The following is a 144,179-nucleotide window of genomic DNA, read 5'->3' on the forward strand; positions in this document are numbered from 1 at the left end:
TGCACGGAGGGTGCTGTGTAACACATGTGCACAAAGATGGTTCCTATGGGTGAAAAAGATCCCATAGGCATTAAACACAAAAATAGCCTAGAACACACATAGCAAAGATGCCTAAGAGTGGGAAAAAGAGTTTCACTCTTAGCAGGTAAAAAGAAACAAACCCTTCAAATCCAGCAAAGCTTCTGGGGGACTCTATAGGTAAGGGAAATTAGCCATGAATGAGAATTCTCCCTAACAGCAACTCACACAGCAGAGCACTAGATGGGTTTTCTTAACACCAAGCCAGCGGCAGTTGCTGTCCAATTTCTGCTCTGATCTGTCACCTTTCTTAGAAGGGTACAAAGAAGGTTAGCCATCAACGTTAATCCCTCTGTGAGGTATCAACAAGACCACACAGTGGTTATCAGTTGCACAGATGTTTGATGCATATCTACTGGACACTTCACCTCTGCTTGAACTTAACCTCGGCAAGATGGCAAAGGCGCATGACTTGGCAGGTGATGAAGAGGTGGTACAACTGGTCAAGGACATACTTACAACCTTTCTTGGTGATACACAGCTAGTTGGAATGAGAGGTAACTTCAAGTACCTCCTTGCTTCCTTTTTGGACTCATGTTTCAAGGTGAAAGTGGCCCCTTTTAGTAACCCTGTATCAGGGAGGATGATTTGGAACAAATATTGCAATGAGGAGACACTTTGAAAGCCTGCAAGTATGCATTGTTGCAGAATTTGCAACATCAATTGGATGAAGAACGCAGGTAGCAAGAAGAGCTGCAAGCACCCAAAAGTTCGCCAACAACACCAGGAATGTCCAGATTGAACACCAAATCGCTAACACCAGATGTTAGCTTTGTGGAGAGGAAATGCTGTGGGAAGTCCCTCCTGCAGCCTCTGGCATCTTGAATTCCGGTAACGTATCAACAAGACCACACAGTGGTTATCAGTTGCACAGATGTTTGATGCATATCTACTGGACACTTCACCTCTGGGAGGGATGGTGATCTGTTACAGTATTGGAACAGCAAGCGGTCTACATGCAGGTAATACTTGTGAGAGCTTTACTAAGATTGCTAAGCTGTCCCCCCTGCCAGTGTAAAGCTGGAGAGAGATTTCAGTTCAGCCGGGCCTATTGTCTCAGAACTAAGAAATTTCCGAATCTGGCCGGAAATCCAGCTGCCGGTAATTCCAGTACCCCACCACCAGAAAATGCCAGTATTACTCGAACCAGTATTTCCGGTGCTGTTAATACTGTCAACTCTCGCCATGGAATCCGATGGACTTCATGAAAGGGGAAATTATATACACTTGCCGGCACCTGGAAGATTCTGGTAATTCCAAGACCCGGTAACGGTATTACCTCTTGCCAGTACCTCACCGGATTTACCGGCGGGATGCCGGAAAACTCCTTATGAGCCCCTATGACTCCTTAAAAAAAGCCCAAAACATTGTTTTTCCCCCACCTTTTATGCCCCTCAATAATCACTCATTTTGTTCTCACTCACACCACAATCACCTCGCTCTGGGCTTTCATTGGCCCACACTAAACACTCTTGTATAGAAGACAAACACAGCATTAAAAAAAACACAATAACATATACCATGGTTCCTCATCATCATTTCTACTTCACTCGCGACAAAGGAGTATACTCCTGCACACACACCCTCCTACAGGGACGGGGAAGTACTGCTCGTTCTTCATATAGCATACCATGACTTACAGCACTTTTGACTACAATGCTGTCTTTCCTCGACTACATGATCTCCTTTCATTGCTTTGACTACCAATAAGAAAAGAAAACAATAAATGAATTAAAAAATGGAAAAGGGGACTACAACATATAACAATTTACAATTCCATGCATTTCCTCCACACTCACAATATGCCTTTCTACCTTGTATTCACTGTCAACTATCTTTCTGACTTCGTTCATCCACAATGACCTCTCTGACTCCTTTCAACCACGCACATTCCCATACTCCCAAATAACTTTTCCCACTCCCCCCTCAGTTTTCTCATAAAGTGCTCTTACATAATATATGCATCCTCCAAAACTCTCCAAAGCTGAGCCCCCTCAAATGACCTGCACAGCTGGGTCACAGAACCTTGCTTCAGCGAACAGGCAGGTCTTTAACCAACACAGTGCATGCAGCCCATTCTTGATGTGCATGTAAACTGATTACTTCAGATAGGCACCACAGCCGAGTGTGCGGTAAGGAAACTTCCCAGCTCAGACGGCCTGAAGATCACGTCACGGGTCACCAAATGTAGAAGAGTAAACCCAAAACCTGATATGAAAAACAACCCCAAAAGAGAGTGAATGCACACATATCAGTTACATCATCCCACAATCGCCATTGGCTTACTCTATACAAAGAAATCAAATCATGCTCTCTATTCTCTAATCGCATTAGATCCAAGAAACACTTGCATACAGGCATGTTATATATGACTTATCATATCATGTCATATACACAAAGCAAAATCCCCATCCCACGTGGTCTCGTTCTAATCGGTCACGACATCCTGAAATATAATTAGTTTATTAACTCAAAACAATTCAACAGTTAACTTTCCCCAATTGTCAGAGATACTTTAACACAGTACATAATGTGCAAAGCCTCAATAAGATTTCCTGAATTAGAGGAAGGAGAGAAACCAGCGACCATTCATTTGAACCTCTGTATCGCCCCAGACAAGCTGCCCCTTCAGCATTCCTTAACCTCACCTCATGCGACCTCCATCTTCAATAACATGGCCTCCCTAGCGTGCATTCCAAGAGTGCTAGAGAGTGCAGTTACGGGAAGGACCCACCAGGGGCTACGTTCTATTCTCTTTCTTCACGCCATTGCGGAACATTGCTGGAACATTTGTGGATTATTTCACAGCAATTTCAAAACATTGGACTTGGCGCTTGAACTAAGCCCGCCGCCTGACTTCCTGCCTCTTTACATAAGCACCTAGCCTCGCGCATTCACGCGTGTGCATTCCAAGAGCGCTAGAGAGTGCAGTTACGGGAAGGACACACCAGTGGCTATGGTATGGAACTCTGAAAAGAAATCTGTTTACTTTTACTTCTTGGAGTGAGCAAATTATTGATTGTACTTTGCAGAAATTTCTGGAACATTATTTCACTGAATTTTCAAACATTGGGCTTGGAGCTTGAGGTAAGCCCCGCACCCTGACTTCCTACCTCTCTGCATAAGCACCTGGCGGCACACATTTCCAGAGTGCTAGAGGGTGCAGTTAGGCAGTTAGGTGAGGAGGTGAGCAGTGGAGTGGCTTCCAACATTATAATTATAGCTTTGTGAAATGTATTATTTTTATTTTATTTTCTTGCACAATGTAAGGTCTCATGATTTAATATTGTTCACATTAAATTGTATGATTACATTTTAAAATGTGTTGTCTGCATTATTCCTGCACCGCATTTGCGGCGACACTTGAAACAATCTTCATGAGTTATACATACACTTTAAAAAGTGCAATGCCTTTTTCCATGGCTAAGGGTAAAGCTCTCCAAGTGAGGAAACTGAAACAAGACCGTTCCAAAATGTCAGCTTCTACTTCATTAGCATTTACAGACATTCGCACCTTTTGCAAAAGAAAACCTCCACTGGGACGTACCTTAACCTGAGATGTTCTGTGTGTAAACCCTGCTTTGAATAACTGCGAAATACCAGACGATTAAATAACTAATAAATATGGCAGATTCTGCGTATGTGGCCTCATTTTTTACTCCCTTTTTGCCGGTTACCACAGATCCGATTTTTCCATTGCAAACGGGAACCAATGTGGCGCCTCCAGTTTCGCCCTGTGTGCTCTTGGGTACTGGTGTAGCCTCCTTTCATGCATGCTCCAATACAAGCTTTCATCATCCTGAACCTCCGACTGAGATCATGCATACAAATGACATACTTAACTCATATATTGACGTGCAAACGTGTATAATAGAGCTCCCATTGCTCTCACCTATAATCAATACATCTGTGGTTTATGATAGCGGCAACAGCACTGTGGCTGGTCAGGTATTAGAGACAAAATTGTTGATTCACCTATAACAACCAATAATCACAGGAGAAATGAGGTCTTAACAACTTCATCTCCTGCTGGAGCAAACACGAACATAGATGATAGACCCTGCCCCCCACACATCTCATCTGATCTATCACAATCACTGATACTTTTTTCTACCAATGTATCAGAGTCTTCACCCTCCTCGGTTTGATATACAATCCCCACTCCCTGGCATAACTCTGTTCCGCCACTACATCATATCCCTCTTCTTGAAGTGACTTTAGGAGCGATTAACATGGCGCTAAACTCATTAACACGCTTATATGGGTCTTGAAGCCAAAACTAATAACAACAATGTGTTACTACAGAAATTATTGCAACAAACAACATTTCCCAACTTGGACTTTGTAACCTCAAGAGAAGGCTTTCCTGGTGTGCAATGACGTTCCAAAAATGTGCATTATTAAAAATAAAAGTCAAAGTAGGCAAATAAATCCTACAACACAAGATCAACTCACAAAAACAACTCCATCATTGTTACAGGGATCTGCATCAGATGAGCAATTAGAAAGTGCCATAGAAATGGTCTCGACTGGTGAAAATGTGAATGTGTTTACTAACCACTGTCGGTCAGAAGAAAATGACTGGTGAAAATGTGAATGTGTTTACTAACCACTGTCGGTCAGAAGAATATATCGCTGAAGACAACAGAACCTCTGCCTTTGCTCTCTTCTAAATTGAGAACCTTGACAACTTCATCGATGAAACACATTCCTAGGCCAGCTTTAGGACAAAATGACAACAGCTTTTCTAAAAAAAAACATCAGCCTCCCCAGACCCATTGTTTGTTAAAAATATGTAAAAATATAAAGTCAGTACCCGCGTCTCTTCAGAATGGCATACCTCAGACTTATACGTGCCTTACCAAATCCCTTGCTAAAAAGTGCCCAGATTAGAAAAAAATATATAGCACTTTAGACAAAGGAAAATGAAAGGCGCATCCGAACGTCACCAGGAGTTCGAATGAGGTATTGCCGGCTCCCCCATTTATTTAAAGCGATCAGACAGCCCGGGGGCATCGAGGCACTGTTACAGTAATATGTCTCTTAGTTGTGTATTTACAACTTGCTTAGGTATCTCGTCCTTGGGATTACCTCCCCAGTGCCAAGGACGAGATAGCTCGTCCTTGGCACTTAAGGGGTTAATGAAGGAGAAAATGTTAGAAGGCTTTGCATGGTGAAATACTGAAATCACCAAAAAGGCCTTGGCACTTAAAAGGTTAATACCCGGAGATTTCTAAGCACGGACCTGGGGATCGTACCTGTGTTGCTTCGTGTTGTCTTGTTTCCCAGGCGTGCATTTTGCCGCTGAGCTATACTCCCATTGCTGATCATCAACTATGAACTTCTTAATGATATTGTCAGAGAGGTTAGAGAACTATCTACAGAACCCTCTCGCACAACATCAAATATAATCCAGCTGATGCTACTGAGCTTACATTTTTGGACCGGCAATGTTGCTAAGGACACAAATTACAAATCTCCAAGTTTGCAAAATGGAGGAGTTGAGGCCTTTTGCCAACCACCCAACACCACCTTTGCTAATGCACTTTTTGAGTCTAATGACCCCTTCCATAACTATGACATAACATATATTGCTTCTTGTTTGAACACAGCCAGCATGAACCCGTCTCAATATTTAACAGTTGAGCTGCAGCGCAGTAAATCGAGCCAGCAAATGACTGTGAGTGACTAACGTCTGAATCTCGGATTATGTCATCTAAAACAATCACTCAAAGCGACAGAGCCAACTGCTGTGCCTCCAACTAATGACAGACCTGTAGTAACCAACAAGCAAGGAAGCAATACTCCTCGGGATGAGCTTAAAATGTGTCATCGTCTACTCCTTTCATGTCGTGGGGTACGTTTTGAAACTTTCACCATGAACAGAAGCAGCATTCTTGCAATATGTTCGGATATACCATCCTTAGAAGACATATCTTCGACTGATATTACACTAGTGGAGTTTGTTCATCAGAGTGACCTCACCCAAGCACGTTTATGGATTAAGTCTGGAGTTGTTTTAAACACCTTATGGTTGGCTATATCCGCTTTGTATTTTATGGGCTTCAGCTTGCAACATGATCAGATGATGCATCACCCTAATATATCTTCTGAAAATCTGAATAGCTTCAGAATGACATGCTCGAGGGGTCCTTTTGACTATGTTCGCAAGGCCACTCTGAATAATAAAACTCCATCCTTGTCAGTCCAGGGTCATGTTAATGCTCATTTAAAATGAAATGAAAATCAAGCATAACAATCCTCTGATATTGTCTTTATTAAATGTAAACTGGCTAGCTGGAAGACAATAGGATTTAAGCCCCTTTTACGTCATAAAAATAATCCTCTGTTCCAGCTTGACATTATCCTATTGCAAGAAACGTGGTTGCTTGAGACTCCAACTTGGCATGGATATACTTTGTCCAATCATCCGGCCAAAATGGGGTTACGTGGCTACCAGCTCTCTGGCCTCTTGGTAGCTGTCAAGACAACCTCTTGCTTTACCCTTGAACCTTGGGCCACCGCCAATTCAATCATGCAGATGGTGAAACTTGTATCCTGAATTGGCTCCATTGCAGTAATCAATATTGGAATTTCGTAGTCAACTTTTTATTTGCACCTTGACCTTTTACTCGAAATGAGTGCAATGGATGAAACAGTTGTTTATACTATAATTGCCGGCGATCTGAACATACACTGTTTAGAAACAATCAAAAATAAGCCTGATACTGTAACATCTACCTGGCTTGATTGGATCTCAGATAGATCCTTTACAATACTCAATGGCATGATTGATGATATCTATGTTCAGAACAATATGTTGAACAAAGTGGATGACCTTTGTGATGTCATCTTTGATGTCGTGGGTGTTAGTCTTAGCAGTGCACGGTGGTGGCGCGAGTTATGGTTGCTTCGCTTACCATAACTGGCGAATTTCAAGGGTTTTTCGGTTTTACTTTGAACCATAACGTCCCTTTAACAACGTTTTTTCACTGAATTTCATAGGTTTTTAGTAGCGCAACTTAACCATAACGTCCCTTTAACAAAGTTTTTTCACTGAATTTCATAGGTTTTTAGTAGCGCAACTTAACCATAACATCCCTTTAACAAAGTTTTTTAATTGAATTTCATAGGTTTTTATTAGTGCAACTTAACCATAACGTCCCTGTAACACATTTTTTTTTAACTGAATTTCATAGGTTTTTATTAGTGCAACGTCACCATAACATCCTTTTCAATAGATGAAGACAACTAGCATTTTAGGTCCTCAAAGTGGAAACCCCGGGTGGTAAAAAAAAGATTTTTCTTCCCAAACCGGGACGCCGCAGGCGTTCCGGTGTAGGAAGGAAAAGCTTTTACCAAGATGGCCACCATGGAAAGAGAAGGCGGGGTGTATAAAGAGAATACAACAGGGCATCAGCGGGAGGTGGGGGGGAATAGTAGGGAGACACGGGGCATGAGCGGGGGATTGGGGGGAACAGGGGAGACAATGGGGGGTGGGGGGAAAAGGAGGGAGACACAGGGCATGACAGGGGGTGGGGGGAACAAGAGAGAGACCCGGGCCATGAGCGGGGGTAGGGGGAACAGTAGGGTGACATGGGGCACGAGCAGGGGGTGGGGGCAACTGGGGAGACACGTGGGCATGAGCGGGGGTGGGGGGAACAGGGCATACATGGGGCATGAGCGGGGGTGGGGGGAACAGGGCTCCCACAGGGGATGAGTGGGGGTTGGGGGAGAACAGGGGAGACACGGGGCATGAGCGGGGGATGGGGGGAACAGGGGGGACATGGGCCATGAGCGTGGGGTGGGGGAACAGTAGGGAGACACGGGGCATGAGTGGGGGGTGGGGGGGAAAAGGGCACACACGGGACATGAGCAGGGGGTGGGGGGTACAGGAGGGAGACACGGGCATGAGCAGGGGGTGGGGGGAACAGGAGGGAGACACGGGGCATGAGTGGGGGGTGGGGGGTAAGAGGAGGGAGACATGGGACATGAGCGGGGGGTGGGGGGAAACACGAGGGAGACACGGGCATGAGTGGGGGGCAACAGGAGACACATGGGGCATGAGCGGGGGTGGGGGGCAACAGGAGACACACGGGGCATGAGCGGGGGGTGGGGGGAGACAGGGGAGACACGGAGCATGAGCGGGAGTGGGGGGAACAGGGGGGACCCATGGACATGAGTGGGGGTGGGGGGAACAGGGGAGACACGTGGGCATGAGTGGGGGGTGCGGGGGAACAGGGGAGACATGTGGACATGAGCGGGGTGGAGGGGAAAAGGAGGGAGACACGGGGCATGAACAGGGGGTGGGAGGAACAAGGGAGACACGTGGACATGAGCGGGGGTGGGGGGAACAGGGCACACAGGGCATGAGCGGGGGTGGGGGGTACAGGAGGGAGACACGGGGCATGAGCCGGGGGGTGGGGGGAACAGGAGGGAGACACGGGGCATGAGCGGGGGGGTAACAGGAGGGAGACACGGGGCATGAGAGGGGGTGGGGGGAAACACGAGGGAGACACAGGGCATGAGTGGGGGTGGGGGGCAACAGGAGACACACAGGGCATGAGCGGGGGGTGGGGCGCAACAGGAGACACACAGGGCATGAGTGGGGGGTGGGGGGGGACAGGGGAGACACGGAGCATGAGTGGTGGTGGGGGGAACAGGGGAGACACATGGACATGAGCAGGGGGTGGGGGAACAGGGGAGACACGTGGGCATGAGCAGGGGGTGGAGGGGAAAAGGAGGGAGACACGGGGCATGAGCAGGGGGTGGGAGGAACAAGACGCGCCCATAAATTTGTTAGGAAGGGATCTCCTGAGTAAATTGAATATGACCATCTGCTTCACAGACCGAGGGATAGTATGCTCGACTCCAGGGTATGTCCCGTAAGAGCCATGTTAATGATCAGCACTATAAAAAACGAAATTGCAGTGAGAGGAGTACCCATAGAAATTGACATGTTCCTTTATGGGATACGGGTCCTTGCTAGACTAGTGCCTGAGATAACACAAAAAGAATGGAGAGTGTCATCTGATTTTGTTTTCCGCCCCATTGTAAACTCAGATGTTGTACCCGGCACGATCTTGTCTATTGATTGAGAAGGGGTACAGGTTTCAAGCAAGCGTATCACAGTAATAGGACTGGACACACATAGATGCGAATGGAGAACAGTGTTGTGCATAGATCCAAACATAGTTTTGCGCGATTTGACTGATCAAGAATTGTTCAATGACAATGATACTGATGGGGAAATTATAATGGAAATAAGTGTACCATGTGATATAATGATTCAGCATAGAGAAATGCACAACCCCCTCATGGCCAGCGTCAGTGCACCACCCACTATATTTGATGAAGATATGGAAAAGGTACTGCCAGAATTATGGACAACAGGCCCACACGATATAGGGTTTTTGCAAGAGGTCACGCCCGTAAAAATAAAACTGAAACCAGGTGCAATTCCGCACAGAGTGAAACAATACCCATTATCAAGAGAGGCAGAGGAAGGAATAAAAGAAACCATAAATGCATTGTTACAACAAGGTATAATAGTGCCACCAAATTCACCTTGCAATACAGCGATTTACCCGATCAAGAAAGCAAGGGTCGGGGCTTGGATAATGATACAGGTCCTCTGCCCACTTAATGACGTCATACAAAAGGAATTTCCTTTAGTGCCTAACCCTATGTCCATTTGGTGTAGTGTCCCAAAAGAAGCAACATGCTTCACGGTTGTAGATTTGAAAAATGCCTTTTTCTCAGTGCCACTCGACCCCAGTTGTCGGTATCTCACGGCATTCACCTTGGGGGGAAACAGATATGAACATTGTAGATTGCCACAAGAGTACTGTGAGAGCCCCAGTATTTTCAATAGGCTTTTGCATGAAGACCTTGGTAATGTGGATGTAAAAAGCACGATAATCCAATGCGTGGATGATCTTCTCATCTGCGGTGAGAGTGAGGAACAGTGTAGAGCAGATTCCATCACATTGCTAAATTTACTAGCTACAAAGGGGTACAAGGTGGATAAGGGCAAACCTCAATACTGCCTAGCAGAAGTGTTATACCTGGGGCAGTTGATTTCAAAAGATGGTAAAAGAATTATACCAGACAGAGCAGCAGCAATACGCCACACCTTAATACCCAAAACAGTAAAGGACATGCAAACATTTCTTGGCATATGTAATTATTGCCGTGCATGGATACTGGACTATGCTGCCTACACACGCCCGTTACTCCAAGGATTAAAAGAAGCACAAAATAACAGCGCACCATTAAAATGGACCCAAGAAATGATGACACAATATTTCAAACTGCAAGACCTCATCACACATGCGCCAGTTTTAGTGAACCCTGATTATGACCGGGAGTTCTATCTCTTTTCACACTGCAATGGAATATTGATGACAGCAGTTTTAACACAGAAAACATTGATAAGCCACAAGCCATTGGCCTACTATAGCAGCACATTAGACTCGGTGATGCAGGGCCACTTTGTGTGCAAACAAGCTCTCGCAGCAGCGGCTTTGCGAAAGAGAAAAGCGCCACCATTGTGATGGGTTGCTCTGTCACACTGTATGCGGAGCACTCACTGTTTGCTATTCTGGAAAGATCCAAATTGACACTTACTACACAAAGAGTAACAGCATATGAAATCATAATATCAAGCCCAAACGTCCATGTGGTCAGATGCAAAACTGGAAACCCCACCACATTCATCACAGAGCCCTGCACCGTAGAAGACATGCAAGCACATGATTGCGCCACATATGAGGGGGAAGAAGATGCCATACTAAAAGCAAGAGAAAATGCCCTTGAGGGAGGAGAGATATACTTTGTGGATGGGTCAGCAGCAATTGACAGTGAGACAGGAGAAAAACATGTAGGTGCAGCAGTCGTTAGAATAGAATAGAAGGGGAAGAGTACGAAGTAATAGTACAGCAATGCCTTCCATCACACTATTCAGTGGAATTGATTTCCCTAATTGAGGCACTATATACAGCTAAATGATGTGCAGTGACAATTTTCTGACTCGGCATACTTGACAACGATGGTACATTCTGGGTTGTCACGATGGCGAAGAAGAGGGTTTAGGAGGGCAGATGGCTTGCCTGTAAAACATGCAGCATTATTGAATGATTTGATTGAAGCACTAGCACAACCATCAGTGGCAGCGTTGGTAAAGTGCCAAGCACACACCAACAACACAGATGCAATATCACTCGGAAACGCGGCAGCAGACGCCGCCTCGAAATAACAGCATACTTTAACGTCCCTCAACCGATAGAATGCGTCGTGAAAACACCCAACCAAGAGGTGCAAGAGGAAGGGTATAACTGCACCCCCATACTGCAGATAATAGAGTTACAAAGATGTGCACCCCCTGAAGAACAAGAATTATGGGGAAAAAGAGGGTGCAAACAATCACCCACAGATTTAATATTGCGACAGAAAATGACAGGAAAAGTAGTAATGCTCATAGAGCTATTACAGGTTGCATTCTAACAACTACATTTTCCAACGCATGTGACCAAGCAACATATTGCAGCAGACATACAAGAAGAGTGGTTTGTCCCCAATTTACAAGAGCACTTGTCGAAATTAACAATAGAATGCACAACATGCCAAACATACAGTTCGGGTATTACACTCAGAACATTGCTAGGGACACTGCCACGCCCTGTAGGGCCTTTCAGGGAGCTCCACATAGACTATGCTGATATGGGAGAAAGGTGTAACAGGGCAAGATACCTCATTGTAATAGTGTGCCCCTTTTCACAGTGGGTGGAAGCAGGACCATGTGCACAACCAGATGCCAAGTGTGCAGCAAAATTTTTGGTGACGGAAGTATCTTCCAGGTGGGGCATATGTGATGTGATTAGGTCGGATAATGGCACCCATTTTGTAAACGACCTCTTCAAAGAAGTAACCACCTGGTTAGGGGTAAAACATAAACTTTGTTTGATTTATCAACTGCAAACTAATGGAATTGGTAGAAAAAATAAACGGCCTGCTCAAGAGTAAATTATCCAAGCTATGCCACACTCTTAAGAAGAACCGGGTGTATTGCTTGCCTCTAGCACTGTTCTAATTCAGGACATAACCAAGTAAGGACCACCATTTGAGCCTGCACGAAATAGTGACGGGATGGCGCATACATACGCCATTATTTCTGTTGAGAAGAGCCTCTGATGCTCACAGAGCTGCCACAGTGCTACGGGACAAATTTAAAGGAATATCTTACCCAACTGACACAGGCTGTGTGGAGTATAGCGAGGCAAATAGCACCCTCTTTCACACAAGACAGTGAGACAGATACAACAACAGCAGCACAAGATAGCCCCACAGATCAGCTAATGCCAGGAGAGAATGTATATGGTCGCAGTTTCATGCGGAGATGGAACCCCCGGCGATTTCATGGCCCTTACGAAGTGATTTATTGCACGCCCACCGCTGTGAAAGTTAAGGGGTTAAAATATTGGGTGCACCTTTCTGATGTAAGAAGGGCGCACAATAGTACAACACCCCAAAGTGAACAGCAACAGAGCCAAGATGCTGCTATCCCCTAATACAGAGAAAAAGAATATAGAGCACAATGAGAAAGGAGAAAACAGGCAAAAGGAGAAGTTGAAAATTGCATGTAAAAGATCAAAATGAGCAATGTACATAAACAGGTTGCAAATGATCAGGTAGTCTCTCTCTCTCTCTCGCTCTCTCTCTCTCTATCTCTCTCTCTCTCATCCTTTTCTTTCTCCCTATTTTTCCTTTGTGATTATCTTACTGTAATATAATGTGAGTTAAAAGAGCAAAATTAGAAACATGAATTTCAGGAAACTTCAGTTAACGCCTATCAAAAGATTTTAATAACTAACAAACGATCAGTGGCAGAAAAACATTTATTGGGATAAGAGAATATACAAGTATGCATTTTTTGTGTGTACTTAACCCTTTTATATCACCGCTGCATATGACAGAGAGGAGGGCCCTCACAAACAACGACTCCAATTTAGATAGTGATAGAGTAGATAATACAGTTGATAGAAATTACAGTTATGAGTGTGGCCTATATTTAGTTGCAATAGTATTTTCTGTAATGTTATTTTGCCTAAACCTCTATTGGAGTTTAACTTTCATATTGGGGGATATGAAAGAGGGGGGGTGTGGGGTACACCTAATACAAGAAGGATCAAGCCTCATATTGGCTGGAGTTAAGACCATTTGGTCAAACAATGCCTCCCTGAATGCTAATCTTACAACAGTGTATAAAAATTGAACTGTCAAAACCCCCGTCCTTACATATGCTCTCCCCGGAGAGAACCACAAAGATTACTCTGCGCCAAATCTAGACAGAAATGTGATTGTTAGAATATGCAATTCTTAGCATGCACCAAACTTAGATTTCTGAACCTAGCTTGCGTCGCATCTAGACAGAAATGGGACTGTTAGCATATGCCACACCTAGATGAATTCTCATGCTTAGCCCGCGCTGCATCTAGATAGAATATGACTATTAGCATATGCCACACTCAGACGGAATTTCCGAAATATGAGTGTTAACATATGTGATTCTTAGCATGCACCACATTTAGAATTCTGAACTTTAGCTCGCGTCGCATCTAGATAGAAATGTGATTCTTAGCATGCACCACACTTAGAATTCTGAACTTTAGCTCGCGTCGCATCTAGATAGAAATGTGACTGTTAGCATGTACCACACTTAGAATTCTGAACTTTAGCTCGCATCGCATCTAGATAGAAATGTGACTGTTAGCATGTGCCACACTGGTACGGAATTCTGAACTTTAGCTTGCGTCGCATCTAGATAGAAATGTGACTGTTAGCATGTGCCACACTAGTACGGAATTCTGAACTTTAGCCCGCGTCACATCTAGATAGAAATGTGACTGTTAGCATGTACCACACTTAGAATTCTGAACTTTAGCTTGCGTCGCATCTAGATAGAAATGTGACTGTTAGCATGTACCACACTTAGAATTCTGAACTTTAGCTTGTGTCGCATCTAGATAGAAATGTGACTGTTAACATGTGCCACACTAGTACGGAATTCTGAACTTTAGCTTGCGTCGCATCTAGATAGAAATATGACTGTTAGCATGTGCCACACTAGTACGGAATTCTGAACTTTAGCTTGCGTCGCATCTAGATAGAAATGTGACTGTTAGCATGTACCACACTTAGAATTCTGAACTTTAGCTCGCGTCGCATCTAGATAGAAATGTGATTCTTAGCATGTACCACACTTAGAATTCTGAACTTTAGCTCGTGTAGCATCTAGATAGAAATGTGATTCTTAGCATGCACCACACTTAGAAGTCTGAACTTTAGCTTGCGTCGCATCTAGATAGAAATGTGACTGTTAGCATGTACCACACTTAGAATTCTGAACTTTAGCTCGCGTCACATCCAGATAGAAATGTGACTGTTAGCATGTGCCACACTAGTACGGAATTCTGAACTTTATCTCGCGTTGCATCTAGATAGAAATGTGACTGTTAGCATATGCCACACTAGTACAGAATTCTGAACTTTAGCACGCGTCGCATCTAGATAGAAATGTGACTGTTAGCATGTTCCACGCTAGTACAGAATTCTGAACTTTAGCTGGCGTCGCATCTAGATAGAAATGCGACTGTTAGCATGTTTGTTTGTTTGTTTGTTTGTTTGTTTCTATATTTGTTGAGCACACCAGACTCGTGAGTAAAAGGGCACAGTTATATGGAGATGCAAGACTTACATAGTTGCGTATACAAAGGTTACAAAATTTACATAATAGCAAGATATACAGTTTTTACATGAATACAGGATATATACAATGTACAAGATAAGACAAAGAAAAGAATAACCAATGAAATAAATAAATGATCAGTAGGAAATGTGCAGAGGATAAATGTGCAGTAGTCTGCTGTTACTGAAGGATGACCAAGTCGCTAGCGAGGTGGGCAAGTCCTCTAAGGGTGGTGGGAGACTAAGGATCCGTAGCAGTGATATGTTTTATTAAATTGTTCCTGAAGTGTAAGTAGGATTGGTCTGCTCTGAGCTCCTGAGGCAGTGAGTTCCAACTTTTAGCTGCCTTAACAGTGAAGCTGTTACCCCCAATGGTGGTGAGCTTATATTTAGGAATAGTCAGACAATTAGTGTTCCCAATTCTAGTAGGTCTGAGAGAAGTTCTTCTCTGGAGTTTATCTATGAGGTAGCTAGGGGCTAAGGGCTTTATGTGTCAGGGAAAGCGTTTTTAGTAATATTTTGTAAGATGTGGATAGCCATTTGTGTTGACGTCTCAATGAGGAGATGTGAGTTTTCTTATTTATGCCTAAGGCTGCTCTTAGGGCGTTATTCTGTAGTGTTTGGAGCCTTTGAATGGTAGATTTGTTGGCACCACTATAGAGGGCATTGCAATAGTCGATTCTGGAGAGTATTAGAGCTCTAGCCAGGATCAGACAACTATTGTCAGAGAGGAATGGTTTACTAGCTCTAAGCAATTTGCAGGTGTAGGCCGTGGCAGAGGTAAGGGATTTGACCTGTTTATCAAAGGACAGTGTGGAGTCCAAGTAGAATCCAAGGGTTTTTACTTCCTTGGAGACTTTGATGGTGTTACCGTCAATATTGAATGATGAATATTCTTGGCCTAGTTTTTTGATATTAGCCTGTGAGCCCAGAATTATAAGTTCAGTCTTATCATCGTTCAAGCACAGGCCATGAGTGGCCATCCATGCTTGGATTATAAGGTAAACTTTGTTCACTAAACCCATGTCCGTACCGTAATCCCCAGAAAGTGGGAGGAGAATCTGAGTATCAACTGCATAGTTAGTGTAGGTGATACCCAGCTGGCCCAGATCGTCGAACAGTGGCTTAGTGAAGATGTTGTAGAGTCTAGGCGAGACGCAGGTTCCTTGGGGAACACCGCATAGGATGGGTGTAGGGTTGGCAGCTGCTGAGGGGGAGAAGACTCTCATGGTTCTCTCACTCAGGAAGGACTCAATCCATTTGATGGCACCCGTAGAGAAGTGGGCTGCCGAATTAAGGTGCCGGCATAAGACCTTGTGGTTGACCAGATCAAATGCGGCGGAGAGGTCAAATAGGAGCAAGAGTACTGTCCTTCCTTTGTCTCTCAGCTCGTCTATTTGGGACGTTAGGTCGATTAGGGCTGTCTCTGTTCCGTGTAGTGGACGGAAACCAGATTTTCTGTTGCCTAGTAGTTTATGCAATTCCAAGTGTTTTTGAATTTGCATGTAAGTGGCTTTATCCAATATTTTTAGTAGAAATGGGACCGTAGTAATGGGCCGGTAGTTAGTGGGAATAAGAGGATCTAGTGTCTGTTTCTTGAGGAGGGGTAGCACCCAGGATTGTTTGAGGTTAGCAGGTATAGTACCTGTAGCAAATGAGGCCTTTATCAGTTTAGTTATGAATGGGGAGAGTTCTCTGGCAGCATCTTTTATTAGCTGTGCTGGGCAGATATCACCTTTACAGTTTGAGGGCTTCAAAGATAGGATGATTTTTTCTACCTCTAGGGTAGACATTTTAGAAAAATGGAAGGTAGTGTTATGAGCCGATGGTGACTCGTTAGGCAGGAAAGTGTTAGGTGAATGCTGTAAGTTCAGAACTTCTTTTTTTTGTTGAATTTTATTCTGGAGTGTGTCAATTTTATTCGCTAAGGCATGTTCGATATCTGTACACCAGGATTTGTCCTTAGTGCAGACATCAGGAATGATAATTGGTGACTCTAATTCTTTGAGTATGCAAAAGAGTTCTTTCATACTTGAATTTGAGTTAGCAATGCGCTCGTCGTATGAATTGTGTTTTGCCTGGCAGATTTCCTTCTTGTAATGTGTGAAAAGTGAGGTTAATTTGGCTTTGTTCTCGCTAGAGGTGCAAAGTCTCCAATTAGTTTCACTTTTATTCTTTAATGTGCGGAGGTCTTTAAGTTGTGGAGTGAACCATTTGTTTAAGTGGGCTATTGGTTTGCTAGGCCTAAGTTTGATAGGGGCAATTTTGTCCAGTGTGGTGAGCATAATATTGTTAAATTCCTGAACTAGGCTACTAGGGTCAAGATTATCAGGTAATGCGTCAAGTGTGGGCAGAACGGCAGGGATAACTTTCTCTACCGAGATATTGTTTTTACTTCTGGTTGAGCATGGTGGTGCTAGTGGTTGAGCCAGTGGAATAGATCTTATAGTGGAAAGGTGAAAGGAGATCAGAAAGTGGTCTGTCCAAGCTAAAGGCAGGATAGATGAAATAGTGGCTGAGCAATTAAGGTCCACTATCCATTCCAAGATTCTCCCTTTAAGGTGGGTAGGTTTATTGACTTTTTGGGTAAGGCCTAATGCTTTGATCGTATTGGCTAATTCAGTTGCGTTTCTGTCCATTTGGTCATTGAAGCCTAGGTTAAAGTCACCTAATAGGAGTAGTTGCATGGTAGGTTTAAGGTTATTCGTAATTATATTCTGGAGGTCTTCCTCAAAAGTACCAAGAGGGCCTGGTGGTCTATATATAAGGTGTATAGCAAGGGATTGCGAGATATTTATCTGAATTCTGGCAGTGAGTGTTTCACAAGATTGTGAAAGAAGGGTAGAGACTAATCTGAGGCCAAGAGCAGTTTTAGAGATAATAGCAATACCGCCACCTCGGGCATTATCTCAGTCTTTTCTGACTATGGTGTAGCCATCAGGGATAGCTAGCATAAGGGCAGGTCCTGCTGCATTATGGAGCCAGGTTTCTGTAATTGCAAGGAAATCCAGGTTCCCTTCAGTGATTAAGTCGGCAATATCGGTGGCGTGTGCGACTAGTGATCTTGCGTTGAGAAGCGCTCCTTTGAGAGGGAGAGCCTCGGGTGTATTGTTGACTCGGGTAGGTTTGTCAGAGATATTGCAAACTTTGGGCTTATGGTTGTTGAGATGAGGGGTATTCGCGTTCAAGATGGACATTGGAAGAGGCAGCTTAGAGTGGCTAGGTGGTTGTAAGTTGAGCTTGTAATTAGTTTTGAGGTTGGTGGCCGGAAGGGCTCTTCTCAGTGGTTCATATAGTTTAGCTAGTCTAGCGCGAAGTCTGTTATTTCTATTGGGCATGGCGCAAGGTAAGGAGGCATAGGGTATTGTCTCTCGGGCCTTGTTGAATATGGAGAGAGTGCCACACTAGTACGGAATTCTGAACTTTAGCTCGCGTCGCATCTAGATAGAAATGTGATTCTTAGCATGCACCACACTTAGAATTATGAACCTAGCTTGTGTCGAATCTAGATAGAAATATGACTATTAGCATGTACTGCACCTAGATGGAATCCCACAATTACAAGGAAAGCAATGCCAACTAACCAACCAACTAACAATTCCATCCCTCTGCATACACCTCTCAAATTATAACCAAACACAACGACAAGCCTAAAACGCAGCAATCTGCACAAACTTTACAACAATGCATCAACAAAACAAACCACACATAGACTTGCACGACAGCACATGACGACTACGAACCATAAAACACCCCAAGCCCAGCCAACGGACTCACCGGGCTGAGGCTGCCAACAGCACATCACTGCTCTCTTGCACTTTTCCAGCTTATTCCCACTAACCCACCCCCTCTCCTCACCTTTTTCAGAGCCGCCAGAGCACCAGGGGACCACTTCGGTGGTGATAGTGCGCAGTACAAGTGTCCTTTAACATTAATATTAACATATGCTGCTATGGGTTATGATATTGATGATGAAACCAATGTATATGATGGTGATTATTCCCTGTTTGGTACGCCTTACTTAACATATACAAGCACACATGCAACCAAAGACCCTACCTCATATGTCACTGCTGAGATGCACTTTAGTCCCAATGCCCCAACCACAAAAGATCCTTTAGTACCACAGTCCTGGCAAGATAATAATTAACAAAGTGACGAAACATGGGCAAATATTTTTCCTATAAAGTATCAGAAGGTAAAACTGTTGCACAATGGTCAAGGGGGGAGTAAGAGACGAAAAAAGGGGGGCGGGAGGGAAACGGTATGATGCATACTATGGCCTGGGATCAGACGAGGTTGAAGACCCCCGCCACCAAGATCAGTCTAATAAATGGTACTCGCACATGAGTGCAACAGCCAAACAAGCAACATATGAGAGCTGTTACGTTTGCTCGCTCATTCCTCATGCCACTGGTACGCCCAAAGTCCTCGTACCCCAGAAAATACCCACATGGGATGCCCAGTGTTTAGTTCATCTAGTATTGTGTAGGATTCAAAGCACCTTCCAGTCACACACAGTTACAATAGAAATTTTGCAGAATGAAAAAACTTGCACAAGTAAGCCGCAAGGAGTGATCTGTATCAAGGAACCGTTTTTGTTATCAAAGGGACACGGTTCACAGAGAACAAGTGGCACGACGAGACAATCACTTGTAAAGCAGAGGCACTGCGAGGACTAACTGAAGAGAACTTTCAATGGGTCAAAGAAACATACACTTCAATCTGGTCCCAACACATCGCAAAGCTCACATGGGTCACAGCTCTCGAAAAACCCATCAAAACACAGAAAGAGATTGCACATGAACTTTGTTTCCATGGCGAGGGAAAGTACAGTTGGGTTCTAACAAACAGTGCAACAAAACAATTAACATTCCGGACATGAAAAAAGGGACAGCAACACTGATGGACACATACTGGGTATGCGGCAAACAAGTATACCTGTATCTCCCGCTGTCATGGAGGGGTACCTGTGCCATGGCCACACTGCATTCAGCCTTAATGGTAATCCCAGAAAGCCATATCCAAGGGGGGAAATATTCGGCTGACATGTCGACAGCACCCCAGCCAGTAACAACGGAGTCCTCCACATACGACATTCTGTCTGAAAACGAATTACAAGACAGAGTGTCCCGCAAAAAATGTTCATCCAACTACATCTCCAGCAAGTCATCAGAACTCCTGGCTGAGATTCCTGATAAATATAAGCTCTTCAACTCCGCCAAAACATTTTTCTCTTCCCTTCTGGTGCCAGGACTTTAGGAGTGAACAAACACCAAATGGCTGCAGATTGTCCGCTGGGAGCTGATCCAACTGGCCAACAACACTGAAGAAGGATTCAACGTGATCAAGGTGGAACTCCGCGCCCTGCGGTTAATGACCATGCAGAACCGGTACGTCCTGGATCTCCTCACAGCAATGGACGGTAGTGTTTGCCGAAAAATTGGGAGTGCCTGCTGTACATTCGTACCGTCTGAAGACGCGCACAATGGCACCCTCTCCAACGTCATCTCGGCAGTGCATAATTTGGGGGAAAGAATGCAGCAGGAAGGAGGAATAGAGCCAAGCAACTGGTTTGACGACATCTTCAACTGGATACCATTTTGGTTCAGCGTGATGATGAAAATGTTTGTCCCACTCATCATTTTCCTGTTACTATTTTTCTGTGTGTGCCAGGTGGGAATTCAATGTTGTGCAAAATCAATGCCCAGTTCAACAATGACAGTAGTAACAATGGCCACATCGACAAGTGTACAAAATATGAAAGATGCGCAGATCCAAACTGGGGATTCTGGTCCCTCTAAATATCGCATGACAGCAGTATACCACTACCCTGGGGATAGAGTGGATAATTTATATCATACAACAATCAAAGGACCACGAGAACTGCAATGGTATAGAGAGGTATGGGTAGACCTGGTCGGGCATGGGGGAATATACATGACATGCACACCTGATGAATGTGCTAGAAGAGGCCAGAGTTTACGAAGTGTCTGCAGGGCTTGGATGCCAATAAAAGGGACCCCAGCATGGGATGAAGCAGTGCAGGAAGCAGAGTACTATCGGAATGAAAATAATCATAAGGATTAGTTTGTTACTTTAGATGTAACGAAAGGGGGGAATGTGAGGGAGTGAAGGGCTGTTTGGCCCCCCTGTACATTCTATATGAAATGGACCACTTGCTCACGCACTAGCGGGGGATGAATCCATTGCCTTTATGCTAACATCAGCATAGGTGGGGCTATTGTGAGATACACTTGGCTTCCATTTTGTGTGCCCTCGACTCCATCTTTGGACTAGGCCTCACTCTGATACTACGAAATAGCTTCTCTCCTCTCTGCAGTGCCGCGCTCATGGATCCCACCTTGTCTTCGACTGTCTGAAGCTTCACAAATCCCTTTCTCACAGATGCACCGGGGATAATTGAAACAAATAACAAATTGTATCTTCTCACTCTTCCTCTGAGATCACTATCCTATGTGTGAACTGGCTCGAGCCATGACTTGTAACTCATCCATCTCCACAAACCTGCTCCTGCCCTCTTACCCCTGCTGTTTGGAAAATTACTGCTAATGTAACCCTGTGCCCTCTGAAGGTATTCTCTTGATGTACCAGAAGTGTGACCCTGCTGTACAGCCCACCCCAGAGTGCTCCCACTAAATCCAGACCCTGTCACAGTATATTGTGTCCTAAATGAACATATGTCATTATACTCCCCACTTGCCTTGATGTGATAAGAGCCACCAAGCCTCCCAGGTTATCACAGAGGACCAGCCCCCTAAGCTCTGTACCTCATAAAGGTCCCAATGCAAGATTATGTAATCATGTGTATGCAATTTATAGGTTTGAAAGATTTACTCAGAGGTATACCCATGATTGTTGTTTATTATGTGTCTAATGGTAGTTTCTCATGGCGCTTAGTTAGCGTCAACTCTATCTCACTGCAACCTAACCCTCACCCCCTCCAGACACGACAGCTGGACCTCGTGACGTTCACGCTCCCACCAACTGGGCAGCCTATCCTGAGGAAGCAGCACCTACAGCGCCATATGGGACATCACTCTCCAGCCAGTCATGTGCTAACATTGTAACCTATATTGTGATGACGATAATTTGCTTTATAATCCTGTATAATTGTAATGTTTGCCAGAGCGCTCTCGAGGCAGCAGAGTTCTCTGGATGCCAATTCTATATAAAGAGTTGTCAATCTTGCAACCTGTTCTCTTAGTCTCATTCCCTACTGGGATGTGTCATTTATTATACTTAGGGGAGTGAGCCTTTACATTCCATGCTTGGTGTAAATGCAGGTGTTAGGGAATGCATGAGAGAATGTTGGTGTGGCTGAGAAAATGTTTGGTTGTGAGTGTAGGAATGCCTGTCGTGAAGGTTCCAGTAGATGTCAGTTGGAGAGGCCCAGCCTTGGTGATGGGACCCAGTGGTTCATACTTACCATCTTAATGTAACTGTAATAAAGCTTACTTGTGGAACCTGACAGATGTGTCCAAGGAACTTACTTTTCTACAATAACTTAACACAAAAAAACCCTGAGAATTCAGCTAAAGCCACCTTAACTCAGTGCCCCCTGTTGCGCAGCCTATGACCACAATGATGACATCACAGATGACATCACTGATGACATCACTCATTGCATTACACCAGGATTAAGCATGGGCTTTAGCCATGGTCAGTGTGGATGGACAAATATATTTTAACACATTAATGGACACTAATCATGGCCCTTAGTCATGGAAAATGTAGCCTTAATGTCCCTGCAACTTAAGATTTTTCCTTGAATATATATATATATATATATATATATATATATATATATATGTATATATATATATATATATATATATATATATATATATATATATATATATATATATATATATATATATTGCAAAAAAAGGGGAAAAAAGAGTCCTTCTTTTCCCCAAGAGGGATGGCACTCCGAACAGTGAAATACTCGCCAGGGTAAAGCTTCGTCCTTGATTAAAAGACAATGAGTTTTTCTTTTTGAAATCCAGTTTTATTGCGGCATCAGCCAAAATAGAAAAAAAGACACGGTACACCGCGTTTCACAGCCTGCTTGCTGCTTGTTCACGTACAAGTGAGTGCTCAAAGAGATTGTGTATATATTCCCACTGATTGCCAACTCTATGGTTCAACAAACTGTGGTGGTCCCTTTTCAGTTTTTATTACTGCCCGTACTTAGTACCTTGCGGTTAGTAAACATGGTTGCCATTTTGTAATGGCTATTGCCAATACTTTTTTATATACTAAACTGCTAATATACCATAGCCAGGACAGAAGAAAACATGATTTGACTCCTAAATGCCTCTGCTAAATTAGCAGTAGTTTTATTGCAATCAAGTGGCATATCATCCTTAGTGGACAAGACAATTATCTAAACTATTTGCAATAAAGTGCATAGTGCTGATAGATTGTAAATGGGTCACAAAGTGCATAAGGTTTATAGCAAGTCGATCAGTGCATAGTGCTGTGTTACGCATGGCCATTTTCAAGAGCAGTTTTTTATATATATGAAAAAAAGAGAAGAAATCTAGCTCAGAATAGATTCGTAAAGTGCTTAATGCAAATGTAATCTCACTAATAATAGCTCAATAAAGTGCATAGTGCAGGTATTATCTATAATCAAAAATAACATTTGTATAAACATAAATCAGAGCTAAACCTAAATGTCAGAATAAAGGTAGTAAAATTAGCTCCTGCTTAAAACCATTCTTATAAACTTTATACTGGGACCACCACAGAACCAAATTTTTGAATAAATAAAACCACATATGTGTAAGAACACCATTAATAGAACATTCAATATAACCACAGACAGGCACTATTCAAAAAATGTTAAAAAATATATTATAAGATATAAAAGATGAAGTAAAATAAAACCCTCATACAAGCGAACTTAATTCTCAGCTGTGCTTATAGATACGCAGAATATCAGATAAAATGTTACTGAAGTCCATACATATTAACGGCCCAAATTATTTACACAGGACAATGAGTATGATGCAAGTGATAGTAATTCTAAATAGGCCAGGTACTCAGGTTCCTAAGTATGTATGCAATTCTTCGTCAAGATTATGACCTTTAGGTTTTTTAGATTCAATATCTAAGATGAATCTAGTCTCCATTTGCCATAGTGCTAGTTCTCTGTTTCCCCCACGGGGATTTGCTCGGACATGGTGCAAGCCAAAAAATCTTAAACTGTCCAATTTACTTTCGTGTGTATCTTTAAAGTGGACTGCCATAGGATAGGAGGGGTCACAGTTTTTTATTGCTCTCATATGTTGCAAGATTCGAAGTTTTAATTTACCGATGGTACTGCCAATATACCAGCGGTTGCACAAGCATAGGAGAGCATAGACCACAAATTCAGTGTTGCATGTAATATGGCTGCCCAATTCCACAAGATGTTTGGTAATAGGATGAATGTAGTTTGTTTTATTTTGGGCAAATTTACATGCCTTGCATTTCGAGCATTTAAAAAAACCATTGATGTGTTTATGCAGCCACGTGGGGGTATTTTGACTTTCATTAGCAGGCCACAGAAAACTGCTCACCAGTGAGTCTTTGATGGATGTAGATTTTCTAAAGGTTATATTGACTTTTTCTTTTAGGATTGATGCTAGGGCTTCATCAGATTGTAAAACATGCCAATGTCGATGTAATATTTTTCTTATAACATCGGCATGTGTCCCAAATGTCAAAATAAGTCTTATTGCATTATCTTGTTCTTCATCTGGTGTTGATTTATTCGTTAAAAGTAGAGTTTTACGATTTAGGTTGCAGGCTTTGATATAGGCTCTCTCTAGGACTGCTTTGGGATATCTTTGTCTTAGGAAATTCACTGCTGTTTTTTTACATTCTATATCAAAGCTTTCAACAGTGCTGCAATTTCGTCTTATTCTCACAAATTCACCATATGGAATACTCCACTTCAGAGATGTAGGATGGTTACTTGTGCCAAATAATGGCATATTCGAACTCGTGGGCTTACGATATAGTTCGGTTATAATTTCTTGTTGATTGGTCTTGACTAAGACATCCAAGAAAATTCTTTCTTGCCGACTGTGGGTTTCAGTGAATTGTAAGTTTAAATTATTGACATTAAGTATGCTTACAAATTCAAGCCAGTCCTTTTCTTCACCTTTCCAAAGGATAAAAAGATCATCAATAAACCTGAGCCATAAAATCACTTTATCGGTAAAATGGTGGTTGCATTCTGTCCAAACATAAAACTTCTCCCACCATCCCATTGTCAGGTTGGCGTAAGATGGAGCGAAACATGTGCCCATAGCTGTCCCTCTCAGCTGGTTGTAGTATTTGTTGTCAAAAAGGAACACATTATTGGTGAGGCACATTCCAATCATTTCTATTATCATTTCTCCATGGGCACAGTAATTTAGAGACCTACTATCAAGAAAATACTTACACGCTTTTATACCGTCCTCGTGTCGGATGGACGTGTACAACGATACAACGTCCAATGTGGCAAACATATATTCCTCTTCCCACATTATACCTTCAATCTTACTGAGGAAATCTTTGGTATCCCGAAGGTATGACAGTAGCGTGAGTACAAGCGGTAGTAGAGCCTGGTCCACATATTTGGAGATATTCTCGAGGGAGGCTCCATTGAGAGTGACAATGGGTCGACCTGGGGGACGAGTTGGATATTTATGTACTTTTGGAAGAAAGTATATCGTAGGTATGTTAGGGAACTTGTTATAAAGGAACTTGCAGTCATCTTCGTCAAGTATATCCACATCGGACCATTTCTTAAGAAGAACATCAACTTTTGTCTTTATTTCTTCTGTAGGGTGAATTTCCAATTGCTCATAGCAATGTACATCTTGCAGTTGTCTGTATGCTTCTTTTAGATACTCTGTCCGATTTTGTATAACCACATGTGTGCCTTTGTCTGAGGCTTTAATGACAATGCTTTTTTCATTTTGTAGATCTTCAAGAATTTGTCTTTATTTTAGTGAAAAATTAGATTTGATTTTAATTTTGTGTGATCTTGCTTTCTGGAGATCATGGATCACTAAATCTTGAAAGGCTTCAATTTTCCCCCCAGGTTGGAATTGGGGATTGAACCTTGATTTGGCTTTGAGTTTACTGTTTATTGGCCAATCTGTGCTTATATTGAGCATTTCCAAAGAGATCTCAGATGACACTTGCTCCACATTTGCTAAGGATTCCTCTTCCGCCAAGTTAAGTAAGGTATCTAAATCCTCAATCGCAACAGATGTTTTACCTTGTGGAGTTGTTTTAATTTTTTCTTTAGGCGGATTCAAAAGAAAGAATTTTTTTAATCTAATTTTGCGCATGAACTTAAAGAAGTCAATCCTTGTTTCCGCATAGTCATAAGAAAAAGTTGGGCAGAAATTGAATCCATATTGTAGGACTTTAATTTGGTCCTGACTGAGTACATAATCGGACAAATTGATAATGCTGTTGTCCATACTGGTTGTGTTTATTTCGTTTGCTTGTTGCCAGAGCGGTAACGGTAGTGGCCATGTAGTTATGGTTAAGTTGGTGTTTCCATAGGAAGAGCACTTGTTGGGTGGCTTATAACTTCGCTCTCCCTGGACGAGGATTCGTCCAGGGGGGGCAAAGTTATAGAGGGGGTCACAAAACTTTGTTTTCCCCATAGACTGAATGGGAAAAAAAATTTGCTTGCGTCTACAGCCCAAACCGCTGGACGGATTTTCACCAAATTTGGACCAGGAGCAGCGGCCTGGTCCCGAAAGCGTGCTTTTGCAAATTTGGTGAAAATCCGTCCAGAAGTTTTTTTTTAAAATGACCAAAAAGTAGGTAAGAAAAAATTAGTGCTATCTGTGTTTGGTCCGCGGACACACTTCCCAGTTCGCTCCGCGGACAGTGTCCTGATTGGCCAATCGGCTTGCGTGATGTTCACGGACATGCAACATGTTCGCTGATTGGACGGCGTGGAGCGTGAAGCACGTCAGATTTTCGGTAGCGCCCGCCATCTTGGATTCGCGCTCGTCCGCGGACAGCGCGGTGAAACTTTGTTCAAAATTTGTATTAAGTAGAGTGTGTTGGTGTGTAGGAATGTTTTGGGAGGGTGGGAGTGTATGAGATAGGATGAAAGTTGTGTTTTTTTATGTGATAGACGTTCTTTTTGTGTTCGATTTGTCTGCAGACATCACAGGTGTTCTGAAATGTTCTAAATAAACTGAATGGGGGTGTTCTGAGGACTCAATATGTGTCCGTTTTGTTTGCAAGCAAACTGAAACTGTTCTAAGAACACTCGCAGTGTCCTGAAATGTTCGCAAATAAACAAAATGGGGGTGTCCTGAGGACGCTGTCCGTATTGTTCATTGTCAAGTTGAATATGTTCTAAGAACACTTGCGGTGTCCTGAAATGTTCGCAAATACACAAAATGGGGCTGTTCTGAAGACGTTGTCGAACACTCGCTGTGTCCTGAAATGTATGCAAATATGAATGGGGGTTGTGGCTGACAAGTTGAATGTGTTCTAAGAACACTCGCGGTGTCCTGAAATGTTCGCAAATAAACAAGATGGTGGTGATCGGAAGACGCTTCTAAGAACACTCGCGATGTCCGGGGAATGTTCGTAGGGGGTGTCCTGAGGACGCTGTCCGTATTGTTCTCTGTCAAGTTGAATGTGTTCTAAGAACACTTGCGGTGTCCTGAAATGTTCGCAAATAAATAAAATGGGGGTGTTCTGAAGATGTTTCTAAGAACACTTGCGGTGTCCTGGAATGATCGTAGGGGTTGTCCTGAAGGCGTAGGCCGTGTTGTTCGCTGACAAGTTGAATTTGTTCTAAGAACACTCGCAGTGTCCTGAAATGTTCGTCAATAAACAAAATGGGGGTGACCTGAGGACACTGTCCGTATTGTTGTCTGTCAAGTTGAATGTGTTCTTAGAACACTCATGGTGTCCTGAAATGTTCACAAATAAACGAAATGGGGGTGTTCTGAGGACACTGTCCGTATTGTTCGTTGTCAAGTTGAATGTGTTCTAAGAACACTCGCGGTGTCCTGAAATGTTCGCAAATAAACAAGATGGTGGTGTTCTGAAGACGCTTCTAAGAACAATCGTGGTGTCCGGGGAATGTTCGTAGGGGGTGTCCTGAGGATGCTGTCTGTATTGTTCGCTGGCAAGTTGAATGTGTTCTAAGAACACTCGCAGTGTCCTGAAATGTTTGCAAATAAACAAAATGGGGGTGTCCTGAGGACGCTGTCCGTATTGTTCTCTGTCAAGTTGAATGTGTTCTAAGAACTCTCGCGTTGTTCTGAAATGTTCGTAGGGGGTGTCCTGAAGATGCTGTTCGTATTGTTCTCTGTCAAGATGAATGTGTTCTTAGAAAACTCATGGTGTCCTGAAATGTTCACAAATAAACGAAATGGGGGTGTTCTGAGGACACTGTCCGTATTGTTTGTTGTCAAGTTGAAAGTGTTCTAAGAACTATCGCGTTGTTCTGAAATGTTTGTAGGGGGTGTCCTGAAAACGCTGTCCGTATTGTTCGCTGGCAAGTTGAAAGTGTTCTAACAACCCTCATAATGTCCGCGGACATTAAAAGTTTCCATATACCATAGTTGAAATGTTTGACTCTATGGATGTGATATGCTGCGGTGGTTGTTGCCAGGGCATAGAGTCTTGGGTGCATGGCCATTTGGCCATGCACCCAAGTCTCTATGCCCTGGCAACAACCACCGCAGCATATCACATTCATATTTGCTTATAACTTTGGGTGAAAAACAAATGTATAAGGAACAAAGGTATTAGATACTATGGATGTGATACGCTGCTATGGTACTCCTTATTATTGTATACTTACTGTTTGGTCTAGTAACCGGAGTACATGTATTTCTTGTTAATTTCTGTGATAAAAGAAAATAGCATGTTAGTATTAGTATTTTGTAATGACTTATTACATTATATAATCAATATACATTTTTTTTTTGGACCCTCATATTTAGTAGATTATAAATCAGAGTACTGTGCAATTTGCAAAATAATTGGGTCTGTGGGAGAAAAGAAAATCCATGTTGGATTAAAAAAAACCTTTTTCTGTTATGCTACAGTTTATTTGTTTGTGTTCAGTGGAGCAGTTAGATACCAATTGGCGTATTCTGTCTATTTTTTTAAATATATTTTAGTGGTATTGATTTATCTATTTGGATACTGTTAAATTTTGGGACAGTTAGATACCAATTGGCGTATTCTAACCGTGTATTTTTTGGTCTAATTTAGTGGTATTCATTTATCTGATTAGTTGTTGTAGAATCTTTGAGCAGTTAGATAGCTTTTGGAGTATTCTAACAGTTTATATTTTTTTAACACAAGTTTACTTAGGGTTTAAATACAGTTAAGTTATCAAATTTTGGTTTTAAGAACATCAAATAAGCGTTTGTAAGATTTCCTGGTAATCTCTGCTTTAGAGTAATGGTACTATCATTACATTCAAACCATCCACATTTCTTTTTTATATAAGCAGTGTAGTGCCCTGAATTGGTTGTGGCTCCTGCGTGGTAGATTATACCTATTGTTGTGATGGTTTTCTTACCAAGTGATATTTGACCATGCGTGAATCCAGTCAGCTTGCAGTTGTTTTTGGTACCATCTGCATTGTAACGTAGAAGCATTAGTATTATGTATTTTCTATGTGTTTGTATTACTAACGTGGAGCGATTATCTGAATTGCAGGTAGAGCATAATCTACCATGGTTTGCATTTTGTACAAGTCGCTGAAATGGAATGGATTCACAATTTGGTATTGATATATATATGAAGCGTTCATTGGGGATTTCTTCTTGTGTCACATTGTTGCAGAAAGTGCATGTATGTTTCCACATGTATGAAATCTGAAAGATTTCATTTATAGGTATGTTTTTGTTTTCCAGTACTTGTAGTAAGTACATTAGAAATTCTTGTGGATCTTCCTGTGAGTTTATAGTGAATTTCACCATTCCAGCACAGTAGTCCAATTGTTGTCTTATTCCATAAACACTATACGTGTTGTCAGGATTGTTTGCTGCATTTCTGTGAAGTACTAAGATTTGCAAACACAATGGGTCTGTACTCTGTAAGTAAATGTTGTCAACAATTGGTGGTAATTGAAATAGAATATTCATTGCTACATTTGCGTAGCAACTTACACCAACTATATTTGAGAATTTAAATGGTCCGGGTAGTTCTGTATCTAACTGCTTTTTTTGGAGTTTGTCTTCCTTCTTTAAAGAAGTACCTGGTTTACTTTCCCTAATTGATTCTTTTTTGCTTGTGGTACTTGATGAAGTATTAGTTTCTTTTACTCTCTTTGGAGGATTTGCAGTGACATCCTGTTGCATTTCTGTTTGATTTATTTTTCTTTTATAACGTTTTACTGTTTGTGGAACAGAATATGTGTTTAGGTGGGGGGTGTAAAGTGAGCGAAGTCTATTGTATTCTAAAATGCCAGGAATATCAGCGTTTATTTTACTTGCATCAAAGTTGATTAGAAATAGACTGTCAAGTGTACGCAAGCGTGATAATGCTACATAGCTCATGCATTCTTTAAAGACGGTGTTACCAATATCTATCATTCATTTGTCTAGGGTAAGACCTTGTGATTTATGAATCGTGACTGCGTATGGAAGAGTTAGAGAAAATTGTTCTCTGCGTTCATACATATCTTTGAAGAGTAGAAATCTAGCTGTTGAGCGTCCTATCCTTTTTACTTCTGAAAGTTTGTCAAAGAGTATATTGACAAACTGAATTTTGTTGTCGCGTGGGTATGTTTGAAAGCCAACAACTGTACCCAGTGCTCCATTAACTAGTCCTTGGTCCACGTCAAAGTTACGTTTAAGCATTACTCTGCATTTTAAGGATAATTTTAATATCTTTTCTAAGCCTGCTGTGTTTGAGGTTGATTTTTCGAAACTATTTAGTCTTGTTGTGGCTTGGTCACACATGGGTAGTGTCATACCATGTACATCTAGTTTGTCTGTGGCGGTAATTTCCATGATTGGTTGCATTTCTTTACTTAGCATGATTTCATTGAATTTGAAACAGCTTGCCAGAGTTGGCATTAAGGCCATACAATTTACATTTTTGTGGGCTAATTGTTCCATAACATCTGTAGCACATGCATTATCGCCATAAAGTGCATTAATGTGCCGTCTTTTCAATATTGCTTCTGCTTCTTTAGAAAGTATACCAAATGTTGGCATAAGTGAGATCTGCAGATTGGTGCATGTTTTCTGTTAATTCTCTGTATTGGAAATGTTGCCAAAGGTTGACATTTCCAATGCTGCCAACAGTTTTACAGCAGAGTTTGTGTCCTAAGGTTGTAAAAATAGGCTCACCTTTTACTGGTGTTAATTGAAGCAGATCTCCAAAAACAATAATGTGTTTTCCTGCAACGAGCTCTTCATAGTCTGTTTTGAGTACTTCCTGTAATCTGAGGTGAATCAAAGCTAACATCAGGTTGGAGACCATGCTCACTTCATCTATTAGTAGCATTCTCATTTGTTTCAATACTCTGCGTAATTCCATTGCAGCTTCTGCAGAAAGTTTGTAATAGTCTAATTTGTTCTGGTGTTCTACTGGTAATACTAGTAATCGGTGTAATGTAACACCACCTATGTTGTAGGCAGCTAAACCTGTGGGGGAAGTGACAACAGCTGACAGTTTGTTGTTTGTCAATTGTTGAAGGAACTTACTAATGATTTTGATTAGGAATGTTTTGCCAGAACCAGCTTCACCACTGACGTACAGTAGTATAGGTTTATAATTATGGCAAGAACATTCTTTATTTTCATGTTTTACACCATGTGCAATTTGTTTTGTTACTTCTTGAAAAATGCTACTTTGCTCATTGTTTAGTTTTGATTGTAGTATAGTTAAGTCTTCTTTAGCTTCATACTGACACATGGTGTTTTCTACTTTTATCATAGCTAATTCTGCCTCATTTATTATTAGTGGTTCTCCCAGTGGTTCTTGGCTTCCTGTTACAGAAGGTTGACTACTGTCAGGAGTGTCCTTATCTAGTTGGGCTTGAGTTTTTCTTCGTGTTGCTGTTCATTGTGCAACATTGTTTTGTACTGTGTAAAGTTTACATCAGTTATAGTGCTTTCATTTGCTTTGAAAGCATCCTCATTTCATTCATAGTTATCTAGTAATTGTTCTTCTTTTCTCCATGGTTTGAAGAGTTGTAGCAGGGACATGTAATATACGTCTTTATGTTGAGGAGCCTTTAATGACAATTTGATATGATTAATTAAATTTGGTTTAGTGAGTTTAACTAAGCTGCCTTCACAGTTTGTCACTCTATATTTACTTTTTTTCATCAGGTTTCATATTATTTTTGTATGTGTAGTTTTGGGCTATGTGGTATGGACACATGTTTTCCAAAGTATTACTTCTGTTTGGGTAGTATGTGTCCAATACATTGTTTTTTAAAATGTTTTGGCTGTTGGGATCATGTTTGGCTATTGTTTCTATATCGTCATATGATTTTAAAACTCTTTTTCTAGATTTAGCTGGACCAAGACTTAGTCATACTATATTTTCAGATTCACCATACAATGCAGTACCAGTTAAACGATCAGCTGCGTCATATGATCCACATTCTCTATGGGTGAGCATTTTTATGCCCAAGCTGTATAATTTCTGAGACACTGTTTTATCTGATGACAGGTCATTCCAGAGGTCTTGGAGCTCTGTCTTTTCTGCTTTAGTTAAGCATGCTGTGACATATCGTGCACTGCAGTAGAATTGTCTGCAATGTACTGCACATCTATGTTTGCATTCCATAAGTGGGCAATGATTGCATTATAATCATTGATATATTTTTCTTCTTCTTTTCTTTTTATGTAATATGTATTTTTAGGTGACTTACCTTAAACACTATGTCTAACTGAAGACATGAGGTTGTTCACTTGACCTGTATTTGTAACTGGTCTAGGGAAACCAAATCAGCATTTGGTGTAGTATTTCCCTTTGTTTTTGTATTTGCAACGACAATATTTTCCACATTTGTGTCTTTGAAATTGTAAAATTTGTGCATGAAGATCACTGTTTGTGGCTTCTGATGGAATTTCACAAGTGACATATTTTTCAATAAACTGTAAAACAGTGGCATCACTTTCTTGACCAAATTTAGGAGCATCTTTAATCCATAAAAGCATGTGGATATGTGGTGCTCCTCTGGCTTGGTATTCTTTTCTCCAAAAGAAGTGTTGCACTTCTCCAAGGGGAGGAACAGTTTTATTACAAATAAAATGTAGCATAGCAATGGAGCGATGGTGAAAATATCTTGAAACATTAACAGGATCCAAAGAACAAAGTTCTCCAGGTGTTAGTATATCTATGTTTGTTTTGTTTTTATTTGATATACGTAGGAAATCATGTAAATCTTCCCATGCATATTCTGCACAACTTAATGTAACAAACCAAGTGGGTGGACCAAGGTTTCTGATCATACAACGTACATCTCCATGACGTCGAAACCAGTACTCTTTAGTACCAGCATATTTGCTAATAGATTTGTAATATTTGATTGTAAAACCTCATCCTTTTGTTGCACTTTTTCTAATAATTGTGTAGCTGTCATATTTTGAAAGTGTGATCCTGATTTTAATATGTGTGCAACTCCGTAACATAAAGTTGCTAGTTCACTTTCAAAGAGTAGGTGGAATATGTATTCCACATTTTATCTAAATCTGGGATCTTCAGAATACATCCGTAATGAGCGGTATTCTGAAGCTGATATTTGAATAGGTCTATTATCATACCTTCCTCCTTTGCCAGTAGGAAAGAGTAGCGGAAAAGCACATGCTTCTATACTTTTTTCCCATATGCTGATTGGCGATCCTTTTGTTTGACGCATTTGGTAAGTTTCCAGTACATCTTCTACGGTGTCATTACAGTGCAAAGGATGAATTGTATAATGGTCTAAAGTATTTGATATTGTAGCAGGATCTAGTAGTTCAAATTGACCAGCTTCTTGTGTTTCTTGAATTATTTCAGTTGTATCTTTCAAGTTTTCTTCAATATTAATTTCTTTGTAATATTCATTATTCTCTTTAAGATATTGGAAGGCTTGTCTAACTTTATATAAATCTACCAGCTGTTGCCATATTTTTTTGTCTTTTGTAGGTACTCCATTTACTGAGATAATTAAAGATTGCTGCATTGGATGTTGCACTCCTAGAGTATGCACATTTTCTTTTAGATCTAATGGTAAATAAATTACTTTTCCACTAATGCCTTTTACCAATTCAGAGGAGGTAATTTTGCTGTTTTTGGTTGAAGGCGTATTATTGCTTGAAATGGGTGTACTGTTTGAATTATGATGCTCTCATATAAATTAAGTTGTAGGGGTTTTGGTACTGGGTACAATTCCAAATTATTTGGGATAGCACGTGAAGGAGTTTGGTTGTTGTCAAGTTTTGTAGTGCAGTACTGCAAAGTATTAAGGGCTCAGTTATTTCGTATGTGTTTTCTGCTACAGGGTAGAGAGCTAATTCAAACCATTTAGAATCTTCATTGTCTTCTATTTTGTATGATAGGTCTACAGTTTTTGTGTTATTTTTATTAAAAAGTTCTACGGCAACATACACATACATGGTTTGGTATTTCAGCTGATGTACTTTTAAATTTTAATATTTCTTTTTGTATGTGTTTAGCAAAAGGTTGCCATGTGTAGAATTGTTGCTTAATTGGTTTAAAGCTATTTCATTCTGTAAATGGTTTTCACTTCCAAAATATTTTTTCTAGATATAGTCAATTTCTTCAAGTAGGTCTTTTGCTATACCATGTAGAAGGATGTTATTTAACTTTGCTAGTGCTAAATCAGGACTTTTAGCATAGTACAGTTTATAGACTAGATTTCTAATAGTTGAATGATGTGTTGATATCCTTTTGATATCATGGAAAGTGGTTTTACAAGTAGGTCCTGTAATGCAGGCCAATGAATGTCCTTGTAGTCCTGTGTAGTTGCGCACTGGACAGGTATCCATATTTTGCAGTAATTTAATATTGATTTTGTCTTTGCTTTTTACATATTTATTGAGGAATTGGCGTAAAGATTTGAAACATTGTTTGGGAATGTTACACATTGACGTGCATGGCCATTTGTACACTAGATGTTCTGATTCAGTTGAATGGAGGGGTCATTCTAAGTTTTCAGGGCATATTTTTGTAAGGAGTATTTCTTGTTCCATTATGGTATTATTCACTTTTTCATAACCTCGACCACTGCTGTGTATGGCAATTGTATTTGTTTGCTTTTGTTTGTACGCTTCTTCATTAAAATATGGTTCTGTGCTCGTAGTGTGATTCCATTCACCTCCGCAGATACTTAAGAAGTTCTTTCTGTTGACATTTTGCTTATTGAGAAGTCTTTTTTGTAATTTAGTTATTCGTTTTTTTAGTGGCTTCATTTTGTTTAACAGTAAAATAAATAACTTTCTTTTGAGAAGAATTGCACTGTCCATCAACGCTTCTAAGATTAATTTCCTACGATAGGTTTTAAGCACAAAACCTGATTTCTCTCCTGTTTTTATAAGATTTTGAAGGACTTTGTGACGGTACATTTTGGCTAAAATACTTTTCTTGGTATGCTTACTTTGCACTTTATTAAAATTTGAAGAAGTAGTTTTATCTGTAGTGATAGCTGATTTTCTGTTAATTGTTTTTTGGTTTGTTTTACATTTTGATAGAGGAGGCAACGTTTTTTTACTTGAAACTTCCTGTGTTTCACTAAATGACTGTATTAGCTGTTTTGTTTCAACTTTTTTTACAAATTCTGCTAGAGATGGATGCTTATGTTGGACACTTTTATTTTCATTTGCTCTACTTTTGCGTTGCTTTCTACGGACTTGACTTTTGGTAGGCATTCTTTAGGGTCTGTTGAAAAAAATAAAGAAGATATGGGTTGGGGTGTTCTGGAATGTATGTGTGCTGTGTGCATGAGTGTTTGAGTAAGATGATAAAGATGTATGTAATGGTGTATGATTGTGCATTGGGAACTGCAGCTAGTAGGGATAGGTATTCTTGAATGTATGTGTTACTAAAGTGGGGTTCCGATGACAAAAAAAAGTAAGCTAGTGGTGTGGAAAAGTACAAATAGTAAATCTAATGTATACAATTAAAACAGTTGTTTGTTCTATAATATGAAAATTGTAGCGGTTCAGTTGGGTAATTTGTGTGTCCAAAAATAGGAATTTGTGGGCCATTCTGGCTGTAAATCGCTGTTTAAGACATGGAGATTTTTGGACAAAATGGTACACAATCTCTATTTTTAGGCACAGAAATAGCTTGTATTAACGTTATACTATGTTTGAGTAATAATACAAATATTATGGTGATATTCTACTTACTTTTTTTCTTAAATTAACAGGTAACTTCTTAGTTCTTCTTTGTTCTTCAAATTCGGCTGCTTCTTTTCAGGAGACTGGTCTTCACTGCAATTGTAAAAGCTTCAAATTAGTAACTTTGTTTGTATATAGCGCTGTTTTTAATTTAGATATTGATTTTTTTAATTGAAATCCTCAGTGCCTTCTTTAAAACCATTAAACTAATTTATTTACATAAGATACATTGCATCAGTTCAGTACATATGATATGTTCTTAATGAACAAATTGTATTGAATGACTAACTGTAGCAAAAAAAAATATCTTTACTATGTCTTGTGAAATTTATAATATACCAGTGAATACCACTATTTCTGTAACTAAGCTGTTCTAGGTAATAGTGCCTCAATGTCATGTCTAAATTAAAGTAATTAAGTAAATAAATAATAAAAACAAAAAATTATGAAATTGTATAAGTATTTCTTTTAAAGATTTAAACATAGATTGTGCTTGCATGTAATTTTGTTTGAATATATGTAGTCTATATATTTCATTTAAAAAATGTTAGTTTAACATGATTTGAGTGTGTGTGTATAAAGAAAGTAAATAGTATAAAGATTTATAAGTGATAGTTGATTTTAGGAAATTGAAAAAAATACAGTCAATTCATTTTACAAATTACAGAAGCTAAACGTCTGTTTGAAAATGTGTTCATCTACTGTACAGAAAATATGCATACCTGAAGTTGTGTTCATGCATATGGATATGCATGGAGCTGCAAGTAGAAATCTTGGAGACTTGTACAGTATTTCTGGTAGATGGTGCTTGCCAATGATATGATACTTGTACTCAGAGAGATTCACAGTACATTTGCAGTGCTGATCTATGATGATGCAGTTAGATGTAGAGGTCTTGAATGTGATTGGTGCATGGTCATGTGATTTCTTAGCTACATCCAATGAGGGAATGGCAGAGAGAGTGAAGTGGAAATGGTAGAAGGGCTGTTCATGTTATGATATGTCCGCGGACATGGCGGTAGTTCGCGGACATCAGGAGTTACATCCGGGGATTTTTGGGTTCAGAAGTCATGCAAATGAGAATGAGTACTAAAAGGGATTGGTCAGGAAAGTTTAGTGGGTGTGTTGTGCCAGAAGAGAGTTTCTCCTTTACTGTTTTTGCTGAGAGAACAACAGATAGCTATGTCTGTGTATTTTAGGAAAAAGATTGTATGGATTTTGGGAGATTCATGGATATATTGGTTGAAGGTGCATGCAGAAAGCTGTGGAGTAGCTGTAGATCTTGGATTCCCACATGTGGAAGTACACTGGCATGGAGTACGTGGAAAAAAGTGGTTGGACTTGCTACCTCTCTGTGCTACTTTGGAGACAGAGCAACATCCAGACATAATTGTAATTCATTGTGGAGAGAACAGTTTAGGACATGTGACTGGAATTTCTTTGCAATTTGCAATGAAAGAAGGTCTTGGGAAGGTTATGGACATGTTTCCTAATTCTCAAGTGATATTTTCACGGATTGCGCAGAGACAAATGCGGCTTCGTTGTTCTTCATTTGGTCCACAAATGGAAAAAGCAAGGCGCAATGTTAATAAAGCTGTTTGTGCCTTTTAAAAGATTTTGGCATGTGTTCTTTTCACAATTAAAATATTCTGTTTCGTAGTACAAACATTTTTCGCAAAGATGGAGTCCATCTTACTTATGGTGGCAATCAGATTTTCCTGAGAAATGTACAAAATGCATTGCGACTTTTTTGGAATTACAACATCCATTTTGAAGTAGGTGTTAAGCATTTATAATTTTTGACTTACAAACACCTCCCAAAGGCTCTTTTCAGAGCCACCACTTCCTCCCAGAGAAAATTGTGATGGGGTAGCAACCCAATTTTTTAAATGTTCGCAAACTGTCCGCGGACTTCTAAAAAATACAAAGGGCCCTGCTTCATTTATTTTCACTTCTATTTTTTAACTGTGAAAGGCGGCTCTGAAAAGAGCCTTATTTTTTTTTTGATTTTTGATATTTTGTATTTTTTTGGTTTTTTATACACGACACACTAGGAGAGGAGGGGAAAGGAAGGTAAAGGGGGGGACTCCAACCACAGGGATAAGAAAGGGCCAGAGAGGAAGATGTGGAGTGGGTTTTATTTGGGTAGTGAGCAGATCTTCTCGTGCTCTGAGACGATAGTCTCAAAAGCACTACGAAGTCGCTCCCCCCTGCAGAGTACTGTGTCACAGTACATACATACAACTGTGACCCTCGAAAGGTAAGGGTCATCAGCATTCTGTATGGCCTGTGAGGCAGCTTTAGGAAGACGCTGTCCCACAGAGGTGGTCCTTGTGGTGACAGGATCAGAAACAGAGGTTGAAGTAGAGGAAATCAACCTGCTACGTTCTTCGCAAGGTACAACCCTGCGAATAGCCCCAGAGTGAAATGACCTCAGGTGTCGCTTCATAGTAGTGGTCCCAAAGCTGTACTTACCGTGCTTCCCGCGACTGAGTATCATTTTGCACTCATTGCAGGTAACACGGTTCGCACGAGCCTTAGGAACATTCCCATGAATGGTAAATAACAGCCACACCCAAGACTCACGCCTAGTGCTGGTAGTAGGGATTTCCTCTACCTCATTCTCATCATCCTCTTCTTCCTCCTCCGCATCCTCACTCCTGTTCCCCTCTTCAGGCCCTTGGGGAGGTGGTGGTGGTGGATGGGCTGGGGGTGGTGCTGAAGCAGGTGCAGCACCAGGTGGCAGTTCAGCAGCCAGGGATGCCATCTCGATGATGGTGTAATCTGCAGGTGGCAGCAAAAATCGCTGTGTTTCGAAGAATAGCCAGAAACACAATGAGAATAAGCTCTAGGGCGTGGTCTTTTATAGGGGTGCTTGTGCGCGGTCCACGGACATGCACGCTGTCCGCAGACAGATCGAACACAAAAAAACGTTTGAAAAGGTATGTAGAAACTCAGGATTACTATGTGGGATTTGTGCCATGGTGAGATTTTATTGAAAAATATTATGGATTAATTGAAAATGTACTTTTAATTTGTTCGGGGACCGAACAGTGTCCGCATTCAGAACACACGATCAGCGTGGGCGCGGTCATATGATCCGTTCGCGAACAAGTCCGCGAAGGAAGCACATGTCCGCAGGACACCAAATGCACAGAGATTGGCTAGCGCATGCGCGTTGATGTTCTACGGACACTGTTCGGGTCCTGAACTAATTAAAATTGCGTTGCACGTGAAACAAACATTTCAGGACACTGCGTGTGCTCTTAGAACAGTTAAAACTTGCTAGCGAACAGTAAGGACATATATGGTGTTGTTCAGGACACTTTCAATTTAGTTTATGTACGAACATTTCAGGACACCAATTGTGTTCTTAGAAAATTTTCAACTTGCTAGCGAACACTACGGACAGGTATAGTGTTCTTTAAGACACCTCCATTTTCGTTTAATTACGAACAATTTAGGACACCGCGTGTGTTCTTAGAACAATTTGAACTTGCTAGCGAACACTACGAACAGGTATAGTGTTCTTCAGGACACCTCCATTTTTGTTTACGTACGAACATTTCAGGACACCAATTGTGTTCTTAGAAGAGTTTAAACTTGATAGCGAACACTACGGACAGATTGACAGGGTAATTCATAGAATTTCGCAGAAAAGTGTCGCAAGCGGCTGGCGCAGAGTGTTCGCGTGCGATTGTCTGCGCCAGGCGCGTGCGCTAAAACCCATTTCCGCGCTCAGCGTATTTATGGATTTTAGGCTCCCAAACCAGCTGTGGCACAGAGTATCGCAGCGACCCTGCAGCAGCGCCAGTAACGCCCCCAAGAACGCCCTCGCGCAAGGAAAAGCCATCAAAATCGCTAAATCATCGCAAAGGGCTGCGCTAACCCTATGACCAGTTCACAGGGCTGCCAAACAAGGAACACAAGGCGGGTAACGTTTATATCAGGGGTACGTGGGAAGTTTTACACGCGATTAGCCAGGGTACGTGTATTACAGGGGTACGCGGGAAGTTTTACACGCGATTAGCCAGGGTACGTGTATTACAGGGGTACGCGGGAATTATCACACGCGATTTGGCTGGGTACATGTATTACAGGGGTGCGCGGGAATTATCACACGCGATTTGGCCGGGTACGTGTATTACAGGGGTGCGCAGGAATTACCACACGCGATTTGGCTGGGTACATGTATTACAGGGGTGCGCAGGAAGTTACACACGCGATTAGGCTGGGTGGGTCCTCACAGGTGTTCCCTGTACACCCTCCACGGCCCCTGCAGGCAGCCCACAAAACAGGGGACTACCCTGCATACCTGCTCATGTCCCCCAGCACCCCCACCCCCCAGCACTGTGGGCCACCCTCCACCAGGCCCCCACTCATGTCCCCTTGCACCCCGACCCCGCAGCAGTCATGGGGCACCCTCCACCAGGCCCCTACTCATGTCCCCTATCACCCCCACCCCCCCAGCCACCACGGGCAGCCTCCACCAGGCACCCCCTCATGTCCCCTATCACCCCCACCCCCCAGCAGTGCAGGGGCAGCCTCCACCAGGCCCCCACTCATGTCCCCTTGCATCCCCACCCCCCAGCAGTCATGGGGCACCCTCCACCAGGCCCCCATTCATGTCCCCTATCACCCCCACCCCCCAGCCACCAGGGGAAGCCTCCACCAGGCACCCACTCATGTCCCCTATCACCCCCACCCGCCAGCAGTGCAGGGGCAGCCTCCACCAGGCCCCCACCCATGTCTCCCACCACCCCCATCCCCCAGCAGTGCAGGGGCAGCCTCCACCAGGCCCCCACTCATGTCTACCACCACCCCCACCCCCCAGCAGTGTTGGGGCAGCCTCCACCAGGCCCCCACTCATGTCCCCTATCACCCCCACCCCCCAGCCACCATGGGCAGCCTCCACCAGGCCCCCATTCATGTCTCCCACCACCCCCACCCCCCAGCAGTGCAGGGGCAGCCTCCACCAGGCCCCCAGCCATGTCTACCACCACCCCCACCCCCCAGCAGTGCAGGGGCAGCCTCCACCAGGCCCCCACTCATGTCTCGCACCCCCCATCCCTCCCAGCACTGAGGGGAACCCTCCACCAGGCCCCCACTCATGTCTCCCACCCCCCAGCCCCCCAACACTAAGGGGCACCCTCCACCAGGCCCCCACTCATGTCTCCCACCCCCCACCCTCCCCAGCACTGAGGGGCACCCTCCACCAGGCCCCCACTCATGTCTCCCACCCACCCCACCCCCCAGCACTGAGGGGCACCCTCCACCAGGCCCCCACTCATATCTCCCATCCACCCCACCCCCCAGCACTGAGGGGCACCCTCCACCAGGCCCCCACTCATGTCTCCCACCCACCCCACCCCCCAGCACTGTGGGGCACCCTCCACCAGGCCCCCACTCATGTCTCCCACCACCCCCACCGCCCAGCAGTGCAGGGGCAGCCACCACCAGGCCCCCACTCATGTCCCCTATCACCCCCACCCCCCTAGCCACCAGGGGCAGCCTCCACCAGGCCCCCACTCATGTCCCCTATCACCCCCACCCCCCAGCAGTGCAGGGGCAGCCTCCACCAGGCCCCCACTCATGTCTCCCACCACCCCCACCCCCCAGCAGTGTAGGGGCAGCCTCCACCAGGCCCCCACTCATGTCTACCACCACCCCCACCCCCCAGCAGTGCAGGGGCAGCCTCCACCAGGCCCCCACTAATGTCCCCTATCACCCCCACCCCCCAGCCACCATGGGCAGCCTCCACCAGCCCCCCACTCATGTCTCCCACCACCCCCACCCCCCAGCAGTGCAGGGGCAGCCTCCACCAGGCCCCCACTCATGTCCCCTATCACCCCCACCCCCCAGCCACCATGGGCATGCCCCACCAGGCTCCCGCCCATGTCCCCCTGCCCACAGGCCTTGACAATCCTCAAGCATGGGCCTCATGGCCAGCCACCACAGCCCAACGACACAACCAAGTATCACATGCACCCATGATACTACTCCAATGGAAACAATGTAAATCAACACATGTGTCTGACACACACAAAATGGTTGCAAGTGAACCTGAAAACCCATATCATGACATGCATGAAAACAATGAGATGAAACCACACATTGAAGAATGAAAAAATCCAAATAATGTATTAATAACAACAGTAATGGCAATCAAAATGAAACAAAATACACAAGTAAAAAAAATAACAAAATCAAGCTGGCTGTCCCTTTTCAAATTAAAATCAATAAATGATAATCCTAAAAAATTTCTTCCAAAGTTCAAGTCCATAAAAAGGAAATGAAGGGAAAAAAGAAAATGAAAACCATTGCTCCATGGAAAAAAATATCCATAGTAAAAGAAATATCCAAATCCAAAGTCCAACTATGTACAAAGTATTCAGGGTCCATCATCCCAACAGTAGAAATGAAACCTACCAAAAAACCTATCTAAAATGGAAATATATACAAAAGGTGGAGCAGTGTCCGTCGAATCCAAATAAAAATAAACTATAAAGGAAATCTATCACTAAATAACTATATACAATGGCGGCGGGCCAGTCCAGCGGCTCACTTATTGGTGTTCCGGGTCAGGTCAACATCGAACTCCTCGTCTATGCCCCGGAGGCAGTCCTGTTCCATGGCCCCGAGGGTCCGCAGGGAGGCCGACATGTTCACCTCCAACTCCCTGCGGATTGCCTCGAGGCACTCGGCCCGCCTCAGGGCCCTCCGCATGGAGTTCTCCGCCCTGACCATCGTGAGCCGCGCCTCTTCCGCCCGCCGCCGCTCCGCACCTATATGCTGGCCCAACCGCTGCCACACGGAAGACACTTCCCATCCAGGGTCCTCCTGCCCTCCGGCCGTAGCCTGCCCCTCCGATGTTGAAGGCCCCGAGCTATTGTGGCTCCCACCTACAGCCTCCTGCTGCTGCAGCTGCTGCTGTCCATGTGCCCTGTCCGATGGTGCCTGCACATCCTCCTCCAGTTGGGGTGCAGTTGTTGATGTGGCCACCCCTGCTGGACGTCCGACTCCCGACTGTGGCAGGGATCTGTTGTCCACCAGCCTGGCCACACGGTCGGAGGCAGCTCCACAGGGCACCCAGGTGACACATGGGTGGGAAGATGGCATGGAGGACGACTGGGGCATAGGGGGTTCCGTGGAGGAGGGGGTCGGAACAAGGTCCAGGAAACAGAGGAATCCAGCCCTGGTGAGCTGTCCCAGTGGGTCAACGCAGTCAACGAGCCATGCAAGAAGACGTGCAGACTCATCATGAAAAGACTGCAGGTCAGCTCGCATGGCCCATTGACGCAACGCCACCCCACCCTGGACAGGCTCAACCTGGTGCAGGATAGCCACATCCGCAGGGAGAGGAAGGCCAGGTGTTGTAAGCCAATCCCCTCCCTGAGAACGGGTCTGGAGGTAGGCATCCCCGCTGGTGCAAGATGATGCAGTGACAGGAGCAGGGACAGGATTGCACACAGGCACCTCCGCGGTGGCCTGTGCTGCCTCCTGTCCCAGATCCTGCACTGCACCACTAGCACCAGTGGAATCCCCATCTCCAGACCCCGCCTCTGTCGCTTGCACGGCCTCCTCCTCCTCCCAACCCCCCACCGACCTGGATGACTCCGTGCCATCTTCCTCCGTTGGGCCCTGTGGGGTCCCAGTTGCCCCTTCTGCTGCCGAGGAGTCCAACTCCAACCTCCACCTCTTGGACCTCCCCTCGGCAGCTGTGGCCTGGGACACGGCACCGGACTCCTCACTCCCTGACGAGATCAGAACATGGGAGGGGATCCGGGCCTTGCGTCTCCGGCTGGTGGTGCGACCCCTGCCGCTGTGCTCCACAGCACCTTCTCCGCCCTCTTCATCAGTTGACGCTGCAGACAGGGAGAAAGAAAACACAGGCATCAGGGCACTGTCCAATGGACTCATACACACATGACAGTCATACATGAGTGGCATTGGTAAACCTCAGACATGGCATCACAATCCCCAACACACATGTCATTACAACTTGCACACATGAGCCATACCACAGGCATATTGCAACAGCCAGCACCATCCATTCACATACAACAGCATGAGCAGCCAAAGGTCATCCACACATCACATGCAACATAGGGAGTACACTACACATGCACACACACCACCAAACTTGCATGCATGTGTACACCTCCGCCAACTGTCGCAGTGTTGCAATCGACATCCATGTCACACCTGACAATCATTCCTCCACATCCTGTGCCATGCAAGCCCACACAAACAAGCACCATCCATGTGTCACACATGAGACCCCTCGCATGTGTCACCCTCACGGCCCTGTACACCCCCCCTACTTGTCCACATAAAAATACATGTTCAACCTGCACACTCCTGGTACACCACACGCACAGCTTACAATCAGTATGCATGTACACTTACCGCTCGACTCCAGACGGGTCTGCCTCTCAAGGACCTGGACGTGGAGCGCTGGGGATATGCGTTCCAGGACCCTCATCTGATCTTCCGACAAGTGGCCCCGGTGCCCTTAGCATCCGCTGCCCTCAGGAGGCGCCGGGCCTTGGTGAGGGTCCTGGACCTGAAGTCCTCCCAGCGCTTCCTGACACGTTCGTAGTCACGGACTGCCACCTCCTCCGCGTTGATGGCAGTCACGATGTTCATCCAGATCCGAGTCCGTCCTTCCTTGTCGGCGCGCAACCTTCTGAAGAGGGCTTCATACTGCCCCAGGACATGCTCCACCAGGACACCAACTTCGGTGGCAGTGAAGCTGGTGCCCCTCTGCCTCCTTGGCCGGGGGTTGCCACTGGTGCCAGATGTTGCAGTGCCTGACATGGCAACCCCAGAGGCAGGAGTGAGTGGGCAACTGGGTCCTGGGGCTGGGCTGTGGGGCGATGGAAAATCAGTCGGGAGTCTTCGGTTCCAGCAGGGGTGGTCACAGCAACAGCACCCCTGGCTGATGTGCAGGCAGCAAATGGCAGGGCACGTGGGCAGCAGGCAGTCAGGCAGCAGCAGATGGCAGGTGGGAGCGTGCTCAGGGCTCTGGGGGGCAGTGATTCGGCCTTCTGGCCAGGAGCGTGGTATTCCGTGTGTGAATGCGTGGCCAGCTTGATACGGAGTGATTTTGCACGTGAAAATCCTGCATGTCTGCGTGTAATTCGATGAAAGGCCCTTAGCTCGTAAGCGCGTCAGCACATGTCTGTACATTCATTGGCCCAAAGGCCACCAGTGTATGCGGGTCTATGAAGTCATGTGCACGTTGAATATGGCACACGTTCGAAATGTTGCATTTTAAAAAAATGAAAGACACGTCCCAGTGTCAAAGCCTGTAATTGGTGAAAATAGCGCGTACACGCAGAAGTGACAAAGCGTGTAAATGGTGGAAAAAGCGTGTATACGCGGAAGTCACAAAGCGTGTAATTGGTGGAAACAGCACGTACCCGCGGAAGTGACAAAGCGTGTAATTGGTGGAAATAGCGCATACCCGCGGAAGTGACAAAGCGTGTAATTGGTGGATACAGCGGGTACACGCAGAAGTGACAAAGCTGTAATTGGTGGAAATGGCCCTAGCGCGTACACGCGGAAGTGACGCTGGACGTGTGGGCCTGCATAAAAGGTACGTGTAGAACACCATTTCCTTGTACGTGCTTTTCGTGGAGAGCGAGTGGGTGCATTCTGTACTTCTTGTCGTTTCACACGCGATTTACTTCACGGCGTTTCAAGTTCGTACTCCCTGTTACCTCTGACAGCTTTTTCTCTTTTTTCTCTTTTTCTGGTTTTCCTGGGCCTGTTCCCTCAAACAGTGTTCCCTTCTACTGTTGTCCTGTCTCCTCAGAAGCTGGTGCCCCTCTGCCTCCTTGGCCGGGGGTTGCCACTAGTGCCAGATGTTGCAGTGCCTGACATGGCAACCCCAGAGGCAGGAGTGGGTGGGCAACTGGGTCCTGGGGCTGGGCTGTGGGGCGATGGAAAAGCAGTCGGGAGTCTTCGGTTCCAGCAGGGGTGGTCACAGCAACAGCACCCCTGGCTGATGTGCAGGCAGCAAATGGCAGGGCACATGGGCAGCAGGCAGTCAGGCAGCAGCAGATGGCAGGTGGGAGCGTGCTCAGGGCTCTGGGGGGCAGTAATTCGGCCTTCTGGGCAGGAGCGTGGTATTCCGTGTTTGAATGCATGGCCAGCTTGATACGGAGTGATTTTGCACGTGAAAATCCTGCATGTCTGCCTGTAATTCAATGAAAGGCCCTTAGCTCTTAGCAGACAGCGTACAAATCTTCTTTTGGCGGGGGTGTTGCCAACCAAACGCACTTCTTTTTCACGCTCTTTTTCCTGGCAGACGGTGAGTCACGCACGTATCTAACATCTGTGCTTGCCCCATGTGTAGCCTACCCCTTCAGAGGTCATTCTAGGCTGCGTGTGACACGCATACGTTCATTCTTGTGTTACTGGGTGCCACAGCGTAGTGCAGGTTTTTTTTTCCACACACGTGGTCTAGGAGGGGTTGCGTGCACGTCATATCCCTTTTTTGGGCTTCCTGTGCGTTGCGTGACCCGTCATCTTTCCCCAGGGGTCATATTCAGCCTTGCTAGAGCACTAGGGTACAATTACCATCTGGTACCCAACCCCTTTGACCCCCAATTGCCCAGGACAATAGTTTACAGCCATTCCCATATGCACATTAACATCAGTGCCATGGTTGGGAGGCGAGGATTCCGTAAGGGTGGCAAAGGTGGACGAGCCACAAGTGGTGGCCGTGGTGGATCCAGTAGGGGACGTGGTCGTTACTTGCAGGGTGACCCTGTCCCCCCATGTGTGGAGGACCAGTCAAGGGCACCCATAATCCCCCCCCTGGTTGAGGCTGATGTGGCTGACACCATCCATGCTCAGCTCTTGTTGGACCAGCCCATTGTGGCACCAGACCTGGCTGACTCCATGGCTGACTTCCAGGTCAGCAGGCCTATGACACGTGCGCTGGTGCACGTTGATGTCATCAGGCCACGTGGATCAGGGGCAGCAAGGTCATCTGCTGCCCCAAGTAGGCAGGGTGTAGAGGCTGCAGGGGCAGCTGTGGCTCCATCCACCCCAGCTCTCACACACCAAGCCAGGACAGTGTCGGTCCTAGTCCATCCTGCTGACATTCCCCCTGACACCATTACACTTGAGCCAATGCCTGCACCAACTCCCATGCTGAGTGTGCAATCCCACACTCCTGATACAGAGTCCACCAGGGCTCTTGCCCCTAGTGTCCAGAGCGGCGCAGGACACTCAGGATCACCACCACCTTCCAAGCGGAAGAGGAAGAGTGCTCGTCCGGCACAGGCTGATGCCCCAGACACGGCTACACAGTCCGGCCCGTCGAGGAAGCCCAGCTTCATGGATGCCGAACTGAATGCACTTGTCGAGTATGTGTCCGCACATGATAACGAGATGGTCATTGTTGCAGGATCCAAGACCACACCTGCACAATGCCAGGCACACTGGCAGACCGTTGCGGACATCGTAAGTGCCCTTGGAATCGTGAGGCGCACAGCCAATGATTGCTATAAGCGCTGGAATGACCTAAAGCGCAGGGCAAAGAATAAGCTGGCCTCAAGTCATGCCGCAACTCTAGTGACTGGAGGTGGGTCTCCAGTAGAAGACATGGAACTCACTCCACATGAGTCAGTCGCTGGGACCTACGTCACGGAGGAACAGATCCAAGGCGTGGGAGATCTGCCTGATTATGAGGTATTGCCCGGTGAGTGTACATGCATGTGTGTGTCATCCATGTGCATGGTGTGTGTGTGAGGGCTTCTGTTTGTGTGCCAGGTGAGGGTGTGTGCGCCTGAGTCGTTTGGGTCACCCATGTGCTTCATGCAATACATTCTGCGCAGCAGCATTTGGCCATAACAGTATCCCTTCTGCCAACAGTAGACATCTAGCCCAACAGCACGCCAGTTGCCCTTGAAGTGTCACCTTGCCACAACATTGTTGCTTATTTTTCTCTGTTCATTCAGGCAGATTGTTTGCATTCCACCACTTTTACTAGGCATTTCTCAGTCCTCTAGTCACATGTCTGACATGGCTATGGTAAAGTGGAGTGCCTTTGTTACCTGGATATCATTTGTTCACACATGTCCCTGTGCAATCGGACCATTTTGGACTGGCAGCTCCAGGTGAAAAATCAGACCTGTTTGAATTAGAAAAGCTATTACATGCGGGAACTGGACTGAATGAATAAGTGCTGCCCTCCTCTCCATCTTCACTCAATAGCAATGGTACATGCCATCTGTGTGATGGCATGTGTATTTCACCTGGCAATAACAGGCCAATGTGTGATGCCACTTCCAGGCAGCATGCAGAAAATGTGTTCATCTTCCATCTTGGTGTCATCAGTGTGTGCCATTTGCCTGCCCTTCAAACGCAGTGAGGGTGCATGCATGGGAGGGTTTTAGTCATGTGGGACATGTGTCAATCAAGTACTGGTTCTGTTGCTTCTCAGCCTTCATTGTGTGCCATGGTGCTAATGCCTGTTCCCATTTGTTTTCTTTTATGTCTTTGCAGGGGAAGACGCACCTGATACTGCTGGGGTTGTGGAGATGGTGCAGACCCAGGAGGGGTCTGAGGGCCGACCGACCACCAGTGAGGGACGTGGTGTGGTGGTGGGTGAGAACCCACAAGTGCTGCAGGTCGTGCTCTCAAGGGGTGTCTCTGGCTGCACCTCCCCCGAGCTGTACTCAGGTGTTGATTCAGATGATGAGACCTACGTGCCGTCGCAGGTGAGTGTTCCTGGGAGGGATTCTGTTCTGTCCCACCCACCTGCACCAGGGTCAGAACCCTCAATGGGGATGTCAGTGTTGGCAGCTACGCCTTTGGTGGTTACGGATGCAGGGTCACACTCCGCGACATCTGATCCTGTTCCTGGGCCAGCAGATCAGAGGGGGAATGCAGTCCTGCAGCCTCAGGCAGTGCCGGCACAGCAAGGCGCACTTCGCCTTGCCCCAGACAGGTGTGGTGCCCGCCGACATGGTGGCCCTACGCCACCTGGCAATACCGCATGGGAGCAATCCAATTACGGTATGGCAACCCAACAGGCAGCATCATCAGAGATGATGGCTCAGGCCATGGATAGAGTGGCCACTTCCATTGTCCCCCCCCCAAAAGGCTGATGGAGCGACTACAACAGGCAACTGACTCCATCTGCCAGTCACACAGGGAGGACATGTTGGCGTCCAACAGGGACAGGCGGGCGGCACTGGTGACTCTGCAGGAAGCCATCTCCATAGAGTCCCAGGGCCACAGGGAAGCCCTGAGGCTGGAGCTCCTTCACCTCAGGACGACTCTTGTTGAGCTTGAGGCTTCAACAAACCGAAGGACAGAACAGCAGCTGGAGCGTCTCACCCGTACGCTCTCAGCTGAGATGCAGGCAACTAGGGCGGAGGTCCGGGCATCCCGTGAGTTGTTGCATGGGGACCTCCGCACACTCATCCTCCAGAACGAGATCTACCACACCCGCATGCTTGCAGCCATGGAGGAACAGACTAGGGCCTTGCGTGGGCTGCCTCCCATAGTGCAACCACCTCCGGATTCAGCTGCACAGGGTGATAATAGCGACAGCAGTGATACTCCCACAATAGGGGAGCCGTGTGGGCCATGAGCCCATGGAGGTGTTTTTTTCGCAATATCCACACAGGTGGGTTTTGGTGTGCACCCTGTCCTCGGACCTCATGGGTGGCCTCCCCAACCCCCCCCCCCGGGCCCATTAATGGCCATTTTTGATTTTTATTTTTATTTTTTTTATTTTTTTTATTTACATTTTTTTTTTAGGACAATATGTTGCCTTCTGTGGCTCCTGTGGGCATACGCTGCATTGTGGCTGGGCACATGCAGGCTTGTCATGTATTTGGTTGAGATGCTTGGGTTTTTGTCACACACACCCCTCCTGCTTCCCGTTTCCATGGGCTTGCAAAGGGTGTGCCTAAGTGACATTGACGTACATGGTGACATTGGACTCCCACTACATGTGTGGGTAGTCTAGTCAATACTGTGTATACATTCCTAGTGCATATTGCTGTTGTGTTGTACACTGCATGTTGCATTGATGTGTAACTCATCATCCGTGTCTACCTCCTAATTTGCAGGTCCTTTCCTCATGTCTACACAAGGCCCTGTACTTTGGAGATGGGGTCCATGTTGGCAGCAGTGCACCTACAACTCTACATGGCGGCAACACTGTACAGTTGGAAGTCGTGGGAGTGCAGGCATTTCGAGGTGGTGAGACTACTAATTCCTTACATTCGTAATGTCATGTTAATGGTAGTTTAGAGGGTCAGTGGCTGATAAGTGTTATTGCTAAATACCTGCTCAAGTGTGTTGTTGGTCCTGCATTACTGTGAGCATTTCAGGTGTCGCGAGTTTCAATTAGGGACACTGTACATTGTGACACTTGTGTCATGTTGTGGGGATTACGTTGTTTACCTGCACATAGCAATACATGGCACGGTGTGTCGTGTGGCAGTGCTGGGGATGGGTTGGGTGACATGGCACTGTCCTCATGTTGCATTTTGCAAGTGGGTATTCATTTTAGCTGCATGAATGTGTTTTTTCACGAAACTGCATTGGTGGTGTCTGTGTAGGTAGGGATGCACACATTGTAACACTTCCAGGTGAACAATCTCAGGCTGATATGGTTTGGATGGTTGATTCTCCAGACATTCAGGATCAGTGTCAGGTTGAGTCATCATTGATTGTCAGATGGTATGTGCCAGGGCAGTGTGCACTCCACAGGGGTGTGATTTCTATGTGAAGTAATTAGCCACTAGCTGTGTACGGGCTGCCTCACCCCGTGCCCGTTCCCCTCCCATGCGCAGTGGCCGTGCATGTGGTTGGGGATGTGGGGCCACCACCATGTCCACGGCCAGGCCCCGGCGTGTTGCAACGTTGTGCAGGACACATGCTGCCACTATGATCCTGCACACTACTGGGGGAGCGTATAACAGCTGCCCGCCAGAACGGTCAAGGGAGCGAAAGCGTGACTTAAGCACTCCGAATGTGCGCTCCACTATGCCCCGGGTTGCAATGTGGGCTGTGTTATATCTTACCTCGGGTGGCGTGGTGGGGTTCCGAATTGGCATCATCATGTGGGGGCTGAGAGGGTAGGCACTGTCCCCTGTGGAGGTGGTGATTGGTATCATTGGTGGGGTTGTGACCTTGCTCAGTATCTGACATGCATGCATGTGCAGTGGCATTCATACTCACCAAGCCGCCATGTATTGCCATGCCGCCCTGCTTCTAGGTCCCGGTTTAGGGTGGACATTCGGTAAATGAAGCTGTCGTGGGTGGACCCGGGATAGTTGGCATATACTGAGGTGATGCTTCCCTTGGCATTACATACTACCTGCACGTTGATGGAATGCCAGTGCTTGCGGTTCCTATAGATGTGCTCAGATGCCCTGGGGGGATGCAGAGCCACATGGGTGCAGTCGATGGCACCTAGCAGTCTGGGGAATCGTGCCACACCATAAAAATCCAGGGCGACAGCATGCCTTTCTGCAGGTGTTCTGGGCAGGTATATGTGCCTGCGGACTGATGGGCGTGCAGTGATGATGTTCAAGACCTGGTGTAGGCAGCGTGACTTCGTGGCCTGTGACACCCCACCCACTATGGCACTTGTCCGCTGAAATGATCCAGTGGCTAAAAAGTGTAGTACATTGAGGACCTTCTCCAGGGGGCTGAGTGCTTGGGAGCACAGGGTGGGTGATGTGAGGTCATCCTCCCACTCACTCACCAGGTCCAGTATTATGTGTGGTGGAAACCTGTACCTCCCATACACCTGGTCATCAGGCATCCCGAAAAGGCTGGTTCTGGGTGTGAATATTCTGGCCCTGACTATCCTCCTCCTCCTCCTTTGGTAGCCCACGGCCACTGCTGCTAGGAACGGTATATTCATCCTGGCGTCTGAGCTTGTAATTTTATTTGCGCGCAAATTTATGCGTCGCGGGTCGACGTATGCCTGCTTCCTACTGGCGTACGTGTTTCTTTGCGCGTGTTGTAGGCGAGCGTGTGAAACTTCCTGCGCACCCCTGAAATCCAGTACCCAGGCCAATAGCGTGTGGAAATTCCCGCGCACCCCGGTATACAAGTACGCTGATGTACTCACGTGTGAAACTTCCCGCGCACCCCTGAAATCCAGTACCCAGGCCAATGGCGTGTGGAAATTCCTGCGCACCCCGGTATACACGTGCGCTGATGTACTCGCGTGTGTAAGTGCCCGCGCACACCTGAAATACACGTACATAGGCCAATCGCGTGTACGTGCACTTTTGTCCAATTACACGCGCTGACACTCTGACGTGCAGTCTTTCCACGTGTGCTCCGTCATCACGTGCTATGAGGGAAACACCCATGCGGGTCACGTCACAGATGCGCTTACACGCTGAGGGCCTTTGGTCCAATAGAATCGCGTATGCGTGCTGACGCGCTTACGCGCTAAGGGCCTTTCCTCGAAATTCACGCTGACATGCAGGATTTTCACGTGCCAAATCACTCAGTATCAAGCTGGCCACACGAAAACACACGGAAGACCACGCTCCTGCCCAGAAGGCCAAATTACTGCCCCCCAGTGCCCCGAGTAGCCTCCCACGTGCCATCTGCTGCTGCTGCCTGCCTGCCTGCCTGCCTGCTGCCACCGTGCCCTGCCATTTGGTGCCTGCACATCAGCCATCTGCAGGGGTCCAGTTGCTGTGTCCACCCCTGCTGGAACAGAAGACTCCCGACTGGGATTACATCGCTCCACAGCCCAGTCCCAGGACCCAGTTGCCCACCCACTCCTGCCTCTGGGGTTGCCATGTCGGGCACTTCCACATCTGGCACCAGTGGCAACCCCAGGCCAGAGGGGCAGAGGGGCACCAGCTTCACTGCTACCGAAGTTGGTGTCCTGGTGGAGCATGTCCTGGGGCAGTATGATGCCCTCTTTGGATCGTCCCGCGCAAGCAAGGAAGAACGGGAGAGGATCTGGGCCGACTGTGTGGTTGCCATCAACGCGGAGGGGGTGGCAACCCGGGACGTCCAGAAGATCAAGACGCGCTGGGAGGACTTGAGGTCCAGGACCCTCGTGAAGGCCCGGCGCCTCGTGGAGGGGGGCCGGGGCCGCATGAGTTCCATCCAGATGAGGGTCCTGGAACGTGTACGCCCAGCGCTCCACGCCCAGATCCTTGAGAGGGAGACCCGTCTGGAGTTGAGCGGTAAGTGTCCAAGCATTGCTGTGTGAGACAGGGCATGTTGCGGTGTGCTGGTTGTCTGATACTTGCCTGTATGTGTGACATAGGCCATGTATGCATGTATGTGTGCAGGGACATCATGGTAATGCATGTGCGAACAGTGATGTGTGAACCACATGGTTGTTGCATGTGTTTAAATGCAAAATGGGGAGCCCTATGCAGATTTTACACATGAGAGCATGCCAGTCTCTGTTCCTGGACATGGGTGGGGGTGAGGGATGTGTGCTGATGCCGGGTACATATATGGTAGCCATGTCTGTGTGCCTGACCTGCGTGTCTGTGACTTGTGAATGCCATGGATGCATGACACATGTGTGTGACAATGCACAGATTCACTGATGCAGCCTAGTTACCCTTGTATCCGCTGTGTTTGGGGTGTATGAGGCCAGATGGATGTGACTGAGGTGAAGTGTGTGCATGTGATAGGCATGACCCATGATGCATGTGAGTTCCACATCATTGTATGTTTCAAGAGTCCATTGGACATGTATGGAAATGTCCATGGCATGCACCATGCCTGTTACTGTGTGTGTTTTGCCTCGACTGACCCATGTGTTGTGGAGGGACATGATGGAAGTGTACTTTGACAGTGGTTCTCATCTGCTATTGCTTCCTGTCTAGGGGACCACTGAACAGTACCCTGATGCTTGTGTTCTATGTCTCCCTCTACGCAGCGGCTAGTGAAGAAGAGGGCGGAGACGGCGCTGTGGAGCAAGGCGGATGGGATGCCCCCACGGCTGCAGCGGAAGGGGTGGGTGAGCCCCCACAGGGGCCTGCTACGGCGGAAGACGGTGAGGAGCCATCCAGGTTGGTTGTTTCCACAGAGGAGGAGGAGGCCGCCACTGAGGCACACATGGGGCCTTGTGGGGGCATCCCTGCTGGTACAAGTGGTGCAGTCCAGGGGCAGGGGCAGGAGGCAGCACAGGTCACCGTGGAGGGGCCTGTGCATGTCGCTGTCCCTGACCCTCTGAGTGCACCACCATGCACCAGCAGGGATGCCCCGTCCCAGGCCCTTCCGCAGGTAGAGGGGATGTCCATGTCACCTGACTCCCCTCCACCTGCGGACGAGGGGACCCGTGTCCGTATGGAGAAGGTCCTGATTGGGGTCGCGATGCGCTCGGGTGCAATTCGTGATGACGTGCGTGCTTCCCGGGAGGAGCACGCACATCATCACGAAGAGCACCGTGCCGACGTGGCCCAATTGGGATCTTCCATGTTCGGGGGTTTCCTGCATGCGTCGGCCAATCTGGCGGCCCTCTCCTCCTCTGTGGAGGCTATACGCCGGTCGTTCTCCTTGCCGTCTTCCGGCCCAGATGCCACCAGGGCCCCCTGTGCACCTGCCCTGACCAATGCAGCCAGCTCGGTGGGGATCCCATCCCTGCCACAGTCGGGAGTCGGAGGTCCAGCAGGGGTGGACACCACAGCAACTGTACCCCAGCAAATGGAGGATGTGCCGGCATCATCAGGCAGGGCACGTGCACGACGGCGTCGGTGGATTCCATCAGCCTGGATGCCGTCGTGCTGGCAGAGGCAGTTGCGTCGGAGGCAGCAGCAGAGTCAACGTAGGAGGCATCATGGCTCGGGGCCATCAACACCGGAGGGGCAGGCATCGGCAGGAGGACCCAGGACAGGAAGTGTCTTCTGTGTGGCTGCGGTTGGGCCAGCAGATAGGTGCGGAGCGGCGGCAGGCGGAAGAGGCGCGGTTCACGATGATCAGGGTGGAGAACTCCATGCGGAGGGCCCTGAGGCGGGCCGAGTGCCTCGAGGCAATCCGCAGGGGGTTGGAGGAGCAGATGGCGTCATCCCTGCGGATCCTCGGGGCCATGGAACAGGACCGCCTCTGGGACATAGACGAGGAGTTTGATGATGCCCTGACCCGGAACACCACGGAGTGAGCCGCTGGACTTGCCCGCCGCCTTTGTATATAGTTCTTTAGTTTTAGGTTTCCTTTGTTTCTTCTTATGATTTGGAGTCGACGGACACTGCTCCACTTTTTGTATATAGTTGGATTTTAGTTAGGGTTTTTTGTAGGTTTCCTTTGTTGACCCTTGGATGTTTTGTACATAGTTCTTCATTGGATTGTTTTATTTTTTTATTTTTAATTTATTCTCCATGGAGCAATGGTCTTTGCATTTATTTTTCTCTCTCGGATTGATTTTATTTTTAATGTGACTTTGTACAACATTTTTTTGGATTTGGATTTGTAGTTTTGATTTTTTTGGACGGACATGCAGCTTATCTTTTTTTCATTGCCATTGTAGTTTGTTTCATTTCATTTGCATTCAATTTTTTTTAATACAATTTTGTTTTCATACTTCACTGTGTGGTATCATCTCATTGGTTTCATGCATGTCATGTTGGGTGTTTTCCCATTCAATTGCAACCATTGTGTGTGACGGACATGGGTTCATTTGCTTTATGAACATTGGGGGTGTAACATGTAATTTCCATTTCCATGTGGGTGAATGGGTTACTTGGTAGGGCCTTTTGGCTGTGGAGGCTGACCATAACGCACATGATTGGGGATTGTGAGGACCTGGGTGCAGGGGGACATGAGTGGGGGCCTGGTGGGGGATGCCCATGGTGGCTGGGGGGTGGGGGTGGTGGTAGACATGGGTGGGGGCCTGGTGGAGGCTGCCCCTGCACTGCTGGGGGGTGGGGGTGATAGGGGCCATGAGTGGGGGCCTGGTGGAGGGTGTCCCTGGATGCTGGGGGGTGGGGGTGCAGGGGGACATGAGTGGGGGCCTGGTGGGGATGCCCATGGTGGCTGGGGGGTGGGGGTGGTGGTAGACATGGGTGGGGGCCTGGTGGAGGCTGCCCCTGCACTGCTGGGGGGTGGGGGTGATAGGGGCCATGAGTGGGGGCCTGGTGGAGGCTGCCCCTGCACTGATGGGGGGTGGGGGTGATAGGGGCCATGAGTGGGGGCCTGGTGGAGGGTGCCCCTGGATGCTGGGGTGTGGGGTGCAGGGGGACATGAGTGGGGGCTTGGTGGGGGATGCCCATGGTGGCTGGGGGGTGGGGGTGGTGGTAGACATCAGTGGGGGCCTGGTGGAGGCTGCCCCTGCACTGCTGGGGGGTGGGGGTGGTGGGAGACATGAGTGGGGGCCTGGTGGGGGATGCCCATGGTGGCTGGGGGGTGGGGGTGGTGGGAGACATGAGTGGGGGCCTGGTGGGGGATGCCCATGGTGGCTGGGGGGTGGGGGTGGTGGGAGACATGAGTTGGACATGAGTGGGGGCCTGGTGGAGGGTGCCCCTGGATGCTGGGGGGTGGGGGTGCTGGGGGACATGAGTGGGGGCCTGGTGGAAGGTGCCCCCACACTGCTGGGGGGGTGGGGGTGGTGGGAGACATGAGTGGGGGCCTGGTGGGGGATGCCCATGGTGGCTGGGGGTGGGGTGGTGGGAGACATGATTGGGGGCCTGGTGGAGGCTGCCCCTGAATGCTGGGGGGTGGGAGTGCAGGGGGACATGAGTGGGGGCCTGGTGGGGGATGCCCATGGTGGCTGGGGGGTGGGGGTGGTGGTAGGCATGGGTGGGGGCCTGGTGGAGGCTGCCCCTGCACTGCTGGGGGGTGGGGGTGGTGGGAGACATGGGTGGGGGCCTCGTGGGGGATGCCCATGGTGGCTGGGGGGCGGGGGTGGTGGGAGACATGAGTGGAGGCCTGGTGGGGGATGCCCATGGTGGCTGGGGGGGTGGGGGTGGTGGGAGACATGAGTTGGACATGAGTGGGGGCCTGGTGGTGCTGCCCCTGCATTGCTGGGGGGTGGGGGTGGTGGGAGACATGAGTGGGGGCCTGGTGGGGGATGCCCAAAGTGGCTGGGGGGTGGGGGTGGTGGGAGACATGAGTGGGGGCCTGGTGGAGGGTGCCCCACACTGCTGGGGGGGTGGGGGTGGTGGGAGACATGAGTGGGGGCCTGGTGGAGGGTGCCCCTGGATGCTGGAGGGTGGGGGTGCAGGGGGACATGAGTGGGGCCTGGTGGAGGGTGCCCCACACTTCTGGGGGGGTGGGGGTGGTGGGAGACATGAGTGGGGACCTGGTGGGGGATGCCCATGGTGGCTGGGGGGTGGGGGTGGTGGGAGACATGAGTTGGACATGAGTGGGGGCCTGGTGGTGCTGCCCCTGCACTGCTGGGAGGTGGGGGTGGTGGGAAACATGAGTGGGGGCCTGGTGGGGGATGCCCATGATGGCTGGGGGGTGGGGGTGGTGGGAGACATGAGTGGGTGCCTGGTGGGGGATGCCCATGGTGGCTGGGGGGTGGGGGTGGTGGGAGAAATGAGTTGGACATGAGTGGGGGCCTGGTGGTGCTGGCCCTGCACTGCTGGGGGATGGGGGTGGTGGGAGACATGAGTGGGGGCCTGGTGGGGGATGCCCATGGTGGCTGGGGGGTGGGGGTGGTGGGAGACATGAGTGGGGGCCTGGTGGAGGGTGCCCCACACTGCTGGGGGGGTGGGGGCGGTGGGAGACATGAGTGGGGGCCTGGTGGAGGGTGCCCCTGGATGCTGGGGGGTGGGGGTGCAGGGGGACATGAGTGGGGGCCTGGTGGAGGGTGCCCCAACACTGCTGGGGGGGTGGGGGTGGTGGGAGACATGAGTGGGGGCCTGGTGGGGGCTGCCCATGGTGGCTGGGGGGTGGAGGTGGGTGGGAGACATGAGTGGGGGCCTGGTGGGGGATGCCCATGGTGGCTGGGGGGTGGAGGTGGGTGGGAGACATGAGTGGGAGCCTGGTGGGGGATGCCCATGGTGGCTGGGGGGTGGGAGACATGATTGGGGGCCTGGTGGAGGCTGCCCCTGAATGCTGGGGGGTGGGGGTGCAGGGGGACATGAGTGGGGGCCTGGTGGGGGATGCCCATGGTGGCTGGGGGGTGGGGGTGGTGGTAGGCATGGGTGGGGGCCTGGTGAAGGCTGCCCCTGCACTGCTGGGGGGTGGGGGTGGTGGGAGACATGAGTGGGGGCCTGGTGGGGGATGCCCATGGTGGCTGGGGGGTGGGGGTGGTGGTCGACATGGGAGGGGGCCTGGTGGAGGCTGCCCCTTCACTGCTGGGGGGTGGGGGTGGTGGGAGACATGAGTGGGGGCCTGGTGGGGGATGCCCATGGTGGCTGGGGGGTGGGGGTGGTGGGAGACATGAGTGGGGCCTGGTGGGGGATGCCCATGGTGGCTGGGGGGGTGGGGGTGGTGGGAGACATGAGTTGGACATGAGTGGGGGCCTGGTGGTGCTGGCCCTGCACTGCTGGGGGGTGGGGGTGGTGGGAGACATGAGTGGGTGCCTGGTGGGGGATGCCCATGGTGGCTGGGAGGGTGGGGGTGGTGGGAGACATGAGTTGGACATGAGTGGGGGCCTGGTGGTGCTGGCCCTGCACTGCTGGGGGGTGGGGGTGGTGGGAGACATGAGTGGGGGCCTGGTGGAGGCTGCCCATGGTGGCTGGGGGGTGGGGGTGGTGGGAGACATGAGTGGGGGCCTGGTGGAGGCTGCCCATGGTCGCTGGGGGGGTGGGGGTGGTGGGAGACATGAGTTGGCATGAGTGGGGGCCTGGTGGTGCTGCCCCTGCACTGCTGGGGGGTGGGGGTGGTGGGAGACATGAGTGGGGGCTGCCCATGGTGGCTGGGGGGTGGGGGTGGTGGGAGACATGGGTGGTGGCCTGGTGGAGGGTGCCCCACACTGCTGGGGGGGTGGGGGTGGTCGGAGACATGAGTGGGTGCCTGGTGGGGCTGCCCATGGTGGCTGGGGCGTGGGGGTGGGTGGTAGACATGAGTGGGGGCCTGGTGGGGGATGCCCATGGTGGCTGGGGGGTGGGGGTGGTGGTAGACATGGGTGGGGGCCTGGTGGAGGCTGCCCCTGCACTGCTGGAGGGTGGGGGTGATAGGGGCCATGAGTGGGGGCCTAGTGGAGGCTGCCCCTGCACTGCTGGGGGGTGGGGGTGCTGGGTGACATGAGCAGGTGTGCAGGGTAGTCCCCTGTGGTGTCGGCTGCCTGCAGGGGCCGTGGAGGGTGTACAGGGAATACCTGGGAGCACACAGCCAAATCGCGTGTGTAAATTCCCACGCACGTACCCGGCCAAATCGCGTGTGTAACTTCCCGCGCACCCCTGAAATCCATGTACCCTGCCAAATCGCGTGTGGGACTTCCCGCGCACCCCTGAGATCCACGTACCCAGCCAAGTCGTGTGTGTGAATTCCCACGCACGTACCCTGCCAAATCGCGTGTGAGACTTCGCGCGCACCCCTGAGATCCACGTACCCAGCCAAATCGCATGTGTAAATTCCTGCGCACGTACCCGGCCAAATCGCGTGTGGAACTTCCCGCGCACCCCTGAAATCCACGTACCCTGCCAAATCGCGTGTGGGACTTCCCGCGCACCCCTGAGATCCACGTACCCAGCCAAATCGTGTGTGGGACTTCCCGCGCACCCCTGAGATCCACGTACCCAGCCAAATCGCGTGTGTAAATTCCTGCGCACGTACCCGGCCAAATTGCGTGTGGAACTGCCCGCGCACCCCTGAAATCGACATACCCTGCCAAATCGCGTGTGAGACTTCCCGTGCACCCCTGAGATCCACATACCCAGCCAAGTCACGTGTGTGAATTCCCGCGCACGTACCCCGCCAAATCGCGTGTGGAACTTCCCGCGCAATCCTGAGATCCACGTACACAGCCAAATCGCGTGTGGGACTTCCCACGCACCCCTGAGATCCACGTACCCAGCCAAATCGCGTGTGAAAGTTCCCGCGCACCCCGGAATACATGCACACGTTATTTTTCAGTCAGCGGGTGTCCGTGTTTGTGGGTACCCCTTTGCACGTCATTTGTCCTGGAGGGCCACAGTATAGGACATTCATCATGGCTGTATATAGGTGCTATTTGTTGGCGCACCTTTTGGCGCACATTTATTACAGGCGCTGAGACGCTACCGCCTGCTTTCTTGTGGCGGTCGTGTTTGTGCCTGTGCGCTGGTTTGACTGTGCGCTTTTTTGCCCTATTCGATTCTTTGAATATGTGTTGTAGGCGAGCGTGTGGGCGTTCCGCGCAGTTGCACCCTGTACTTCCCCCGTGACGCCCACATTTTGGCAAGTTGTTCCCCATTCCGAGTGTTACGCCCCGTGTTCCGCCTACTTTTGTTGTGTGCGCCGCGCTATGTGTGATTTTTGCTGTGGCCTTGCGATTTTCGCTGTGACCTGGCGCACGCCGTTAGATGGCCTGTGCGCCAACATGTGCCGCGCACTTTTTTAGCGCACATCCGATGGTTTTCTCGCGCACGGCCTTCCATGAATCGATGTGCGCTGCTTTTCGTGCGATTTTCGCACTTGCACTGCGATTTTCGCTATTCCACTGCGAATCGCACGTTTTTGGCCACTTGCGCCGCGCTAATTATTCCATGAATCGGTCTGTTAGTGTTCTTTAGGACACTTTAATTTTTTTTTTTACGAACATTTCAGGACACCCCGTGTGTTCTTAGAATAGTTTCATCTTGCTAGCGAACAGTATGAACAGGTATAGTGTTCTTCAGTTATAGTGTTCTTCAGGACACCTCCATTTTCGTTTATTTACGAACATTTCAGAACGCTTGCACTGTCCGCGGACACCTACATTGTTTTTAAAAACAATAACACAATATAAAAATTAAACTTTATTTAACATATATTAATAATTTATGACAGAGAAGGTGAGGCAGAAACAGAAACCAAACAGGAGAATTAGGGGTTTCAACATGATTGTTATTAGGTGAAGAAGGGATGGAAGTCTCATCAAAACATTTTGGGTTATGGAGAGGGTTTGGGGATAATTGACTGGGATATGGTGAGGAGGGACAAGTACATGTGGGGCAATGGTACGAGGTTTTTGGTTTAAAATGATCTTCCACAAAGGTTTTCAAATTATTAAAATTAGTCAACAATAAATCAATTTTTTCTTCTATACTGTAAAAAGTGTTATCCATAACAGGTTTTTCTGAAGTATTTTCTATTTTGGTATGCTCTGTACAAAAATATATATATATATGTTAAATGTATACAAAATAATAATAATTAAATGGTTTATATTATAAAGTGTTTTACCATTAGTTTCACTATCTTGTGACATTTCTTCATGTGGGAAATGCTCCTCTAGCCATTCCATAGTACTAGACATTTCTGTGAGAGAAAAAAAAAAGATAATATATTTTTTTATCTAATACAGAAAGTTTATAAATATATGAATACAATTAAGTAAACTTACTATTTCAGGTAAAATATGTCCTATGTACTCGGTGGGTCTGCTCTTGTTCTCAGTTCTGTCGTGTTTGTGAGGTAATTATGTTGGAAGCCAATTTATTTTCTTGTGGTATATTCCATTTTAGAACATAGTGCATTTAAATGAATGGTTAGTGTGTTGTATATATGGGTTACATTTCTTATGTATTAGTACATATAATGTGTTTGTGTGCTTCTTTTTGAATTTGTTAAATGTTCCTATGTTATGATATAACCATCAAACATACCCCCCCAGAGTTTTTAGGTAGTGGTACTGTTCTTCGAACATGTCCGCAAACATTAAATGAGTTTGCGGACATCAAGTACAGTAGAAGAGATTCAGTCAGTTCCATATGATATGTATATAAAGTCAAAGTCATTATTGTTAAGTTGCACTACTAAAAACCTATGCAATTCAGTGAAAAAACTTTGTTAAAGGGACGTTATGGTTAAGTTGCGCTACTAAAAACCTATGAAATTCAGTGAAAAAACTTTGTTAAAGGGACATTATGGTTAAGTTGCGCTACTAAAAACCTATGAAATTCAGTGAAAAAACGTTGTTAAAGGGACGTTATGGTTCCAAGTAAAACCGAAAAACCCTTGAAATTCGCCAGTTATGGTAAGCTAAGCAACCATAACTCGCGCCACCACCGTGCACTGCTACACCCGCTACACCCACGACATCAAAGATGACATCACAAATGTCATTGATGACATCACTGATGACATCACATGTCTGGCTCATTCTTTTTTTTCTTTTGCAGACATATCTAGGCCACATGGTTTTCTTCAGTAACAGTGAGAAACTAAAAATGTTATTTTATTTGTAGACGTATCCTTCAAGTAGGTTCTTACAGTAATTCCCTTAGAGACAAGTCACATCATATGAAACATATACATAGGGGAAGACACAAGCTTGAAAGACAGCAATCCTTTTTGGGCATAAAGATAATCAATAGACTTATCAGCACTTTCTGATAGTTCTGTTGTTTTTTTATGGCTGTACTTTCCCTGTATATGGTCATATTTGTATATATTGTACTCACAGTACTTTCCTTAGGGTCCAATCACATCAAGTGATACATATACCTAGAGTAAATAGCCGATTTGAAACAGAGCAATCATTTATTTGCATAAAAATAATCAGTTAAGTTATGAATTGTTTCTGCTACTACTTGTGCTTTTTTGCTAACTTCACTTTCCCTGTATATACCCATATTGGTATGTGTTCTTGTGTCTTTGTGTTTTGTCTATAGTAATGCAATTATGTAATACATGTGTTTTATTAGCTACTTAGTACATATTTCACAGTACACAAAAATCTATTAAGAAAACAATTATCATTTCATTATTGAACATATTAACATTACGAATATTATACCTTCATCTTGTACACTGCACACAATGTTATGTTTCTGTATGAGTAGCTTAGTATACTAGATAGAACCCCATAATAGAATGCTATTTATATCAATGCATCGTTCAATGCACTAATTTGGGTATGATATTTATTGCAATGATCCTTGACACTTTTTTCGCAACATTATAATAAGAATCCCTTGTACACATATTTCATGAAAAGTACATACACATGTGATGTCATCAGTGATGTCATCAATGATATGTGTGATGTCATCTTTGATGTCGTGGGTGTTAGTCTTAGCAGTGCACGGTGGTGGCGCGAGTTGTGGTTGCTTAGCTTACCATAACTGGCGAATTTCAATGGTTTTTTGGTTTTACTTGGAACCATAACGTCCCTTTAACAAAGTTTTTGCACTGAATTTCATAGGTTATTATAAGCGCAACTTAACCATAACCTCCCTTTAACAAAGTTTTTTCACTGAATTTGAAAGGTTTTTAGCAGCGCAACTTAACCATAACGTCCCTTTAACAAAGTTTTTTCACTGAATATATATATATATATATATGTTTCCATAGGAAGAGCATTTTTTGGGAGGCTTATAACTTCACTCCCTCTGGACGAATCCTCACCAAACTTTGCAAAAAAAGGTATATGGCCCACTCTGAATTTTTTTGCAAAGTTTGGAGAGGTTTGGTCCAGGGGGGGCAAAGTTATAGGGGGGTCCCAAAACTTTTGTTTTTTCCCATAGACATAATGGGAAAAAACTTTGCGCATGCCTACAGCCCAAACCGCTGGACGGATTTACATCAAATTTGTGGCAGCAGCAGGGGCTTGGTCCCAAAAGCGTGCTTTTGCAAATTTGGTGTAAAACCGTCCAGTAGTTTTTTTTAAAATGAACAAAATGTAAGGCAAAACAATTAGTGATATCTCTGTTCGCTTCGCGGACGGACTTCCCGGTTCACTCCACGGACAGTGCCCTGATTGGCCGAGCGGCTTGCGTGATGTCTGCGGAAATCCAACGTGTTCGCTGATTGGACGGCTTGGGGCGTGGAGTGCGTCAGATTTTTGGTGGCGCCCGACATCTTGCATTCACGGACGACGCGGACAGCGAGGTGAAACTTGGTTTAAAAATTGTATTTAGTGGAGTGTGTTGGTGTGTAAGAGTGTTTGGGGAGGGTGGGGGAGTATGAGATAGGTGCAATGTTGTATTTTCTTTTAAGTGCTAGACGCTTTTGTTGTGTTCGATTTGTCTGCGGACAACACGGCTGTTCTGAAATGTTCGTAAATAAGCAGAATGGATTCGGTGTCAAGTTGAAAGTGTTCTAAGAAGACTCATGGGGTCCTGGAATGTTCGCAGGGGGAGTCCTGAAGATGTTGCCTGTATTGTTTGTTGTCAAGCTGAAAGTGTTCTAAGAACACTTGCGGTGTCCTGAAATGTTCGTACATAAAGAAAATGAGGGTGTTCTGAGGACGTTGTCCATATTGTTCGCTGGCAAGTTGAATGTGTTCTAAGAACACTCGCGGTGTCCTGAAATGTTCACAAATAAACAAAATGGGGTTGTTCTGAGCACGTTCTCCGTATTGTGTGACTGCTTAGCTGTATCCAATGAGGGAATGGCACAGAGAATGAAGTGGAAATGGTAGAAGGGCTGTCTAAGAGTTATGCGGTCTGCGGACAGGGCGTGCTACATCTGGGGTTTTCCAGCAAATCCAGCATGGAAAGAAGAATGTAGGGATCAGCCAATCAGATGTTGAGGTTGTGGATTTGTGTTCAAAGAGACTGTGTGTAGTGAAGATGGCAGAAGTGGAGAAAGTCAGGGTGTTGGTGCTCGGAGATATGTTTGTGCATGGTTTACAACAGTATGCTCAATGCATGCATGTTGCAAAGAATTTTGATGTTAAAGGAGTGGAGGTGGTGTGGAGCACTGTGCCTGATTGCAACATACAGGGAATTGTACAAGTTTGTGAAGATATGGGCAGGATCAACAGTCCCTATGTGGTAGTTTTGCACTATGGTGCTTTCCATTTGGGCTATGTCAGTGCCCCTACTTTGTTGGCAGATTTGGAACACTTGGTTCAAGCAGTAATGAACATCCTTCCAAATGCCAAAGTAATTTTGTCTGGATTAGCACCTAGGGCAATATGGGACAATAGTTAAGTTTTTTGTCCTCAGCAAAACAATGCTAGGTGTGTAATCAACCGAGGCATGTGTGCCTTCATGCTTAGAGCTGGTATGTTCTTCTGTAATAATGAGAATATTGATTCCAGTAATGCTGTTTATTTTAAAGAAGATGGCATTTCCTTATCCTTTATGGGAAATGCCATTCTGTTTTGGAATGTAAGGGTTGCTTTGGAGAAGGTTATGTGAAGATTTTAGGAGTAAAGTAAGAAAGAAAAAAAAATCCAAAATAACAGGTGTCTGTCAAGCATCTGCAAAAAACACCAAAAAAACGGCTCTTTTCAGAGCTAACCTCAAAGGGGAAATGGGGCACACTATTTAAATTTACATTCACCACGCTCAGATTTTCGATATGTCCGCGGACATGGCGGTAGTCCACGGACATGGAAATCATTAGCTAGGGTTTCAGTATGTTCTATGTTACATGTATATAAAGTCAGGGATATTATGGTTAAGTTGTGCTACTAAAAACATATGAAATTCAGTAAAAAAACTTTGTTAAAGGGACATTATGGTTAAGTTGCGCTACTAAAAACCTATGAAATTCAGTGAAAAAACTTTGTTAAAAGGGACGTTATGGTTAAGTTGCGCTACTAAAAACCTATCAAATTCAGTAAAAAAAACTTTGTTAAAAGGACGTTATGGTTCAAAGTAAAACCGAAAACCCCCTGAAATTCGGCAGTTATGGTAAGATAAGCAACCATAACTCGCGCCACCGTGCACTGCTAACACTAACACCCAGGACATCAAAGATGACATCACAAATGTCATTGATGACATCACTGATGACATCACATGTGAATTTACTTTTCAAGAAAACTCTGTAGGAGGGATTCTTATAATGTTGACCAAAAAGTGTGAAGGATCATTTGAATAAATATCATGAGCTAATTAGTGCACTAAGCAATGCATTGATATAAATAGCATTCTATTATGAAGCTTTCTCCAGTATACTAAGCAACTCATGCAGAAACTTAGGCAGTGTGTGCAGTATACATGATGAAGGTGCAATATTCATAATCTAACATGTAATAAGTAGCTAATAAAACCCACTTAATACATAATTACACTTAATACAGACAAAACACAAAGAGACAACAACACATACAAATCTGAGTATATACAGGGACAGAGAGGTAAGCAAAAAAGCAGAAGTAGTAGCAGAAAGAGTTCATAACCTAACTGATTATCTTTATGCAGAGAAATGATTGCTCTGTTTCAAAGGTGCTACTTACTGTATGTATGTGTATGAAATGATGTCAGTGAACCCTAAGGAAAGGAGTGTGAGTACAATGTATACAAATATGAGCATATACATGGAAGGTATAGTAATAAAAAGAAAACTATGAGAAAGTGCTGATAACTCTAATGATTATCTTCATGCACAGAAAGGATTGCCCTCTTTCAAGCCTGTGTTTTGGGCTATATATATGTTTCATATGATATGACTTGACCCTAAGTCTACAAATATAGTACCTTTTCAATTTTTACTTCCTGACTGTTACTGAAGAAAACTATGGGGCTTAGATATGTCAGTAAAGGAAAAAAAGGGAGAGCCAGCCATGTGATGTCATCAGTGAGGTCATCAATGACATTTGTGATGTCATCTTTGATGTCCTGGGTGTTAGTGTTAGCAGTGCACGGTGGCGCGAGTTATGGTTGCTTATCTTACCATAACTGCCAAATTTCAGGGGTTTTTCAGTTTTACTTTGAACCATAACGTCCCTTTAACAACGTTTTTTACTGAATTTGATAGGTTTTTAGTAGCGCACCTTAACCATAACGTCCCTTTTAACAAAGTTTTTTCACTGAATATATATATATATATATATATATCAGAGAAACTGAAGGAAGAAAGGCGGACCGCACTCAGCATGGATCCAAAAGGGTCCCACAATCCCAAAAGGGGAGAGGACCCCCAGAAAGAATGCACAATGCTCACACAATATGTGAAGAATGTAAAAATTATTTTAATAATCACAATAACCTGCACGGTGTGTGCAGAGCAAAAAAAAGGGGGGGGGAGAATGGGGAAACAGCAAGACAGACAGAGGCAGGACGCCCGGTAAACGGCCCACCCACAACGCGTTTCACGCTCAACTGAGCGCTTGATCACGTGTATGTATATTGCATGGCCTGCGGTAGCGGCCATGTAGTTATGGTTAAGTTGCTAAACCCATAGGAAGAGCACTTTTCGGGCGTCTTATAACTTTGATCCCCCAGGACGAATCCTCACCAAACGTTGCAAAAAAAGTATATGGCCCACTCTGAATTTGCAAGGTTTGGTGAGGTTTGGTCAAGGGAGGGCAAAGGAGGGGTCCCAAAATTTCTTTTTTTCCCATAGACTGAATGGAGAAAAAATGTCCGTCACGCCTACAGCCCAAACCGCTGGACGGATTTTCACCAAATTTGTGGCAGGAGCGGCGGCTTGGTCCCGAAAGCGTGTCTTTGTAAATTTGGTGAAAATCTATCCAATAGTTTCTTTTTAAACGACCAAAAAGTAGGTCTCTAAAAATGTGTGTTATCTATGTCAGCAGCGCGGACACACTTCCCTGTTTGCTCCACGGACAGGATACCGATTGGTCAATGAGCTTGCGTCATCTCCCCGGATATGCAACGTGTTCGCTGATTGGTTGGAGTGAAGCATGAGGTGCGTCACATTTTCTCGATGCGCCCGCCATCTTTGATTCACGGACAGCAGCCGGTGTCCGCAGACATTGCGGTAAAAACCTATTCAAAAACAGATGTTCGCAAACAGTCCCGAGAAGTTCGGGGACACTTTGAATGTTCAGGGGCAGTTCTTGGATGGCTTATAACATTCACACCACTCAAGGAAACTGCATGAAATTTTGCAATTATATTCCTGACTGATTCTGAATGAATTTGCAAAGTTTGGTGGGATTCGGTCAAGAGGGGGCAAAATTAGAGGAGGGGTCCCAAAATAATGCAAAGGCGTATAAATGAGATGCCATTTGACAAATTTACACTTAATTTGGCAAACTGATAATAGATCTAGATAGAAATGTTTTTGCAAAGTCTGGTGGGATTTTGTAAAGAGGGGGCAAAATTAGAGGAGGGGTCCCAAAATAATGTAAAGGCTTATAAATGAGGTGCCATTTGACAAATCTACACAAAGGTTTGCAAAAAGATTATAGCTCTAGATATAAATGTTTTCGTAAAGTCTGAATGGATTTTGTGAAGTGGGGAGCCAGGTTATATGACGATTGTATGTGCATACATTTGACACTTTCGAAAAAATAAAACGGGTGGATTTCCAGCAAACTTGTGTAAGGAGCATTGTAAAGGACCTACAAGCAGGGTTTTGCAAATGTGCCCGTGTTTTATTTTTTGACAAGTGTCATAGTGTAGCTACAAAAAATAGTTGTATACCTTTAGTGACTGAGGGGTAGCCTGTAGCCAAGGGCAGTGGCCCGATTGTCCGTGTCATGGACTAACATCATGATCCAGACAATCTGGCTACTGGCCATGACCACGAGGAACAAGACATGGGGTTAAAGTGGCCATGTCCACCTGGGACTGGCTTTGTGGTAAAGGTGTTCAAAATTGGTATAGATTTGAAAGGGAAGAAAAATGTGCTTGTGGTAATATGGCGTAGGGTTCTCATTTCGCCTTCTGCAGGCTGCTATGGAAAACGAAGAGGGGCCCTGTATGGAACCCCGCCTTCCCTTTCCATGGTGATCTACGGCGGCGTCCCGGTGTTGGAAGAAAAATCCTCTTTTTTTAGCACCCTGGGTTCCCGCTTTGGGAACGTAGGGTGCTAATTGCCTTCACCCCCCATTGCAGAGGCTGGAATGGGGGGATAATGGTCCAGAGACGTCGTTATCCACCCTCGCTTTGCTTGGGCTGATAACTTGGGCTGCCGGGCTGCTATCCACAGTCCCTGGAACTGAGGATGAACGCCACAATATTCCCATTAGCATAATACAAAATGCAAATAGAAATGTTGGAAAATCTTGAGTCTATGTACTTTATTGAGAAATATAAAGTAGATGGAGTCTATATGTTTTTTTTTGTTCTATTTTTTAACTGTGAAAGGTAGTTCCCAAAGGAACATTTCTTTTTTTATTTTTGGATGTATTTGTTTTTGGCAGGAGAGCTAAGAACGAAAGGTGGGGAGGGAAATGAGGGAAGAGGCACCAAACACGAATATGGAGGGGTAGGTGAACAGGGGAAAATGTTGCGCGTGTGTTATTTCTAATGTAGGGGGCAGTGTCTCTCATGCTCTTTGATTACAGCAGTGGTGGTGTCGCTTGGGGAGGAGGGATGGCATTAGCTGATGCCATTTTAAGATAAATAGCAGTTTTGCTAAAATTATGTGCTGTGTACTAGATTGTTAATGGATAATAAGTAGGAATATGTGTTGGAGCTGTGCATGGGAAATTGTGAAGTTGAAAGTTCCTAGATCAGTAGAAAATGCAGTTCCGAACTGTCCGCAAAGCACAGATCTTATTGTGAAGTGCGGATGGGTTCTCGGACACGTCATCATGCTGCGTGCCAGCGTATGGTCATGTGGCACTGTCCGGAAGGTCCGCAAAGAAGTCAGATGTTCGTAGAAGTCTACGAATGCAAAACTGTTGAAATAGTTGCAAAAAGTGAATAGAAGTGTTAAAAATGATTCTAGAAGGTGGGAAATTGCAGAATTTTAAGTTGACACTTTGCAAATTGGACACAAATATTGCTATATTGGGTAAGTATGATATTAGCAAGTTGTAGGAAAATAGCATACACTGGTAAAAGCCCATGTAATTCAATGAAAAAACGTTCTTAAAGGGACATTATGGTTAAGTTGCACTAATAACAACCTATGAAATTCAATGACAAAACTTTGTTAAGGGGACATCATGGTTAAGTTGCACTAATAAAAACCTTTGAAATTCACTGAGAAAACTTTGTTAAAGCGATGTTATGGTTAAGTTGGACTAATAAAAACCTATGAAATTCAATGAAAAAACTTTGTTAACTGGACGTTATGGTTAAGTTGTACTAATAAAAACCTATGCAATTTAATGAAAAAACTTTGTTAAAGGGACGTTATGGTTTCAAATAAAACCGAAAAAAGCCAGAAATTTGCCATTTATGGTAAGCTAAGCAACCATAACTCGAACCACCACTATGCACTGCTAGGATTAACACCCAGGACATCAAAGATGACATCACAAATGTCATTGATGACATCACTGATGACATCACATGTGCATTTACTTTTCATGAAATGTCTGTACAAGGGATTCCTATTATAATGTCGAGAAAAAAGTGTCAAAGATTATTGGAATAAATATCAAGAGCTAATTAGTGCATTAAGCGATGCATTGATATAAATAGCATTATATTATGAAGTTCTATCCAATATACTAAGGTACTCATGCAGAAACATAGGCATTGTGTGCAGCATACATGATGAAGGTATAATATTCATAATGTTGATATGTTGAATAATGAAATGATAACTGTTTTCTTATTAGAGTTTTGTGTACTGTGAAATACGTAATAAGTAGCTAATAAAACCCACGTATAATATAATTGCATTATTACAGACAAAACACAATGACACAATAACATATATAAATATGGGTATATACAGGGAAAGTGAAGTAAGTAAAAAAGCAGAAGTAGTAGCAGAAATAATTCATAACCTAACTGATTATCTCTATGAACGCCATTATCTTTATGCAAATAAATGATTGCTCTGTTTCAAAGCTGCTATTTACCCTATGTACATTTATTACATGATGTGACTGGACCCTAAGGAAAGTAGTGTGAGTACAATGTATAAAATATGAGCATTTAAAGGAAAAATACAGTAATAAAAAAACAACAGAACTATCAGAAAGTGCTGATAACTCTACTGTTTATCTTCATGCACAGAAAGAATTGCTGTTTTTCAAACTTGTGTCTTCCCTTATGTATATGTTTCATATGATATGACTGGACCCTAAGGGAATTACTGTAAGAACATACTTGAAGGATATGTCTACAAATATAGTACGTTTACAATTTTTAGTTCATGACTGTTACTGAAGAAAATCATGTGGCCTAGATATGTCAGTAAAGGAAAAAAGAGGGAGACAGACATCTGATGTCATCAGTGATGTCATCAATGACATTTGTGATGTCATCTTTGATGTCGTGGGTGTTAGTCTTAGCAGTGCACAGCGGTGGCGTGAGTTGTGGTTGCTTAGCTTACAATAACTGGTGAATTTCAGGGGTTTTTCGGTTTTACTTGGAACCATAACATCCCTTTAACAAGGTTTTTTCACTGAATTTCATAGGTTTTTAGTAGCGCAACTTAACCATAACGTCCCTTTAACAAAGTTTTTTCACTGACTTTCATAGGTTTTTAGTAGCGCAACTTAATAATAATAACTCTGACTTTATGTACATGTAATATGGAACATACTGAACCCCCTCTACTGAATTTGATGTCGCAAACTCTTTTAATGTCCACAGACATGTTCGGACAACAGCACCACTACCCAAAAAGTCTGGGGGGTATCTTTAATTGTTATATCATAACATATGGACATTTTACAAATTCACAAACCAGCACACATACACATTATATGTAGTAATAAATAAGAAGTGTAACCTATATATATATAACACACTAAACATTCATTTAAATACAATATTTTCTAAAATGGAATATACCAAAAGAAGAAAGATAGGCTTCCAATATGATTACCTCACAGAAACTCCACAACTAAGAGCAACAGCAGATCTACAGACCACTCAGAATACACCATACCTGAAATAGTAAGTGTACTGCATTCTACTCATATATTTGTAAACTTTCTGTATTAGATACAAAAAAGAATGATATTATGGTTTTATTCTCACAGAAATGTGTAGTACTCTGGAGTGGCTAGAGGGGCATTTCCCACGTGAGGAAATGTCATGTGAATCTAATGGTAGACACTTTACTATATAAACCAATTAATTAATATTATTTTATATACATTTAACATATATGTTTTTTTGTACAGACCATACAAAAATTGAAAATACTAAAGAAAAAGCTGTATTGGATAAGACTCTTCAGCACATAGAAGAAAAAATTGACCTACTCTTGGCAAATTTTAATAATTTAAAAAAACTTTGTGGAGGATCACTTCAAACAAACAACTACATACCATTGTCCCACATGTACCTGTCCCCCCTCACCATATCCCAGTCAATTATCCCCAAACCCTCTCTATGAACCAAAAAGTTTTGATGAGACTTCCATCCCTTCTTCACCTCATATAAATCCTATTGAAACCCCTAATTCTCCTGTTTTTGTTTCAGTTTCTGCCTCACCTTCTCTGTCATAAATTTAACAAACATGTAAAATAAAGTAAAATTATTATATTGTGTCCTAATTCATTTCTTGTTCTCTTTAAAAAAAATCAGTTCAGGTGTCCGCGGACAGCGCGGGTGTCTGGAATGTCTGTAAGGAAACGAAAATGGAGGTGTCCTAAGAACACTATACTTGTCCGTACTGTTCACTAGCAAGTAAAAACTGTTCTAAGAACACATGCGGTGTCCTGAAATGTTCGCCAATGGACGAAATGTGGGTGTCCTGAGGACGCTGTACGTATTGTTCGCTGGCAAGATGAAAGTGTTCTTAGAACATATTATGTGTCCTGGGATGTTCGTAAATAAAAGAAATGGGTGTATCCTGAGGACGCTATGCCTGTCCGTATTGTTCGCAGGCAAGTTGAAACTGGGCATCATTCCGAGGCTGGAGGTAAGGGTTAACGGTCACCGTTAATGGCAACGGTGACCGTTAACACTTACCACCATATTCCGAGTTCCCTTTTGCGGGTTGGCATTTAACGCCTGCTTTTAGCAGGCGTTAAAAATCCAACCCGCAAAGGGACCTTGGAGTAAATTACGGCACCGTAATTTACGGTGCCGTAATTTACTCCTTCCCCATTCCCATTGAGCCCTATGGGGGCAGGAATGGGGATGGGGAACCGGTATGGTGAATGGTGACTTACCGGTCCCTCCAACCTTGGAATGGACCGGTAATTACTCCATTCTCCATGCCGGATATCTATGGAGTAAATAGCTCCATGGTTGCTTACCATGGTGCTCTTTACTCCATGGATAGCTCCAGCCTCGGAATGAGGCCCACTGTTCTAAGAACACAGGCTGTGTCCTAAAATGTTCGTAAAGAAACAAAATGGGAGTGTCCTGAGGACACTTTGCCTGTCCGTATTGTTTGCAGGCAAGTTAAAACTGTTCTAAGAACACACGCAGTGTCCTGAAATGTTCGTCAATGGACGAAATGTGGGTGTCCTGAGGACGCTGTCTGTATTGTTCGCTGGCAGGTTGAAACTGTTCTAAGAACACATCAAGTGCCCCGGACTGTTCGTAAATAAACAAAATGGGGGTGTCCTGAGGATGCTATGCCTGTCCGTATTGTTCGCAGACAAATTGAAACTGTTCTAAGAACAAACGCCTGTCCGTAACTGTTCGTTTCACTTGTGACGCACTTTTAATCACTTCATGACCCGAACAGTGTCCGTAGAACGTCAACGCGCATGCGCAAAATAGTTTCAGTGCATTTGGTGTCCTGCGGACACCCGCTCCCTTTGCGGACATGTTCGCGAAGCTGTCATGTGACCGCGCCCATGATCAGCGTATGTTCTGATTGCGAACACTGTTCGTGTCCCCGAACAATTTAAATCTACATTTTCAAGTAATCTACAATATTTTCCAACAAAAACTCACCATAGAACAAGTCCCACATAGTAATCCTCAGTTTCTACATACTTTTTGTGACTTTTTGAACCCTTTTTTCTGTTCGATTTGTCCGTGGACAGCGCACATGTCAGCGAAACCGCGCACAAGCACCCCTATAAAACACCACACCCTAGAGCTCATTCTCATTGTGTTTCTGGCTATCCTACAGAGCACAGCAAATTTTGCTGCCAATTTGCAGATTTCCATTGCAAACTTGATGGCATCCGTGGCTCCACTACTGCCACCTGGTGCTGCATCTGCCTCAGCACCACCCCCACCCCCTCCACCACCACCACCTCCTCCACCACCACCACCTCCTCCACCACCACCACCTCCCCAAGGGCTTGAAGAGGGGAACAGGAGTGAGGATGCACAGGAGGAAGAAGAGGATGACAAGAATGAGGTAGTGGAAGTCCCTACTACCAGCACTCGGCGTGAGTCTTGGGTGTGGCGGTTATTTACCATTCGTGGTAATGGTCCTAAGGCGCGTGCAAACCAAGTCACCTGCAATGAGTGCAAAATGGTACTCAGTCATGGGAGGCATGGTTCATACAGCTTTGGGGCAACTACCATGAAGCGACACCTAAAGTCATTCCACTCGGGGGGCGTTCGCAAGGTTGTACCTTGCAAAGAGCGTAGCAGGTTGACTTCCTCTACTTCATCCTCTGTTTCCGATCCTGTCACCACAAGGAACACTCCTGTGGGACAGCGTATTCCTCAAGCTGCCTCACAGGCCATACGCAATGCTGATGACCCTTACCTTTCGAGGGTCACAGTTGTGTGTATGTACTGCGACGCAGTACTGTGCAGGGGGGAGAGACTTCGTAGTGCTTTTGAGGCTATTGTTTCAGAGCACGAGAAGGTCTGCTCACTACCCAAGTGAAACCCACTCTACATCTTCCTCTCTCAGCTCGCCCTTTCTTATCCCCGTGGTTGGTGTCCCCCCCTTCCCCTCCTTTCCCCTCCTCTCCTAGTGTGGCTTGTATAAAAAACCCCAACATTTTTAGAGCCGCCTTTTACAGTTAAAAAATTGAAGTGAAAATAAATGAAGCAGGACACTGTGTATATTTTAGAAGTCCGTGGACAGTCTGCGGACATCTAAAATTCTGGGGTGCTACCCTATCATAACCGTTGCAGTTTTATCTGGGAGGAAGTGGTGGCTCTGAAAAGAGCCTTTTGGTGGTGTTTATTTGTGTTTGAAAAATTTGAAATGCTCAACACCTACTATAAAATGGATGCTGTAATTCCAAAAAAGGTCGTAATGCATTTTGTACATTTCTCAAAAAAATCTGATTGCCAGCATAAGTGAGATGGACTCCATCTCTGCGAAAAATGTATGTACTACGAAACATAATATTTTCATTGTGAAAAGAGGACATGCCAAAATCTCTTAGAAAGGCACAAACAGCCTTATTGACTTTCCGCCTTGCTTTCTCCATTTGTGGACCAAATGAAGAAGAACAAAGCCACATTTGTCTCTGCACAATCCGTGAAAAAATTACTTGAGAATTTGGAAACATGTCCCTGACCTTCCCAAGTCCTTCTTTCATTGCAAATTGCAAAGAAATTCCAGACACATGTCCTAAACTGTTCCCTCCACACTGAATTACAATTATATCTGGATGTTGCTCTGTCTCCAAAGTAGCACAGAGAGGTAGCAAGTCCAACCATTCATTCCACGTACTCCATGCCAGTGCACTTCCACATGTGGGAATCCAAGATCTAGAGCTACTCCACAGCTTTCTGCATGCACCTTCAACCAATGTATCCACGAGTCTCCCAAAATCCAAACAATCTGTTTTTTGAAACACACAGCCATAGCTATCTGTTCTTCTCTCAGCAAAAATAGTATCTGAAAACTCTCTCCTGGCACAACACACCCACTAAACTTTCCTGACCAATCCCTTTCTCTGCTCATTCTCATTTGCATGGCTCCCCAACCCAAAAATCCCCGGATGTAACGCCCGATGTCCGCGGACTACCGCCATGTCCGCGGACATATCGTAACATGAACAGTCCTTCTACCATTTCCTTTTCACTTTCTGTGCCATTCCCTCATTGGATATAGCTAGGAAGTCACATGAACATCCACCAATCACATCCAAGACCTCTACATTTAACTGCATCATCATAGATCAGCACTTTAAATGTACTTGTACTGTGAATCTCTCTGAGTACAAGTGTCATATCATTGGAAAGCACCTTCTACCAGAAATACTGTACAGGTCTCCAAGATTTCTACTTGCAACTGCATGCATATCCATATGCATGAACACAAACTGCAGGTATGCATATTTTCTATATAGTACATGTACAATTTTTATAGATTCATATAAACTGATTAACTGACTTTTAGCTTGTATAATATATAAAAGGAATTTACTGTCATTTTTCCATCTCCTAAAATCAACTGTCACTTCCAAAACTATCCTCTATTTAAATTCTTTTTACACACACATTTTCAAAGCATGTTGAACTAACATATTTAAAGTACAATATGAAGAGTTAACATACTCAAACACAATTGCATGCACACAGTATGTTCAAAAATCAAACAACAGTACTTGTACAAAAATATAAACATGTATTTACTTATATTTATATACTGCGCAAGAAGTCCATGGCATTGAGGCGCTGTTACTTACAAGAGCTTAGTTACAGAAATAGTGGTATTCAGTGGTATATTATGAATTCCACAAGGCATACAAATGATATTTTGGTTGGTACAGTTAGTCATTACAATACAGTTTATGCATTAAGAACATATGATGTGTATTCAACTGGTGCAACGCATTTTATGTGAATAAGATAGTTTTCATGATTTTGAGGAAGGCGCTGAGGGTTCAATGTCAATTAAGAAAATCAATGTCTAAATTAAAAACAATGCTATATACAAACAAACTTCGTTATTTGTTTCCTTTACAATTGCCATGAAGACCATTCTCCTGAAAAGAAGCAGCCGAATTTGAAGTACAAAGAACAACTAAGAAGAAACTTGCTCATTTCAGAAAAAAATAAGTTGAATACCGCCATATTATTTGTACTATTATTCAAACACACTGTAATGTTAATTCATGCTATTTCTGTGTCTAAAAATAGAGATTGTGCACCATTCTGTCTACAAATCCCCATTTCTTAAACAGAGATTTACAGGCAGAATGACGCACAATTTCTTAGTTTTTGACACACAAATAACCCAACTCATCCCCTAAAATTTTGATATTATCGAACAAACAACTGCTTTAATTGTATAAAATTGGATTTAATATTTCTACTTCTCCACACCACCAGCTTACTTTCTACTATCATCTGAACCCCAGTTTAGTACACATAAACTCAAAAATAGCCATCCCAACTAGTTGTAGTTGCCCAATGCACAATCACACACCATTACATACATCTTTATTATCTTACTCACACACTCATGCACACAGCACACATACATTAAGAACACCCCAACCCATACCTTCTTTATTTTTTCAACAGACCCTAAAGAATGCCTACCAAAAATCAAGTCCGTAGAAAGCACCGCAGAAACAGAGCAAATGAAAATAGAAGTGTCCAAAACAAGCATCCATCTCTAGCAGAATTTGTAAAAAAAGTTAAAACAAAACAGCTAATACAGTCATTTAGCGAAACAAAACAAGCTTCAAGTACAGAAACTTTGCCTCCTCTATCAAAATGTAAAACAAACCACAAAACAATTAACAAAAAAACAACTACCACTACAGATAAAACTGCTCCTATAAATCTTGATATAGTGCAAACTAAGCATACCAAAAAAAGTATTTTATCAAAAATGTTCCGTCACAGAGAACTTCAAAATCTTATAAAAACAGGAGAGAAATCAAACTCAACCCTTAAAACCTATTGTAGGAAATTAATCTTAGAAGCTTTGATAGACAGTGCAATCCTTCTCAAAAGAAAGTTATTTATTTTAGTGTTAAACAAAATGAAACCACTAACAAAACTAATGACTACATTACAAAAAGGACTTCTCAATAAACAAAATGTCAACATAAATAACTTCTTAAGTATCTGTGGAGGTGAATGGAGTCACACTATGTGCACAGAACCATACTTTAATGAAGAAGCATACAAACAAAAGCAATCAAATACAATTGCTATACATAGCAGTGGACGAGGTTATGAAAAAGTTAATAATACCATAATGGAACAAGAAATATTGCTTACAAAAATATCCCCAGAAAACCTAGAATTACCTCTCTATTCAACTGAATCAGAACGTCTAGTATACAAATGGCCATGCACGTTAATGCGCAACATTCCCAAAGAATCTTTCAAGTCGTTACGCCAATTCCTCAATCAATATGTGAAAGGCAAAGACAAAATGAAAATTAAACTACTGCAAAATATGGATACCTGTCCAGTGCGCAAGTACACAGGACTACAAGGACATTCATTGGCCTGCATTTCAGGACCTACTTGCAAAACCACCTTCCATTATATCAAAATGATATCAACACATCATTCAACTATAAGAAATCTAGTCTATAAACTTTACTATGCTAAAAGTCCTGTTTTAGCACTAGCAAATTTAAATAACATTCTTCTACATGGTACAGCAAAAGACCTACTTGAAGAAATCGAATATATACAGAAAAAACAATTTGGAAGTGAAAGCCACTTACAGAATGAAATATCTTTAAAGCAAATTAACAACAATTCTATGCAGGGCAACTTTCTACTACACACATACAAAAAAGAAATACTGAAATTTAAAAGTACATCTGCTGAAGTACCAAACCATGTTGCTGTAGAACTTTTAATAAAAGTAACAGAAAAACTGTAGATCTAACATATAAAATAGAAGAAAATGAAGATTCTAAATAGTTTGAATTAGCTCTCTACCTTATAGCAAAAAACAAATCTGAAATAACTGACCCCTTAATACGTTTGCAGTTACTGCACTACAAAACTTGACAACAACCAAACTCCTTCACGTGCTATCACAAATAATTTGGAATAATTTCCACTACCAAAACCCCTACAACAACTCAATTTATATGAGAGCATCATAATTCAAACAGTGCACCCCTTTCAAGCAATAATATGCCTTCAACCAAAAACAGCAAAATTACCTCCCTCTGAATTAGTGAAAGGTATTCGTGGAAAAGTAGTGTATTTACCATTAGATCTAAAAGAAAATGTACACACTCTAGGAGTGCATCGTCCAATGGAGCAATCTTTAATTATCTTAGTAAATGGTGTACCTACAAAAGACAAAAAAATGTGGCAACAACTGGTAGATTTACATAAAGTTAGACAAGCTTTGTAATATCTAAAAGACAATAATGAATACTACAAAGAAATTAATATTGAAGAAAACTTGAAGGATACCACTGAAATAATTCAAGAGACCCAAGAAGCTGATCATTTTTAGCTCCTAGATCCTGCTACAATATCCAATACTTTAGACCATTATACAATTCACCAATTGCACTCTAATGACAACGTAGAAGATGCACCAGAAATGTACCAAACGCGTCAAAAAAAAGAATCACCAATCAGCATATGGGAAAAAAAGTATAGAAGCACATGCTTTTCCTCTACTTTTTCCTACTGGCAAAGGAGGAAGGTGCGATGATAGACCTATTCAAATAACAACATCAGAATATCGCTCATTACGGATGTATTCTGAAGATTCCAGATTTAGACAAAATGTGGAATACATATTCCACCCACTCTTTGAAAGTGAACTAGCAACTTTATGTTACAGAGTTGCACACACATTAAAATATGGATCCCACTTTCAAAATATGTCAGCTACACAATTATTACAAAAAGTGCAACAAAAAGGATGAGGTTATACAATCAAATATTAAAAATCGATTAGCAAATATGCGTGGTACTAAAGAATACTTGTTTCGACGTCATGGAGATGTACGTGGTATGATAAGAAACCTTGGCCCACCCACTTGGTTTGTCACATTAAGTTGTGCAGAATATGCATGGGAAGATTTACATGATTTCCTATGCATATCAAACAAAAACAAAACAAACACAGATATACTAACACCTGGAGAAGTTTGTTCTCTAGATCCTGTTAATGTTTCAAGATATTTTCACCATCGCTTCATCGCTATGCTACACTTTATTTGTAATAAAACTGCTCCTTCCCTTGGAGAAGTGCAACACTTCTTTTGAAGAACAGAATACCAAGCCAGAGGAGCACCACATATCCACATGCTTTTATGGATTAAAGATGCTCCTAAATTTGGTCAGGACAGTGACGCCACTGTTTTACAGTTTTTTGAAAAATATGTCACTTGTCAAATTCCATCAGAAGCAACAAATAGTGATCTTCAAGCACAAATTGTATAATTTTAAAGACACAAATGTGGCAAATATTGTCATCGCAAATACAAAAACAAAGGGAAAATACTACACCAAATGACGCTTTGGTTTCCCTAGACCGGTTACAAAAACAGGTCAAGTGAACAACTTCATGTCTTCAGTTAGACATAGTGTTGAAGGTAAATCACCTAAAAATACATATTACATAAAACGAACAGAAGAAGAAAAATATATCAATGATTACAATGCAATCATTGAACACTTATGGAATGCAAACATAGATGTGCAGTACATTGCAGACAATTCTACTGCAGTTGCACGATATGTTTCAGCATACTTAACCAAAGCAGAAAAAACAGAACTACAAGACCTCTGGAATGACCTGTCATCAGACAAAACACTGTCTCAAAAATTATACAGCTTGGGCATAAAAATACTCTCCCATAGAGAATGTGGCTCCTATGAAGCAGCAGATCGTTTAACTGGTACTGCTTTGTATGGAAAATCTGAAACTATAGTATGGCTAAGTCTTGGTCCTGCTAAATCTAGAAAAAGAGTTCTAAAATCATACAAAGATATAGAAACAATAGCCAAACATGATCCCAACAGCCAAGACATTTTAAAAAACAATTTGCTGGACACATACTACCCAAACAGAAGTACCACTTTGGAAACCATGTGTCTATACCACATAGCCCAAAACTTCACATACAAAAATAATATAAAACCCGATGAAAAAAAAGGTAGATACAGAGTGACAAATTGTGAAGGCAGCTTAGTAAAACTCACCAAACCAAATTTAATTAATCATATCAAATTGTCATTAAAGACTCCTCAACATAAAGAACTATATTACATGTCCCTGCTACAACTCTTTAAACTATGGAGAAAAGAAGAAAAAATACTAGATAACTATGACTCCTATGAAGACGCTTTCAAAGCAAATGAAAGCACTATTACTGATGTAAACTTTACACAGTACAAAACAATGTTGCACAATGAACAGCAACACGAAGAAGAACTGCAGGCCCAACTAGATAAGGACACTCCTGACAGTAGTCAACCTTCTGTAACAGGAAGGCAAGAACCACTGGGAGAGCCACTAATAACAAATGAGGCAGAATTAGCTATGACAGAAGTAGAAAACACCATGTGTCAGTATGAAGATAACGAAGACTTAACTATACTACAATCAAAACTAAACAATGAACAAAGTAGCATTTTTGAAGAAGTAACAAAAGAAATTGCACATGGTGTACAAGATGAAAACAAAGAATGCACCTTCCAAAATTACAAACCTATACTACTGTACGTCAGTGGTGAATCTGGTTCTGGCAAAACATTCTTAATCAAAATCATCAGTAAATTCCTTCAACAATTGACAAACAACAAACTGTCAGCTGTTGTTACTGCCCCCACAGGTTTAGCTGCCTACAACATAGGCGGTGTCACTTTACACCGATTAGTACTCCTGCCAGTAGAACACCAAAACAAATTAGACTATTACAAACTTTCTACAGAAGCTGCAATGGAACTACGCTGAGCATTAAACAAATGAAAATGCTACTAATAGATGAAGTGAGCATGGTCTCCAACCTAATGTTGGCCTTGATTCACCTCAGATTACAAGAAGTACTCAAAACAAACTACGAAGAGCTCTTTGGAGGAAAACACATTATTGTTTTCGGAGATCTTTTTCAATTGACACCAGTGAAAGGTGAGCCTATTTTTAAAACCTTAGGACACAAACTCTGCCGTAAAACTGTTGGCAGCATTGGAAATGTCAACCTTTGGCAACATTTACAATGCAGAGAATTAACAGAAAACATGCGGCAATCTGTAGATCTCACTTATGCCAACATCTTAAAAAGTATTAGAATTGCTATATTATCTCAAGAAGCACAAGCAATATTGAAAACCCGGCACATTCATGCACTTTATGGCCATAATGCATGTGCTACTGATTTAATGGAACAATTAGCCCACAAAAATGTCAATTGTATGGCCTTAATGCCAACTCTTGCAAGCTGTTTCAAATTCAATGAAACAATGTTAAAAAAAGAAATGCAACCAATAATTGAAATTAGCGCCACAGACAAACTAGACATACATGGTATGACACTACGCATGTGTGAACAAGCCACAACGAGACTAAATAGTGTAGAAAATTCAATCCCCAACACAGCTGGATTGGAAAAAATACTAAAATTATCCTTAAATTGCAGAGTAATGCTTAAACGTAAACTTGACGTGGATCAAGGACTAATTAATGGAGCACTGGGTACAGTTGTTGGCTTTCAAACATACCCACATGACAACAACATTCAGTTTGTCAATATTCTCTTTGACAAACTTTCAGACATGAAAAGGATAGGACGCTCAACAGCTCGATTCCTTCTCTTCAAAGACATGTATGTACGAAGAGAACAATTTTCTCTAACTCTTGCATACGCAGTCACCATTCATAAATCACAAGGTCTTACCCTAGACAAAGCATTGATAGACATTGGTAACACAGTCTTTAAAGAAGGCATGAGCTACGTAGCACTATCACGCTTACGCACACTTGACGGTCTATTTCTAATCAACCTTTAGGCAAGTAAAGTAAACACTGATATTCCTTGCATTTCAGAATACAATAGACTTTGTTCACTATACACCCCCATCTAAAAACATATCCTATTCCACAAAAAGTAAAATGTTCTAAAAGAAAACTAAATCAAACAGAAATGCAACAGGATGTCACTGCAAATCCTCCAAAGAGATGAAAAGAAACTAATACTTCATCAAGTACCACAATCAAAAAAGAAACTATTAGGGAAAGTAAAGCAGGTACTTCTTCAAAGAAGGAAGACAAACTCCAAAAAAAGCACTCAGATACAGAACTACTTGGTCCATTTAAACTTTAAAATGTAATTGCTGTAAGTTGCTACGCAAATGTATCAATTAATATTCTATTTCAAATACCACCAATAGTTGACAACATTTACTTACACAGTACAGACCAATTGTGTTTGCAAATGTTAGTACTTCATAGAAACGCAACAAACAATCCTGACAACATGTATAGTGTTTATGCAATAAGACAACAATTGAACTACTGTGCTGGAAAGATGAAATTCACTATAAACTCACAGGAAGATCCACAAGAATTTCTAATGTACTTACTACAAGTACTGGAAAACAAACACATACCTATAAATGAAATCTTCCAGATTTCATACATGTGGAAACATGCATGCACTCTCTGCAACAATGTGACACAAGAACAAATCCCCAATGAGCACTTTGTGTATGTATCAATACCTAATTGTGAATCCATTCCATTTCAGCAACTTGTACAAAATGCAAACCATGGTAGATTATGTACTACCTGCAATTTGGATAATTGCTCCACCTTACTAATACAAACACATAGTAAATACGTAATACTAATGCTTCTACGTTACAATGCAGATGGTACCAAAAACAACTGCAAGCTGACTGGATTCACACATGGTCAAGTATCACTTGGTAAGAAAACCTTCACAACAATAGGTATAATCTACCACACAGGAGCCACAACCAATGCAGGTCACTATACTGCATATATAAAAAAGAATTGTGGATGGTTCGAATGTAATGATAGTACCATTACTCTAAAGCAGAGATTACCTGCAAATCTTACAAACACTTATTTAATCTTCTTAAAACCAACATTTATTAACTAAACTGTACTTAAACATTAACTAAACTTCTATTAAAAAACTATGAACTGTTACAATATGCCAACAGCTATATAACTGCCCCAAGATTCTACAACTAAACAGATAAATGAATACCAATAAATTATATCAAAAAATAAAGAGTTAGAATACGCCAACTGGTATCTAACTACCCCAAGATTTTCAATAACCAAACAGATAAATCAAAACCACTACATTATAACAACAAATAGACAGAAAACGCCAAATGGTATCTAACTACCCCAAAAGTTTACAATATCCGAACAGATAAATCAATACCACTTCATTATAATTTCTTAAAACCAACATTTATTAACTAAACTGTACTTAAACATTAACTAAACTTCTATTAGAAAACTATAAACTGTTACAATATACCAACAGCTGTATAACTGCCCCAAGATGCTACAACAACTAAACAGATAAATGAATACCACTAAATTATATAAAAAAAAATAAACAGTTAGAATACGCCAACTGGTATCTAACTACCCCAAGATTTTCAATAACCAAACAGATAAATCAATACCACTACATTATAACAAAAAATAGACAGTTAGAATACGCCAAATGGTATCTAACTACCCCAAAATTTTACAATGTCCAAACAGATAAATCAATACCACTTCATTATAACAAAATAGACTGTTAGAATATGTCAACAGGTATCTAACTGCTCCAAAAATCTGCAACAAGCCAATATATAGAGCATTAGACAGAAACAACAAGTGAACACTGAAAAAAAAACAAACAAATAGACTGTAGCATAACAAAAAAAGGTTGTTTTTTTTAATCCAACATGGATTTTTTTTTCTCCCACAGACTCAATGATTTTATCAACAAACACAGAAACTGAGCAAATTGCACAGTGCACTGGTTTATAATCTACTAAATATGAGGGCAAAAAAAATGTTTATTATTCAATGTTATAAGTTGTTACAAAATACCAATACTAACATGATCTTTTCTTTTATCACAGAAATAAACAAGAAATACATGTACTCCAGTTACTAAACCAAACAGTAAGTATATTATATTAAGTACAACCATCATAGCAAATCACACCCACAGTGACATATAACTTTTCTGCCTATACATTTGATCTTGTCCATGCACCCAAGACTATGGGCCTCATTACGACCCAGGCGGTAAGTTACCGCCTGGGCCGTGACTTTACCACCATGGCGTAAACTATGTTTACGCCATGGTGGTTGGCGGACTTACCGCCCCATTCCGACCTTGGCGGGGCGGTAAGTCCCCAATCCCCATTTACCCTTCCCCATTCCCATTTTTGCCCCATAGGGCATAATGGGAGTGGGGAAGGCGTTAATTACACCACCGTAAATTACGGTGGCGTAATTAACTCCATGGTCCCTTAGCGCCATGGATTTTAACACCTGCTAAAAGCAGGTGTTAAATCCGCCATGGCGCTAAGGGACCTGGTACTCAGGGGGTAAGGGTCGGCGCTGTTTACGGCGCCGTAAACCCCTTACCGCCTGGGTCGTAATGAGGCCCTATAGACTCTGCCTACAACCACCACAGAATATCACACCCATAGTGGCTTATAACTTCGTTGCTTATAAATATGTTCTTGGATCCCAAAGTTATAAGCCACTATGAGTGTGATATGCTGCGGTGGTTGTGGCCAGGGCATAGAGTCTTGGGAGCATGGCCATATGCCCAAGCTCCCAAGACTCTATGCCCTGCCCACAACCACTGCAGCATATCACAACCATAGAGTCAAACATTTTAACTATGTCATATGGACACTTTTAATGTCCGCGGACATCATGAGTGTTCTTAGAACAGTTTCAACTTTGCTGCCTATAAATTTGATCTTGTCCATGCACCCAAGACTATAGGCCCTGCCCACAACCACCACAGCATATCACACCCGTAGTGGCTTGCTTATAAATTTGTTCTTGGATCCCAAAGTTATAAACCACTATGGGTGCGACATGCTGCGGTGGTTGTGGCTAGGGCATAGAGTCTTGGGAGCATGGCCATGCTCCCAAGACTCTATGCCCTAGCCCCAACCACCGCAGCATATCACACCCATAGAGTCAAAAATTTTAACTATGCCATATGGACACTTTTAATGTCCGCGGACATCATGAGTGTCCTTAGAACAGTTTCAACTTGCCTACGAACAGTACGGACAGACATAGCATCCTCAGGACACCATCATTTCATTTATTTACGAACATCCCAGGACACATAATGTGTTCTAAGAACACTTTGAACGTGCTTGAGAACATGTGTTCTTAGAACAATTTGAAATTGCTTGCGAACAGAATGGACAGGCATACCCTCCTCAGGACACCCCCATTTTATTTATTGACGAACATCCCAGGACACATGATGTGTTCTTAGAACAGATTCAACTTGCCTGCGAACAAAATGAACAGGCTTACTGTCCTCAGAACACCCCCATTTAGTTTATTTTCAAACATTTCAGGACACCGCCAGTGTTCTTAGAACACTTTCAGCTTGCTTGCGAACAATACAGACAGGCGTAGTGTTCTCAGAACACACCCATTTCGTTTATTTAGAACATTTTAGAACATCCGCGTTGTCTGCAGACAAAGCGAACACAACAGGGGGGTCTACCACCTAAATAAATAAAACATTTAACCATCTCTTACTCCCCCACCCTCCCCAAACACTTTCACACAACAACACACTCTACTAAATAGTATTTTTCAACCAAGTTTCACTGCGCTGTCCGCGGACGTCCGTGAATTTGAGATGGCGGGCGTTCCCAAAAATCTGACCCGCTTCACGCTCTTCACCGTCCAATCAACGAACACGTTGCATGTCCGCGGACATGACGCAAGCCGGTTGGCCAATCAGGACACTGTCCGCGGAGCGAACGGGGAAGTGTGTCCGCAGACCGAACATAGATATCACACATTTTTTTAGTGCAAAAGCACGCTTCCAGGACCAAGCCGCTGCTCCTGGTCCAAATTTGGTGAAAATCCGTCCAGCGGTTTGGGCTGTAGGCGTGAGCAAAGTTTTTTCCCCATTCTGTCCATGAGAAGAAAAGAAGTTTTGGGACCCCCCTTATAACTTTGCCCCCCCTGGACCTAACCTCACCAAACTTTGCAAATAAATTCGGAGTGACCCATATACTCTTTTTTGCAAAGTTTGGTGAGGATTCGTCCAGGGAGAGCAAAGTTATAAGCCACCCAAAAAGGGCTCTTCCTATGGAAACAGCAACTTAACCATAACTACAGAGCCACTAACGTGTCTGTGTAATATCACTGTAGATGAAAATGTGTTCTCCTAAATCATGCAATACAATAGTTTCCTTTTTTTTCCAGCGCAATAGGTATTATAGTTTTGCGTCTTTAAAGCATCTTACGAATGGATTGTTCCTGTAACACATGCGCCCTGCTTTCCTAACAGCATACATCTTGCTTCCTTTACTCGGATTCATAATTGATGCCACAGCATTATCCTGACCTTGTTATCATTGATAGTTGAGTCATTTCTTCCTCAATTTCTACAATGCATTCACATCACATCAACTTCCCTTTCCTTCTTAAACATTATCCTCAGGATAATGGATGCCGTCTATATATAATCTCCCAACCACAGACTCCATTCGAAAAAATACTGGTATTTTTTTTAAATGAATTTGTTATCTATTTTGATTTCATCTTTTTTAAATGTAATTAATGCTTGTACTTACAATATTTGCGCTAGTTGCTTGTAATTGAAATCTTCATGTACTGTCTCCGACTGTGACAAAGTCCATTGCCTGGGCGTGGTCTTATAGGGAGCACCTGGACATAGCTTTTAATGAACATGGGTGAACCAGCTTCTCGAATGGTTAAAACCTGCAAGGGCTCATTGGGATAACAAACCCCGTTTCCATACAGCTCAGGAAGTAAAGGACTGAATTGGTGTTAATGTCCTGGGATTAAAAAGTATTTCAGGGTCCCAATAAATCCTATTGTGGTAGTAAAATGCCGAGAAAAACAACTAACAGGCTCGTTTTCAAGAATGATGGAATATCCCAGATTTCAGCCGGGACGGTAATGCTTTCTGCGGTCTGGATACCCAGCTCTGCACCTCAAGGATGTGGCGCAGGGATTAATCGGAAGCGTGCAGTGAATCATTGTGGAAAGGGCAAGTTCCACAGGATGACTGCATGCACGTTCTTCTCTCCGCTGTGCACTATGATAGGAGCATCTACATGCTGGGGAGTGATGAAGGTCAGTGCAAATTGTAAGCGGCACCCACTCACTCACTGCTGCATCCGCACCATTTCATAATGTAATGACCTACAGTAACCATGCGTCATGCTAATTATGGCCTCAATGAAGGGTTATTGTAGAGCCTTGGGCACACATACATGATGATTTTGATGTTACTAGAATGTCATAACATGCATGTCAACAATATCCATTGTGTTTGCGAGACTCTAATACAGCTTTAATATAAACTTTGCATTCTGGGGCTTGTAGCCCTAGATGTCCCCATTACCAACCTAGGACTACAAGTCCCAGAATGGAACGTTAAAACCAGGACTGGAGTGGCGTCTCCTGAATGGAATGTATATTGTTTGGAATGTATATTGTTGGCATGTGTGCCCGTGGTATTCTGGATCTAGTTGTGGTTTTGCGGCATCACTGTGGTCAGCTCCTACCCCACGGAATATGTAGACGGAGAGAAAAGAGGCAAAGCTGATTTCTTTGGTTTTTTTCTTCTTCTGATCCTCAATGAAGGAGCACTTTAGTAGTTCAAGACCCTGAAACTAAAAAAAGAATGACCCTCCTTGGCAACCGTACCCCATGACTTATTGGTTTTGCTTGAGCAAAGTTCTCTCAAGCTGGAGTGTCATTAAGCGGGTGTCCACAGATCAGGATATGGGTGCTCCCGAGCTTGATGCTCGAGATCCTATAAAACACTTTGAGTAGACCTTGATTCTAATGGAGTCCCAAGAAAATGCAATGATTTGATCACATGGTGATGGATTTTTGATGTTATTAAATATTTTGTTCTCATAAATTCATCTATGCGGGAAAAATTGTAAGAAGCCAGTCACACTTACACGTTCACACTTTCCACAATAGCATTACCGCATAGGGTAGGTTTGGCTATTTCCGTCTATAAAAAAAATGTAAGCAGCATATTCCATTTATATTTTATTTTTATTTTTCATTCCTTTTTGGTATTTAGGGAACATGAACCTTGCTTCTACAAGCAAAGGGGCCATGTACGCAAGCAGCAGTTACAGTCATAGATGAAATGGTTAGAAGGCAAACAGTCCTTAAAACAAAACATGTATTTCCAGGACACAATTGGGGGGTTGCAGTGCTGAAAGGGGAGTGAGTGTGCTGTGGTGATCTGTAGGGATATAGGGCTAGGTGAGTTTGTGGCAGATGCATCTTTTGGGGTGTGAAGATAGGATAACTTTAAGAGGGAGGGCTGTTGGGATCTATTGGAGTCTTTAGAGGTGAAGGTTCGAGTTGGAATGCTCGAGTTGGAGTGTGGGGAGCGGGTAGTGACAGGTCGGTGAGAGGTGGAGAAGGGTGCTGTTTGGTTGTTGCATGTACGCAGCTCATAATGAAAGAAGTAAAACCTTAACTAAAGAGTCTGTCTCCCAATACTGGTGATGAGCATCACCTCGGTGCACAACAACCCAGGGAAGAGGCAGCGCAGCAAAGACATCACCTACACCCCAGCCCATGGTATCATCACCCGAAGGACTCCAAAAAGGAAAGGCGCATCCTCAGCGATAAGCGACACTTGGCAGGCAACCCTATACTGTGTGAAAAAAGGGCCCGTTAGGAGAGACGTTAACATGCAAAAAGGGTGGTGGCCATATTGAAGAAAGTCTGGATTGAACTATTTATTCACCATCTGGCTGGGTAGGGTGGCGGCCATCTTGGATAAAACTAGACAGCCTAATCTGTTTAGGGAAAGTACATTCTGAAGTAAATGGGAAGTAAGCAAATACAGGAAATAGGCACTGTGAGATTTAAAAAAGAGAGAAAATGCAAACCTTAAACTAATTCAAATAAACTTATTTTGCAACAGTATCAAGAATGACAGCAGCAATATGTTTTTATAAGAACCTGGGACCACTCCAATTTTATGTACATAATTGCCATTGGAAGGGAAAGATTCATGGCCTCAAGGAAAAGCGATATTGCTGCACAATTTGGGTGCAGAAGGCCGTAGCATATTGAATGGTCTACGAGAATTGGAAGAGGAAGGAGCAGGATCTATGGATAACTTCACTAGTGCTTTACACAAATTCCAAAAACACTTAGGACCTAAAATGAAAACAGTTTTTGAAAGACACCAGTCCAGTTCTTTCAAGGAGTGCAGGAATAGAAGGAACCCACGGAAAACTACATAGCGACACTCCAGAGTCATACATTTGAATTTGGCTAATTTAACTGCATCACTAATGAGAGACCATCTGTCAGATGAACTAACAACCCTAAAGTTCAGGAAGGTTTATTGACCAAAGAGTCAACTCTAGAAGAGGTGGTTTCCATAGCATTAAGTATAAAACGAACAGCTATATATATTAAGGGTGTCCAGTCATCTGGTCGAAAAAAAACTGGTCGACTGCAATTTGGTCGACGCAATTTGGTCGAAAACCAAATGGTCGAATTTTTTTATTTATTTATATATTTCTTTTTCGGGTTTTCGTTTTGTAAAAAAACGGGTTTTTAGAGAAAAAAAGGGGGTTGGGGGGGACCCCCCCCCCAAAAAAAAAAAAGGGTTAAAATAAATAAAAAAAAAAAATTTGAACATTTGGTTTTCGACCAAATTGGTTCGACCATTTGTCTGGTCGACCAATTTTTTTTCGACCAAATGTCTGGTAACCTATATTAAGCAAAGGAGAGCAATCCGACATTTCCGTCATCAAGGCATCTACCAAGATAGGAAGCAAAGCAAATTATGTCAGTTGGCCAGATAGCACATTGAGCCAAGTGCTTGCCCCGGATATCTGTGCAGCTCCCTGCTGTGGCAAGTGCGAATCTTGACAGTGTCAACTCAGCCTTTTATCCTTCCGAAGTCGATAAAATGAGTACCACTCTGTGGGCTAATAATGTCTTCTGTTATTTCAGTGCTCCTGTGGGTGTGTAGCGCTATATAAGAAATACATTATTATTATGTTGCCCATTCGGGCAAGTGGTTCTGATGAGGAAGCTTTAGGCACCATGACAACAATCAGTTTTGTTCAGCAAGGTAGTGGAATAACTTTGCTTAAAATGGGGGGCATGACATGTAAATGAAAGGTGTCCCTGACAAATGTGTGGGACAAAATGGTGTTCAACTAAAGTTCTGAGGGACAAACACCATTGCCGCCCCCCCTCCTAAATCTACGTTCATGCAGCGAGAAGAGCTGTATGTCTCAAATGCAAAAAAGAAGCACTTGCATAGGTTGTGTAGAGAAGCAGGGAGTGGTGTCACAACTGACAGAATTGTCAAGTCAACTGAGGAGCCATAAAGGCAATTATAATAACTGACATGTGTTTGAAGACACTTCTCTGTAAGATAACAAGACACCCTCAGAACTGTTTATGATTGTAAAGAAGGAATTACTTATGAAAGTGGACAGTGGATCACCATGGACGATCATTTTGTAAGCAACACACCAGATGGGGTTAGAGCGGATTATTGCAGATCTTATGACACCAGACATATATCCTTTTGCATATGGTGGAGCGAAGATAGATGTTATAGAGAAGTTCCAAGACACCATATCGTTCAAAGACAATACTTGTGCATGAATTTACATGACCATGAAAGAATCATGCCTGTTATGGTGGGAAGAACAGAGACCGCTCTGGATTTGTATAGAAGCATGGGGACTGCATCCAGTCAGCATATCTAAGTAACAGACAATTGGCCACAACAATTTCTGGAAGTATTTCCAGATCAATTGGGAGAACTAAAGGATTTCAAACATCATATTAAACTAAAAGAAGGAGCAGTGCCGTTCATTCACAAAGTTCAAACCCTTTCGCACAACATGAGCGTGGGGCTTAAACAGGAATTGGACAAGATGTTGCAGAGAGGGTGATAAAAGAGATCCAAAGCGCAGCGTGGCTGGCACCAGTTGTATCAGTATCTAAGGGCAGCAGCAAAATACACACATTGACATAAGGGACCTCAATAGGAAAATGTGGGTAGATAGACACCCATTGCCAGAAATATTGGGAACAGCTACTTTTGGCATGGCAATTGTTTTTCAAAATGTATTGTTTAAAGACCTAGCTCGAGAGCAGCAGAGCGCTGTACAGAGTGTGGTTAGCCAACATTTGGGCTGCCATCATTTAATAGTAGCTCTGTACTGTGAGGTTTGTGCATCGGTATGTGCGTCCAACTTTAGTGTCATAGATTTATCAAAGCAATTTGAACACCTCACATAGTTTATTACACCTGTAGGGACTTTCCCATTTTGCTGCATACCTTTAGGGCTAGCCTCAGCGTTTGCAGCCTTTCAAAGGATCATTGACAACATTGTAGAGGAGGTTTCAGACATGGTGGTGTTCTGGGATGATATCTTAGTATATGGTAACACTGCAGAAGAGAATGATGGTACACTGAGAGAGGTTTTGAGTAGGTTAAGGAGTGCAGGGTTCACCATTCAGAGGAGTAAGTGCAAATTGGGCGTCTGAAGTAGATGATTTGGGGCATAAGTTAACAGCAGAACGTATTAGACCCAGAGAGAGTTTAGTGGAGGTGATCAAAATGGCTCCGACACTGATGGGTACAAAACAGTTACAGTCATTTTTGGCTCTAGTGGAAAAAAGAGAAAGACGTTGGTGCACGGTGCAGGAAGAAAAAATGGAGCAGGAATAGCTAGCACATTGTGAGGCAAAGTAGGGACAGGTTTAAAGTGTGAAGTGTTAACGAGTGCAAGATGGAAGTACCTGTTTCCTGTGTGTTGATAAGTTTATATGCAGTACCTGGTGGTCAAAGCAACACATAGGGCATGTGTATGCATATCCAGAGAGAAACGCCAGGCATTGCTCATCTGATCTATTCACTATCAGAGATGGTATTCTGGGAGAGCAGCAGGTCTGGGTGTTGTGGAGTTTATATGTGGTGGGAGGAAGAAGTGGTGCAGAGTTTTGTGGAACAAGCTCTGCATTGCTTCACCAGGTGCATGATTTTGAGGGGGAGCCTCAACTGGGGATTTTTGTCAAGCCAGAGGGTCCATGTTGTTTCATTACAATCATGATAATGGGGAGATGTGAATTGGGCTAGCTCTAGTTTTGCTTGTCCCAGCCTAGGATAGTGATCCTGAAAATGTCTTGATGCCCCTAAGACTGTCTCAACAAGGTCCGCCCACCACAGTGGGTCAATGCAAGGATTTTTATGTAGATGATGCATTGGCTGGGAGGTTTAAATGTGTCAAGAGTGTTGGAGGGGCTGCACTCCCATCTTTCCATTTTAAAGTGGAGTCTTGCAGTTGAGATTCCACTCTATGTGGGCTATTAGCGCATTGAAGCCTGGATAGTACTAGTGTAATGACAGCTATGCTTCTATGTGCGGACGTCAGGTATGGAATGATGTGACAAATACCTCAATTGAAAAATAAGTCCGCTTCTGACTCTTGCATTAACAGTTTGAGGATTTTGACAGTCAAGCATGGCTGGAGCAGTCTCCCATTTCTTCCAGCCAGGGAATGTTTGTACAGTGTGTACTTTTGGAGATGCAAATCATTTTATGGGTATTAGATCGGTTGTGTTTCATTCAGCTAGTCATTATCCAAGCCTCTATCCGCGAGAGGCGATTCCTGACGTGTGTGTTAGTGTGGAGACAATTTCTGTATCATCTGTGTTAGTGCAGATGGAGACACCAGAGTTTTAGATAATTCCCAAATGTAGGGCCATGTAGATGTTGAACCGATGTGATGACCAGCTCGACCCTTGGGATACCCCACAGGTGACACACACACTGACCCCTTTTTCAACTTCTCAGTGACATCCAGGAGACATGAGCAGAGGGCAACCTGGAGACGGCAATGAAGATGTAGATTAACATTCAAAAGAAGGGTAAGCTATGAATATCCATTCATGTATCTCTCAATATCTAACCTCATCCACCCTCAGTACCTTAAACAATCATCCATAGGCCTTGAATTGCCGATTTGCCTCTTGGGCCGAGAATGGGCTGTCAATTATCAGAGAGGGAAGAAAAGGCTGCTGCTTGGGGAAAGCAGCTGTTGGCATGTACACGCATGGAAAAACACAAACAGACCCAAATGCAAAATTCCAGCCACAATTCTACCCTCATCAACACCCTGTGGCCCCTGCTATGCGCCTAGCATTAACTTGGAGACTCCAAACCAAAGTCACAAACACTTAGTCACATGCCACCATGACTGGACTGCCTGAACGGCAGGAACAGTTTCTTAGTATATTTGTCTAGGTGCATTGTTGGGGAATGTGAGTGAGTTGGGCGGGATAGAAATGGCATCTCGGGAATGTTGGGGTTAGATGGGGGTTGATGATGCAGCAACACTCATGGGAAGGTTGACGTTAAGGCTTGATACGACTGGATACTGGTGAATTTTGGTATTTGCCAGGAGTAGTATATGCCTCCCTTCCCCCCATCTGCTTGTCATAATTGCATTCATCTCAACTCTGTGCCTGTGCTACTTCTGCCCTCTCGTCCACCTTAACATCAAGCACCAACCGCACCGCCTTTTGCAAGCTGTAAATGACTCACTTGTTCGCCAAAGATTCCTTATTCTATCTCAACCTTTCTCGTTAACAGAAGCCCTAAAGCTTCCTCTTGTGGCAATTTTGTGATACGCTATAAATGCATAATGGGTTAATAATTGATTAATGTATCTGTACCCAGTGGAGTAACTTTGCTGAAAATGTTGGTGGGGGACATGACATCTGAAAATAAAGTGTCCCAGACAAATAAATGGGGACAAATGGTGTGCCATGAAAGTTGGGGGGGACAAACACCCCTGTCCCCCCCTAAAATTACGCCCATGTATTTACCCCCAGGAACTTCGAGTGGAAAGTGATGCCATGGGCCTAGATCCATAGACAAGCGAAGCAGAGATCTACATCACACAGCATTTGTATTTCATCAATGTGCTACACCCTTCAGTTCCAGTAAACCTGTCCCGCTGTACCAGTGCTGTTCACCAAGACAAAAACCTCGGGGACACCCTCAACGGCATAGAAAGTCACCTTTAAACTATACATGGTTTGCAGCTCCATAGGCAATCCTACGTGGAGCCCCATCTGACGCATCTAGGACTTGTCACAGGATTATTGTGGAAGTTGGTTGTGTGACATCATCGGTCAGAGTCAAGGTGATATGGAATGAGCCTGTGGCATAGAAATGACTCGCTGTTATGAACTTTAGAAGTGGGTGGATGGCTCTATTGTGCTTTTAGACTCCAGGTCATCCTACATATTTACCATGAAGTCTTGGTTAGTTGCAGTTCCCACCATGTACGTTGTGAGTACCTGCTTGTTAGGTATGCAAGTAGGGGTCAACCCGAGTCTAAATGCTTTTGGTGCTAGCCTCTTCTCCTGTCCATTGCTTTGGCACTCCTGATAACCTCCTCTGCCTCCAATACTGCTTTTTCTTGAGTATTTGCGGAGGACAATGCATTGACACTACTACTGCCTCAAATGTACAGTGTCCAACTTGCTCTAGGTTTTAGATGGTGTATTTATTTGAAGGTCTTTCTGTATTCTGTCAGATTTATTGAAGGTATATCTACTGTGACAAACCCAAGGTATTTGTTTCCTCTTCCCCAGGGGGGGGCTACCCCCTTTGGGACTAGGGAGGTGAGCCTACTAAGCTTAACAATCCCAAGGGAATACGGAAAGTGGGATCCCACTGGGGTTGAAACCCCTCTTCCCATGTGGGGATAGGGGATTTCCTGACAGAGATATCACTGATTCTCGGTATTCCCAAAGTCCCAATACCTTTGTTGGATACATGGGTTTGAATTTGTGTAATGACTTGAAACTTCCTTTTGGATGTGATGATGTTGTTTATGACCCTCTGTGTAAAGCGGACTCGCTTGGAGTGAAAAGTGGCTGTAGAGACCCGCCCCCCCCTTGCACAGAGACAGAAAATGAGGCAATCTGCATTAAAGTGGGAGACTAAGGCCGCAAAACCTAAGAAGGGCAGGACCCTGCCCCTGGGAAGTCTGGCCAGATGACGAGGCACGTATGCCAAACATGGCAAAGAGAGCTGTGGCCAAGCCCACAGAAAACAGACAAAACTGCTGCTCCAGGAGCCAGAGAGGTTCAACGCAAATGAGCAACACAAGACCATGACATCCAGAGAAGAGGGCAACCTGCATGAAGAAACATCAAATCCAGGGCCCCGTCAGAGGCCCGATGGAGACAAGGGCAAGCTCTGCCTGGTACACAATGCCTGGAGTGGGCCGACAAGGAGGTACCTCAGTGGCAAACTCTCTGACTCTCCCGGCATGCACTGCCAAAGAAAAAGAGGTACGTGGTGGCTCCCAGGGATTAGGAGAGGGGAGGATCGGCCCAAAAGCCTCAAGGTGGGGTGAGAAACCCAGGAGCCCAAGGTTGGGAAGAAGAAACAAAGCCCCAAGGCGAGGTGGGGAACATGAGACCCTGGGGTGGGGAAGAAGAAACAAAACCCCAATGCTGGGTGGTAAACCCAAGATTCCACAGTGCAGTAGAGGAAACAACACCCCATGGTGGGGTAAGAAACCACAGACCCTAGGGCAGGTTAGAAAAGGTGAAATCCCAAAGCAGGGAGAGAAGCCTGAGACCCCATTGTTGGGAAAAGAAACAAAAGCCCAAGATGGGGCTAGAGACCCAAAACCCCAGGATGGGGCGAGATACCTGAGATCCCAAGGAGGGGTAAAAGAAACGAACACACAAGGCAGGGCAAGGGACTGGAGACCCCGGGAGAGGGTGAGAGAAAAACAGGATGCAAGAAAAGGCAAACAAGATACTTTATCAAACTGCAACTACAGCAATCACACCCCTAATGCGCCACTTGATAAGTACCTCAAACACGAATATCTAGATTATAGGTTTGCTTCACATTTATAAAAGTGAAATATAGTTAATCATACAAGTAACAGAAGTCCATTTCAACCAGTCACAAACACACATTTCAATGGCGAAAACACTGATTTATGCCAAAAGACTTGGTCTTCAGGATGGATTACAATCCCTTCTAAGACATTGCGGTAACAAAGCAATGGTTCTTTGGATCCATGAATGAAGAGGTCCTTAGCTTTCAGTTATTTCTAATTTATATTCAGATTACGGCTTTGGATCAACCATCAATAGAAGTAATATGGGAAAGGACAGGCGACTCACTGATGATAACTACGGACAAATGTACCTCGTCATAGCCATGTAAAAGCTCCTTAGCCTCCACTGAAGTAAAGTTGGGCGCTATGCGAAACAAGTGTTGGCTTTTGGATTAATACGTTTTGGATCAAGTAGTTTTCCAAGTGGATGAAATGAATTCAAGAAAAGAGAACATTTCCTCCATTGAAATTTGTGTTTTGTCTTGTTGAAATGGACTTCTGTTAATTGCATGATCTCAGTTATATAACCGTGAAGCGAATCTATAATCTAGATATTCGTGTTTGAGGCACTTATCAAGTGGCTCATTAGCACAGGGAGACTTATCGATAAGGAACCTGTATTTTGTTATTCAACGTTATCAAACTGACTTTTTTTTAGAAGTCTGAGATGTTTTAGTTGTGGCGTGAACCACTTATTTAGGTGGGCTTTGGGTTTGCTTGGTCTAAGTTGCAGTGGGGCAATGTTGTCAAGTGTGGAAGGCATGATCTTGTTGTACTCTTCAACAAGCATTTCTGGGTCTGAGTGGTCAGGCAATTTGTTAAGGGTGGGTAGGATAGCTGAGATCACTTTATCAGCTGTGATACTTTTTTTGTTCGTGGTTGGACATGCCAGGGCTGTGATGGTGACTTGGGGGAGTGGTCTAATGGTGGAGAGTTCAAAGGATAATAAGAAGTGGTCTGTCCATAATTGTGGGGAGATATTTGTAATATTGGCAGTACAATTGTATTCCGCTAACCAGTCAAGGGTGCACCCTTTGATATGTGTGGGTCTGGTAATTTTTTGGGTGAAACCTAGGTCAGCGAGGGTATTGGCGATAGAGGTGGCCAGAGTGTCTGAGGGATCATTGAAATCCAGGTTGAAATCCCCAAGGAGTAGTTGGGAGGTGATTTTTTGATTATTTGAAAGAAGGGTATTGATGTCTTCCTCAAAGGTTCCAATGGGTCCAGGGGGTCTAAAGATAATGCGAATGGTGAGGGTCTGGGAGTTAAGTAGCGGGAGTTTAGCTGTAAGCACTTCACGAGAGTCGGTAACTAGGGAGGGTTTGGTTCTCATTGCTAGGCTGATTTTTGTGATGATGGCAATGCTACCACCTCGCTTCTTGTCTCTGTCCTGTCTTAAAATAGTATAGCCATCCGGTATAGCTAGCAACAGTAGGGGTCCTGCTGCTTCATGCAGCCAGGACTCTGTTATAGCCAGAAAGTCTAGGTTGTATGATAGTATCTGGTCTGAGATCACGGTGGCGTGAGCGGTCAGAGATCTAACTTTTAGTAGTGCTCCTTTGAGAGGGAGAGCCGATACCGAGGGGTGGGTTTCGTATGGTACCGTATGAGTGGGTTTCCTTTTCATGGTAGGCGGTTGAGCATTTGGGGACTTATGATTACTGATGGTGTTCTTTTGATTATTCGTTTTTTTATAAGGTGAGGGTAGAGATCTTGTGAGGGGTTCAAATATTTTAGGTAGTCTTGACCAGAGTCTGGCGTTTCTAGAGGATAGACTGCAGGGATGGTTGCCTGTGTGAAGAGAGCTCAATAAATTCTGTACAGGGTCAACCATAGTGAATAGATTAGTTAGGTGGCTATCCACTGATTTAGGAGCAGTAAGTTCTTGAGATAATAGGAGAATGACAAGAGTCGATAGGTAGGTGATTAGCGATAAGGTTATAAGGGCACAGAGGCAGTATCCTATAGTGCGCATGGTGTAGAATTAGATTAGGTAAACTTTGCACTGGTTAGGGTCAGCTAGTAGGTTAGACAGAGTAAGCTGGTTAGTCAGATTAAACTAATTCCACTTTGATTATGCTAGTTCCGCTTTGTATAGCCCGGGTCTACATTAGTTATTTATGCAAGTAGGCTAGGCTAAGCTGGATCGCCTTTGTCACTGTAGAGCTTACAATGCTCACTAGTTTAAAAGGTGAAGATGGGATAGTTCCATTTGTGTACATGCACATGCTAAAACAATGAGGCATGCAGTGATTGGTAGTTAAAAGTAGAGAGGTAGGCTAGTTCCACTTATGACCAGGGGGTCGCATGCTGAAACAGTGAAGCACACACTAGTTGCTATGTCAAATGGTGATGTATTATGGTATTAATTCACATACAGGTGTCGGCGAGGGAGGCAGAACGTCAACGTATCTCGCAGTAGCAACAATTTTGGAAAACAACAATGACTTCTTTCAGGGCATAAACATTGGTAATTACACGGAATGCAGGAAGGATGTTTATGCGTGCAAATGTTTCAGACAATGTCATGGGTACAACAGTAATGCTGTCAATAGCCGTACTCACATGAATTAATAGATCGACAAAAAGTGAGGCTGCAAGATGTGTGGAATCAGGGTACTCCTCAAAGTGTTAGTTTGTTCAGTAGGTTGGCTACGATTATAAGAGTCCTTGCAGTGGTGCTCCTTGTGCGAACAGGGGCAAGCAGGGCAGCAGGCCTTATGGAGGCCTTGGAGAGGCTGCCGGCTCTTCCGCCTGCCGGCGGATGTTTGTATTTTAAATACAATACAAACACACGTCGCTTAGCAACGTTGAGGCATCTGAGCCTCGTTTTCAACCCACGACGTGCCCGATATTTTGTTTCCAGCTGATGTCGGAGCGTGCGGTCTGGGACACAGATGAATGCAGATAGTGTCCAAATTATCAAAATTAAGGCTAAACTGGGACTATGGATGCCCAGGCAGGGCTGCTGCTGAAATCTCAGCCCTTGCGGGTGACGTGTAGGACCGATCGCCGCTTGCTTTCAGGGATCGCTGTCCTTCTGCTGGACTTCCACCTGCTGGGGCACACGGGCCAGGCTGGTTGTGGGGACTCCTGCCCTCTCCACGGTGGGGTCAATACTGGGTAATTACTGGGATTAGGTAAGCCCTGTCATTGGTCGATAGCCCCCGCCATCTGCCCCCAGACCCCAGTGTCCTGATTGGTCAGGCCGCGAGCCCCCAAGCCTGGGACAAACTCCACTCCCTGCCCACGAGATACCTGTTCTAGCTATATTTATACTATGTGTCAGCAAGGTTGCAACTATATGTCTGCATTATACAATAGTGTGTGGAAGACTAATGCCATGAGAGCGTTCCATTCCCATTGTGAAAGGTAACTGGAGAGTAGCGAGTATGTTGCAAATCGATGTCTAGTCGTGGGACGGCTGTTCTTTCCCAGCCTCCAAGTCTTGGCCCAATATCCGCTCGGCCGAATCACGTGGTTGGAGACCACATTTGGAGGCTCAATGACTTCGAATTAGCTTGTATTTTGCAGGGAAAATTCTATGCTTTAACCAGTGTCACCTTGGCTCTGTGTGTGGAATGCTGTTCGCAATCATCGTGGCCGTGGCTGCCTTAGCCCTGGCCATAGCTGTTCTGCTTGCACAGAGTCTTGTGGCTTGAGATTTCGATGAGATGATCATGGCCTATTGTGCTTTCCCTGAGGCCTGCTCCTGACATCTATTATGTGTTTTCCATAGTGTCCATAGGTTAGTGTGTATCATTGTTGATCAGGTCCCTCGAGTGCTCCTGTTCTTCCATAGGGTTAGTTGCATGTAAATATCTGCAAACGGGTACACAAGCTCTTCTGGCTTCTTGCGTTTTTGCCTTGCTGTAGCGAGCCTAATGGCAGAATAATAAAAGTGCAGACAGTATGTATATGTCACCATCTTCTATCTTATAGAGCTGTACGTATGTGTTCTTCCTGTAGATCGGGTGTGTGAGTGTCCGGAATGTGCGGATTGCACGTGTGCTTCCTGTCATGTAGCTATGATGCCACGATGTCTCTAACGACTTGTGGCATGGCTTTTGGTGCTTTTAGTTGATTCTGTCCATGTAGTCGTCTCCAGCTCTGTCTTGCCTCTCCTCGTCCACTCTAGGTAGGGTTCGAATTACTGCAGGGTTTTTTGGTCTGCTGGCAGGGTATCGTTTGTGATCATTATCCATTGTGGGAGCAGAGGGATGGGTATAAGCTCATGCGATCTGTGGCCATATTGTCTTTGGTGCTTCTTCCGATTGGGGGGTCTCTCGGGATGGAAGGTAGTTTCGGTTTTTCCCTCTTCAGACTGGTGAAAGGAAGAGTTATTTATTTACCACATAAGAAAATGTATGCTCCCAGGGGATACCTGTGATCAGTAATGTTATGTGTTTACCAAAAGTGGAAGTGTTCTGTCACAAGAGAGACTAGTGACAGGAAAGGTTACCTATTTAGCACATTAGAAAACGTTCATTACCAGGGGAATACCTGTGGCCAGTAATGTTATGTATTTATCAAAGGTGAAAGTGTTCATACAAACGTTCGTACAAGGGTATGTAATGGGAGCCACTCTGTTTGGATCTAATGGTGTATATAGAGACCCAATGTATGTATTATTTGATTTTACCCACAGTCTTTATATAAAACAAAAGTGGGCCCCCGCTCAAACAAAACACAGAAGTCTGTGTTTGTTTATTAGTTTTTGACACCCTTTCTGCTTTGGTTAACAGGGCAAAACCCTGTCGCTGTAAGAGCCCTCTCTGGGTAGCTCCCTCCTGGTGGCCATCTCACCCACTTGAACTATCCAGAACTATGGCGTGCAGTTAGGTGTTACCCTTCCATCCTCATGTCTTCTACAGGTAGCTATTCACTCACGCTTACAGGAAGAAATAAATAAAAGTAACACTACAGGGAGAAATTCCTTACATATGTAAAAAGGGTAGCAGGCGCCCCTCTCTTGAAAGAACATGACATGATAACCTGTTCTGTGGTTTTTACCAACTGTGAGAGTCCGCAGCCATCGCTTTTAGCTCACTGTACTTTTCACAAAGAAGGAATAACAATTTGCATATAAGTCTTATCCCCGCCCACAAGGGCAGTCCAGCACTGAAATGCCAGGCAAACCTCCTTTGAACAAGAGAACCAACAGCAACCCCAGACACGTGTTTCAGCCTTGTTGGGCCTCGTTAGTGAGGTGGAACTGTGTTGTGTTTTATATGTATACACCAACGCCCTGACAAAGAAAATAGAAACATGAGTAACTTAACATGTATGAACAATAGCGCAAAGTCTCACCTAGCAGGTTACACAGCTTCACAACCCATTAATCTGCAACCTCGCAGCACTGATGTACCAAAAAGTAAGACAGTATCACAATATCTTGGCTCCCTTCTAGCACAATCATCCTGTCTACATTCACCATAACATATGTAATAGATTACAATTTAAAACCACTGCCTGGATTTCTGGGTCAAGATGAATCAGACAAAGCTCCCCAGATGACAGTGTTTGATGGAGCATAATTCAATGCAATGCAATTCTGTACAATGCAACCAAAGCGCAGATTCCTGCAAACAGTCCATCCAGAAGCAACCCTAATTCATTATCAAATGCCCAAGTGTTAACACACAAAGCATAATCTATTCAGGTGATTAACAGCAACAGGCAGAGTTCTCCCTCTCATGAGGGCTGCTGCCAATGTTAGGGACATGGGTAAAGCTCCCTTAGGACAAAGAGGCATGGTACATCTAATTATGTGAACGGAGGATAGCACAGCGGCAATGCTCTGGTCTTGGAAGCAAGACCACGGAGATGTTCAAATCCCAGGCCGTGCTGAGAAACCGAACTCAGGTATGGAATTAGGCGCCTTATAAACAACAATTAAATTAAATTAAATGATGCTCAGACATATCTTCCCTTGATGTTTCAGCATTCACACCCCTCGCTCTGCACACAAGTCAACTTTCATAACTGGCGTGTGAAAAAGAGCTAACATGGCCCAGTGGGCAGCAATGAAACTGATTTAAAGATGCACCAATTAAACAATTACACCCATTCGTGGCGGATTTGAATGTATCCAGAAACAAATGAGGTCTCATAACAAACGAAAACCAGGGCATGCAATTTACTGAAACAATATAACTGACTAATCATGTAAAAAAGATGCCTCATATGGTACAGGTTGCCCTCCTACACTGACCATGCTATGTCACGATTAAAGGTCCTACTGTGCCAAAGAATAAGCATCTGTCAAATTATGTTGGCCTTCTCCCAGTCTGTCTCTCCAGTCCTCACTTGGCATGATGGACTACTCATCTCCTATTTATAAAGCTTTGCAAGAATCATGATAGGCAGGCTATGAGCCAAGGTGTTTTGTGCAAAACAGTTTGAAAAACACTGATTACCAACACAGTCCCTTAAGAGCCAAAACACAGAATGACAGTAGAGTCTGTGAAGTGTACTAAAAGGTACAGCAAGTGTATCATGGGTGAATTCTAATTGGTAGAGCAGTGGTGCATGGAAAGCTGCATATTCCCTGACAGACGTAAGAAGTTAGGGCCACCGACTTCATGTGTGGTGGAAATATTTTGTTCAGCCCTGGTCTAAAGAAGTTTGGTTCAGTTCTGGGCAATGCTGCAGGGCCGCCCAAAGCGAGGCAGGGTAACTGCTGTTACCATTAGCAGCCCGGGAGAGGGGCAGCCCAACCCTTTCTCTGTTCTGCTCCTCTCCTCCACCCAGCTGCAGAGACACGCAGTCTCTGTAACACAAAGCCAAGGAAGGGTGAGGTGTGAACAATCCAAACAGCAAGGTGCTAAGCACCGAAGGAAACCAACAGTCAGGCAGGGCCCAGGTTCAAAGACCTGCCCCCCCAGGGGGCCACACAGTCGGCTATCCGGCCGGGGGATGTGACAACAGGAGCCCCCACTACTATACATAACAAAGACTCAGGGCTCCCCTGGGTCTTATAAATAAGAGCAGCATGCTCTGAGTAAATACAGTCTGTTTGTGGACCCTGAACGGGACCCAAACAAACAGGAGCTTCACTGTTTACTCAGTGTCTTCCAACCTTTTTGCTTCTTTAGCAACCTTCTGAAGTTTGTTTGTTTTGCAGCGTCTTTTTTCTCACTTTGAACATTGTTACTGTTCAAATCTTTCAAGCCGGGTATGCGAGCGGCAAAGCGGGGGAGAAACAAGAAGAGAGTCCCCAGGGAAGTGCCGTGCAGAAGCAGATTGCTGCAGCCCAGCCTGAACGAAGGAGGAAGAGGACGACAGAACAGCCCGGCGCGGACAGTGTCAATTACAGCTACTGCTTTCCGGTGAGTGTCCAAGCCGGGACTGCGAGAAGAGAAAAAATAACTGCTACTGTTTTTCAAATGCGTGCACTAATATACATCCGCGAGGAGCCAGTGATGCAGATCCTCTGATAAACTGAAAATCCATGAGCTTGGTCATTTTAAGAAAAGAATGTTGCAAGCCTGAGCCTCCGGTCCACGAGGAATACTTTGCTATATAAACCACATGCTTTTTTGTCAATTACAGAAACAAATGTTGCATTTTCAAAGCCTAGACCGCGAGGAAGGAAGCTTTTGCTTTAAACTGGCGCTTCAGCATTCATACAAATATAATGTTAGGACCAGGCCAACACCAGTGTAATTATTCATTGCTCGTACCTATTTGTCTACGGTCTTACAAATTGAGGCTTTTCTTATACAAAATAGTGCTAAGAATTAGCAGCGCACAGACACAAACATTTTTTCCAGTTAGGCGGGGGCGACAACATAAAGACTCAGAGTCAAGCCAGTACCGGGGGGAAAGGCAGCTGGCTGAGCAGAAACTGGTAAATCGTGGGCCAACAGCTACCAGTTACCCAGCACGAGCAACAGCATATGAAACCACAAAAAAACCCACAATTACAATAGCCAGCCAACTGTAGTAAAACTTTCTTCCTTTTCTGTAAGCAGGCTAAAAAGGAACATGGGTCCCAAATGGAAAGCGCAGGAACCCACAACACTGGCGCAAAAACCCAAATCACCTCACCTTTTAGCAGCCATCGAAGCAGCAGAGCACTATGGATGGGCATGGGTTAGGGAAAACATGTATGGCCTGCCAAAGGAAGGAACACCCATACCACCCAACCAAGATGAGGGCACAACGCCGTCAAAAAGAAGAAAATAAACAGAAGGCGCCAAAAAAGGTAACAAACAACTGACAAAATTATGTGAAAATATGTCTGAATTACAGCAATTATTGCTCGAAATCAGGGGGAAACAACTACCTCCCACAGGGGAACCTGGGGCCATGAATCCTACCATTCCTCTAGAACCTGTTATAATGGTAGTCAACATCCCTGCAACACCGGTCCCAGCAACATCACTCCCTACAGGTGCCAGTAACACAACCAACAGCCACCACAATTGTGCCAACAGCGGCAACAACAGACCCAGCAGGTGCTCTAAAAGCATGACACCCTGGGCCAGACAGGGGCAACCAGCAACAACCCAACAGACATAGTAATGATCTGCAATGCCCAATTAGACTTAAAAATGAAATCCTTCCAGACCGAAATACTAAATAAATACAAAAGATGCCTAGCATGGAACATTGACACCACAATCAAAGAAAAAGAGTTCATCGAAATCTTTTCATTGATAGAAGCCCAAAGCAAAGGAAAATATACATTTAGGGATCCTAAAAAGATAGAGGAGAAAGCCATAGCTAGAAACGCCCAGGTAGAACAGAACTGGCACAACTGGCTACAGGACTTTGCCATCCTGGCAACAATATATGAAGAAAAATTCCCCAATGACGGCAGAAAACTATGGGCCCATATGGATAAAATAAGAGAAGTGAAAATCACCCAGAGAGGGAAGAACTGGCAAGCATGTGATATTAGATTTAGGAGAAGCATGTAAAAGAGACCAGCGATAGTATGGGACAAGGTTCAGAATGACTTATACACGCTGAACGCCGAGCCTCCATCAGAGGAAGAGGCCCCACAAACAACCTCCAAAAATAACAAAAATGCACAGGGCCCCCGACTTAATTACAATGAAAAACACAAAAAAGGGGAACAGCCCTTTCGGAAGAACCAGCCATGGGCGGCTTAGTCTAATGCCCACAGGCAGAACAAAAACCACTCCCCAAAGGCCAACAATCCATGCAGGAATTTTGGAAAAAACCAGTGTACATGGGGGAAGGAACACTGGTACAATCACACTTGCACAAACTGCCACGGGGACCAGGCAGCAAGCAAATGCACCAGACTGCCAGGCAAAAATTCAAAAGACTAGCACCAACCCCCCCACCAAACCCAATGCTAGCACCAGGCAGAACCCCCATCAACCCAAACAATTTTAGAGAAGCGCTCAGCAATTACCCAGACTGGGAAACCAGCAAGGTGATATGGCAGGGTTTCACCAAGGGCTTCATCATCCCCTTCAAGGGCACAGGGTCAGAGAATGTCCTGATAAACCTGAAATCAGCCAGGGACAACCCCCTGTTGGTGGAGAGCAAAATCAGGAAGGAACTGCTACTGGGCAGGATTGCAGGACCCAGGGATCACATGCCCCTCAAAGACTACATAATATCTCCACTAGGCTTGGTCCCCAAAAGGAACCTGGGAAAATGAGGTTAATTCATCATCTATCCTACCAATACCAAAAAAGGCCAATCCCTAAATGACGGCATTCCACATACGGAATCCGCGGATCCTATGCACACTTCTAAGAGGCGGTAAGACTCATACAGGAATGTGACAGGAACGCCCTGATGGCCAAACTGGACATCGAATCTGCTTTCAGGCTGCTGCCAGTCCACCCTAATTCACAACAATGGCTAGGTTTTACTTTTAATAACATATTTTATGTAGACAGATGCCTCCCTATGGGGTGCGCAGTATCCTACGCCCTATTCGAGCAATTCAGTTCCTTCTTTTCCAATGGGCTTTCCAAAAACAGAGACCAGGGACCAAAATAGTGCATTACCTCAACGATTTCATGGTAATGGGACCACCAAATTCTGAAGAATGCAGTAGGGCTCTGGTGAATTTAGAACAGATGGCCTCACAGTGGGGTATCCCCCTGGCAATTGAAAAAATGACCAAACCAGACACCAACATAATTTTCCTGGGGATTGAAATAGATTCTGCAAGGGGCTTATGCAAAATCCCGAAAAAAAAAATAACAGAACTCTTGGAAACAATACAAGGCCTGACAACAAAAGACAAGGGCACAGTAAAAGAAATTCAGTCATTAGCGGGTAGTCTCAACTTTGCATCCAGAATTATCCCCCAGGGATGGTATTTTCCAGAAGCCTTGAGCTAAAAATCAAATCATACACCAAACCCCACCTACACATCTGGCTAGGTACAGAGGTTAAACAAGATCTGGAAACTTGGGGGAATTTCCTCAAAAACTTCAACGGGACCTCCTTTTGGCGAACGCCATTGAACACATGGACAAAAAGGGTCCTTTTCACCGATGCAGCCGGGAGCAGGGGGTTTGGAGCCATACTAGACTCAGAATGGGTGGCAGGACACTGGCCCAACTCATGGCAACTGGCAGGGTGGACAAAAAACATCACCCTCCTAGAAATATTTCCCATCTGGCTAACCTTACACATCTGGGGCAGGCAGCTAGCTAACACGGAACTCTTGGTCTGGTGCGACAACATGGCAGTAGTAGGCTCCATAAACAGAATGTCTACCAAATGCCCTTTAGTGCTGAAAGTCCTACGAGCCATCACAGCAGTCTCACTACAGGAAAACATTGTGGTCAAAGCAAAACACATCTCGGGGGCAGATAATAACATTGCAGATGCTTTATCTCACTTTGAGTGGGCAAAATTCCGGGAGCCAGTGCCACACGCCCAGGAACAGATGACGCCAATACCAGAGGAATGCTGGACAATAATGGGAAATCAAGAATAACGGCATCAACGCCAGCTCCAAAGAGCCCAGGCCTGGATGCCCAACAAGAACCAGGCACCTCAAAACGGGTGCCAACAACAGAACGGCATCAACGCCAGTGCCAGAGAGCCCAGGCCGGGATGCCCAACAAGAACCAGGCACCTAAAAAACAGGTGCCAGCAGCTCAGGTTTCCTAACAGAGATGGCAGAGAAAGCACTGGCAAGCACCACCGCAGCACAGTACAGTAAGTGCTTACAAACAGTATTTAGAGCCACAGGGTTAAACCATGTAGAGACAATAATGATTAAAGACATAGAAAGATTTTAAAAATGGGCACATGAGCATGGCTTTAAAAGAGTCTGGGCAAAAAGACATCTGGTTGCAATCTCATATGTCTCAAAAATACGGGGTGATTCAGACCCCACCCAGAACGCCCTCATTTCTTACGTAATGAAAGGATGGGGCAGAATAGAGGGCCCCCATGTGGAAACCCGCCGCCCCCTTGATTTCAACAAACTGGTATAAATAGCAAGCCAACTGGAAGCCATATGCTGGCACCCATACGAGATAATATTATCAAAAACAGCCTTTTTTCTGGCATACTTCTGGGCTTTTCGTGTTAGTGAACTTATCGCCTCCAGCACCAAGGCCACAAACGGTTTGGGTTTCATGGAGGTCAGGGTCAGACAGGAGAGCATCAGTATAGAGATCCAACAGTCAAAAACTGGGGCAAAAAGAACCATCAATATTTGTTGTATTGATGAGGCAGCAAACTGCCCGGTATGTATCACCAACCTTTATTACACACAAAGGCCCAAAGTGGGGAGAGGTTCCTAATTCACAAGGACACCTCGGCACTAAGCTGCTACCAATTTAAAGGGGTACTGATGAAAGCAATCAGCAAAGGAGGGTGGGATCCCAAGGGTTGTGGCACCCACTCCTTCAGAATAGGCGCCACCACCTCAGCATGGCAAGGAGGCCTAACACCTCAACAGCTGAAAAACATAGGGAGATGGAAGTCAGATTGTTAAAAAAAAGATACATCAGACCACAGCTAATATAGCCTTCTGCCCTCACCCTGCTTCCACCCCCCCCCCCGCACCCCCCTGCAGAACCAACAGGCGAAGGAAGGACCCCACGCTGGTCAGCATGGATCGTTGGCCACTCATTTATCTTCAGGATGGGCCAATGGGCAGAAGAGACCAAAAAAAGCCATCTTTCAGAAACACCATTGCTTCATGGTGAGGATACAGAGGCCTAAAATGGGCAGATATCCACGAAACACTAGCTGAGCTGGTCGCATACAGAGACCCGCCAGAATTTTTAGTTGTACACCTAGGGGGAAATGACCTGGTGTCCATTGGAAGGAGAAATGTATTTGAGGACATTTGCTCCTCCCTAGCAGGCATTTCTCACAACTGGAGGGGAACAGAAATATACTTCTCAGCCATCCTACCCAGAAGGAAATGGCAAGGGGCCACCTGCTACAAATCTGTAGACATTGCTAGAAGAAAACTCAACAGAGGGCTAGAAAAATTCTGCATAGCAAGAGGACTGGGCTTCATAAAACACCCAGCCATTACACTGGGAGACCCGGACCTTTTTCTCAAAGACAGCACGCATTTAAAAAACCAGGGCATGGAACATTTCTTTCGGGGAATTTCAGCAACTCTAGCCTCCAGGGGTTGTCACTAAGAGATACTTTTGGGGGAACACGGTCAGCCGTCAACCTGCCCGCGTGTGGCGGCATGGGCCAGAGGGGGTAACCTCAGGACCCGGTGCCCAAAAGTATGATACTATTATGATATGTGATTATTGTTATCTCCATAACCATATCTGTACAATAAAATCCTACGGCCTTTTATTGCCAACACTTGACAAAAGTTGTGAGCCAATTATTACGGGTGTGGGTTAGGGGTTGGCCAATACTAATGCATGTATATGGGTTTAGCAGTTATGGGCAATGCTGCAGGGCCACCCAAAGCGAGGCAGGGTAACTGCTGTTACCATCAGCAGCCCGAGAGAGGGGCAGCCCAACCCTTTCTCTGTTCTGCTCCTCTCCTCCCCTCAGCTGCAGAGACACGCAGTCTCTGTAACACAAAGACAAGGAAGGGTGAGGTGTGAACAGTCACCTCACCCTTCCTCCAAACAGCAAGGTAGTGAGCACCTAAGGAAACCAACAGTAAGGCAGGTCCCAGGTTCAAAGACCTGCCCCTCTCAGGGGGCCAGACAGTCGGCTATCTGGCCGGGGGCTGTGACAACAGCAGCCCCCACTACTATACATAACAAAGGCTCCCCTGGGTCTTATAAATAAGAGCAGCATGCTCTGAGTAAACACAATCCGTTTGTGGACCTTTAAAAGGGGACCCAAACAAACAGGAGGTTCACTGTTCACTCAGTGTCTTCCAACCTTTTTGCTTCTTTACCACAGAACCCTCTCACCCTACAAGAGAAGGGAGAAGAACAAAGGAAAAGAGGTACAAGGCACTGTTCGGTGCCCACAACAAGTTGTGGGACATGAGAAGGCGGGCACGGGCCAGAGGAGGTAACCTCAGGACCCGGTGCCCAAAAGTATGATACTATTATAATATGTGATTATTGTTATCTCCACAACCATATCTGCGCAATAAAATCCTACTGCCTTTTATTGCCAACACTTGACAAAAGTTGTGAGCCAATTATTACAGGTGTGAGTTAGGGGTCGGCCAATACTAGTGCATGCATATGGGTTCAGCAGTTACCTCGAATCCCACTGCAGAGTATCTGGCTGTACATTTGGAGCATATTTTGGGGTTGGGGACTAATGACTCAGTTGCGTGTATATTTGAATCCTGGATTATTGAGGCGTTGGCATGCCATAAGGAATCAGCAACAAAAGGGTTTTCCAGCTCAGCAGTCAGCCATCAAATACTCCTGCCACGTGGCATCTGAGGATTCCACTTGTACATGCATTGGGTTGCAGTTAAGCTCTTAGACCATGAAGTCATGATTGTGAAAGAGTCTATATTGAGCGTGATGGCAATGTTGGCCATCGCGCATGCGCGTTAATTAAATGGCCGGACCCGAAGGGCTCAGAGCCCACCGGGAACCTGTAATGAGCAGACCTGGGTCCCGCACATTATTTGAGGTACGGGAGGGATGGGCTTGGTCAAGAGGGTGCCCAGGGGCATATTGAAGCCTGTAACACTGGCTGCCATTTTGTGTTGTAGATGGTCGCAGCCCCACGTGTGGGGTGCTCGTGCCCCGTAAACTTCAATTTTTGGAGCCTTCCAAGGCTAAATATCTACAAAAAGAGACTGGTGCCACCAGGAGGAGTCTGGGGGGCACTCCATTTTCACCCAAAAAAAAAACACTTTGGGAAGAAAAAAAAATGACATTGTGTGTGCACATTAAGACTGTGTTTTCAGCATCCCTAGTACAGGGAGATTTTGCCCTCCTCTCCTCTTTGCCACAAATGCCAAGGAAGAGTGTCATCCTGCACTGAGCCTGCCTGCAACAGCCAAACCAAGGCCCACTGTGATCCCAAGAAGTCATCGCCTCTGCAGACTTGTGGCCTTCGCTGGTGTGATAGGTGCCTGTGCGGTCCGCAGTCATGAGTAACCCTGCAGCCGACACACAAGGGGTGAATTTACCGCCACAGGTCAGGAGAGCACCCAGACAACAAGGCACACTAGCTCCCATGCCAGAATGTAAATGTCTGGCCCACTGTTGAAATTGGGCCCGAGGTGGCTGCTGTGGATCAAGAAGCTAGAAGTGTATTTCAAGGCAACAGGAGAGACGTAAGACGATGCCTAGGTGACAACACTGCTGTACACTGCAGGATCTGAAGTACACTGCATCTTTGAGTCTCTGAACCCCACTGCTGACTCATATCAGGCTGTGAAGGATGCACTAAAAGAACATTTCCTGCCTCTTGCGAACCAGGACTTCGAACGCTTCGTAATGTGTGGCGAGATGCATCATGAGGATGAGTCATTAGACCAATTCTGTGATAGGCTACGTCACCTGGCCAGTACGTGCCACTGGGAAAATGAGGAGGGGATGGTCTGAAATCAGATCATTCAGGGTTGTAGCTCGGGGAAGCTGCAGCGATAAATACTCCGAGAACCGGGACTCATGCTAACTCAGATCCTCGGCATGGGAAGATCCTATGAATTGGCCCACAGCCGCACCACCAGGATGGACGCTGTGGTCAAGTCGGTGAAGAGTGAAGAGGTATGTGTGATTGGACGTACAGCTAACGTCGGTCCGTCATGCCCACAGTGGCCCCACAAGAAGACTGACATGCCACAGCCCTGTCCAAAGGGTGGATACGACCTCACACACTCCAGTGACTGTCCAGCGAAAGGGAGGGTTTGTGGGTGCTGTGGGGCTGCAGGACACTTTGCCAGAATGTGCCGGGCCGCAAGCCCAGCCGCCATTCCCCAGAGGCACGAGCAGAGCTAGCAACGTAGGACAGCACAAGCCAAGAAATGTAGCCATGGTGGAACAGGAGTTCCAGGAACTGGAAATTGCAGAGGAAGAGGAGGAAGATGAAGAAGTGTTCTTCATATCGAACATTGACTCGCAAACAAAGAAAAGGAGGCAGCCCAAGTGCGTGGTGAAGATTTGTGAGAGCCCGACTCCTGTTCTAATTGACACAGGCGCATCTGTATGCGTGCTGGCGACAAGACATTATGAGTCACTCCCAAGAACACCAGCGCTGGGAGAAACAAAGGCAAAGATCGACTCATTTGGAAGAGCAAAAACACTTCCACTCCGAGGAGTATTCATGGCGCAAGTCGCTCACGCCAACAACACTATCAGAGCAAGATTCTTTGTAACTGAAGTCAGCCCACACTCTCTCCTGAGTTGTGCCACATCTGAGACGTTAGACATTGTACACTTTGCGCTCTCAGTGTTTGAAGCAGACATCAAAGACATCATCGACAGATTTGCAGACATTGTTCATGGAGTCGGGAAGTTAAAAGGGGAGCCAATCAAATTGCACATTGACGAGTCAGTGTGCCCAACAGCTCTGAAGCACAGGTGCATACCCTTCCACTTCCGAGCGCATGTGGAGAAAGAGCTACAAACTCTTGTGGACATTATTTAAAAAATTGATGGCCCAACCCCGTGGGTGTCCCCTATCATTGTGGCGGCTAAACCCAAGCAGCTGGGGTCCATACGCATGGACATGAGGCTACCCAACCTCACCATAAAAAGGGAACATCACTTTACGCCAACGCTAGATGACGTAGTGGGCAAGCTACAGGGTGCCACCGTTTTCTGAAAGTTTGATTTGCATTCTGGTTATCACCAACTTGATTACACCAGGACTCCCACTATATAACTACCTTTACAACACACAACGGCCTATATGTTTGAGCTTTGGGATCTCCTCAGCGGAAGAGGTCTTCCAAAATGTCATCAGAGTTGCCCTTGCTGGCTTAGAAGGGGTAATCAATCTAAGTGACGACATATTGGTGTATGCAGCATCTGAGAAGGAACACATGGCCATGATGGAACAGGCCTTCAAGAGAATCCGTGACTTAGGTCTAACTCTACACCGTGAGAAATGTGAGTTTCTCAAAGAAAGTATAGAATTCTTTGGGTTCGTTTTCCACTCCAACTGAATCTTTTCAGACCCACAGAAGGTAAAAGATATCCAGGACGCGAGGCCGCCGGAGAACCCCTCAGAGGTGAGAAGCCTCCTAGTGATGATAACATATTTTGGGAGGTTCATCCAGAACCTGGCCTCTCTCTCTGAACCTCTCCAGGCCCTCACAAAAAAAGACACCATTAAAGCCATTCTTATGGGAGATGAGACTATGGCGTTCTTCAACCCTGAAAAAGAGTCAGAGCTGGTCGTGGATGCTAGCCCGGTGGGGCTAGGAGCAGTATTACTCCAACCTGATCCACATGGATAAATGAGACCCATTGCATATGCCAGCAAGGCGTTGACAGAAACTGAACAGAGATACTCTCAAATAGAAAGGGAGGCGCTGGCCATAATATGGGGCTGCAGATATTTTTGCATTTATATTTTGGGCAAACCGGTATCCGTCATCACTGATCACAAGCCCCTAATCCCCATCCTCATCCTAACGGGGTCATCCTCCAAACCACCACCGAGGATAGAGAGGTGGATGCCCGCCCTCGTGGTATACAGGGTGAAACTGCAGTACAGACCGGCAACTCATAACCCGGCAGACTACCTATAGCATCATCCCAGGGATGGTGGCAGCCAAGATATGAAGTCAGTGGGGGACTGTGAAGACTATGTTCGCTAAGTGATTGATGTGGCCATGCCAATAGCCCTAACATTAGGAGAATTGGCTGACATTTCACGAGCTGATGAATGCTTCCATCTCTTTCAGAATGCCGTCAACAGCGGTGAAGGGAAGTCAGCTCTTTCAGACTTGTCCCGTAGGGATAAGGACACTCAGGGTGAGATACAGTCACTGTGGCAGCCGTACACAAGCTGTCAAGATTGGACAAAGGCCTGCTACTTCGTGGGAGACAAATTGTAATACCTTGGAAGCTGATTGGGAGAGTGCTAGAACTAGCCCAGAGCGGCCATCGGGGCACTGCCAAGACCAACGTAAGGTAAGGTGCAGTGCCCGGAGCTAGAGGAAAGAGTGGATGACTTCATACGCTAGCGCATCTGGTGCCAAGCAGCCACACCTGTAAACAAGGAGCCATGCATTGAGTCGATGGAACATACCGGAAGCCCATGGGGCACAGTACATGCTGACTTTGGATCGACTGGGAGGGAGATGTACTTTTTAGTACTAATCGACCAGTGGTCACGATATCCAGAGGTGGAGATTGTGGAATCAACATCAAGCGATCAAACCATACAAGCGATGGAAAAGATATTCGCAACCCACACACTTCCTCGAGTTGTGTACTCAGACAACGGACTGCTCTTTCACGGCATCCAGTTTGCAGAATTCATGAGTGACTACGGCATAACGCACCGGAAGGGGACCCCAGCCTGGTCAAGAGCCAACTGGGAAGTGGAGTGCTTAATCCTTACGCTCAATAAAATGTTCCGGATCTCACAGTGTCAAGGAGGTGAACTCAAGAGAAATGTATATCAATTCCTCTGTGAGTATCGATCAACTCCCCATCAGTCTTCAGGGGTGGCCCCAGCAGAGGGCTTGTACAACAGATGCCCGTGAGGGCTGATTCCAGAGACCGATGACCGACCCCCCAGCGTCATTGATGATCAAAAGACACTCGAAGACCGACAGGCGCACAACGAGAAGGAAAACCCCAGGCACAGTTTGAAACCCTCCTACATTGAAGTAGGTGACACAGTACTAGTGAGGAACCGACAACCGGATGGGAAGCTATCCCTCAACTACGGGCCTACTCCCATGGGCCTAAACCTTGTCAACAGGCCCATGGTGAGGGCGGCCGACCGACGGGAGATGGTCTCAAGAAACTCATGTTTCTTCAGGAAGATTGCTGGAAGATAAGAAAGGTAAGAGCCTGGCAGAGTGTCTCCGGCTCGAGCGACGTCAGGTGGGCCGGCTCTCGAAGAAGATATGGGAGACCCTGAACCGGGAGGACATAGCCTCGACTGGGAGAGAGGTGAAGAGAGATATCCCCGCCGGAAGGGCCGGAGATGTCCGGCCAAGTTCTAGGACTACATCATGTACCCGAGTCAAAGAGGACCTTAAGTTAACAGTATTTGCCCACGTTGGAGCTGTGACACTTTTTTGTTTTAAGATTGTTGGGTGTCTTGACCCATGTTCAAGTTATTATACTGCCACATTTGGTGCGGTGGGCTTAGAAAATCCAAGATGGCCGAAAAGCCCACATTTGCGCCAGAATCCAGGAAAACCGCGCAGTTTCGCGCACACCAAAATGGTCGCCTGACCTGCCACCCACCAGGGTGAGCGTGATGGGCCAGAAGCGCCATGAGTGAAACGTGGTGCCAAAGGAAAAACAGCAGTGCCTGTTAGCTCAAAAAAAAAAAGCGCTTTGAAATCACCTTTGTTTCTCTGAAATGCAAGCTAAAAATGCCTATTTTAAACATTGCAAGATATTCAAAAATCTCACTGAACAACAGCAGACATTTGGCAGAATGTAGTCTTGTATGCATACAAAATATGGAAAGATGAAGAGCCTAAGGCAATGTTTATAACAAAACTGGATGATCTGTGGATGTCAGCAGCTTAATTGAAATTGGATTTAAAACCACTAAAAATCGAAATGTTTAAAATAAATGAGTGGCCTACTTTTGAGTGTCACATAGGTTGCAACTGTTTAAAAGTCATAGTTTTGAACTTAGAATCGTAAGTTTGATTCGAATGAAGAAAAACTGGGAACAAAAGTGACATTTGGCTAAAGCCTGGCTTGAAGAGATTGAATTCAGCCCGGCAACTACCCCCGACAGGAGTTGAAACTTGCCCAGCCACTGCATTTGCAGGCCTGGCTGCCTTCTGCTGTTCGCACAAAAAGGGGATTAGACCTCTCTGATTGAATCAGGGGAAAAGCACTTGGGAGCAGGGCAACAGAACAATGAGCTTTCCTTTGCTCGGGCAAATGTTAAATTAGGGTGGGTCGTAAATGGCTTCCTCTTGGGAGAAACTGGGAGGAGCAGTGCCTCAGTGAGCAACCTGAGTTGGAGGAAGTGGATAAACCAGAAATTCCACCCTGTGCTTTGGTAAACCACACCCCTCTGGGCCAGAGCATCATTTTAAAAAGATGGATAATTCATAGTACGGTCTTGTCAAAATTTTATAATTAATATCATTATTCTTGTGATTTTTCTGTGCACATTTTAAGAGGTGTTGGGACTCTGTTGTATGTTCTGGGGCATAGTAGCGGAAAATAAGGTATTACTCTGAATATCTGGATGTTAAAAATCTGACACTTTATCATCTGATGCCCATATTTCTTTTGAATGTTTGTGTAAATTCTGGAAAAGTTTAGAGGTTGGGTTCTTGATGAAAAGGGCAGAATTCTGTCATAAGTGGACACGACATATTACAAAGACAGGGATCGGATGGTTTGGTGCTACAGAAAAATATGTTAACTGGACATGTAATATTAGAAAATTGGTACATAGATAAATATGTATTTGGATCAAAAATAGATTTGTGTGCAAATTTACAAGGGGAGTGTTCTTTCTGTGTGCCATAAAATTGATGCCTGATTACGCTCCATTCCTTCCCCCAATCAAGGGAGAGAGGAGAGCTTGGCCAATGATAAGTTGTGAGGGGCTTGCTTATGCCCACGCACACACCCATTTTCAAAACACATAAAAAGAGACTGCTTTGGACAGGCAAGACACTCACTTTCCATTTTCTTGCGAAGCATTTTGCCGGACGACTTCAAGATCCAGAACTCAACTCCAGATAGATCCAGAACCAAGCCAGAACTTAAAGCAGATAGGCCTAACCCAAACAGCTGAACTCTTCTCAGCGGGCCTCAGCATCCAGCAAACCTAACCAAACTATTCAAGCTGTTTGATTCTGGCCTAGAACCCTGTGTCAGTACCCAGAAAGCAGTGCTGTATCCAGAATCCACTTGATCCAGACCAGCAGAACCAGAGACCCAGACCAGACTGCAGTGCCGCTAGCAGACCCAGACCAGATCGCTGTGAGCAGAACCGGTACTAATGACCGTCCGTGGCGAGAGAACCGCAGCCAACCTGACCAGATCTTGCCAGCCTTTTTCAAATTTATAGTGTGAGTACTCAGCTATAACTGTGCCAGAACCAATCTCTTAGTCTAAAATAATCTGATTCAAATCATTTTAACCTGTCCAGAACTGCATCATAGAATCGTGTGTCCCTTCTCCGATTTTAAACCTGTAAAAGTGTAATTTTGCCATTTTGAATCATTATTTCATTTCTGAAAAACTACCTTCACAAAATCGTCCGTATCCTTGGAACCGCATGCGCTAGGAACAAGATTTAACTTACATTTTAAAGCCAAGAATCTAGGCTTTCCAACAAGCCCTAAACTTCCTACTCCTTATAGTTTTTCTGTAATCTTTCAAAGATAACCGTCTTTTGCTTGAACTGCTAAAATTCGTTTTCAACCTGCTAATCCCTCATTGAGCATTGCCAGTGTGACTTGAACTAATCTTAAATAGCTATCACCTACCCTGAACCTCCTACAGGGAATTAAAATCATTTTTAGCATATTTTTCCCTTCTTTGCATACCACATTTAAAAGTACTTTGGCCTGTGTTTTAAACCATCCCTGTTTCTCTAAGCTTGCTAGGGGGGAATTGAAATTCGTATTGTATTGTGATTGTATCCCTGAAAACTGTGTGCTTTACTTCCATCTCCTTTTATTGCATAGGGGGTGAGTGAATTGCCACCAGGGGAAAAGGGAACATATTATCTCTTGTGAAACCCTATCAGTTTATTTCTGTACTGCATTCTTTCCATCATTGTTTTTCCTTGAAACCATAAAAGCATTCTCAGTTACCTTTTCCTTCCTATACCATCTCCTAAGTAAATAAATAAGCGTACAATTGTAATATTATCCATTGTTGATCACTGTCATATTCTTAAGTGTGATATCAAATATTAATTTATTATAAAAGTGTGATATATATATTGTTTAATTTTTCCAATAAATATTTTAAATTGCTAAACAAACCTACTTCTTGGCTCAGTGAGGTCATGGGGTTTCAAAGAGAGGGGCGTTACATAAGGGTTTATCATCCAGAGTATAACTTGTCATAAAAATATATAAATAAGGGCTTCCCTTGGGCGTCCCAGACGAGGCACTGACTTAGTGGGATTGCTTGATTGAAGTCATTAACAACGTGCACCTGTTTATATGTCACATTGATGTCAAGGTTGGTAAAATGTTGTAAATTGTTTTGTTATGAAAAAGGAGGGTTGTGACAGAGTCACGTGAGCGTGAAGGCTATGTTGGCCGTCGCGCATGCGCGTTAAATAACTGGGCGGACCCGAAGGGCTCAGAGCTCGCCGGGAACCTGCAATGAGAAGACCTGGGTCCCGCGTATGCATTAAGGTACGGGAGGGAAGGGCCTGGTCACGGGAGGGCCCTGGGTCATATTGAAGCCTGTAACAATGATGACTACAGGCCAATCAATTTCACCTATTTTCAGTTGCAGAAATGTATCCATTTCTTTAAAGGAACAGTGTTTCATTTGCAATGTATCTGAAGCCAACGGCATGAATCTCATCCTGTTTACCAGTGAACCCAGTTTTGATGAGAAACAAGGCACTATAGGCCTCATTACGACTTTGGAGGCAGCCATGGTGCTATTAGCACCATGGCTGCCTCCAAAATCGTGTCCGGGTCCTCGTTCCCTGAATGGGAAATACCGGGCCATTCCGACTTCGGAGGGCCTGGCATTTCCTCCTTCAGGGAACCCGGGCCCGGTCCTTCCCCATTCCCATTCGAGCCCCATAGAGCTCAATGGGAATGGGGAGGGAGCTAGCAACGTCCCCGTTAATTATGGGCCCGTTGTTAGCTCCCTGGTCCCCTCGCGGGACCCGCTATGGACGTCTGGAAAAACCAGACGTCCAGAGCGCGTCCCGCGAGGGGACCTCGTAATAGTGCGGAGTGGGTTTAAAGGCGCCGGCACCATTACCGGCGCCGTTAAACCCATTCCGCACTAGTCGTAATGAGGCCCAATGATTGATATGTAGTATCTTTTACAATGTCAAAATATCTACTTATATGGCATAATTATGCATTAATGTCTCTAATGTGGCATCTCAGATGAATTCCTTCCTGAACCCCCATTTTCTGAAATGCTGCCATTTAAAAAAAAAATGTGAAGGTTTTTCTAGAATCGCACTCAGCATGCCAACCTTTTGGCCACTTCAGAGAGTGTTCGGTTCCCGGAATCCCATTCCGATGTCGCGGAGGTGGGCGACAGTTACGGAGGCAACTGTTCTATTGCACGCTTGCGTGCCGAGGTCCGGTGTGAAGCTGTCAGGCTCCAGGAGTTGATACGGTGGATGCTGGGGTGGTTTTTCGTGGAGTCACTGGTTTGAAAAGAGTTTTTAGCTAGCCTGGTAGATGTGCGTCCCTATTCTGCAGTCTTTTTCAATGAGCGTTGGGCCGGGGACACACTCACACATAAGCACAGATAAAAGTGTGTATATTATGCTGATTTGACAGGTGTTTTTAGGGGGCTGTTTTTTTTACATTTGTGTCTGTTGTTTTTATATTTTTGTGAGCGTTGTTTTATGTTTTTATTGCTTCATTGATGGCTTACAGCCGAATAAAGAATATATTTGATATAAGCACAGTGAACAGCTTTGCTAGGCCAGGATAGAAACAAGGTAACAAGAAATGGTTGCTCAACATGGATCTCTTCAAAAAGGAAAAAAAAAACCCATTCCATCCTTCCTCCTCCACCCCACTTGCCATGCTTTTCCAACCTTTTTAAACGCCTCTAAATATTGTTCTCCTGTTGTAAACACTTCAGATGTCAACTTGTCCAACGCGCTTTGTGTAAAAAATAAGATTGGAAAAAAAATGGCCACGTGCCTAAAGCCGATTGGATGAAGCTGTGAAAATAACACAAATATTTCGACTTTTTAAAGCTGATCTTTCCATTTTAATATCACGTGTTCAAGGCATCGCCTCCCGCATGTAATTAGGAGCTGGCCTGCACATGCTCAGACGCGGCAGAATCGCGCCACTCTTGGTTTCCAACTGCGTTCTCAAACAATGGCAAGCAATGAGGAGCAGACTTCGAGGCCAGCTCGCGCTTTATGAAGCGGTGACTCATAATTTAGCCCATTGTGTGGAAGGCTCCGACAGCATCACATACTGACAAGCGAACTGAGTCACCGCGCGCCATGCCGCACACGGGCTCCAATAGCGCATCCCGCCGAACAGAACAGTGACTCATTTCGCAACAAGACATTTGACTTCTTTTGAAAACGAAATGTGGACGTAAAATAGGATTTCACTAATAAGCATATTAGATAGTGTTGCTTAACGCAGTGATTGCAGCACTTGTCCTCGTGCTTCTCAGTGGCTATTGACGGGAATAATGTAAGACCAATCTATCATTATTTATAATGTGATGTGAATGTAAATCGGTTTTTTGCAGAGCATTGCATGTCCGTAAACAAGCCGTTTCGAACAATAGTGCGCTACAAGACTCGCCAGTGGATGTTTGGATGCAGTAGGTCGGAGGAGGAGCCCCATTAGGGGTACATGGTTTCAATATAACTCTCTGACTCCACATTTTTAGTTCGGCTATTAGGTGGCTCTTAGCACCACCTGTAAGATGAAACTATTGCATTAGAGTACTGATAAGGATAAATGGCATATGAGGAGGGACACTAAGCTTATTCGTTTTGTTTGGTTATTTGCCCACCCAGTGTCAGCCCATGGCCAAGCTAATCCATATGGCTTTCCCACCCAGTTCCTACCCCATCCCGCCCAAAACACCTCCTCCTCTTGGGAGCTCTTTAAACTAGCTTTACAAGCCTTACCATCAAGCTTTGCACTCAATGGGCCTGTCAGTGTTTTCTCAAAGTAGTCTTCTGAGAGTTTATGGGCCTCATTAAAACTCTGGTGGTATCCCGCTGGGAAACCTGGCGGGATACGACCAGACGGAATTACCTTTACCGGCACTTAGACTGCTGGAATTACCAGCAGATTCCAAATGCCAGCAACGGTGGTTAATCCCCATTCCATGGAGTCACATAGGACTCCATGGGGGGATTGCCGGTATTATCCTCACCGGTAATACTGGTGCCGGCAATAATGGCTGTTTTTTGTGGTGGGGTGCCTGATTTACCTCCAGCTTGGCAGGAGGTAAATCAGACCACCCACTCACAAGCTTGTAGTTTGCACGTGCAGAAACATGTCAATAAACGTTATTACCGGCATGTCATTTCTGCACCAGCAAAGTTGTTATAAGCCCCAATTACTTAATTGGAGTTGAAAAATAAATGTGCTACTAGTTTAATAAAAAATGCCTTACCCAGGTCTGCCTTCAGACACTCGATTTTAAAGCACTATGTGTGTCCTTTACTGAAGGTTTTTCAAAAACAACCATTGGCAAAGCCAACAGTTTTGACTTGTGTATAAGTATTAGGCATTTGCCAGGCACTGCTTTTGGATGCCCAGGTAATTGCACCATTTTGCATCTGTTACATCAATAGCCAGTTAATACCACTAAGGCAGTGCCTGGCAGGGGACTTTCCCATGCCTACACAAAAGCCCAAACTGTTGGCATTGCCAATTCTTGTTTGTTGATAAAAGGCAGCTTCATTCTAAGGCAGGTCCGTTTACAATTATAGCCATTTTCAACATTCTTTTTTCATTTCCTCTTACAATATTTTTCTCGCATGAATTCAATTTGTTCTTCGGTCCTCCCAACTCTCATACAATCCACACCATTCATGCATTGAGCGTGTAAGCCTTCCCTGCTAGTTTTTCCCAGCCTTGCCTTCTTTTTCCTGCATATGGCTTTCCTACAATTTGAAGAACTCATCAACAACGTCTGTCAAATTCCTCACATACATTTCTGTCCTGTGAAATGATAAGAGTACACCACACATCCTTAAGTAGGCTGGCTTTTTGTACCTTTGTTCCACACCAACCCATTCTCGCGGAAGAAACCTGATACTTCCCTATTCATCTCTCTCTTTACTTTGTCACTTTCCACTGGCTTCATATCCCATTTTCATAGCCTTTCCTGGAGCAACTGTCTTCACGTGACCTTTCTATTCAGCCACAACCTCTTTATCGTCCCTAGTTTTTTTTTCCATTATTTTAATCATTTCTAGACCAGTCTGTTGTACTAGGTCATTTTCCCCTAGGTGTATGATCAGTAAGAAATCATTGGTAGCAACTGGCCCCATCTCATTGGCCCTAGCCACGGTCATACCGATTCCACTTCTCTTCATGTCCGCTCAAGCTGCTGCCATATGTCTCTGGTTCTGCTTAGTTGCTAGCCCATTTCACAATTGAAAATCCTCAAATACAGATCTCTTTCTACGTCACGTGTGCCAACATGGATACAAAAAAGTGCATTCAATCCTTCAGTCCCTTTCTCTTTCCTCACCGGTCTTTCTGGTGGAATATTTAAACCTGTTTGTACTCCACCTCCCCAACTCCTTCAACGCTTTGTCCACCACCCTCTGATGCTGCCCTAATCTGAAAAGTATGTTCCCCAAATTGACCAGAGTTCCATCTCAAAGGCATCATACCCTTCCATAAAATCATCCACACCTGTCTGTGAGTCAATCCTTTCCCATCCTCATGGACGAAGATCATATATTCCTTGTGCACCAACATCTTAGCTCAATAGCCTCACAAAGCTTTCACTGGACAAACCACCTGCTCCCTGCACCTACAAAAACCACAATGACACATCTGCTCCTCTGGCCTGGGTTTCTCCTACAGATCCATAATTGCACCCTACCCCTTTTCCCTTCCACATTGCACCCCTCTAAACCACACACACCCACCATTTCCACTAACCCAGAAATACTAAAAGATCCTAAAAGCAATGTGTCAACATAGTCTTAAGCAAGCTAACCTCCCTAATTGAGCAGCACAATGTCATTGTTGCATACACTAAACCTTGTAACAATGCCACTGTGTAAGGCATTTGCCGTCTCTGTGTGCCCTCTCTTTCTGGCGCAACCTTCCACCATCTTCCTCCCTATTTCTGCAGCTGATGGCTTATATCCTCAAAACGACTAGCCAGGTTTGTTGAAATGATAACTGGTGAAACCTCTTTGTCAATAAGTCTCAGAATAATTTTTACTATGCCATTCTTGCACCTTTCCCAAATCTCTGGCGCCCGCCCTTTCAATGCACTGGCTCCATTTTCCTTACATTCTTCTAAGCCACACTACAGTGTCCTCATATACGCCACACATTAGATTTTCACTAATGTCAATATCTCTTTCCGACTACTACCCACACCTCTTCCTGCAATGGTGTCGGAAGCCTCTCTCCAGCTGTGGCCATTTCCACAGAATGCATTTCAATTCCTAAAAAACGTCAACACCATTGCCAGTCCTTCTGTCTTTTTGGGAGACAGCAACATGCTGAGGTCCTGTGCCAGTTGTTGAAACCCCTAAAGCATGGTAGCACATTCACCTGCAATCTCTCGACTACCCACTGACAAGAGATCATACAAGTAATGCAAAATCTGTCCTGAGCCTGATTACCGTGAAAAGGCCTTTTCCATACATGCAGCGCACTCCATTGGCAGTCTCTTGTCCAGGTGTAACCGCTCTGAATGTTATGGGGGTGCACTGTGAGCTGATCTGATATTGCATTTTGCCATCTGTGCCTCTTCCCTGCATCCCCTCACTAGGTCAATTGCCTCATCCACACTCGAATTTGACACTGTACAGTTGCCCTAGTCAGTGTAGACCTTCATGTATTCCTCTTCTGGCGCGATAGATTGTTAATGAGTCTGTATTCACCTCTCTCGATTCTTCTTCCCATGGGAGAGAGAGTCCAGTCATTCAAACGGAAAACGACAAATGGTCCAGGCCTTTTACCTTCTCATGTCTCCTTGTTCAGCGTGTCCCTCACAAATGCTCTATGGTCTCTTGCTGGCGATAAGTTCTCTGCCCATCTGCCCTTTCTGACGCAGTTATATGGAACCCTGTAAACGTCACTTAAACCTTCCTTTAATAGAACTGCTGCCTCCCTGTTTGGATCGTGGTCCCGCCCCACTTTAAGCCGTTCCACGTTAACCAGAGTCTGCCCTCTTTTCCAAAACCATCCTTATTGGCCCAGCTCCTCCTCTACCTCTATTTCCTCCTTGTCAGTAGAACTGCACCAAAGAATGGTATCTGACAAATTCTGTGTATTTGTGTTTATACCTAGATGCAACTTGAGTACATGTTCCTCTGTTGACAGCCCAGCAGCTCGACCCATTCCCCACACAAGTCTCGCCTTGCCCTAGTGGGGGAGGCTTGGTTTAGTGGCACCAGGTTTCTGAATGATACATGGTTAGTCATGGGCTGGTGAATATTTTCATAGGAGGGGCTTAAACATATCACCACATTGGTGTGAAAGACTGAGCATAGAGAAAGCTCAAAATAATTATATGGGGGTAGGGGTGTTCAGGGAAGTCCAACTCCAAAGAACATTTTTTCAATGCGTTGAAATGGAGCATTTTACAGCACAATGTTTGAACAAATTAGATACAAAGCCATACCATTTACAAGTAGTTCAATTAGCTAACAAATTATCAAATCCAGTAAATGCCATGTCTATCTTTGCCTCTGATGGCAATTGTAAATCACATGCATTAAGCTCAAGTCACAATCTATCCATACCAGTAATGGTCCTTGTAAAGCACTTGCATGAAGCTGCAGCCACAATCTATCTATGCTGGTCACGAAAGTGATTTACAGTGACCATTACTGCCATAGATATACTGTGGCAGACACTTCATGAAAGTTGTTTGCAGCCTTTAAATCACTTGCATGAGGCCATGGCTACAATCCATCTTTGGCAATCATACAAATCAGTACATGTCACTTGCATGAGGTCACTGCAAGAATCCATCTATGTCAATAATAATGGTTACTGCAAATCATTTGAAAGAGGCTGTGGCCACCACAATCTATCTAACCAAGTAGCGGTCACCACAAATCACTTGCATGAGGATGCAGCCAGAATCTATCTATGCCAGTAAAGCTCACTTTTAATCACTTCATGATGCTGCAGCCAGGATCCACATCCATACCTAGTAATTATCTCTGCAAATCACTTGCAAGAGGCTGCAGCAACAATATATCTATGTCAGTGATGTCAGAATTAGTGTAATGGCTACTGGGGTTCTCTCTTAACCATGACTATATGCAACTGGACATGGAATAAATATGACACTCATTTTACCTTTACTCTGTTAGTTTCTACTTACATACATGTCGACAAGTATGGGCTTCCTGGTGATCCCTGAAGGATGTGTGAGGTGCAGCGGCCCTACACTCATCACTGTAGCCTCTCCATGCCACTGTGCAGCGCCGACCATGAAGAATAGTGAGGTAAGGGACCAAGCAGCAGCAGACTGCCATGAAGAAATGAGAAGTGGCCATCTGGCACTGCAACGAAGGGGTGCCTGTTGGTGTCTGCTGTCAATAGGAGGCATCAGAGGCCTATAGATGCCCACTGCTGCAGGAAAGGAGCACCCAGCAATTAGGTGAAGCTGTACCCATGGTAGCTCGTTGTAATCTCAGGCAGATGCCATGTAAGGCACCTGCTGTTGCTGCAGTGATAGGGTGGCCCGCTGTTTAGACTATCATCACAGGGAAGGGTTGCTTGAGTTTTTTCTGACACTGCTGCTGGTTATTGCTGCGGGCACGCACAGCCCGCAACATGAAGATGCCAAAAGTGTCTTCCCATGAGGTAAGGTGAAGGTGCTAGCTATCTACAGGTTCCACTGGTGCCGTAGCACCATCTAAGTGACTTCTCTACAAGAGACTGGTTAGGAGAAAGGAGACACTGCCAACTGTGAACATAGCCTCCCCAATAAGGTCCAATGCTGTGGTCTGTAGAGACAGAAGGTTATCTGAAATAGAAGTTGGGCTGGAATTATTGGTGGGTGTCACTCTAGAGTATAACACCAAGTGGTCCTCCTAGAACTGTAGCCTTGGGGAAGCCATGTTGGAGGGGACCGTGCAGAGCTGCACACCACCCAGAGACCAGATTTTAACAGTGGGGGCAACTAGCCTATGACAGTCCTCTGTGGAAATGTGTTTCAGAGGTTTGGAAGGTTCACCATGAGCAACCTACCTATGCAGTTCTTGCACAATCCATCAAGTGGGAGACCTGTTAAGAAGAATTTCAAGACTGTGCTCTGGCCATACATGGACCATCGAACAGTTTGTAAATGGGGAAGGGCCCTTTTTATGCATTTTCTGGGATTTGAAGGTAGAAAAGTACTAAAAAGCTTACCCGAATTGGTGGCAGGAGCTGGTGGAGAGGGACAATAGTTGGGGTGGGGGAAGCGATCAGTGGATACAAGGTTAGCCTTAAAAAAATGGATATGCACTTTGAGAATAAAACAAGAATAATTCTTGAGAGTTAAAACTTTGGGAAGTATGAAGAGGCTTAAGAAGAGACAGTGGAGGCATTCATCCCGGGCTTCAGAAAACTGGCTGATTGGTGCATTGTTGGCCAAATGTACTATGAGTGTGTGAGAGATCAATTCATGCTGAAGATCAGAGAACATAAAATACAGGAATATATTTCAAAGAAGATCCATCCTTAGAAGAGTACTGGACATTATCAAGAGGTCATTTGATGGAGTGTTTTAAGGAATAGGAAAGAAAGGAGAATAATGGGATTGAGAGAGAGTGAGCCATGGTTAAAATGGGGAGTTGCAAGAAAGGACAGGGTAGTAAGAACCACGCACAAAGGTGGGGAGACCTGAAGGAGAACAGGCTGCAAGGTAATAGGTATAAGAGTGTCAAGAGGTATTTCAGGTGCAAGAGTTTCTTTCATCTTGCTAGCTCTGGATCACGTCCAGATCTCAGAGCAGATTTCCAAAAGTGCAGAAAAAAGGTCATTTTGCACTTTGGTGTGAGAACTTTAATTATGCTGTTGGTAGTAATAGAGAAGTCAGCGATCCATGTGGAGAGCAAATGAGCAAGGAGGTAGAAGGAGTCAGTTTCTCAGTTACCCAATATGGTGTGAAAAGGGGGGAACCAAATACTATTGTTAAAAGTGAATAGGGTGGAGGTGTCCATGTTAGCTGCCACAGGTTTTCCCTAAAACATAGTCGACTGCAAAATGCGGGACAAACACTTCGAAACTCTGTGACATAAACCTAGGCTACCTAGAGGTAGGGCAAATGTACATGGTAGGGTGCACATTGAGGCAATGAGTGTATTTCAAGCAAAGTTGGAATGCAACAGACTAACGAACAAGGCTGATGTGTATATTTCACAGATAGATGGAAGCTTGCTAGGGCGGTACAAGCAGAGTGATTTGGGCTTTGTGTTTGATCCGAGTGTGCAGGGTCTCATAACTGTGGAAGATAGGCACTCTGGGGAAAGGTCAAAAGATAGGTTCAATAATGTGTTCAGACAAGAGTTGGGCTGTCTCAAGGGGTTTCACAATTGTATATGGCTGAGGGAAGCTGCAAAGCCTTTGGTGGCTAAGGTATGGGCTGTTCCTGTAAGTATGAGGGAAGATTTCATGGCTGAACAGTCCAAACTAGAGTAGGAGGGAGTCATGAGACAGTAAATATGAGGGAAGATTTCATGGCTGAACTGTCCAAACTAGAGTAGGAGGGAGTGATGAGACAGTAAAGACCTCTGAATGGGTGTAACCAATAGCTGTAGTCAGAAAAGCTAATGGACAGATTCGACTGTGCGAGGACATGAGAGGTTTGAATTACTGGGTAGTGGTGAACAGATTCCTGCTGCCAAATATATGAACGATCATGAGTTTGATGGCTGCAGCAAAGGTATTTAGTAATTTAGATTGTTCCTCAGCCTACCATCATGTCTGGTTACAATCAAGCTTGAGGGAAAACACCACATTTGTCACACAGGAAGGACCCAATAGGTTTAAAATGATGACGTTTGGATTGGTCTTGGCTGAAGCCTTCTTTCATAGGGTTCTGCATTCGTTACTAAGGGGTGATGATGGGGTGGTGTTCTTCAGGTGACATTTTGGGTGTAGATGGTACCGAAGTGGAACATGACCACACATTGGAAAAGGTCCTGGAGATTATTGCAGAGGCAGGACTTACACAGAAGAAGGAAAAGTACAAATCTAGGCTTACATCAATAGATTATTTGGGTCACGAGCTGAGTGCAGTGGGGGTAGAAACAAAGGAAGAGTTGGTTGCTGCCATAAATAACCTGAATAGTCCATGTATTAGCAAAGAGGTTATGTAATTCCTGGGATTGATAGCAGACTTTTCCAAAATGTGCTGTCAGGTGCAAGGGCATAAGGGAACTATGTAAGAAGGGGGTACATTTTGAATGGGTAAAAGTCTGTGAGAAGGAGTTTTGGGATGTTAAATATGCAATAGGGAGTGTATAGGCTCTGGCAATTTTTAACCCACAATGTGACACATAGGTCATGACTGATGTGAGGGACTCAAGTATGGGTGTTGTTCTATTGTAAAAAAAAGTGTGGGGTGGAGCATGTTGTGGCCTTTGCCACATGCTCTCTGAGGAGGGCAGATGTTTGGTACTGAGTGTGGTGTGGCTATAACGAAATTGACAGCGTTCTGTGGGGAAGAAAATTTAAAAGTCATACAGATCACAAACCATTGGGCATAGTGTTCATGAATCGAGTGCTTCAAGCTGTGTCCAGGAGAATAATGAGGTGGCTCTCATCACTGCAGATGTGACATCAGTGTGGAGCATGTCCCTGGCAGAGAAAATGTGATAGCTGACTTCTTTTCTGCGGCAAACACACATTGGGGGAGAGAGGAAGAAGAAGAAGGGGGGAAGAGAAGAGGTAGAGCAAGTATTTCTGGTGTGGGTGGTCACTGTAACTGAGGAGGAGTGGGCAGCGGTCATGCTGGATGTTCAAGAGTTGATGCAGTTTAGAGAGTGGGTAGAAACAGGGTGGAGGAATTGGATGGGTGAGGGGTCAATGAGCAAATATCATAAGGTCAGAGATTAACTTAGCATGGAGGAGGAGTTGGTGTGCAAGGTATTGTATTGTATTGTATATACATTTGAAATGCGCACCAATGACCCGAAAGGATTACGGGTGCCGACAAAGACACACACAAAAGAACTCAACCAATACCAAAGGGGAACAGTGCATTCAGATAGCTCCAGAAAGAAAATTTGTCGATGAAGCCAGATGCTAGAGGAGCGGGTTTAGCAGAAAAGGAGTGTTTTCAGTTTCTTCTTGAATTATTCAATGGAATTTATATCTCTAAGATCATCAGGGAGAGAATTCCAAGCTATGGGGGCAGCATTATCAAAAGAGACCTGCAGAGATTTGTTAGATTTGCATCGCAGAGTCTCGAATAGATTTAAATTGTTAGATTTTAGAGCTTTACGTTATGTTTCCTTATCATCCGATCTCTTAAATCTTTATTCAACGCCAACCCATTTTGGAGCATCCATGTTTGGATTTGGTCATATACCAGGTTGACTTTGCACTCATCGACCTTGTGTAATCCTGTAAGCGGGATGGCACACTGCGTGTCATCCGCATAGTTTGTGAAAGTAATATCATTACTTTCAAAGGTGTCAAAAAACGGGATCATAAAGAGATTGTATAATGAGGGGGAGACACATGCTTCCTGCGGTACCCCAAATAGTAAGGTAAAGGGTTTAGCTTCAGCGTCTCCGTCCACCACCATGCATTGCCTATTGCTCAAAAAAGAGGAAATACAAAGTGCTGCATCCTTGGAGAAATTACCCACATCCCTCAACCTGGTGGACAGTATAGAACGATCCACCAAGTCGAAGGTTAAGGTAAGGTAGACGGTATTAGAAGCTCCCCATCAGGGCCCCTTTGGGATGATGAAAAATAATGGGAGGCTAAGCGGGTACTAGTGGTTGCCGGACTAGAGGCCGATGTGGAGGAGATGGTTAGAGGATGTAGAATGTATAGTGAGGCTGACAAAATGCTGAAGAATTGCATTCAGCCACTTAGGCCACTGGAGTTACAAGTCCTTCAATGGGAGTTTGTAGAATTGAACATTGTGGGCTCCCTCGAATGAGACAAGGGGAGGAGGCATTATGTATTGGTGTTGATGGATTTATACTTGAAATGATGGATGGAGGAGGAGGAGGAGCTACAGGAAGCTAAGTCCAAGGTGGTAGTACATTTTCATTATGAGGAACTTCAGAGAGAAAGGTTTCCCCGGAAACTGTTGCCAGACAATGGAGTACAGTTAATGTCAAGGTTTGTAGAAGTCTTTCTAAAAGGATGATAAAGTAGGGGCCACAAGACCTTGTTCTACCATCGTGAAACAAATGGGGCAGTCAAAAGATTTTAAATTAATGCAAGGAGTTTGAATGGCACATAGTGCCGGGAAGTCATGGGCAAAGTACTAGAAAAGAGAGTGAGTGCATATAGGTTTACACCTCATGCTTCTACTGGTCAGGTCCCATTTGAAGTACAACAGAGAAGGAAGCCACACACTGCAGTTTGTCCTCCGTGGCTGGGGCATGTATGTTTTGTTGAATGAGATAAGCAAAGGTTGAGAGGGATGGTGCAGGGGAAGTCAAAAGGATGAAGGCAAGGTTTGGTCACCTTAAGAGTATGTAGAAGGAGACATTTCAGGTTAAGAAACTGGGAAAGGTGCAGAAAGGGCTCAGTAGGTTTTGTGGACCACAAAAGTGGAGATGGTGTTTGATGATGTGACTGTTCCTGAAGAGTATGCTACAAGAGGAGAGTGGTGAAAGTCAAACAAGTGCTGAGCAGAAGATGACTGCTGTAAGGCCGTGTAAGGGTATATTTACCAGCCCCAACAGAAATTCCCTTAATCAAAAACTACATTTCAACATTCACCCAAAAATGTCTTTAACCGCATTTCAACATTCACCCAAAAACGAATGTGTTGTGTTCTCCTTGGCACATGTGTAGCGAGCTTTGCACACTGCCACCCAGGGGAATGGCTTCACTTGTTTTGCTTCAAATCAAGCACATGAAAATGACCTGCATTCAAGACTGCATTGCACTTTGTTCCTCTTTTCATTTTAAACGCCGCAAAGTTTTGCTCCTTGCATGTGTATTTCATTTGATTGCCATAATGTAAGGCAATCCCTCCCAGAATGGCATTGTTTGCATTAATCAAGTCAATGAAGAGCAAAGAATTCTGTTTCAGTCCGCACGGCTATGATTTACTTTTGAAATGAACCAGCGCATGCAAATTACTGCAAAGGAAAGCATTATCATGAGGCGCTCTCTCTTGCTTCCTGTCAATTACAAAGAAACTCTTTGCAGCATATCTTTGTGTCCAGAACCTGACCGTATCATTAAAAGCCTTCCAGAAAGTTAATTCAAAAGGAACTGTGTCTGGCAGAAACCGCATTGGTGAAATTAACATGAAAGAAAATAAACACATGTGTAAATCTGCTTTTGCAAAGCCGGAAAATGCCATTTGAAAATTAAAACGTGAAATAATAACGTGGCTCACACAGAAACACAATTGCATGTGTGGGTGGAGGGCCTGCAAAGCTATGTATATTATGCTCTTTGCCCCCAAAAGGACTTCAATCAGCCTGGCTGAGGCACAGGAATTCCAGTAAGACGAAATTGGCAGGAAGGCTTACCTCCCAATTTTGCACTTACCAGTGAACTGATGCTGCAAGGACATGGGCTGGGATTGACAGTGTGATAATTACTGGTTCTGCCAGACTGCCAGGCAGAACTTCCCCCAAAGGACAAAGGAAGGGGTGAATCCCTGTTTTTTGACCCAGAGGTGTGATTTCCTTCTACATCCCTTCCAAGCACCCACTTTATGGCTTCAAAGGGTTTCATAAAAACCCTTTGTGCAAGCCAAGCCTGGCAGAGACAATTTGACTGTGGGGGTTTTGTCGGACAGCCCACACAATGACTCATCCAGCCCATTGATTTTAAAAGCTGTTGTACATTAAGACATTTGTTTCAGCACCCTAAATAAGCAATAGTTCGATATTATGCCAGTATTTCATGTGATTTTTAAACAAGCAAAATGAGACCCAGTGCATGTTGCTAGCACCTGGGGAACTGGAATGGCAGGAAAAATGCATTTCTGGGTGAAGTATCAATGATACAGACATAAAACTTGATAATATGCGCAATAGTAGTGGGCTTATGTGTAGTTAATGACAGAATTTTAAATATTATGTTTCTCCTAAAAATGTGCCCAAAGCGATGCTACCTCGCACCGAGCTGGCGATCGGACAGTCCGATTCCCTGTGAAATATGGGATCTGCATATCTGCTTTCTATGATGGTGACTAGTGTAAATCTGATGTTTTGATCTGTAACTCATTTTTGTAAAAAAATAGGCTTGTGAGACAAAGGAAGTCCTAAAATGCACACACCTAAAATGATGTCACTTCCCTTGAACCAATCAGCTCAGGGGGAGGAGGGAACACCAGTAGCCTGGCCTATCCTAGGATCAGAGTAACTCCAGAGTACTTCCCCCAGATTGTAAAATTCTATGATGTGTCTCTGTCTATTTAAGGTGGAGACAGGGAGACACAAGGGATATTCAACATTCAAGATTCCAAGACTCAAAAACTAGATCCAGAGGCAGCTGAGTCCATCCAGGCAGGGCCATCCAGCGCCAGGCAGAACCACCCATCCAGACCCAGGCATACCCAATAATCCAGGGAGAAAGGAGGAAAGGCAGCTGATCCCTTTTAGGAGTGTCCACTGTGACCAGACCTCGCCCAGCTGTTCCCATTCCAGAGAGCCCAGCTGACCCAGTGACCAGATCTCTTGACCCCGCTACCTAGTGACCAGATCCCTGGCCCACTGTCCAGAGACCTTGCTGGCTGGCCAAATTACCAAATTACCAAACTCAAGCATACCTTATAAGTATCACATCACCCAGTACCCAAAAACTGTAGAACCCGCTCTTTTACCTTTGCATCCATTTAAAATCCCATTAAAAACCCACTCATATCCCAAGTTACCAGTATCCTCTGTTCATTCGTTCACCCATTCCCTAGAAGAATCTGTGTTAGCCTATATCTGTTAGCATATTTCTTTTCTATTTTTTCAGTTATCTGTGTACGTCCTTAGTATCATTTGAATTAAATCGATGCATTCCCCTATAAAGAGATTCACGGTGAGCTGGTTGCAATTTGAACTCAACCACCTCATGACAAGTGCCTTTCTTTATTCTTTAAAGTCCTTAAAATATAGTCTAGAACTAGTAATTGTGCTAACAAAACCGAATTTGCCCATCTATTTTGCTTTTCTTTAAAATCCGACTTGCATTTTCCATAGAAAAACCTAAACTATCATCCTATAAAGAGTAATCCCTTCCCCTCAGTATCCTATCTGTTCTGCGCCTGCATCTCTGCTCTTAAAAAACGATTTCTGATTTTTTGCTAGCTCGGCGCATTTTCTAAAGTCTTTGTCATTTGAAAGCCTGTGTAAATTAAGAAATTGCAATTCTGCCATGTGTCCTTTCCAGTGCATTGTTTTCCTCCCAAAATCGATCTTTTCACCTGTGTTCACATTGCTCTGGTGTCCTGCTCATTAGTCTGTAAGCTTCCTTGTCTCTTAAGTGTAGCAACACAAAGTTCTGTTCTAGCTATCCTACCGCAACTGTAACTGATCTATAAGTAACCAGTAAAATCTGAGTATGCCGTTTTGCTCCTATGAGGGTTTTCATTTTCGTTTCTGGCCTCCCATTCTGGGGTGGTAGGCTGAATATTAAATTAAATGTTTCCCTTTTCTTTCTGGCTCCTTGCCACTGCTTTCCATCCACAAAGAATTTAGTCAGCAGGTGTTTGGGGGAAGTTTTGCAGGAGGAGTGCATAACCTGTGTGCCATTTGCCATTATAAAGAAAACACGATTTTGCTTCTGGTTTCCATTAAAAGTTTATGACGATTAGGTTAGGAAGTTGAATTAACTGTGATATAAGGTTTTGCATTTGTATTGCCACACCATGGTGGCTGCTGCCCTAATTTTGTTTTACTCTGATTTTGCATTAAATTCTAAAAATAAATAAATATTTAATTGTTACACACCGGGCTGTTTCATGGTCCATTGCGACAGAGGGTATTTGTCAAGGTAGATTTGAGATGGGTTGGGGCCTACTCAAGCCAAGAATCCAGGAATCAAATAACAATTAAAAAAAACATTTTTATAGTGCACCACCTTCAGTGTCAGTGGAAGAAGTCCCTGGCTGGATTGTGCCATGTTATAAAACTGCTACACCGTGAAGGGAGGGAGGTTTGTTATATGGTGTTAATCAGTGACCATACCAATAAAAAACAATCAAGGCAGGGTTCCAGAGGGCCTCCTGCCTGAATGGGTGCGATAAGGTTTAGGCAGATGGTTCCGGGAGCAGGAGGACTGTATTGGCTACTGGAGGTCTCTCCCACGCATGATATATGTGCAACTGGATGTAGACAAAACATGACAGTCAGCTTACCTTCACTGTGGCAGCCGCTACTTACATTAGTCCGTTTACATGCTATTCTGGACCTGCACCACAACTGAACCAATTGTTCCTTCTGACATCGTCCCTTTTTTCTGCTGGTTTGTCCCGGCATGCTTCTACTGCTGATGAGCTCGACAAAACAAGGTCTTTCCTTCTGCCCTGTTCATCCTTCCCAAGGGCTTTCTGACTATCTCCTTCTCTCAAGCCTCACCCCTAAATGTCCTTATTTCGTGTGACCATGTCCTTTCTTTGCCTGCTCCGCCAAATTCAAACATTCAACCCTGCTTACAGCTTTTTCTGTATTACATTTCCTGATTTTCTTTTCATAACCTTCTCCAAACAGCTATATCTTGATGTCTGGCGAGCACATCAAAGTTTCCCACCATACATTACTGCTGCTGCCTGTCCCTTTGTGTACCTCCACATTGCCTACTCCATCCCCCCTTCACTTCCCTTCACCCATGGTGCATTATATCCCCATCAGCAGGTCTCCTTTCTTTAGAAAGTCCTTTGGCCAACCTGGCTCCTTCTTTGTCCAGGACGGTACTGTATGGGTGATCCCACACAAAGTTTGTCTGCCTCCAGTTCTCTTGAAGTTTCTTTATGTCACTTTAGTCACAACACCACCCCCACACCCCATGCCATCAACCCCTTTCTGCCAGCTTCCCATGTCCACATTCTCCACATCACTTTCAATTCTCTGAAGGATGTGACCTGCCACCAGTGGTCGAAGTGGGCGGGAGTGGTGCTCCTCTACTTTTTTAATTAAGTTTGAATGTTCCTATACTTTTATTCTAAAAAGAAACCATTCCGGAATGGTTTCCCTTTAAAATAAAAGTGTAGGAAGAAGTTGAAACGTGCACTTTCAGTGCATTGCACTGAGCGTTCCCTTAAACAGCAGGCGCATGTGTTTGGGGGTTTGTATTGTGCGGGTGATGGGGTGTGGTGATGGAGTTTGTGGAGAGCGCGGGCAGGCCAGTAGGGAATATTCCACCACTGCGTGCCACACTCGTTTCTTGTTCAATTCATCCCGTTTTTCCCATTCTTCCTCTCTTTTCTCATCCCTCCCACCTTTTTTCTCTTTCCCTTGTTGTGGTGGCCATTTCCATTTCTCCCAGTCAGCCCTCCCACCTCACTATGAATCTTTCCATAACCCACAGAACGAGCCCTGTCTCTTATCAGTGGCACTCTGCCTTCATGATCTCCCCTTTTTTACCATCTTTCACAATTGATCTCCCACCCACTCTATCTGTGTTGTTTTTTAATTTCCCCAAAACGTCTACTCCTCTTGGGGCTTCTGCAGGCCAATTTCGCAACCTTCACCCTGTCGTAATGGAGAAATGGAAGAGGGCTCTTTTAAGGAGGACGGCCCAGGGACAAGGGGAGGGAGAAAGTGCAGGGAACACGAGAGAGGAAAAAGGGCATTTAAAATAAGGAGAAATAAAGGAAGGTTGCGATACCCCATGGCTTCTGTGTACTCTGTGGGGGCTGTATGTGGGCCTAACAACTGGCGATGAGGCGACATGTCCCCACGCTGAAGGACGTTCACAGAGGCCTCCCCTTTTGATGGCCTGATCCTCTTAACTTTCAACATTATTTCTCCTTCTTCCCTTACCTCTCTCTTCGCCACCTTAAAAACCACAAGTGCAGCTGTTATCTCCATTGCTGAAGAAGCTGCTGAACGATTCACCGTTGCTGTCAATGTCTTGGCCCGAAAATGGCTGACACTGACCTTTGCATTTCGATGCTGGTTCTCTTCTGCCTAAATTTAAGCGAGCTGGCTTTGCACATTGTCACATTGTTCTGCACCTTCTCCCCCAATATCCCTGTGGGCGAAATGTGATGCCTCCCACACATAGGGTCACCTTCATTGATTCCAGGTAATAGTCACCTTATATTAGTAGACACAAAATTGGCGAAAATGGAGGGTGCAATTGCCGGCAGGGTGTGAAGTCTAACAATGCAGGTGGCGAGAGTGAGACAGGTCAAGTGCATGCACTCGACTTTGAAAGATTTTGAACCATTAAGTTTAAAAGAATGACATTGGATTGTACCTTCAAAATATGCAGTGAGTGTGGGGATATTACGCATTCTCTGGTGGTGTCCCAAAACTGAGCTCGACTGCTCAGAGGAAATACTGCAGTTATGGATAGTCTCTGGACTGGCTGTTGCCCTCCATTGCTGTCTCACCACGGTTTCAGGATTTGCTTGGTTCTCTATCCATGTTTCACAGTTCTTGCCCCATACTCCTCTCTTATGTGTTCTGTCATATACATGGGTAATCTTATGGTTAAGAGCCATATCTGCAAGCGCGTGAAAACGGGGTAGCTTTCAGATTGGTCATGGAACGTTCGACTGGATGATTGGCAGCTGCATATAAGTAACAGATAAAAAAACATCTCTTCAGAAAACTCTTCCCCATTTCTGGTTGGTCCGGGGAGGGGGGTGCATAACGACCTATTGATTAGGGGGCACTGTATCAGCATGCACAAAACCCCATTCCCTCACTATTGTCAAAATGAAGAGCACTGAATTGGGAACAGAAAGTTAATTTGCAAATGTAAACCATTCTTGTGGATTTATGGACTAGGAGAAAAGGGTATGTCACAAGAAGGGATGTACAGAGCTTTGGCTTTGAGTATTTGCATGAATTTCAAAACAAAGCTATTCTGCTTTGGCTGAATAATTTCTTTCTATTCAGCTGCAACGCCTGTAAAAACTCTGCCTCAACACCTGTAAAACCTTCCCATCTGTACCCCTTCTCCCTCCTTCTTCTTTTCACTCCAGCCTTCCTCCTTTGGCTCTCCCCCTGCTCCTTCTTCTGAAGCCAGAAACCTTGGAGTCATCTTCGACTCCTCTCACTCCTTCCTCCCTCACAGTCAGGACATTTCCAAGAAATCCCACTTTCAGCTCTTCCTTCTCAAAGGAATTCTCCCTTTTCTAACTTTCCTCAGAAGCTCAATGTTACCCGAGCCCAGGTTCTCTCTAGGCTTGACTATTGCAATAGCCTCATCCTGAATCTACCTTTCTCCACTCTGTGACCCCTCCAGCTAATCCTGAATAGGGCTGCAAGACTTATCCTTGGCCTTAGGCCAAGATGACTCTAGATGACTAATTCCCGCTGGCACCAACTCTTTGTGTGTAAAGCGTTTTGCTAAACACAGGGCTGGTGGTCGATCACTCTCCTCAGCTGGCTCCCTCCTATGCATCAGCCTCCCCCTCACTATGCACATTGAGCAGGACTGTCTTAAATTTCGAAAGCTCCTCAAGAGTTTCCTCTTTACTTCCTCTTTCCCTTCTTCCCTCCTCTGCTAATCCCACAGTTGCTGTGATTGGTTTCTGGGGCACTTATGCATCCTCAGGGCCCCTGACCTCCCACACTCAATCACCTCAGCTCCAGTCCACCCTCAGCACTTGCCTTGGCACCCCCCTCGTCCCTGGAGGGTCACACTTATAACTAACATAGCTCCTGGCTGTGTAGCACTCAACATTCCAAGCACTTCATCTGTGGCTCATCCATGAGCTCAGACTCCCCAGCACTTACCTCCTCTGCCCTCTTCCTTGCTGCACTTCTGAAAACTCACAAGGCATAGTAGGTTCATTCCCCTTTCCCTCTACTGCTTTAAATATTGTGTTTATAATGTGTTTCACTCCCTTGTTCCCTCCCCTCGCCCTGTGGGCGCTTTGAAACTGTATTTTACTTGCTGTATAAGCGCCTGACTGGCAACCAATAACTAACTAAATAAATAATGTGTCTTTTCATTTGATTGCAATGGAACAACTCAGAAAGGAAAAGAATGAGTGGAGATTGCAAACGACAATCAAATAAATCAAATAAAACATTGTTTGAAAACATTGCTAATACACTATCAGACTATGGTGCCCCTGCCCAAAAGTCCCCTTTGATGGATCTCCTGGGTCTAATTAAGACTGTGACAGTACAATAAAAAAGTAGCAGTAACAAGATTACCGCCCCTAATTACCACAATTAAAAGTAAGAGTTCATACTATCATTCACTACAATCCACCACAGAAAATCTCCACACCAAACCCTTATCGCATGCGATATTACTGCATATGGTAATTACTGTATGTGGTCATAGGCAATCCCAATGGTAATTACTGCATCTGGCATAAGGCAATCCCAATGGACTCCTATGGGACTCCAAATTGGGGAATTACTGAAGGTCCCACATGTCTTTGCACCATGCAGACCCTTCAGGTTACTGTATGCTTACCACCACACTCTTAATGAGGCCCCATCACCGGAAATCACTTCAGTTCCCCTGTGGGCCAATCCGTTAGATGGAGTAAAGAGGGATAGGCGTGGGGACCCAGTTTGTATCAGACATTGGCAGGGAGCTATCTAAGCTCTGTTGTTAAAATTGGTAGGAGGGGAGCATGTTTGGAATTCTCAACAGGTGGGCTGTCTTTAAGTCCATAGGGATGGTGACTGCTAGGATACATGTCATGCCAGGAAAGATGTGGTTGACATTTCCTATCCTATTTTGACAGCTTGGAAAAACCTGCTCATTGGGAAATCCCTCAAACAACATTACAGACCAGTGTGCCCTAACAGGAAAGGTGACCCTTTTTTCTTTGTAGACAGAGAGACATAGAGAGCATTGTACATGCAGGTGTTGTTGGGTGGATAGTTGAAGAGCGAGAGAAAGAGAAAATCGTTGCCTCTTGTATCCTCTACTCTGGTGGGAAGGTGGTGGGGTAAGTGAATGTCGATGGATATTTGGTTGAATTGATCAAATGCCCAACAGGCTTCTTAGAGCTTGGTGTGTTTGCGCAGATTCCGTCACATGTCAGGCTTTCCTGTGTGTGATGCTCCAACCTTAGCGGCCTCTCTAGGAAAGTCCGCTACCTCGTCTAGCTTATTGGGGGTAAGGGTGTAATCAGGAAATGGAGTGCACTCACCTCCCATGTACCCCTCACCTGTGTACCACACAAGCTGACAGAAATCATGTAAACATTTCTATTTGAGCTGCAAGCAAGGCTCAAAGATCACTTTCCAGTAACTCATAGGAAAGTGCAATGTGTGTGTTTTTGAATGGCAATTGTAAATTGCAATACCCACATTTTTCACTGCAACCCATCACCGTTTCATTTGTGAAAATTGCCACTTTGAGTAGCATTTGCTTTGAATAGTCAAAATCCTTCTGTACTCTTCAGTCCCTGTTTTTCTGTTAATTTGTTCTTTTGTGGTTCGTGTGCTTTAAATAAAGATGGTATGTGGATTGAAATGAAGAGAAATAAACGAAACATGCCAACACATTTCATTTGTTTTTAAAAATGTTTTTTTCAATATTGCGACATGATTTATCAACAAAAATAAATCGGTTTCATATTCAGATATGGGTGAATACTTCACAAACTATGCGGTATTCGGAAGATTACTAAATATGCTAGTCACAACCAGAGATATCATTATGGCCCCCAGTTAGTTTCCATTTTATGTCATCTAAATAGAGAGGGTTGTAGGTATGCATGGGATTATAAAGTGCAAACGAAGCTGAAAAAGTAGACGAGAGGGTGAGGTGGATAAGGGGAGGAGCAGAGGGTGGGACCTCCGGAGGGGGAGAATTAGGATTAAATGAAGTGACTAGTTATTGACGAGATGTTTTTGAAGAATAGGGTCTTCAAGCTCTTGCTAAAGTGCAGGCTGGAGGGGGCAGTTGTATCTGCATTGGTAAATTGTTTAAGAGACAGAGTGCTTAGGAGGAAAATACTTTTTTCCTGTTTTTTTCTTCCAATCTGGCTGTTTGTGGTTTAAAAGACTGGTGATATTGTTACTTCTGGTGCATTGGCCTCCGGGGATGCTGGGGTTCTCTGCCAGGTAGAGTCGTGCTTTGGTTGTGACAGAGGGTAGCCAACCTGGCTCCTTGAGGATGGGTGTTCATTCACCAACTATGTGTTACAGCACATTGTTATGTCAGGTATCCCTCTGTGCACAGTGTAACTGTTCTAAGGGTCAGTGAAGGAGAATTTCTGACTCCACTATCAGTGGCGAGACAGCCGCTGGCTTGGGAGTGCTTAAGCCCTCCCAATATGAGGGTGTTGCACGCAGATGCCACCACTATGCAGTGATGCTCAGCACTGGGCTCCAATGCAAAAGGGCTGCTAAAGCAAGAGCTTGTCAAGAGCCTCATCTGTAAGAGCAGAGTGTTTATAGTTAAACAATCAGTGACAGGCAGCAACAACAAGCATACAGTGTCAGAAGACAGAAGCCCCTCAGTTTCAATATACCCGCCCATCCAAGCCATAAGCTCAACTGCCCTGCTCAATTTTTAGATACCTCACACCTCGTGATGATAAGCGTCACTTTGTGGAGATAAATATCCTCTGGCATGGGGTGGAAGATTGGCCCAATGGGCCAAAGGAAGTAGTGATAGATGTTCAGCCTCCTGGTGTTACAGGTAAGGGAGGAGTTCAGAGCCCAATACTTTACTGCACCTACTCCAAAAATCTATGCATAACCTGTAGGTCACTGAGGCAGTTCCGATCGAGATACTGATATGAGTTTGCTTGCTATGCTGGGACCTGCAGTCACTGAATGTCACCATAAGAATTGTAATTATTTCATATTTATTTATTTTAATGTATTGTATGCACTTTTATCCTGAGTTTTGCACAATACAGATAAGCAGTACAATATTTTGTACACAAAAATTACAATTTTTTTATTATTATGTGTTGGTTTATTCAAACCTTACACAGTTTAAAGAATTTGGTTCAAATTTAAATACATATAAAAATACACATTTTAAGAAAGGTATCCGGTCATTGCATCGATAACCAAAGCATCGACAGCCATACCATCTAACAAAAGTATCTAATGAACTTTTTTAGATGGTAAAGGGTTTAGTTAAATAAAACTGGGTTTGAAAGGTTCAAAAAACGGGGTTTGGCGGGTGACCCCCTTAAAAAAAAAATGCATTAGATGCTTTTTTTTAAGATGCTTTTTTTAGATGATATGGCATTAGATGCTTTGGCTGTTCATGGAATGACTATAAATTACAAAATACATTTAGTAAAACATACATATTTAGTGAATTAATTACATAGTGCGCTTTGTCACTTTATGTTTTGTGGATCCAGTCTATATAACTAAAATTACCATGTATTAAAGAAATAGCTCAATATTAACTTTAGTATTATATCTTAAAATTAACTAGATCCAGCTTTATAAGAACATTCATGACTGCCATTATTAAGGCATTGTTATGGCCACTTTATAACCATCCCTAGAAATCATCAGAATGTATCCAATTAAGAAATTACAATATGCAACTATAGCAATTTTGTTTCACAAAAAAAAATACAAATACAAATTACGGGAAACAGATAAAAATGCAAAGGACAAGCATGTTTTCTTTTAAAAGAGATTAAACAGGTAGACATATATTTATCTAATGGTAATACATTCCATAATTTTACGGAATAAATATTGAAACAAACTGAACTTGAAGCAGGCCTAAGGCAGAAAAGCATAGTTGCCAGGATGTCTGCTAAAGGTACACAGGGGCTGGACCATGTACTACTACATACTATGCATAGTACATACCTTATCGACATTTCCTCCTATGCTTCACTTTTCCCCTCCTATTTCTTCTCAGTTCAACTGAGAGCAGGGAGAAGGTGTTACTGAAGCCAGAGTGTACGGTGCAAAAGGACAATTGATAGTCAGCATTCAGGCACCTGGAGACATTATGTGTTGGTGATCACTCATGGCCCAAATCATGACCAGCTTTTTAAAACTGTCAAAGCTCTCTAAGCCCCTGTCCACCATATAAAGAGTTGATAAAATGCTGGCTCAGAGGAACTCATTTCCACTCAGGGAGGCTGAAATAAACACAAATTACGTCATGTGGGCAGAGCTTCGATTCGACCCCGATCAGACAGACATACACAATACAGTCCTGGCACAATGATTGTATTCTGATAGTCCAAAATATGGAAAAAGTCAAACAATTAGAGCTAAGGACTCAAAGGCTTCCATGTATATCGCACATCATTTTAAGTTTAAATTTCAAATTTCTTGCCATCTTATGTATAACCATGTGCATAACGTGTATCAGTCATATAGACAGATCATCTCCACCCACCACTCTATCTCGCTCACTCTCTCTCAAATACTCCCACGAACACACACCAAAATATGCATAAGTAAGATTATTTGTATACATTTTGTAGTTATTTGGGGAACAGGGATGTCAATTTAGATCAGAAAGGACTTAACTTACAGAAACACATTTGTAGATGGTTGTAGATGGTGGAGGCATTCCCATGAAGTATGCGCGTACAATATACAAATATGAGATCAAGTGGTGAGCCAGTTTATGAGGGTGTCAAAAAGTGGGACATGTACCAGGGACAAAACAAAAGAAACACAAAAAGGCATATATATATATATTCAGTGAAAAACCTTTGTTGAAGGGACGTTATGGTTAAGTTGTCTTAAGAAAAAACCATCAAATTCAGTGCAAAAACTTCTTTAAAGGGATATTGCAGTTACTTTGCACTAATAGCAACCTATCCATGATATGGTTACAAGTTAAACCAAAAACCCCTAGAAATTCGGCAATTATGGTAATCTAAGCAACCATAACTCACGCCACCACCATGCACTGCTTCGACAAACACCCATGACATCAAAGATGACATCAAAAATGTCATTAATGTCATTGAAATGAGTGAAGACATTGATACTATTGGTGCATAGTGTGGTTTACAAAGTAAGCCATTTTATACACATTGTTTCACATGTACCTGACACACTTTCTTTCTTTAACAGTACATACAGAAAATAACAGCAATGCCCCAGAAACAATACATCATGTCCAACTCCAAGAGCATATGGAACAATAAACTGACACTATGCAAAATCATCTAGTGCACTTGGAAGAAAAACATGATCAATGAATGAACACTTTTGCTGATTTGAAAGACTTTGTACAAAAACATATCATGGAGAATATTAAATATCACTGCCCCACCTGCACATGTACCCCTTAACCCTGTTCCCGCCCACCATCCCCACAAATCCCCCATCACCAAATGAGACCAAATGATTATAATGAGACCTCGATCCCTTCCTCCCTTAACGCCCAGCCTCTAGAAAACCCCAATTCCCCTGTATTTGTCTCAAATTTCTGCTTCCTTCTCTCTTTCGTAATTTGTATATATAT

This window comes from Ambystoma mexicanum, chromosome 1p (genome assembly GCF_040938575.1).
Source record: "Ambystoma mexicanum isolate Mex_15411 chromosome 1p, UKY_AmexF1_1, whole genome shotgun sequence".
NCBI classification, from domain to species: Eukaryota; Metazoa; Chordata; class Amphibia; order Caudata; family Ambystomatidae; genus Ambystoma; species Ambystoma mexicanum.